The following is a 144,179-nucleotide window of genomic DNA, read 5'->3' as shown; positions in this document are numbered from 1 at the left end:
TACTGCGTGCTAGAATTACAGTAGTTGCTATTTTATTTGAATTGATTACAAGCCAACCATTCGATTATCTAAATAAAGTTGAGCTATGTCAATTATGGTAATTAATATACAACTTTGAATAATTACTCCTCGTGGGATCGATATCCGTACTCTAACCAGTACTAAAACTTGACACCGTATACTTGCGGTAGTGAAAACACGCAACACATACCTGCGTTTTCGTTTCTTAGAAATTAGTGTAGCAGGTTGTCTTTTTGGAGGATATCTTTTGATCGGCGGTTTGGATTGTGGTGGTGTGGATATATCATCATTTCCCTTCACAAAGATAGTCGACTTGGAAGATTTACCAATCTCAAGCACACTATCTTTGAAGCCTAAGCATTTCTTGTCATCTCTTCCCATTAAAATTATGGAATTAAGCTTGGATGTGCTTGAATTAAACTTGGACAAAGTTTCAGTTGCCTTTTGAAGTTCTTCTTTGGTTTTACCAAGTTCCAAATCCTTTTTGCTCAAAATTACCTCAAGTTTGGCAACTATGGATTTTAGATCAATGTTCTCCTTCATAAGACTTGAGTTCAACTTGTTTCTTTTGGTCCAATCTTCAAACAACTCTTCATAAAGCTTTTGAACACTCTCAAGAGTGATTTCTTCATCATCAGCTTCCACATCATCTTCACTAAAATTTTTAGAAGACGTGGATTTCAAACAAACTGATTTTTCGCAGATGTTGCAGCCAGGAGTGGCAACACCTAGGGCAACACCTGAAGGATTCACCTGCAGTCTGCGATTTTCTGTCAATAATGCAGTCAAGAGGTTTGATTTTCTTCATCAGTGGATTTCTCCTCAGCATCAGATTCTTCATCGCTTAGAGACACATTGTAGCTGTGGGGACCCGGGCTCTAAATCTTTTTCTTGGGATTAGATGGATTGTTATTCTAACATGTGGGTCAATTTTTCGCTTTTATATTTAAATCAAAATGTAACTAGACAAGCACAAGTTCTTTATTTAATTTACAACATACAAACATAAAATCTATGTCCTGTTCCGTATATCCTCAACTAACCAGTAATAAAATACAGTACATAACAAAAGACAACTACTGGTCCGTCTGCTAGGCCCGAGATCTCCACGCTAACACGATCATCTCTGTCTCGACCCAAATCCTGCCCCACCTGTTGTTATGCACACATACAGACATAACAACAGCCGGAAAACCGGTGAGAACACATCCCAGTATAAACATGTGAACATGCATATAAATACTATAAAACATGAAACATGCTGATATGAATGTCATTCATATAAAATCATGAAATGCGAGCCTAATCATGTCTAGATGCGACTCGACTAAAACTCTAGGGATCCCGGTGTGAATAAGACGATCTATCACCTACCCTCCCAATCGGGGTGACGGTACGTCTTATTCCTAGACTTCGGCCTGATCTGTATCCACGTCTACAAAGGGGCGGTGATCTTCCCCTAAGCTGGGATAGAACCGAACATCTAGAAGTCTGCCTGATCTCCAGACTGTCCTATCTTAATGCATGAATACAAAATCTGTAAACAAGCATAATCATCTAATGCAATGTAACATGATCTGTAAACAAAGCATAATAAGAATTGAATACAAGTTCTAATAAACATCTAATGCAATGTAACATGATCTGTAAACAAAGCATAGCGAGATTTGCATACAAGATCTATAAACAAATCTATAATAATAATACCTATATCAAGATATAAACAATAAAACTCGTATGTGGTTTTGGTTGGGAAACTCAAATGTGATCTCATTTGAGTCGTGATTCCCCAAAACAAAACATGTATTATACCTTTCGTCGTAGAATTGCTGTTACAGTCGTGAAGATGAATCTGCAATAGAATGTCTAACACTTTCTAGGAAATGTTTCTTTAACACTTACTAATCAAATGAAATCTCGCGCCTCTATTTATAGACAATGATCGGAAGATCCGATCCACTTCGGACGCTCCGATCTGACACACTTCGGACGCTCCGAACTCACTTTGGACGTTCCGAATCCTGCATGTCTTCCACGTCTCTAGCCAACTGTCTCGGATGATCCGAACTACGATCGGTCGATCCGAACTCTGCATGCCATCCATGTGTCCAGCCACCTGGCTCGGACGCTCCGAACGCCGAACGGACGATCCGAACGCATCGGACGATCCGATCCTGGTTCGGTCCTTCCGGTCTCACCGAAATATAAATAATCCAACATTCTCGATATCGGTCAATCTAATCTCAATAGATATCATTTCTTATTTCTTATGGTTATGTACAATCTTCACAACATATCTATGAATTCGTACATGTCAATCATTGCTCTGGGCATTACAGTAGCATTTGTTTTTTCGCAATCTGTTAGCACATTCATTGGCATAGTGTCCAAAGCCCTTGCACTCTCTACACTGCACCGAATCCTACCTTTTTGAATTGCATTGTCCCTTGCCTTCATTCCTTGGTTGAAATTGTGCTTGGCAGGTGATAAGTGCAAGATTTGCACTTAATTTATATTAGAATCCATTTCGAATTATGCTTGTTTCGAACAGAACTATGCGGTCTTTGGTGTGTTTTTGTTATCATTCCAGGAATGAAGAAAATAGTGGAACGAAGCCAATTGGACCAGGAAAACAGAGTAGTGCGCAGCCGAGAGCACCCGCAGGAACAGAGGTGCATGCGCGGCCGCGCCACTTCACGCCCAAACGCGCGCACATACACGCAAATCATCAACCCGAGAGGCGCGCGCGGCAGCGCCACTTCTCGCGCGACCGCACGCGCAGGAGCATAGGCGAGGACCTGTAGCCTGCGCGCCACAGCGCAACATCATGCGCGACCACGCGCCCACAGACGAACATGGAATCCCGAGAGGCACGCGCGGCAGCGCCACATTACGCGCGAGCGCGCGCGCTTAACAACAAGCCGCACGACAGAATTGCGCGTGCCACCGCGCCAACTCTCGTGCAGCCGCGCGCGCAGAAAAGAGCCAGCGACCAGAAGCGTGCGCGCGGCCGCGCGACATCACGCGCCACCGCGCGCGCGGCGTTCACAAAATCTATAAATACACGCGAGCTAGGTCAGAAAAGGGGGTTAGCAGCCGTCACTGGAGAAACACAGGAGATTCAGCCGTTCAGGGAAAAAAGGACACGAGGGAACAAGAACAAGACGAAGAACGACGGATCTGGGGACAGAGACGACGCTTCCGATTTGTTATCTGATTCCTTCTTCTTTATTTTCTACTGTTTCGATGTCTAAATATTCAAACATGCGTTGCGTTTATTTAGAATTCGTGATGAACTAAACTTCCATTCTAGATGACGTAACTCTGTTGGTACGATGATTTGACACCGTTGTTTATTTGATTGAAGTCCGCTTTCGTTTAATTGTGTTCTCTGTGTTTACTGTACTGCAATTTACTGGCCATAAATTGTTGTTGTTTGATTAATCTTATAACTCAGGAGAGGGACTAGGATTATAGATCATTAGAGACACATCGTTAAATGTTTATAGCGTTCGGAAGGCGTATAACTTTAGCGAGGCTTAGTAAGAACATTGTTTGCATTTATCTATGAAACGTAAATTCTAATTATGAATAATTGAATCGAAGTTGATAGATACACTTTATTCGTCACTTGGGAAAGGGGAATAAAAAAATCTAAGTGTTCTTGGCCATTAATTGATTGGAATTCAGGAATATAAATTAAACTGTGAATAATTATCGTGGAAACTTTGTGAAATCATTTCTCTAAATATTTTCTCTCATTATTATCTCTCAATTCGGTGACTTAATTAATTCATTGTTTTCAGTTAATTCTTTCAAACAAACCAACCGTTTATTCAATCTCTCTAAATAAAGTTGAGACTTTTTTAATTACAAGAATTGATATACAATTTTACGCACACTCCTCGTGGGATCGATATCTGTACTCTAACCAGTACTAAAACTTGACACCGTACACTTGCGGTAGGAAAACGCGCAACAAGTTTTTGGCGCCGTTGCCGGGGAGTGTCAAATTTGAATTTATATCAGTATTGTTACCAATTAGTCTAGATTTTAATTTAGAGCTTTTATTTTTATTGTATTTTAAATTGATTGAGTTTTTCATTTTTCCTGCTTGACAGTGTATGCTAAGATCGCAAAACTCAGACTTGCTGATTTTTGACCCGGAAATCGAAAGAACTGCGAGAAAATTAAGAAAAGCAAAGAGGGAAGAGATCCAAGCAATGGCTGAACACAGAGAAAATGACAGACACGCCTAGCCAGAGGCTATTCCTATCAGAGATCACTTTCGACCAGTGATCAACAATCATTACTCTGGTATTGCTCGGGGGACCATAAATGCTAACAATTTTGAGCTGAAGCCTGCCCTGATCAATATGGTTCAACAAAATCAGTTCGCTGGAACTGCTACTTCAGATCCTCACGTTCACCTGAGAACTTTCTTGGAAATCACAGATATGGTAAAAATTAATAATGTTCCTGATGACATTATTAGATTGCGTTTGTTTCCTTTTTCTCTCAGAGATCAAGCAAGAGGATGGCTCCAATCACTGCCGTTAGGGAGCATCACGACATGGCAGGAGCTGGCGACGAAGTTCCTTTCTAAATATTTTCCACCTGCGAAGTCTGCACAATTAAAGATTGAGATCAGCACTTTTAGACATACAGACTTCGAGCAGTTGTATGAAGCTTGGGAAAGGTATAAAGAGCTGTTGCGGAGGTGCCCGAATCATGGTTTCGAAGACTGGGTGCAGATTGAGTTGTTTTATAATGGATTGAATGGTCAAACACGTACAACTGTGGATGCAGCGGCAGGTGGCAAGATCTTTGCCAAATCTCCTTCTCAAGCCTACAACTTTCTTGAGCAAATGACTATTAACAGCTACCAATGGCCGTCTGAGAGGTCAGGAGTACAAAAGACTGTTGGAATTTATGCGGTGGATCCGATCACATCACTTACTGCACAAGTATCAGCATTGACTACACAGATAGCAACCATGAATAAAGTGAGCACATCAAATACTGAGGGACCATCGCCCGTCGTTGAAGAAGCACAATATCTTGAAGAAGCTCAGTATATCAACAACAGAAATGTTGGAGGGTTTGGCGGATATCGAGGTAACCCTCCCCCTAATACTTATCATCCTGGGTTGAGAAACCATGAAAATTTTTCTTATGCAAACAATAAGAATGTGTTGAATCCTCCACCGGGGTTCAATACATCAAATGGGGAAGGGAAGCCATCATTTGAGGATTTAGTTAGAACGTTTGTTGCTGAATCTGGCAAGAGAATGGTTAGGACTGAGTCTAGGCTTGACAACCTAGAAACCCACATGGCAAGTATTGGTGCTACTTTGAAAATCCTGGAGTCACAAGTTGGGCAAATAACGAAGCAACTCACATCTCAACCATCAGGTGCAGTGCAAAAGAATGCAGACCCAAATCTGAGAGAGGTGAATGCTATTTTTATGCAGCATGAGGAGATTGGAGTGGTAAGCAAAGAAGAGAAAGTTGATCAGCCGCCTCCAAGCAAAAGGAACCGAGGTAAGAAAGGTAAGAGTTATGATTTTGATCAATCCGTTGATATTTCTTTACTTCCCTACCCCCAAATATTTTTACAATTGAAGGCTGAGTTTCAAAAGAAAAAAGGTCTTGAAGATCTCAAGAACCTACACTCTAACATTCAGTTTGCAGAGCAGGAAGAGGTGGCATTTACTGGAGGAGATGATAAGGGCAGGAAAGGAAATCTTCCTCAGAAGCTACAAGACCCCGGGTAATTTGTTGTACCATGTGAAATTGGAAGTCAATCAGTGAAAAAAGCTATCTGCGATTCAGGAGCGAGTGTGAACATAATGCCAAGTTTCCTTTACGAGAAACTTGGATTGAGTAGGATAAAGCCCACAGGACTAAGCTTGCAGATGGCAGATAAATCGGTTAGAACACCGCTGGGTATTGTGGAAGATGTTGAACTCAAAATAGATAAATTAAAGCTTCTAGCAGATTTTGTGGTGCTTGACATGGGGAACAGTCAGAATGTTCGTGCTATTTTAGGACGACCATTTTTGGCTACTGCTGGAGCCGTCATTGATTTGAGACAAGGAAAACTGACCATGGCGGTTGATGGTCAAAACATAGAACTCAAGGCTCCCAAGATATCATACAAACCACCATGAACAAGAGTGGTATAGTCGGACTGATGACGTTAAACCAAGCGCTGTGTGGAAGGCAACCCACAATTTATTTTCTTTTGCATTCATTTTGTTTTTATTATTTTATTTTATTTTACGTCCTTAGTTGTTAATTTTACCCACCACCAGATCTATCACCGCCGCAGCCCATGGACATGGATGACACAGATGCTGCGGACAACAACTCGAGCGCCCGAGTTTTGACACTCGTGCGCAAGGTATGTGTTGTCGTGTTCTTTATTTCTATACATTGAGGACAATGCATACTTTAAGTTTGGGGGGAGGGTAAAATTGCGTTGCTTGTTAGAATTTTTAGAATTTTTCTGCAAATTTTTTTATTTTATCGCTCAGTAGTTACTTTGATTTTTTTATCTATTGCATGCTAGATTTGTTATGTAGAGTCATGGATAAGAAAAATGTGTGGCCGATGATGAAAATTGAATTGTGGTCCTGAAGTTTATATGTGTTCATGATAAATTAAGAGTCACAAATATTTTGCACTGTCGTGTTTGTTGACACTATCGTTGCTTAGAGACAAGTTGCATGCCTATGATGCTAAATAGATGAGGGAGATCTGATTCTTGGTAATTCTTGCATGACATTGATTGATACTTTTGCAATCATAGGAATGAGCTAGGCAATTTTTCACAATATCCTTGGGCCTATATTCTTTGCTTACAGTCAATTGTAGCCCTTTTGAGCTTCAAGTTAATTGAGATGCTTAAATTTTCTTTGTACACCTATTTCATATATCATTTTTATTGAAAATTGCATGTGACTGGTTTGTATGAGTTGATTGATGGATTGACGGAAGTCTAGAACTTGTTTGAACACTTTTCGAGGCGAAATACGGATAATATGTGACATAGGAATGATTTAGGCGATCTTTGGAACCGTTTTGAGCCTTCGAGCATACCAAACGAAAATAAAATATCCCTAGTGTCCCATTTTGAGCCTACTAAAAAAATCAAGTGGCGTATGTCAATGACATACAACTAGCCCCCACTTGTATTTATTCTACTTCCCACAACGACTACCTAATGAAGCTTATACACTTACTGTCTTACCTAATTTTGAGAGAAATAAGTTCATGGGTGTTGTAATGATTCAAATACTCCTTGAAAATAAAAAGAAAAATGAATGTACATAAAGGAGTTCAAAAAAAAGAAGAAAAACAATGAAAAGAATGAATCAAAAGTGGTGAGAAAGAAAGCATTTGGGAAATGAAGGATATGAATGAAAAGAAAACAATAAGTGGGTGGTGGTTGAAAAGAAAATGAAAATGAGTGAAGTTGATGAAGTTCAAATATTTCTCTCAAATTTTGATTTCCATACCTTTATTGTAGCCATGAGCCGAAGCCTAACGTTACAAGCCTGCAAGACCTATTAACCTTGTCACATTTATCCAATATACTAGTGGAGAAAAGTTGTTCAAATCAAGCCTATGGATGCCTGAAAAACATTGTCAACGAGTATAGACTTTAATCACTTGCTTGCAAGCATCTCATTTTGTGATTTTACCTTTGGCGTACTTTTGATTGACCATATTTCGAGCCAAGTAATCACCGATAAAGTCCTATGTGATCTGTGAATGCAAATTTATAGTTTGATGAAGTGTGAGTCGAACTGAACTGAGGATTTCTTGATTCTGTAAAGCGGATGGGCATTACAACTCTATTTGAGCATTCGATGGGGTAAACGAACATTGACATATCACACACACACGTGACTCTTGGGAAATCGTGAATTACATGAAATTAGATGAGTCGGAGGCCAATATCACTTTTCGCATATCCATGACTTTAGTAGTGGCGTTAATCTTTTCCTTAGTTATTAAATTTTATTCTATTTTGCTCGGGACTAGCAAAAGTTCAAGTTTGGGAGGGTTTGATAAGTGCAAGATTTGCACTTAATTTATATTAAAATCCATTTCGAATTATGCTTGTTTCGAACAGAATTATGCGGTCTTTGGTGTGTTTTTGTTATCATTCCAGGAATGAAGAAAATAGCGGAACGAAGCCAATTGGACAAGGAAAACAGAGTAGTGCGCAGCCGAGAGCACCCGCAGGAACAGAGGTGCGCGCGCGGCCGCGCCACTTCACGCGCAGACGCGCGCACATACACGCAAATCATCAACCCGAGAGGCGCGCGCGGCAGCGCCACTTCTCGCGCGACCGCGCGCGCAGGAGCATAGGCGAGGACCAGTAGCCTGCGCGCCACAGCGCAACATCATGCGCGACCGCGCGCCCACAGACGAACATGGAATCCCGAGAGGCACGCGCGGCAGCGCCACATTACGCGCGAGCGCGCGCGCACAACAACAAGCCGCACGGCAGAATTGCGCGCGCCACCGCGCCAACTCTCGCCCAGCCGCTCGCGCAGAAAAGAGCCAGCGACCAGAAGCGTGCGCGCGGCCGCGCGACATCACGCGCCCCCGCGCGCGAGGCGTTCACAAAATCTATAAATACACGCGAGCTAGGTCAGAAAAGGGGGTTAGCAGCCGTCACTGGAGAAACACAGGATATTCAGCCGTTCAGGAAAAAAAGGACACGAGGGAACAAGAACAAGACGAAGAACGACGGATCTGGGGACAGAGACGACGCTTCCGATTTGTTATCTGATTCCTTCTTCTTTATTTTCTACTGTTTCGATGTCTAAATATTCAAACATGCGTTGCGTTTATTTAGAAATTGTGATGAACTAAACTTCCATTCTAGAGAATGACGTAACTCTGTTGGTACGATGATTTGACACCGTTGTTTATTTGATTGAAGTCCGCTTTCGTTTAATTGTGTTCTCTGTGTTTACTGTACTGCAATTTACTGGCCATAAATTGTTGTTGTTTGATTAATCTTATAACTCGGGAGAGGGACTAGGATTATAGATCATTAGAGACACATCGTTAAATGTTTATAGCGTTCGGAAGGCGTATAACTTTAGCGAGGCTTAGTAAGAACATTGTTTGCATTTATCTATGAAACGTAGATTCTAATTAGGAATAATTGAATCGAAGTTGATAGATACACTTTATTCGTCACTTGGGAAAGGGGGAATAAAACAATCTAAGTGTTCTTGGCCATTAATTGATTGGAATTCAGGAATATAAATTAAACTGTGAATAATTATCGTGGAAACTTTGTGAAATCATTTCTCTAGATATTTTCTCTCATTATTATCTCTCAATTCGGTGACTTAATTAATTCATTGTTTTCAGTTAATTCTTTCAAACAAACCAACCGTTTATTCAATCTCTCTAAATAAAGTTGAGACTATTTTAATTACAAGAATTGATATACAATTTTACGCACACTCCTCGTGGGATCGATATCTGTACTCTAACCCGTACTAAAACTTGACACCGTACACTTGCGGTAGGAAAACGCGCAACAACAGGGTACTTTTGTGACCTTCAGGTGCAGGAAGGCTTGGAAATTTAGATTGTTGTGCATCCTTTTTCTTATCTCTGGTTCTTTTCAAGTAATCACTAAATTTCTTTGTGATAAAGGAGATAGAATCCTCGCAGAGATCAGAATCATTTACTTCTTGAGATACTTGAAGGAGTTCATTGTAGGAGTCATTTGAAGTTTGGAATGCAATTTTCTTCCCTTTATCCTTCTTCTGCATGTCCTGGTTCATCTCAAAAGTGCGTAGTGAACTGATAAGGTCTTCCAATGCCATATGAGAAGTGTCCTTAGCCTCATCTATTGCGCAAATTTTTGTTAGAGTAGGTGCCCGTCGAGCCAAGTGTTGGCCGAATGTTCACAATGAAACTCTATGTATAAGCAATCTTTATTTTAATAATATTTGAAATTATTATTTTGGCAAATCTTTATCTGTATACCCATGCTAGTTGCATAGATAAAGCCCTTGAATATACAAATAGTAGAAAGAATATGAGATGCTCATATGATGAGTATCATGAAACTCATATTTGTAATACTGTATATTCTAAACGGTTCCTAGTCGATTCAGCCGCCACTAAGAAGGATATAGGCCGCTCGAGTTAGAGACTAGTATCTGCGATGTGAGTACCATGTTTCATTGGTAGGGGACATTGTGATGTCCGAACATGCAGATAGGTGCTCCTTGTAGAGTGCACTGAACAACCCTCCATAAAAGGACTTTCCAAGTGGTTCTCACTTATCGAGTGGAAAAGTCCTGGTTTATGGTTGTACAGAATTAGTCCTTATGACCCGGGACAACATTGAGACTCTATGTGCTAGAATTACACTTTGACTTGTTTACCGACTCTCATGGGGTCATCAGGTGGCAAGGTTGGGTGTTCTGTCGAAACACATAGGAGTCGATGTATTGTAGTCGGGGATTCACCGCTTACCTTCGGGTATGGATATCCTATGTGTTTTTCATGTATGTGTGGGTTGAAATCTCTGATCAGAGTATGGTGGTAATTATGAAAGGGGTTTCATAGATTACACCATCGATGCAACCACAACATGACACATAGTATCGATTCATTGACAACTCTCGATAAACCAATAGTTGTCGAATCGGTCGGGATATATGAGTTGAAGGGACCGTACTGTACGCTAACCATAATTGAATGGTTCTTGCAGGCACTATCATGTGATACCTAGGGAATCACGTAAGCGATGCTGCTAGGCGTTTAACGTGATTGGATGGGTACTATCAGACTTGAGTTCTGACGTTCTTACTATCAAGGAGTTGATAAGTAAGAATGGAGCAATTGGGGTATGCTCGAATAAGGACATGTTTAGTCCGAATCACATAGAGATGTGAACCCACGGCTAGTTGTATCAATGAACCATTGAGGGCCACACAAGTACTGGCTTTGTAAATCTCGATGAGAAGTAAAATAGTTCAATGTGTTGAACGGCTTATAAATGTGTTTATAAGCGTAAAGAAAAATAGAAGTATGACTTCTAAGAGAGAAATATAAATTTTAATTTATGGAAGTGTTCCTAAGATTAAAATTTGGCCAAGTAAATAATGTAGTTGAAAATTGTGATTTTCATAAACATTATTGTGGACTAAATTAAATTAATTCAAGTGTTGAATTAATTAAACACTAGTGGACCTAGTAGAGTCCAAATAATTAAAAATAATTCAAGTGTTGAATTAATAATATTGAGTCTTGTAGAGCTCAATTAAAATAATTATTTAACTAGTGGGACTTGAATAAATTCAAGTAGTATTTAATTAATCTCAAATATGTTTGAGATAATTAAAATTTAGTCCATGGTTTTTAATGTGTTAAAAACCATATTATATACATGACATGCTAGGGTTTGCATGCTTGGGAGGTGAAGAGACTTTGAATACTTTTTAATAAAATAATGCATGGCATGGGGATCAACTTTTTTACTTTTCCCACACCCAAGTCTAGACTTCACTCCCTCATTCCTCACCTTGTCTTGGCCGAAAATCCTTGTTTTTCTCTCCCAAAAATTCTTCTCTCCTTTTGTTCTTCAAGTGTTGGAGAATAAAAGATTTCTCATTGAAAAATCCTCTTGATTTTTCTAGTGCAAATCAAGAGGGGTTTTACATAGCTTGTGGTGGGCTTGATTTAGGAGCAAGGAGGGGAAGCTTGTAGATTTTTCTTCCTTAGAAGAGCTTTGTTGTTCACAACAAAGTTGGTGCAAACATCAACCTCAAGAGGTTGATAGGTAATATCTCCTAAACATCCTATGTATGTTTTGTTTTGTAAATATTGCACATAAACATCAAGGTGGCCGAAATTTCTAGCATAAAAATAAAATTTTTGACTTCCGTTGCGCTTCCGGCCACCGTAACCGGTCCGCTTTCAATTTTTATGTTGAATCTTTCGGGCTGAGAGCGGAGGACGTTGCTAACTAGACGCTCATTGGAGATAGAGTCTCCAATACTGAATGCCTCATTAGCAATTTCCCGTAGGCGACGATCGTAATCGAGTATGTTCTCAAATTCTTCCATCATCATCATCTGGAATTTGGAAGTAAGCATCCTCAATCTGGTTCGTCGCACACTCTCAGAACCTTCACAGTGTCTTTGGAGAGTATCTCATGCACTTTTAGCAGAAGTACAGTTTGTGATTAAACTGCACATGTTCATGTCAACCGATGTAAATATAGCATTCAAGGCCTTTGAGTTGTAGTTCAAATTTTGCACTTCATCAGCCGTCCAGTCAGTTTCGGGTTTTGGCAAATTGTCACCCTCTTGATCTATCATGACTGGTGAAGTCCATTCATTGATGACACGCTACCATGCCCGTTCATCTATGGATTTTATGTGGTATGTTGTTTTGACCTTCCATATGCTGTAATTGGTACCATCTAGTCCTGGTGGTCGAAGTGTTGTGCTTGCAAATGAAGTGTCCATTTGATTAATTCACTGTCAAACAAAACAAAAACCATAATCAGCACTTAGTATATCAAGAGAAGGCTCTGATACCACTTGTAAGAGTTATTTTGTTTGACAAATACTAGTAAATAATAACATTATCACTAGTGATTATCACTAAAATCAATTTCCTCAAGAAGTTTTGAAAATAAATAGTTTCTAAAAACAAATAACCAGAATAAAAACTTAATCAAGAAAGCTAAAAACGTGAGCCAAAAGACTGGAGTAACAGAAACGATCTGCAGCCAACTTCGTTACGGATGTTGTCTGCAGATGTTCCCAACATTCAAGGCAACACCCGGTATTTGCACTATTCAAAACAGCACGTCTCTCGAAGGATTAATTCTCTGACTTTTTCACGGCGTGCACAAGTGCAGTGTAAGTATGTATGATTGAGAGAGGAGAGCACCACGAACATCTCCCACGAAAAACTCCCACGAAAATCACCTCCACGAAAAAATATCTCCACGAAAAACTCCCTTCACGAAAATCTCTTCCACGAAAAATCCTACACGTGAACTCTCTGAATTTTTCTCTTCTCTATTCTCTCTTCCTTTTTCTTTTGAATCTCCATCTCCTATTTATAAATGCCTCATCTTCTATGATTTATCTTGACGGAGATCTATAAGATATGGTATACAATAATTCTATTAAAAACAAATCAATAATATCATATCATGTAAATCATTATCATAAATATTATATTTAGAAGATCTTTATCATAAAGATAATATCTAGAAAAGTAAAACTCAATATTACATATAATCTTATCAATAGGAAATTAAATTTAAGGAAGATATTATATCATAATAAAATTTTAACATAATTATCTAAAAAGACAAAACCATAATTAAATATTATACTCAATCAAATCAACAAGAAAAAGATAATATCAGGAAAATCAATTTACTATAGAAATTATATTTCCTTCGGTAATATTGGGCGTCATATCAGTAATCTTCGTTGCCATAAAATTCAAACACTATATCAATGGAACCCAAAAAAAAAAACTAAAAGCGCAATTAGATCCATAAGATTTTACCAATGGAACAAAAAAAAAGTGCAAAATAAAATCTAATTTTCTTAAATATAATTTAAATTTAACTAATCTGATCAATGTTGGAGGGGTCAAAGCCCTTGGTTCTTGGAGAGAAGAGCAGAAACAAAAGCATCCATTGCTTTAACAGAGGAGCCTTCATGGATTCCGTCTTCCCTAACGGCGGATCTAATCAACTCTCCTATTTCTTCCGCCTTTTTCTTCATATCCACCGCTTTAATACCTTCGCCCATTACAGTATCTATAGCTTTTATTACATCCTCCTTGCTCAAAGTGCTCTTGGTTCCTCTAGTTAACTCCACACAGACTTCCATTTCCTCCACCAACATCTTCACGTTGTAGGCCTGCTCCGCCGCCAGTGGCCACCCGATGATCGGTACTCCCTGGCTTAAGCTCTCCATGGTTGAATTCCATCCACAATGGCTTATAAAAGCCGCTGTTGATCGGTGGCAAAGAATTTCCAACTGGGGTGCCCATCCATGCACCATTAGTCCTTGGTTGCTGTTCTTTATTCGTTCCTCGAACCCGTTGGGCAGCCATTTCGAGTCGAACTCGCATTCTAAGCTGAATCCAATAGGTGGCCTGATGACCCAAATGAATGGTGTTCTACTTTCCTCTAAACCAGTGGCTAAAGCCATCATTTGTGTCGTGCTGATGGTGTTTTGAGAGCCGAAAGATATGTACAGAACAGAGCTTTCGGGCTTTGAGTCCAGCCATTCCATGCATTTCTCCGGGGAAAGTCCCGGTTTTCTTCCGGTTTGTTGTCCAATCACACGCGTTGGTTTTCGAGTCAGCATTGCTGGTGGAAGGAGTGGCCCGATGCACCAGACCGGGAGTTTTGAGTACCTCCTGAAGAGATCTACTCCGAACTGTTCGATTTCTTCGGCGGAGTTGCACAGCCATCCGAAAGAATTTAGAGAGAGCCTAATCTGAGGTTGGAAGAATCTTGACCAGGAATCTGTTCCATCTGCAGCTCTTGAGAAGGGATGCAACTGGCTGAGATGAAAAAGGCAAGAATCTGGAAAACCCGGAAGGTTAAACTCATCGCTTTGGGTTAATCTGTGGGGAAGATTTTCCCACAACGACACATAAGCGGCGGTCCCATAAGCGCCACCAGTGGTGAAAGTTACATTCACCGTGCCGCAAGAGTTAGCAACTTCAGTAGCCCAGCCCATGAAAACATCGGAGATTATGCAAAGCGGAGGGCCGCCATATTTGATCGACATATCGGAAATCAAGCTGCGAAAGGGGGTTTCGAGGGAGGTCGAGGCATGACAGAGGTCGATGATTTGGTTAAGGGGCAATGATTCTGTGTTCTCGATGTTCGGTGGGAGACCATGTTGGGTGCCATCGAAAGGGAGTTCAAAGAGATGGATATTGGACTGTCTCGTTTGTTGGACTTCCGAGTTTTTGGCTATGGCGGATTTGAGGTACTGAACATTGAGTTGAGTAGTGGCAATGGTGATTTCGAAGCCAAATCTTTGCTGGATTCTGTTAGAAAGAGCTAAGAAAGGGATCAAATGGCCTTGCGCCATGAATGGCAGCATAACAATGTGCTGCTGCTGCTGCTCTCCATTGATTTTCATGATTTCTTGTTCAATCTGTTTTCTTCCACCCCACTCTGCTTTTTCTAATAAACATAGTTTTTATCTTGAAGATTTGAGGTCGGGAATTAAAGGCAGAATGACAAATGGGATTGGAACACGTTAAAAATTGGAATTTATATATAACTCAATCTTGAGACCTAAATCAAAAGAAGAAAGATATTTTATCCAATCGAGTTAAAAAAAAACTAACGCACGAAGTTTACAAATGATTCATGTATGACAGAACAGGTGGCCAGTCCAACACATAATGATGGAATTTGAACTCTGATATCATTTTAAGTTTTGTAGGACCGAGCGCTTACCGCTTTACCAAAAGCTATAGTTAGTGGTAATTGTACAACTCAAATCTTTTACACCGCATAGCAGTTCAAGCATCATGGTTCGATCGCTCCATCAAACAAAGATAATTATTGCACTCAACATATACTTAGTCATAATTTAATTTTAAAAACTAGCTTGAGAGAAAAAAATTTATCCACACATATATATATATATATATATATATATATATATATATATATATAATTTTTAAAAAATTTAGCGAACCAACATGGACAATTAACATGACACATCTTCCAAAGCGCTCGGGGAATATGCCTCTTTCCATTCCTTTATAACTAAGCAATCGGCACACAAACGTGTACGTATGATACAACCTTTTTTCAAAGTCGGGTTTATATTATTTTAGTATAAACCTTTTAAAAAGTCGCGATTATATTAGTTTAGTATAATATTAAATGTCAATTTTTTTTAAATTTTTATGACAATTATTTAATTAGTAAATTAAATATTAATACATAGACATGTTGAATTTTAAAAAATAAATGCATAACTGTTTGAGATTGACTAGAGATTTGAGGTGTAAAGGTAAAAAGATAAAAACGTGTGTGAGACGGTCTCAGAGATCGTATTTTGTGAGATGGATATCTTATTTGAGTCATCCATGAAAAAATATTAATTTTTATGCAAAAAATATTACTTTTATTGTGAATATCGGTAGAATTGACGCGTCTCACAAATAAAAATTTATGAGATCGTTTCACAAAAAACCTACTCAAGACGGAACGATAAATAAATGGGATGAGGACAAATATCCACCCGCCTTTGCCGAAGCGATCGCTTGTATGTCTCATTCAGAAAAGTCCAAATTCCTAACAATCTCTTATCATGTAAATTTTTTCTTTTTAATATATTATTTTAAAATTATAATTTAGTTTCTTATTATTTTTCATAAATACGATAGTATTTTTATTTAAATTATAGTTTAATTTTTCACTAATTTTTATAATTATAATATGATCATTATTTAAATATAAATTAAATTAATAATAAAAATATTGTACAACTTGCCGAAAGTCTCTAGTCATGACTAAGCCACGGGAACGCCACGTTATTTGTATAATAGAGTTTTTTCTAAAAATAAAATAAGTGAAAAAATTATTAGGTGGAAATGGAACTATTAATTTTTTGGTAAAAATCTATATGAGACGATCTCACGAATCGTATTTGTAAAACAAATATCTTATTTGAGTCATCCATGAAAAAATATTACTTTTCGAACATTACTTTTTATTATGAATATCGGTAGGATTGATCCGTTTCACGAATAAAGATTCGTGAGATGTCCTTACAAAAACCTACTTTATTTTTATTTAGTTTGTTGTTTTTAAGGTATTTTGACTAATTTATTATTTAATAATAAAGTTAATTATTGGGTACGCTGTTTGATGAAATAATTTGTGATACAGTTTAGATACTTTAAATATTTGTGTATATACCAATATTTTTTTATTATAATATTTATTTTAAAAAATTTAAATATATTTAAATAATCAAAATATTTCATTTGATTAATTTTTTTTTTAAAATCGATCATTTCTGCACTTAATACAGCATTCATCTCTAACTCATTTACTTCAAATCTTATTAAAAAAAATAATATTCTCGAAACAATCTTTTATTTATATTATTTATAAATTATTAAACCAAATTATTCTTTAATTATTAATAATTAACATAAATATATTTAAAAAAAATAATTATTTTTTAAAATTTTTATGTTTAGTATCTCATTATTAAAATAATAAAATAAATATTTTATTATTATTTAAATAATATTTATATTTAAAAACAGATAATAAAACTAATACATATTTATAATAATTAAAACAAAAAATAATAATAAAAAAAGAGGATACCTCTTGCGTCAAATTTGGCGCAAAGGTAAAACATCATTTTGATGCAAAAGTTGGAGATGTCCTAACTGAAAACTTGGCACAAGTCTTCCTTTTTATCATTATCAAGAGTGAAAACAGCTTTCACGCCACAAAACTTTGTTACTTCAAAAGTATACACACCAAGAAATGAAATGGTTGAAAAATATTTGTAAGGTATTTAAAGTCATATATATTTTAATGCAATATATTTAAATTTTAATAAAAGTTTGTTTATAAATTTGAATCCATTAATATTATTTTATTGTATGAAGAATATTATTTTACACAAATAATTTTTAGTAAAAATTTAATGGTTTCATTTTTGTAAAACTTATTAACAACTATATTTTTATTAATTGTTACTATATATATAATCAAGTTAAATCAATACTATTATATGTTGGGTTTATAAATGCAAAGTGATAGAATAAAATTGAAGTAGGTCTTTTGTGAGACTGTCTCACGAATCTTTATCTGTGAAACGGGTCGATCCTACCGATATTCACAATAAAAAGTAATATTTTTCATGGGTGATCTAAATAAGATATCCGTATCATAAAATACGACACATGAAACCGTCTCACACAAGTTTTTGCCAATAAACTTTTAGAAAGGAAAAAAAAATTAATATTTAGGTAATTTCATGCATAATTATTAATGACTAATCATTAATATCTATTATTTTTTAATAATTGTTTATATTTTTGTTGTCTCATAATAAATAAATAAATAAAAATAAGCATTCTTATATTGACACAACCAAATCGAGACAACTCAAATATTATTTTCGTATTTAAATTATGGCAAAAACTTGTGTGAGACGGTCTCACGGGTCATATTCGTGAGACGGATCTCTTATTTGGGTCACCCATGAAAAAGTATTACTTTTTATGCTAAGAGTATTACTTTTTATTGTGAATATGGGTAGGGTTGATCCGTCTCACGGATTATGATCCATGAGACGGTCTCACATGAGACTCACTCTTAAATTATTGATGTTAAATCAAATTCAGATATATTTTTTTAAAAAAGAATAATATTTTCGTAAATCATATCATTTTAAAAAAATTCTAGTAGGATTGTCCTTACGTAAGATCCGCGCATGATTATGACTTACATAAAATTCGATTCTTATTTCAAGAAATGATGTTGAATATAGTGTTGGATCTTTGGAATTTTTTATGGATAAAATATTGAAATTTCTTGGCATTCTAGCTTTTTCTAATTGTCATGTAATTTATTTTCAAAAAATAATCTCTAATTTTATTTTAAAATTTCATTGTAATAAATTACTCACGATTTTTTTTAGCATTGAGCTTTAATATATCGGAATATAATAAACATTATCATTAATATTATTTTGTGAGTAAATGTTAAGAAAGTATATGTATATTTTGATATTCTATCGATAAATACCGTGTTGTATTAGTATCATACACGACGAACGACGTATGTTGTAGTTAAGATTATTTACAATGTACAAAATTTGATGTTAGTGAAGTGTTTGTATTAAGATTGAGTAAATCTCTTATGAGACGGTCTCACGAATTTTTATCTGTGAGACGGGTCAACCCTACCAATATTCACAATAAAAAGTAATACTCTTAGCATAAAAGTAATATTTTTTCATGGATGATCCAAATAAAAGATCCGTCTCACAAAATACGACATGTGAGACCGTCTCATACAAGTTTTTGCCATTAAGATTATTCAAATCATGTGTGTTGTGCGTTGCAAATAAATTTAAATTCACAGCATGCAAAACGAGTTGTTAATGTTGTGTATTAATATCATGAACCGAAAATGAGAAAAAAAATCGAAACTCAAACAATTGTCATACCACATCCAACCCTCAGCACCACACGTCAGCAAAACATCTGATATCAAATGATACGATCCTTCTAACTGAAAAAAGCAAACGCGCTCAAAATAGAGTCACAATGATGCGATTCTTCGACCACGAAAAGCAAAGATATGACATAAAACCTAATTAATTTCAATTCTCCATTATCTAATAGGAGAAGAAAATTTAATAAAGTAACAAAAAAATTCTCTTAATAACATGATTTCTTTCTTACAAAAATATATGACTTTTAATCAACAAAATCACATCGGTCACAAATTATAAATTTAGATAATCATGTGATCATGCTTCCAATTGCATACTCAACAAAAACATTTCATCATTTGGCTGAATTAGGTCCTTATTTTCATAAAAACTCTATCACCCAAACTTTTCAACAAAATGCACCAAGAAGAATATGATGCACTTTTTTTGGATATGTCGATGCAATTCGACCTTCTACAACAACTTCATCAACACACCAATGAAACAACTTACATTTAATATTATCACATATATCTCCACGACTCACATTTTTTAAATTCGACTGTATATAAACAATACAAAATTATTAATTCTATCATATCTATTTTTTAACATTATTGTGGTTTAGAAAACACACTATTTCAATATCAACTTTACCATTTTTTTTGCACTATTATCTTCATTCTCAATTCTGCTACCAATGACACCACTAATTAACAACATAACTTTACGAACAAATTTTGTCAAGTCACCATCAGATAATTTTACTAACAAAGAACACAATAAATCGATGTGATTAAGAAATATTGATTTTTTGGAATTTTCTTCAAACACTCGAGCGAAAACAGCAACTATCCTAAAATCAGTGCAATTTTACATTTAACCATAAAAGTAATAAATGAAGTGAAAAGGGTAATTTTAACTAGAAATAATAAAAACAAGAAGCTCCAAGTACCAAAATATGAGGAAAAACCAATCTTGATATAAACTTTCAAACCAAATAACTACTAAAAACTCAACCACATGAGCCCTCCGAACCTAAAAAAAATCACAGCTTTGCGCAGGGCAGCGGCTACGTAAGCCAAATCAATATACCCCATTAATTTCGTAGACATTTCAACATAATAAATAAGGCCGCCAATCATATTAGATACGAGGATGCAAACTAGATCGAGGACAAGAAAAATCACTTAAATTCACGTGAACATCTTTGGAAACTAAAGAATATGTAAATAAAAAATTATATAGATGATGTAATGCTCTTGAAAATAAAGGTTTTAGAACTAGTCGCTCAAAAACGAGATATTTAGCTTGTAATTTTGGTCTTGAATCTAGACAAATGAGCAGCTCAATTGACATTATAGAAGGTTGAGGAGTTCCAGATTGTGAAGTTTTTTGCTATTTGCACCATCTCATCTAGATCCAAGTAGTGTCTAAGCTCCACTTGGTTTTAATCTCCCTGTTTGATCCACATAGAAAACGAGTCAGAGTAGCCTCACGATCCTCCTTTATGTTCGTGTTGGAACTTTTCAAGTTCGCAATCTTGATTTTGATGTTAACAAAACTTGTTATTGTGTTTCTAACATATTTACTCAAGTGTGAAGTTGCAAACACAAGAAGCAAGCTGAAACTGAATTCTGCACAAACTGAATTTCTGGCGAGCTTCTGTATTTTGAAGATATCTCTCAGCTGGATGATCCGAACGACAATCCGCCAATTGGACTGATTAGAAAACTCAATTTCGAACAAGTTGTATTTCACGTCAGTTGGGCAAAATCGGATGTTATCATGGCCTAACTGATCTCTGAACTACCGAACTGATCACACGAAAACAGCAATGAGTTTGAGCAGCTGCGGTATTTTGGTCATATCTCTCAGCTCAATTATCGAAACGAAGCGATTCAGTATGCGTTGGAAAGACAAGACAAAGATCTACAAATCATTAATAGAAGTCAAAGTCTGAATCGAAGCTTAAGATGCTGCTAAATGGCGATGAAGCTACTGGTTCTGCACAAACTGAAATCAGCTGGGCTGATTTCAGCACACCTGCTGAAACTGAACTGACCTGCTGAAACTGAACTGAACCAGCTGAACTGACCAACTGAACCAGACTAACTGAAAGACCAGTTGAGTTGACCAGTTGACCAGAGTTGACCAGTCGGGAAAAAATCCAGCAAGACGAATTTGACCGTTGCAATCTCGGAAACAGTACAGAAACTTTCTCAACGGTCATATTCTTGTGTCTAACGTATATATCATTGTTGGAGCTTATAAATACAACATCTTGAAGATCAAACAAGAGCTTTGGAAGTGGATTCAAAGCATGGGCACTTAGCATGAATATATCAGCTAGTTGAGAGCACAAGCCCTTGTGTGAGGAAACATTTGAGATGTACACTGTAACTGATAAATTCCTCACACACAATCACTCACACATATACAGAGAGTTTGAGCTGAAAAGTTTAGTTGAGTGAGTCTTTACACAAAGACGTAAAACATTGTGTTTGTAGTCTTTGCATATGAGACATTAAACAATATGCTGATTGTGAGGTGCTGCCTACAATCTTGAGTGCTAGGAGTTCAGTTTTAGGCAATGGGTAAGTCCTAGCTGAATGGGTTTGTACAATGAGTTGTATAAATCAAAGTCTTCTAGTGGATCCTTCCCAAGGGGAAGAAGGGGTGACGTAGGAGTGTTTGAAATCTCCGAACATCCATAAACAAATTCGTGTCTATTTCTTTATTGCATTTGCTTATCATTTCATAGTTTTAAAGATGCATTGTTGAAGCATTTTATGTGTTCTTCAAATACCAAAATATTGTACACCAAGTGTTTGATAAAATGCTTCAACTGAATATTTTAACTCATTCAACGTGCATATATTTTAAATGGTTTACAAATTATTTATTCGGTTTCTACGAAAGATTATTTCGAGTATTTTCCGCTTGGTTTGAACACCAAACTCGATTTAATTCATCGGTGTTCAATATTTCAAGAACCGAGCTATTTTAGCTCAACGATTACCCCCCCCCCCCCCCCCCCCTAACCGATCCCAACAAGTGGTATCAGAGCGGGTTGTTCTTGAAAGAACATTGAAACTGATTTTGATGTTTAAAATTCATTATTTCAGATTTTTTACACATATATATGCAAAACTGAATTTGCAGCCTAGTTATGCCCCAGAAAATGCAGTTTAATCTTTGAAGACAGAGCATATGTGCTGCGGCAGAAAATGAGCCATGAAGAAAATTGGTTAGTTATCCCTACTCTTTTACATTTTTCAAAATTTCAAAAATATAGGGGGAGAACTCATTATAGCTTAAATGAGTAGATTATTTTTAGATATTGAGGGGGAGAAAATTTTGTTTAAAATGTTTTGAAATGTGATTTTTTGATTCACACAAAAAGGGGGAGAAATATGTTAGTTGATTGTTTATTAAAGTTTTGTGATCATCAAAAAGGGGGAGATTGTTGGAACTTTTCAAGTTCGCAATCTTGATTTTGATGTTAACAAAACTTGTTATTGTGTTTCTAACATATTTACTCAAGTGTGAAGTTGCAAACACAAGAAGCAAGCTGAAACTGAATTCTGCACAAACTGAATTTCTGGCGAGCTTCTGTATTTTGAAGATATCTCTCAGCTGGATGATCCAAACGACAATCCGCCAATTGGACTGATTAGAAAACTCAATTTCGAACAAGTTGTATTTCACGTCAGTTGGGCAAAATCGGATGTTATCATGGCCTAACTGATCTCTGAACTACCGAACTGATCACACGAAAACAGCAATCAGTTGAGTTTGAGCAGCTGCGGTATTTTCGTCAATTCTCTCAGCTCAGTTATCGAAACGAAGCGATTCAGTATGCGTTGGAAAGACAAGACAAAGATCTACAAATCATTAATAGAAGTCAAAGTCTGAATCGAAGCTTAAGATGCTGCTAAATGGCGATGATGCTACTGGTTCTGCACAAACTGAAATCAGCTGGGCTGATTTCAGCACACCTGCTGAAACTGAACTGACCTGCTGAAACTGAACTGAACCAGCTGAACTGACCAACTGAACCAGACTAACTGAAAGACCAGTTGAGTTGACCAGTTGACCAGAGTTGACCAGTCGGGAAAAAATCCAGCAAGACGAATTTGACCGTTGCAATCTCGGAAACAGTACAGAAACTTTCTCAACGGTCATATTCTTGTGTCTAACGTATATATCATTGTTGGGGCTTATAAATACAACATCTTGAAGATCAAACAAGAGCTTTGGAAGTGGATTCAAAGCATGGGCACTTAGCATGAATATATCAGCTAGTTGAGAGCACAAGCCCTTGTGTGAGGAAACATTTGAGATGTACACTGTAACTGATAAATTCCTCACACACAATCACTCACACATATACAGAGAGTTTGAGCTGAAAAGTTTAGTTGAGTGAGTCTTTACACAAAGACGTAAAACATTGTGTTTGTAGTCTTTGCATATGAGACATTAAACAATATGCTGATTATGAGGTGCTGCCTACAATCTTGAGTGCTAGGAGTTCAGTTTTAGGCAATGGGTAAGTCCTAGCTGAATGGGTTTGTACAATGAGTTGTATAAATCAAAGTCTTCTAGTGGATCCTTCCCAAGGGGAAGAAGGGGTGACGTAGGAGTGTTTGAAATCTCCGAACATCCATAAACAAATTCGTGTCTATTTCTTTATTGCATTTGCTTATCATTTCATAGTTTTAAAGATGCATTGTTGAAGCATTTTATGTGTTCTTCAAATACCAAAATATTGTACACCAAGTGTTTGATAAAATGCTTCAACTGAATATTTTAACTCATTCAACGTGCATATATTTTAAATGGTTTACAAATTATTTATTCGGTTTCTACGAAGGATTATTTCGAGTATTTTCCGCTTGGGTTGAACACCAAACTCGATTTAATTCATCGGTGTTCAATATTTCAAGAACCGAGCTATTTTAGCTCAACGATTGTAGTGACCCGTTCCAGAATCACCTACTAATCAAAAACTAAGCATGCAATTAACCTAATTAATTATAATCAGAGATAACAGCGGAAATATGGCCAACAACAATAGTTATACAACCCAATCGAAATCGAAGTCTAGACTAACTCAAAATGAAATATCCAGTACAACCATATCGAATCAAATGGAAAACACTGAAAACTAAACCAACCAGCTACTCAACGTCCTCCTCCTGCTCCTCCTGAGCCATCCAACCTGAGGCCTGCCCCGTGGGAATGGGGTGTCCAAGAATAAACAAAACCGAGGACGTGAGCGATAAGAACGCCCAGTACAAAAGTATGAGTATACAAACCTATATGAAATGCACATGCTATGATATGATACCAGGGTAGTCAAGAAACAGGAATCACAAAGGATCTCAAAATGCTCAGTCTAGAGGCGCCAAGTGGATAGTGCCGCGCGGTCCAACCTCTGGGTCACTGCATCCACTACAAGACAGACGTGGACCTAAAATGTCCCGGACCACCGAAGCCCTCCCGACCCGTCGGCCACTGTGTACTCTCGGTGTCCATGCGTCCACAAGACAGGGCTGAGCGGCCCCAAGATATAGCTTATCTCGAAAGAGATACAGCTCAACAGTAAAGGCTATCTCGAAGGAGATACGGCTCAACATGATATGCAATATGCATCATAACTCGTGACATAATAGCATGCATCATATGACATATAACAATGCAGCAAATACTCATGCAACACATATATGAATGTATACTCAACCAGGATATCTCGGATAGTACTTTCGTACCTCTATCACAGCAAGCCTAGCCTTACGCAACACCGCTAATCAGGTCTAGAACAAGCCTACGCATCAAAAGCATACTCAATCAATACTACCATGCTCGACTAGCAAAACCAGTACTCCCTAGTACTACCAAAGGTTTAGGGTTTACCTTCGTCCGTCGACAGCCCTTTGATGTCGATTGCCTTGAAACTCAGGCGCCGCTACGCTACTACTCCTGGCAGCTCTTGGCTATCGCTCGACCAACAACTAACCCTAGAAACCTTCCAAATCCTCTCAACTATGAGGCAAAATCATGAATTGGCAAGTCACAAATGAGAAATCCGAGCACTATTTATAGGCCATGTTCGGATCCTCCGAACAACACTTCGGAACGTCCGAACGCTACGTGTCCATTGGCTCTTGACAGCTCATGATCGGATCCTCCGATCATACACTTCGGACCGTCCGAACATGCATGGAAAAATGACGTGTCGATCAACACTTGACACCTATGATCGGATTCACCGAACTACACTTCGGATCGTCCGAACTCTTCGGTGCTTCCGAACCCTCTTCGGTCCGTCCGATCATGACCATAGCCAAAATTACACCTTAAACCTTCTTAATCACCATTACTCCGTTAATTACCCAATTTGGAATTCGGGCTACTACATTCTCCACCCCTTAAAAGATTTCGTCCTCGAAATCAGGCTTAGAGAATGAACAAAACGAAATAACAACATCATTAATATATCTCAATTGTTGTTGAATACAACTGATACTATGATTACAACTGAAAACACAAACTTATACAAAGCACAACTCAAAAGAGCTCTGGATGCTCCGAACGCATACGACTCTCTAACTCCCAAGTGGCTTCTTCAGTGCCTCGACGCTGCCACTGCACTAAGACAAGAGGAATGATCTTATTCCGCAACACCTTATCTTTGCGATCTAGAATCTGAACTGGTCGCTCCACGTAAGACAAATCCGTATCAAGTTGAACTTCAGATGGATGTAAGATGTGCGACTCATCTGCTACATAATGTCTTAACAAGGATACGTGGAACACATCATGAATACTTGATAGGTACGGCGGCAACGCAAGTCTGTAAGCTAAATCTCCCACACATTCCAGTATCTCGAATGGACCAATAAATCTCGGAGACAGCTTACCCTTGAGACCAAATCTCAAAATCCTGCGAAAAGGCGAAACTCGGAGAAACACCTTCTCACCTGGCTGAAAATGAAGAGGTCGACGCTTTGTGTTCGCATAACTAGCCTGTCGATCCTGAGCAGTCTTAATCCGCTTCTTGATTACTGCAACCTTATCTATAGCCTGCTGGACTAACTCCGGTCCCTCTACCTGTCGTTCCCCGACTTCATCCCAGAATAATGGAGTACGACAACGTCGCCCGTACAACGCCTCAAATGGTGCCATACCAATACTACGATGATAGCTGTTGTTGTACGCGAACTCAATCAAAGGCAAATGATCCTGCCAAGCGGGTCCGAAATCCATAACACAGGCTCGCAACATATCCTCAAGCGTACGGATAGTCCTCTCTGATTGACCGTCAGTCTCCGGATGATAAGCAGTACTCAGACTCAGTGTAGTACCCAAAGCTGACTGGAAACTACCCCAAAACCGTGAGGTAAAACGAGGATCTCTGTCACTAACAATACTGACAGGCACTCCATGCAAACGTACAATCTCCTGAATGTACAATCGAGCCATACGATCGAAAGTGAAATCACGATTATACGGCAGAAAATGAGAAGACTTGGTGAGTCGATCCACCACTACCCAGATAGCATCGCTGTTCCTCGAAGATAATGGCAAGTGAGTAATGAAATCCATCGTAATATGCTCCCACTTCCATTCTGGAATAGGTAAGTTCAACAACAATCCTCCCGGTCGACGGTGCTCTGTCTTAACCTGCTGGCAAACTAGACACTTGGAGACAAACTGATACACGCTGCGCTTCATCCCTTTCCACCAAAACCGCATCCTCAAGTCTCTATACATCTTGTTGCTTCCTGGATGAACACTTAACTTGCTTCGATGCGCCTGAGACAATATCTCGTCCCTCAAAGTGTCATCCTCTGGTACTACAACCCGATTAGATAAGCACAGAAGACCATTGGACTGATAATGGAAATTGCTATCACCACCAACTAACCGAGCTAATCTCTGAGTCTTGAGATCAGACATCTGAGCTTCTCGAATCCGAGTGAACAAATTGGGCTCAGATAAAATGGTAGCAACACGAATGCTCTCCATACCTTTCCGATGCTTGAAGTTAAACCCCAACGAGCAACTATCCTGGATGGCACTAGTCATAGCACAAATCTGAAGTGCAGAGGCTCTCACCTTGCGACTAAGCGCATCAGCTGTGAGATTCACAGAACCTGGATGGTACTTGATCTCGCAATCATAATCCTTCAGCAAATCCATCCAACGACGTTGCCTCATGTTCAACTCAGCCTGAGTGAACAGATATTTCAGACTCTTATGATCAGTAAAGATTTCAAACTGAACACCGTACAAATAATGACGCCAAATCTTCAGCGCAAACACAATAGCTGCCAATTCCAGATCATGAGTGGGATACTTCTCCTCGTGAGATTTCAGCTGTCTGGAAGCATAAGCAATCACATGACCGTTTTGCGTCAACACACACCCTAAGCCTTGAGTGGAGGCATCGGTGTAAACACTGAAACCATCAGATCCTGACGGTAACGCCAAAACAGGTGCGGAAGTCAGAAGTCGACGAAGCTCTCTGAAACTATCTTCGCACTCGGATGACCACTCAAATGGAACATCCCTCCGAGTAAGTTGCGTCAATGGTCTGGCTATCTGAGAGAAATTCACGATGAAGCGACGATAATACCCTGCCAGACCTAGAAAACTACGGATCTCAGCCACCGTTGTCGGACGTGACCAATTCAGCACTGCTTCAATCTTGCTGGGATCCACAGAAACTCCTTCCTTGGAAATCACATGACCAAGGAATACCACACGATCAATCCAGAACTCGCACTTACTCAGCTTAGCATACAATTGCTTCTCGCGAAGAATCTGCAACACAATCCTCAAGTGTTGGGCATGCTCTTCCACACTGTGGGAATAGATCAAGATATCGTCAATGAAAACCACCACAAACTGATCCAGAAAATCTCGGAAGACTCGGTTCATCAGATCCATGAACACCGCTGGCGCATTCGTCAATCCGAATGGCATAACTAGAAACTCGTAATGCCCATAACGAGTACGAAATGCAGTCTTGGAAATATCATCATCTCTGACTCTCATCTGATGATAACCCGATCGCAAGTCGATCTTGGAGTAAACAGAAGTACCCTGAAGCTGATCGAACAAGTCATCAATACGGGGTAAAGGGTACTTGTTTTTGATCGTCACCCGATTCAGCTGGCGATAATCAATGCACAACCGCATCGATCCATCCTTCTTCTTGACAAACAAGACTGGAGCTCCCCAAGGCGAAACACTCGGGCGAATATAACCCTTATCAAGAAGATCCTGCAATTGCTGCTTCAGCTCTCTCATCTCTGACGGAGCAAGACGATAGGGGGCACGAGAAATCGGTGCAGTCCCTGGCATTAAATCTATGCCAAATTCCACCTCTCTAACCGGAGGAAAACCGGGAATCTCATCTGGGAAAACATCAGGAAATTCACAAACCACTGGAATATCCTCTAGACCAACACTACCTGTGGATGAATCAATCGCATAGATGAGGTAGCCTTCCCCGCCCGACTCTAAAGCACGACAGGCTTTCAGAGCAGATACCACTGGCATCGGAGGTCGCGCTCCCTCACCATAGAAAAACCAACTAGAGCTTTCAGTCGTACGAAACTGAACAAGCTTCTGGTAACAATCCACAGTAGCTCGGTAGGTAGTCAATAAGTCTATACCCAAGATACAATCAAAATCTTCCATCTCTAGGATCATAAGATTCGCAGTCAACTCGTTACCCTCAAAATCTAAGGGACAACCCATCACTAGACGCTTCGCTAACACCGAATGACCCATCGGAGTAGAAACAGAAAGAATGACGTCTAGAAAAACATAGGGTAACCTATGACGCTTAACAAATCGTGCAGAAATGAAGGAATGAGAGGCTCCTGTATCAATAAGAACAAAAGCAGGAATACCGCATAAATGAAAAGTACCTGCTATGACTCTCTCCGTCTCATCTGCAGCCTGATCCTGGTTCAGCGCAAAAACCTGACCTTGGGCACGAGGTCGAAGATTCGAACTACCCACTGCCTGACCCTGCCTCCTCTGCTGAACAGTCGTCTGAGATCCAGAACCGGATCCTGCTCCACCTCGCAACTGAGGACAATTCTTCTTAATATGCCCCATCTCTCCGCACTGATAACAAGCTCCTGCGGCTACTCGGCATTGCTCCGATGGATGGTTCTTCCCACAATGCGCACAAGACTCCTTCTTCTTACCAAAGCGGAAAACACCACTAGATCGAGATCCAGATCCAGAAGAAGATGAACCAGATTTCTTGAATGACTGAGATCGAGGCCTCAAAGTATTCGGAGGTCTAGAAGAAGAAAGAATAGCCCTACCACGCTGGAGACTGATCTCTGCCTGGCGACACCGGTTCACTAACCCATCATAAGAAGTAGGATTATCACAGACAGTGACTCGATCAAAGATCTCCTGATTAAGGCCCTGGAGGAAATGATCATACTTGGCCTCAGAACTGCCACTGATATGAGGAGCGAAGGGTAACAACTCAAAGAATTTCTGCTGATACTCATCAACAGACATACTCCCCTGCTTAAGGTTCAGGAGCTCAATCGTCTTGGCCTGGCGAAGGGCTGGAGGAAAGTACAGCTGCATGAACGCTGCACGGAAATCGACCCAAGTCGCTCTACCCTGCGACTGAACTATCGGCGCAGAAGTCGATCGCCACCACCTGCGAGCACGGCCCTCGAGAAGAAAACTAAGGGTCTCCATCTTCTGCTCATCGGTGCACTGGAATGCGCGGAAACAACTCTCCATGCGCTCTAACCAATCCTCCGCATCATTGGGAGTCTCCCCGCCAACTAAAGGCTTAGGCCCCATCTGCATGAAACGATGCATATCGAAACGCCTAGGACCATCCCGACGATGACGATGCTCACGATGACGTCTATGATCGTCCTGGTCACCCCATCGACCTACACTCCCCTGACTACTCCCGTCATCAAAATGGTCAGCCATCGCTACAAGATAGAATAGGGAAAATGGTAAAATGGTCAACGGAAATCCCAAAACAGAATCTATATCCCAAAATCATACGCATGCTCTGATACCATAAATGTAGTGACCCGTTCCAGAATCACCTACTAATCAAAAACTAAGCATGCAATTAACCTAATTAATTATAATCAGAGATAACAGCGGAAATATGGCCAACAACAATAGTTATACAACCCAATCGAAATCGAAGTCTAGACTAACTCAAAATGAAATATCCAGTACAACCATATCGAATCAAATGGAAAACACTGAAAACTAAACCAACCAGCTACTCAACGTCCTCCTCCTGCTCCTCCTGAGCCATCCAACCTGAGGCCTGCCCCGTGGGAATGGGGTGTCCAAGAATAAACAAAACCGAGGACGTGAGCGATAAGAACGCCCAGTACAAAAGTATGAGTATACAAACCTATATGAAATGCACATGCTATGATATGATACCAGGGTAGTCAAGAAACAGGAATCACAAAGGATCTCAAAATGCTCAGTCTAGAGGCGCCAAGTGGATAGTGCCGCGCGGTCCAACCTCTGGGTCACTGCATCCACTACAAGACAGACGTGGACCTAAAATGTCCCGGACCACCGAAGCCCTCCCGACCCGTCGGCCACTGTGTACTCTCGGTGTCCATGCGTCCACAAGATAGGGCTGAGCGGCCCCAAGATATAGCTTATCTCGAAAGAGATACAGCTCAACAGTAAAGGCTATCTCGAAGGAGATACGGCTCAACATGATATGCAATATGCATCATAACTCGTGACATAATAGCATGCATCATATGACATATAACAATGCAGCAAATACTCATGCAACACATATATGAATGTATACTCAACCAGGATATCTCGGATAGTACTTTCGTACCTCTATCACAGCAAGCCTAGCCTTACGCAACACCGCTAATCAGGTCTAGAACAAGCCTACGCATCAAAAGCATACTCAATCAATACTACCATGCTCGACTAGCAAAACCAGTACTCCCTAGTACTACCAAAGGTTTAGGGTTTACCTTCGTCCGTCGACAGCCCTTTGATGTCGATTGCCTTGAAACTCAGGCGCCGCTACGCTACTACTCCTGGCAGCTCTTGGCTATCGCTCGACCAACAACTAACCCTAGAAACCTTCCAAATCCTCTCAACTATGAGGCAAAATCATGAATTGGCAAGTCACAAATGAGAAATCCGAGCACTATTTATAGGCCATGTTCGGATCCTCCGAACAACACTTCGGAACGTCCGAACGCTACGTGTCCATTGGCTCTTGACAGCTCATGATCGGATCCTCCGATCATACACTTCGGACCGTCCGAACATGCATGGAAAAATGACGTGTCGATCAACACTTGACACCTATGATCGGATTCACCGAACTACACTTCGGATCGTCCGAACTCTTCGGTGCTTCCGAACCCTCTTCGGTCCGTCCGATCATGACCATAGCCAAAATTACACCTTAAACCTTCTTAATCACCATTACTCCGTTAATTACCCAATTTGGAATTCGGGCTACTACAACGATTACCCCCACTAACCGATCCCAACAGTTCGCCCTAATCACGACTACTTCCAACCCTTCATAGTAGTCATCGACACTCTTTACACCATGTCTCAAAGTTTGTAGTCTCTCTATAGTAATGATTTGTCACGAAACTCTTCCTTATGGCTCTTTTCATCTCATCCCAAGTTTCGATAGGTCTCTTATTTCACCTTCTCTTAGTGGTCACAAGTTGATCCCACCAAATAAGGGCATAATCTACAAATTTAACCACCACCAACCTAATCTTTTTGAGTTCGGAGTAGTGGTGATAGTCGAAAACAAATTCTACTCGTTTTTCCCATTCTAAATAAGGCTCTGGATCAGACTTACCGTGGAACGACGAGATCTTCATTTCAATGCTACTCATATTCCCATATTCCCATATTCTCTAATCCCATCGTGGTGCCTACCCCGTACGGCTTCTCTTTTTCCTCTCCAAAATCCTCCATCACCTTTGTTCATTCCCCAGTTTTCATTTTGGCTCTCATAGTCGCCTCCAAAATCATGTTCATCCTCGTATTCACCTCAACCAACATTCTTATGTTCAGACCTACTCCTACTAGTACTAACATCGAGCCTATCCAACCTCTCATGTAAAGGCTCCAACTCAACTTTCATCATCCTAGTAAAATGACTGAACAACGTCTCTATTTGGACATTGGAAAGTCCTGGGTTCGAGCCATCCCCTACTTCCTTCTCAAATTTCCTCTCAGACATTGTACCTGCAAGAAACGTTAATAGAATAAAATATTCCTCGCCCAAATTCCCACTGTAATAGCCGAGCCCAGTGAACGGTACGGTTTAAGTTTTCGTATGTTATAGATTTATTGATTAAGTTTAAGTTTAGTTGTGATGTTAAGAGTTGTGATTATGGGCCATAGTATTGTTGGTTATTATTGCCTTGAGGTGTGGTTGGTGTTGGTTATTTCGTTTTAGAGTTTCGGTTAGCTTTTAGTTGCTTGAGATTTTGTTTCTGCCGTGACAGCACCGCACCCGCACTCAGTGTAAGGACCGCACCCGTGGTCGTAATTGTTGGATTTTGGTGTTTTTCCCCGTAGTGCCACCGCACCCGCGGTGATGTTAGTACCGCACCCGCGGTTTAGACCGCACCCGCGGTGATTGCAGGACCGCACCCGCGGTCATTGATTTCAGAATTTTTGGTGGAGTGCCGTGAGCTCAGCGCACCCGCGGTAATGATAGAGCGCACCCGCGGTCATGCATTATTGAGGTATGGGCGAGATATTTAGTAGCTTTTTGGAGTGGTTGACTTCACTTTTTCCCATCCCTTTTCTCTCCATCTCGTTTTTCTCTCTAGAACCAAGGGTTTTCCTCCATTTCTTCCATTTCGTATCTTCAATCCAAGCTTCTAGTTGGATTTTCGAGTAGAGATCGAAGTTCTCCTTGGTGCTAGGAAGCTAAGGTAAGCTTTTGGTTGTGTTATCTCTTGGTTTTGGAGAAGAGATGTTATGGGTTTGATGTATTTGTTGGTTTAATGGATTATTTGACTTAGGTTCTTGGATATTGAGTTGATGATGGTGTTATTTATGGATTATTGTTGTAGGATTTCAACCAAGTGATTAGTGGAGGTGTTCTTGTGGTTTGTAAGTGGAATTTCATCCCTTGTGCTCACATGATTATATATGTATTGTGTTCAAAGGTTTTATTGTGTTATTCCCTTCAATTGATTCTTGATTATGTATTGATTCCATTGCTATGTATATTGGGGACATTTTTATGTCTCATATTATTGAAAAGGGAATACAAAGAGTATAGTCTTCAAAGTTATTGATTAAATGCCAAGAGAGAGTTTCAAATGTTTTATTGGATTGATAGATACATAGTCAGAGATTGCATGCAATTAGTTGATCAACGACCATAGGCTTATATCCCTCAGAGTTATCGGTTTATATCGATTGGGATACGAGCACCACAGACAGAGTTACTATTGATATCAATCCAACCAGAGTAAAGAGAAATACCATCTCATTGTTATGCTATTGCTATGATATTCATGTTTCAGAGTTGATGGTATTTAATGATTTCAAAGCTATGTTTTACAGAGTTTGATATGTTCATTGTTATGTAAGAGTTCCACTTGCTGAGTTTTATACTCATTTCAGTTATTTTCATGTGATGCAGATAAGAGTGACGGGCCAGGACGTTGACTGTGGATTGGGGTCATATGCATACGAAGATTGGAAGGAAGTAGTTTGTTTTGCAAACAATATTTTGTACATGATCATTAAAATGATGTTTTGTATTTTGATGTATCATTTAATTGATCATGTTGATACTTTTGATGATATTTGGAAATGTATTTTGAAACTCCTTCCATTTGTAAGAAAATTTTAAATTCCGCTGTATTTTAATTGTAACGGGTCAAGGTGTCACACCCTCGGTCAATCCCAAAGAAAATCACTCAGACTCTTTTTTTTGCTAACTACAAATACTCACAAATCACTCCAAGTAAAAGCACTCGCACTTAAGTATTTCACTCAAATTGAGGATTATATTGAAGGTGGGCTTATGCTTTGTATTTGTATCAAACTTTCAGATTCAACTTGTGGATGCTTGCAAATGTCTCACTTGGACTGTGTAAAGCCAAAAAATTGTGAGAGACACTTGAATATGACTCACAAAGAGGTAGGATCAAAAGATCAATGCTAAATAACAACAATATTTTGGAAATGACAAGAAGATTTCGTGTAACTTGAACAACGAAGAATGACTCACGAAATTTCGAGAATCACAAGATTCACGAAATAACAATAAACGACAGAAAACATGTATATCTGAAAACAAAACGATTTAAAAACGTAGATCTAATAATAAAAACGAGATACTTACTTGAATCAAAATGAACCAAAACCTTTGATACCAAATGATACGATTATTCAATTACGAAAAGCAAACGCGCTCAAAAACGGAGTCACGCCCTCGATTTGATGATATAAAGAACATTGTGTTGTTCCGATATTTTTGAAAAAAACAACGGTATGTGATATTCACCCATAAACTATGAAAAGCTTAGTAACAAATAATCAAGATTGAAGGATGCCTGCAAGATTGAAATAAAAATGTTATAAAACTATTGTTCGAACAACTATACTTTATGGCTCAATGTGTTGGGCCACTACATGATTACACGTGCATGAGATGATGATAGCATAAATGTGTATGTTAAGATGAATGCGTGGCAAAACGCGGAAGAATTTAACTAAGAATGAAGGATTATGAGCTATTTATGTGTAGCCATAGAAGATAAGATTATGGACAGAAATCTAACATTGTATGAGCTATTTAGGTGTAGCCATAGAAGATAAGATTAGAGACTGAAATCTAACATTGTTTGATCATGTTAAGAGGAGGCCATGTTGACCAAACATGGCCTCAATCCGACATATCTTAGATTGACATGTTAATGAAATTGGTAGAAGGAGGGGTATGCAATTGAAAACTTGGATTAGGATGGTTAAGAGAGATATCTTAGATCTTGGTTTAAGAGATGACGTGTGAGAAAATCACCTAGTTTGAAGAACTAATATTCATTTAGTCAACCCCGAAACTATCGTGAATGCGCTATGATGATGATGTTGATGATGATGTTCAATTACTAATTTGTTCTTGTTCATTTTGTTACTCATATTTTGGAATAACATGGACCTCATTTCTTGCATTTCTTGTTGAAGGTTATGCACCATACTTTGAAGTTGCTTCACAGAAGCCCCAAATTTCAATGGTATAACTCTAAATCTCATTCCGTGCACTCTACCTCGAGCTTCTTGGCCATATACAAGGCTAATTGCATCATCAACAATGTTAGTTGTGTTTTGAAATTTTTGTGGACATTCTTTTATTATTTCATGCAAATAACAAAAGATATTTTTTGACAAAATAACGGATTTAGGTTGCCAATTTTTTTTATCTCGTGACTGCAAATAACAAAGAGATAGTTTTATTACCCTTTTCTCTCCAACAATTTGAGTATTAAGTTGCCATTTTTTCCCTTGTGACCTTCAATCCCTCTTTATTTTCATTCTCCTCTTCCTGAACTCCTCCTGGTCTACTTTCACCTTGAAATTGTGAGGTATAATTTTCACCATGGAAGAACCAAATAGTGTAAGAAAGATCAAACCCCTTAATAATTAAGTGCTCGTACACTTGGTCAAATTTTATATACTTCTTATTTTTACAAAGCTTGCAAGGACATACAGACATTTCACGTGTTTTGGCATATTTCCTAGCTTGTGCAAGAAATTTTAGAATGCAAATTTTCATACTCAGATACATGCCTTGAAGGCAGACACGTCTGTTCCTTATCCATTTCTAAGCTTTGTAGCCAATTTACTCAAAAAACGAAAACAAAGAAGAAATGATAGGATCAATTGAGGGAAAATCATTGAGCTACAATACTTGGTTTTTGAAATATTGAACATTGAGAAATTAAATCAAGTTTTGTTTTCAAACAAAGTGGAAGACACTCAAAATAATATCTCGTATTAAACATTTTGAAAATAATTTAAAAGTTATGCAAGTTGAATGTGTAAAAATATTTTTGGTTGAAGCATTTTATGGGCAACATTTCTTATAAAGATCATACCAAATATAGAACAACCATGCATGTACTGCAGTTGAATATTCTCAGATGCATAAGCCGTAAGATGACATATCAATGAAATAAATTTATGCAGTAAAAAGGAATTTTCAAAATTGAACATTGAACATTGTTTTATTTGCAAAGAAATTTACCTTAAATGTTGATAATATACATGTGAAAGCTTTCTTGAAAAAATAAAATTGAATATAAACCCGATAAGACTAGATTATTAAGATGTCAGGCATTGTGTCAAAATTATAATTTTGATATTATTATTATTAAATCTCTTGAAAAATATTCTTTCAGATTTTTTAACAAGAGATAGACAATGTTAATGTCGACGTCATCATGTAAATGCAAAGACATTTGAGGGAACATCTTGAAATTCTTCAAACAGAGTTCAATAAGCTTTCCCTAAATGCAGAAACTGCGGATATACTACAACAAGTTGATTAGAACACTGTCTCTGATCGAATAACATGTTGTTTATATGCTTATAATCATCTATTATCTGTACTATCTAAGCTAATGAGAAGTCATTAGTTTCCTAAATGGAGGGTTTTTGAGTACATGGCTCTATACCTGGAGCATGGGATTCAAGTACCTATAGAACAAGTGCTAAGTCAGGATCATATTTATATGAGTCGGTCAAAGCAAAAAATTGAACCTCCGGATCCTTATCTCGAGCCTTTAAGTTAACATTTCACCTTGAGGATTGAAGAGAGAGATATCAATCTTAGACCTCAAACTGACAAGGAATAATCTAAGATCGGTACTAACGAGCTTACAGTTTCTCCATTTCAGATATATCAACAGAACTGAGAGAAACTGGAAAAAAAAAAAGAAGAGGTATAAATTTAGCCACAATCCGAGTTGGTATAACAAGAAAATATCATTGGATATTGATGAAACCAAATTAATGCATGATATAAATTTGGAGCTCTTGCCTCAATTTATTCTATATCGCTCAGCTTCCCAAAAATCTTAGCAATACCAAAATGGATCCACAAAGGTGTTCATGAAACATGAGCAAATAATGATTATTTGTCAAGAAGAAATATTCCGAAGCTTTATTTTTTCAGTTAAGCACCATAACTATCTTGGAAAGGCTCGCATGAAGCCTTTCACTTCATCAAGTTGAGAAGATCAGACATGAATATTCAGAAGTTCATCAAGGATACTCCCTCCGGAGAATGAAACACATATTGTTCCATCACTCACTGAAGACGACATCTCCACTTGACGAGCATGAAGATTATGTGTTTGTCTCACAGAGATGGGGAAAGTCAAGTTTCCATTTAATTTTTATCAAAATTCTGTAAATAGATTGTTTTTGTTAAATATCATTATAAGAAAAACTACAAGCTTTGCATAGCATATATTTGAAAAGAAAAGAAATATTTTGTGGAACAACAAGCTGTCGAAGAGTGAAGAAAACTTGTCAGAAATTTGGAATATGTTGGAAACTAAATTTCGGAGTTTGACAAACTAAAGAAACTAACTGAATTATGAAACAACTGAATATGCGAAAGACGCGACTGATTACTTAACAACTGAAACCAGCTGAACTAATGAAGAAAACTGACCAGTTGGAAACCGATCAGTTAATATACTCAGCCGCATAAGTTTCAGTTAAACTGAATGTTTCTCGGGAAAGAACAACCGACAAAAAGACATAGTAGACAGAAACTGAATATGGAAAGCCGCACCTCAATCATTACAGCATAGAACAACGTATTTCGGCTATTGAAATTAAGACGCCGTATTACAATCAATGAAGAGAACATTGCCCAAGGAATGATGAAGTGGCAATCAAAGGATACTAGAATTCAAATGCATATCAAAGTTACCGTTGAAAGAGAAGTTTATAAATATGACTGAAGAACAACAGAAGAAAGTAGAGACGATCACTCAATCTTAAAGTTGCTGTTACTCTGTTAAAATCTTAGCTCATCCTTATTTGAATTATTCGTAGCAATTAAGGCTACAATTTGAGCTTACTAGCACTCTCTAAAAGTTGTTAGATTCAATAGTGCTAAGATCAGTTACGCACTGAGAATATTGTGTAGAACTAAGAGTTTCAGTTTTGGCAGTGGTAAGTCCAAACTGAAGTGGGTCTGTACAAGGGTTGTACTCGATCAAAGTCTTTTAGTAAATATCCTATCCTTGTGATAGAAGGGGTGAAATAGGAGTAATTGAATTCTCCGAACATCCAGAAACAACTCTTGCATATTTCTTTCAATTTCATATTCTATCTTTCAATCAGTTACTTTCCGCAACTACTCTAGTTTAACTGATTGTTATTGACCAACAAGATTCCGAGATTCAGTTTGTCACCAAACTGAACTCAAATATTATTAAAGAACAACTTTAATTGTAAGTGTTTATTCAACCCCCCTTCTAAACACTCTTGTTACGACAACCGATCCTATCAAGTGGTATTAGAGCGGTTGAATCTTGTTCTTGAATACTTCTGATCTATAAATCTGCTAGCATGACTTCATTCAATAAAATTCCTATGTTCTCAAGAGAAGATTTCGATGACTGGAAAATCAGAATGCAGGCTCACTTAGCTGCACAAGATGATGACATGTGTTATGTCATAACAGACGGACCCATGAAGATTCTAAAAGCAAACACAGCAATTGCCATAACTGAAGGGGCACCACAGAGAATTCAAAAGCCCAGAGAAGAGTGGACAACTGAGGACAAAAGAAAAGCCAATCTTGACAATGTGGCCAAAGATACTCTATACAAAACACTGGACAAAGCAACCTTCAACAAAATAAAGATGTGCAAAACAGCAAAAGAAATTTGGGAAAAGTTGATTCAGTTATATGAAGGAAATGACCAAACAAAAGAAAATAAACTCTCTGTTGCTATTCAAAAATTTGACAATATCAGAATGAAGGTTGGAGAATCAATGAATGAGTATGATGAAAGGGTGAGCAGTATTGTCAATGAATTAAATGCACTTGGAAAAGTGTATACTAACAAAGAGGTTGCACTAAAAGTGATGAGAGGTCTTCCAAAGGAATGAGATGTCAAAACTATGGCCATGAGAGAGTCTAAAGACTTGAACCAGATCGAAGTTCATGATCTATTCGCTGATTTAAAAGCTTATGAATTTGAATTGCAGAACAGAGAGGGAGAACCATCTACTCCTACTGCTACAACTGCTCTAACAGCTGTCAGAACTGAACCAACTAGTTCAGCCGAGAAATTTGCTGATCAGTTAAGCAATGATGCTATGTCATTATTCATCAAAAAGTTTGGGAGGTTCATGAGAAAGAACCAAGGAAACTTTCAGAAGCAATACCAGAGAAATAGTTCCAAAGAAGAAACAAATGCTTGCTACAATTGTGGTAAAACAGGTCATTACATTGCTGACTGTCCTAAACCTAAAAAGGACAGTCAAGGATCAACTGACAGAAGAAAGAAATCACATAAGCATAAGAGAAGACCCAGAGATGATAAGAAAACCTACAGAAAGAAACATGAGGTTCTATTAGCTGAAGAGAACAAATCCAAATGGGCAGAAACTGATAGTGACGAAGCAGAATCAGAAAACTCATATAGCTCAAGTGATGAAGAGGAAGTCAAATGTCTAATGGCCAATGATACTGAAGCAGAATCTACAAGTCAACAGGTATTTGATTTTAGTTCAACTGACTTTACACGAGAAGAACCATTTTGATATTGCATGAAATGGTAAATGAGTACCAGAAACTTGCATCATCATTTGAGGAAATAAAGTCAAAAAAAAAAATGATCCCATGGGCAATAAAATCAAAACTGTTGAATCATTTGATGAGTTGAGTCTAAAAAGGGAGACTGCTGAACTAAGAGAAGAAAGAAACAAAGATAAGTCATTAATTCAAAAGTTAATGCTTGAAAACTCAGAACAATCTAAATGATGCGAATCTTCAAACCATGAAAAGCAAACGCGCTCAAAAACGGAGTCACGCCCTCGATTCGATGAAATAAAGAAACGGATGTGTTTTCTCGATCTTTGAGACAAGTACTTGTGTAATATTCACCTCTAAATCACGAACGATTTAGCAACGAATATTAACGAAGGTAAACAATCGAAATTCAAGCGAACCTTCAAAGAACTTGTCTTTGACAATCCGAGTGAAGAACAATCGACAAACGCCACAAAAGATAAATCTTTTGATAAGTTTGATTTTGAAAACACCGAAGTGTATAAAAGCTTTCGCTTTTTGGTTGAGAGAAAATCTCACAATTTTGATATCAAATCAATAATGAACAAAAGTTGAATTGTTTACATGGTAGTCTAGCTTATATATAGGTAACAAAACCCTAAATATAAAAGATTGCACATTTAAAGATATAAAATCTACTTGCCAAAATAATTAAAACTCTAACCAAAATAATTAAAAGTCTAATTTAATAAAAACATTCTCTCCAATTCGTAAAGGACACGGACCCCGTGTAGGCCTCCGGGTGAGGGTCCGTGTAGGCTCTGTAAATCTCAATCTCGAATGTATGAGACACGGACCCCGTGTACAGGTCCGTGTACACGTCCGTGTAGCCTCGGTCAGCTTCTACTTGATTGTGATGCAACCCGAACCCTTCGAGCCTTGTTTCCAAGCTTTCATTGGTTGGATAAAGGGCAACATTCAACATCTTCAAGCGTCCTCTCGGGATTGGTTCTTGGAACGCATAGTGGCTGGCTAGATTCACATCACTAAACTTATTAAATCTTGGAATAAGTCATCAGCTGCATTGAATGAAAGGCAAAACTCACAAAAATCAGTTTTTGATAAATCTGGATTAGGACTCAATACTCAAGGAGAAACATTTCCAAGAGATACTCAACCTAAACAGAACATGGACAAAGGAAAATATATTAAATTTGTCAAATCAACAGTAGAATAAGAAAAATTTAAACCTAGCAAACTGAATGAACAACCTATTGAGAATATGTACAAGGGCAGAAGACATGGAGTTGGTTACAGTCCAAAAATCTCTACTGACTCAGAAAGTCATTCATCAAAAAGATTTAGCAAGAACCATTCAAATAACCATTCAAATTATTATAACTGCAAACCAGTCCAGAAAAGATACAGACTAAACAATCAGTTGAACCAAGCTAAAATGCATAATGTGTCATCTTGACACCGCACACCTAACACATAGAAGCCGAGAAAAAAAATTTGGAACACGGCTACTGGAAAGTCAGTTAGACTAATCCAAGTATGGGTTCCAAAGGGACTAATAAGTTTTGGACCCAAATAGATATGGGTACCAAATCATATTATGTGTGTGATTGTAGATAACAGGTACATATAAAAATTCAACATGGTATTTGGACAGCGGTTGCTCACGACATATGACAGGAGATGCAAGTATGCTATCTCAACTGACCAAATATAGTGGTCCAAACATCAGTTTCGGAGATAATTCCAAAGGTAAAACAGTGGGTAAGGGAAAGCTTATTCATGGTAACTTTACTATTAAAGATGTTTTATTAGTAGAGAATCTGAAGTATAACTTTATTAGCATCAGTCAGTTATGCGACAATGGATTCTCGGTACAATTTGATAAAAACTCATGCTCAGTTAAAACATCAACTGATGAAATCATACTAACTGGAAAACGATGTGGAAACACATATAAAGTCAGTTGGAATGATCAACCTCATGCACCAGTTTGCTTTATTGCTTCAAAATCATCTCAAAATTGGTTGTGGCATAAAAGGTTAAATCATTTAAACTTTAAAACCATTGCCTATCTGAGTAAACATGAACTTGTAACTGTTTTGCCCAAAATAAATTTTTTAAAAGAAAAACTTTGCTCAGCATGTCAGTATGGAAAACAAGTACGATCTTCTTTCAAAAACAAGGGCTGTAAATCTTCATCCCGATGCTTAGAACTATTGCACATGGATCTCTTCGGTCCAATACCAGTCATGAGCTTAGGGGGAATGAAATACACCTTGGTGGTCGTAGATGATTTTTCAAGATTTACTTGGGTTATCTTTCTCAAATCCAAAGACCATACGGCTGCACAACTGATTAAACTCTTCAAAAGACTTTTAAATGAAAAATCAGTTGGGATTGATCGAATCAGATCTGATCGAGGAACTGAATTCATCAATCAAACACTTTCAAGCTTTCTAGAAAATGCTGGAATCAAGCATGAGCTCTCAGCAGCAAGAACTCCTCAGCAAAACGGTGTAGCTGAGAGAAGAAATCGGACCCTTAAAGAAGCTGCAAGAACAATGCTTGCTGATTCTGGTATTTCTCAAAGATTTTGGGCAGAGGCAGTAAACACTGCGTGTTATACTCAGAACATATCAATGATTAATAAGAATTATATGAAAACACCATATGAGATCTGGCATGGAAGAAAAAGTATAATCACTTATTTCAAAATATTCGGTTGTAGATGTTTTATTCATGATAATGGTAATGTCAAATCTACAGAAGGAATATTCCTTGGATATTCATCAGTTAGTATAGCTTATAGAGTCTTCAATAAGAAAACTTTCAATGTTGAAGAATCTGCGCATGTTGATTTTGATGAAACTGTACTAACTGATAAGGCAACTGATCAAGTTGAGCTAGCTGATCGATTTACAGATATCAGTTTGGAAGATGATGACAAAGATGAAAGTCATAATAATCAAAACATCTTTCAAACACCAGAACCAGAGATATTGGATCAATTAAATGAGCAGGAAGTCAATGCTGACAATCAGTTATTAAAGCAAACTGATAACATTCAAATACCAGCTGACGAGGCATCAACTGAAGCTGAAAACTGCATTCAGTTACCAACTGAAGAAGTTGCTGATGCAACAAATGCAGAGTACAGATGGAGAAAATCACATCCACCACTACTGGTAATAGGAAATCCATCTGATCCAGTAAGAACTCGCAATCAAATGTTAAATTTATTTATTCATTCAGCCTTTGTCTCGCAACTGGAACCAAAGAAAACTGATGAAGCTCTTGCTGGTCCTAACTGGGTAAATGCTATGCAAGAAGAGCTGAATCAGTTCACTCACAATAACGTCTAGAACTTAGTTCCAAGACCAACTTCAAAAACCATTATAGGTACAAAATGGGTGTACAGGAATAAACTAAACGAGGACGGTTCAGTTATATGCAACAAAGCAAGACTAGTAGCACAAGGATATAGGCAAGAAGAAAGAATTGACTACGATGAGACGTATGCTCCAGTTGCAAGATTGGAAGCAATCAGAATATTTCTTGCTTATGCATCTAACAAAAACTTCAAAGTTTACCAGATGGATGTGAAGAGTGCATTCCTAACGGTCAGTTACAAAAAGAATTATATGTCGAACAACCTCCAGGTTTTGTAAACCACAAACTTCCTGATCATGTATACTATTTGAACAAAGCATTATATGGTCTTAAACAAGCTCCCATGGCTTGGTACGAAACTCTTTCAAAATTCCTAACTGATCATGACTTTTCAGTCGGATCAGTTGATAAGACCTTGTTCAAATTTACTAAAAATAATCACATTCTATTAGTTCAAATTTATGTTGATGATATAATTTTTGGGTCAGCTAACCCCAAATTGTGCGAAAAGTTTGCTAAGTTAATGCAGGATAAGTTTGAAATGAGCATGATGGGTGAACTGACATTCTTTCTTGGACTGTAAGTGTAATGCCCGGTTACTCGTACAAATGATTATAACACGTTTATGTCGTTTATTTTGTAGTTAATTACCTTATTAGATTTCACGTGATGATTGAAGTATCAATATTGAGATTGAACATGACTTTTATATTGTTTATGGTGCATTGAGAATGAATAAATGTCAAAATAGTGATGGTAAGATGTGTACATAGAAATAGTGTTATGAAGTTGGTAGGAAATGAGATGTAGATATGGTAGTTTTTACGGGTTTTAGCATAATGATTTGAATATTGATCCAAATTGTATGAGGCCATAACCATTAGAAAGCTAAGACATAATGCTACAACTTTCACGTTTTGGGTTTTGTCCAAATCATTGTGGAGGACAAGCCAAAAGCGCCCCGAAGTGTGTCGTGTATACCGTCATTCCTTCACTGACACATGTTAGGAGAATTGGCATAACGTTTTACTCAGAGCTCCAAATGACCTGAAACCAGTGGGAGATTCAAGCCAAGACATAGGGCTACAATTGTCTAGTTTACCATTTATTCAGATTATGAGCGGAAGAACCATTTCCGGAGCAATCTTTGAAGAGTCAGTGCGCAGAGGCAGAATAAGTGGCGCCCGAGCGATAAGATTCTACCGCCCGAGCGCCGGTACACTAATGGTTCACGAAATTTACAGAACATATGGCGCTCGAGCGGTAGAAAATGACCGCCCGAGCGCCAGTGCACGAAAACTGCACCTTTTGGACAGAACATTCCGCGCTCGGGCGGTAGAAAATGACCGCCCGAGCGCCGCCTTACATATAAGAAGATAAGTTACGGGTTTCTAAACCATTCCATCAGCTCCTCTTCCCCTTTTTCACAGAAAACTCGAAGGAAACATTTAGAAAACTTCTCCAAAGAGCTTCTTTCTTCATTTCCTTCATCATTTTGAAGATAGATCTTAGTACTCCACCTCAAGAACATCATATAGGTGTAAGTTTTCTTCCTTTTTAGTTATCCTACATGTATAGGAGTGATTTTCAGCTAGTTTATACAATAGTGACTGAATTATTGGTATATTTGACAGTATAGGAGCGTGAAACACCGTCTCAAACCAGTGTTCTTAAGCTTGGACTGTAAGTTGGCATGTTCTTGAAGTAATACATGAGTAATATTATGAATTGCAAATGCTTCTCATTGATTATTGATATATGTACATTGTTAGTATGTTTATTGATGAAACATAGCACCATATTCCATTGTTATGTATTAAATATGTAAGGAACTCATGAATATTGATGATGGGTGCTATGTAATGAACAAGAACATGAACATGAAAAGAAAAGTATGGATTTACATGATATAGAGCTTGTTGACATCATGGGTGGTTATAAGTCCACCAAAGCTATTGGCCAATATATGTTCATGGGACGTGGGGTTGCCAAAGGTTGCTCCCTGACGTCCAACACAGTAGTAGCTATATAATAAAGCAAGCACGGTAGTACAGGTCAACTAATGAGGCTCAAGTACAAAATGAACATGAATATATGCTATGATATGACATGGTTTAAAGCTTCATTGTTGCCACGACTTGATATGTATGTTCCTTCGATGCATATTGATACATACAAGTGCCAACTTATTGAGTTTTATAAACTCACGTAGCTCATGTATTACAGGATCAGGTAGTGAAGAGACCTAGGATGACGGTTCGCCAATGGATGCTTGTGACGTGTCTCACCTCGACAAGAACCGGGCTTCTTATTGTATAGCTTCCGCATATGTATTATAAGTTTTACAATGTCAGGGTTTGAAACATGTTTTACAATGTTTATGTCTATGTGTAGAATGAAGCAGAATACGTTTGTGTAGATGAAATATGTTTTTATATATATGAATGTAGTTGCTTGAGTTTTGGGTTAAACAAAATGTAGGGGCATCATGCCAAAATTTTTCTAAACCGTCAAAGTGATGTTCCTTGTTTGATTTGCTTCATACTATAGTGATATCAATCAAACCCTATTTTGATTATGGTAATTATGCTAAGTATAGAGTAAGGGTGTGACAGCAAGTGAAGCAACTGGAAACTGGTATAGTCATTAGTCAAACAAAATATACAAAGGAGTTGCTAAAGAAATTTGGTATGGAATCATGTTCAGCTGCAACTACTCCCATGAGCTCATCAGTTAAACTGGACACTGACGAAGAGGGAATATCAGTGGAGGCGACATTATATAGAGGGATAATAGGTTCATTGTTGTACCTAACAGCCAGTCGTCGTGATATTGTTTTTGTTGTCTGTATGTGTGCCAGATTTCAAGCAAATCCTAAGCAATCACATTTCTCAGCTGCTAAAAGAATTTTGAGATATCTTAAGGACACGCAAAATGTTGGGCTATGGTACTCCAAAGACTCCACCTTCAATTTAGTTGGATATTCAGATGCAGATTATGCAGGATGTAAGCTTGATCGCAAAAGTACAAGTGGATCTTGTCAGTTCTTAGGAGACAGACTGATCTCTTGGTTTAGCAAGAAGCAAACATCCATAGCTACCTCAACAACAGAAGCAGAATATCTTGCTGCTGGTAGCTGTTGTGCACAACTGATCTGGATTCAGCAACAACTGAAGGATTATGGAGTAACGTCAACTGAATCGCCCATATTTTGTGATAATACCAGCACAATTGCCATCACTTACAATCCAGTTCTTCACTCAAGGACCAAGCATATAGATGTCAGGCATCACTTCATTAGGGATCATGCTTTAAAGAAGGATATTCGACTGGAATACATTTCAACTGAACAGCAAGCAGCTGATATCTTCACAAAACCATTACCCGAGGCTAAGTTTTCTTACTTTCGAAATATTCTTGGGTTAACTGATCTATCATAAACTTGTTATTAATACTGTCTTGTTTATAAAATCATTTCTCACAACTGACTACTTTCTGTCAACTGATGTCAGCTATCATATGTCAGTTTGTTATAAACCTTCTGTTAACATTAATTTGATTGCAGAAAAATAAAGTAAGATAGCACTGAGTCAATCAAATTTTACCTTTGAATAAAAACGATGCCAAGTTACACCACTCAGTTCAGATCCAACAAAATTCTTCCACTCATTCAACCAATGGACAGGTGACATTAAATGGTGAAGAAGTTGAAAAGACTAAAGCCAACCGAAACGTCATCGCAATTACCCATGATTTTTCTTCACCAGTTATTTATTATCAGTTGATACTAGTTTAACAATTATTATATTTTTACCGTCAACTGATATTAGTGTATCTTTTACTAATTATTAATTGTTAACTGATTTCAGTCAGAAGTCAATTAATATCAGTTTATCTGATCAGTTAGTAATCAACTCATTATTTGTAGGAAAAGGAAAAACAGAGTTAAAACCAGATAAATATTTCATCACTTATAAATATTGGTCTGGATTACATCATCATACTTCTCCTCCACAACAATTATCCAAAATTTCAACCAAACAGATAGAGAAGAAGGAGCAGTCATGAGAAATCTGTGAGAATGAGCTATGCGCCTTAGGATCTTCAATTCCTTGCGGAGCATCAGCTGATACATGTGACCGTCCTTGAAGACGTCCACCCACACAGCAATATTCAAGTGCTTTCACACTAGCTTCAGTTCTGCCACTAATTCAGGTGTGGTGGCCTCCCCAGAGTTGTACAAGAGCTCAAGCTCTTGCAATCGCTCCCAGTAATGCAGACTTTCGTAGAAGACTTCATCGTCTATCTCGGCCTTCCTGGCCTCCAGAGAGAAAGGAGAAAGACTTGAGTCACTCGTATCAGACATTTTTCTTATCTTGAATACTTTGGATGATATGTCTGAAACTGACTAAGCCACTTCTATTTATAGCCAAGAAGTTATGGAAGCTGAAGGGCCGCGATCATTTATCATATAATAAATTTATAAAGCTTTAAATTTATTTTTACATCGTCATTTTAAATGTTTTATGCACCAATTTAGGGGGAATATTAATTTTAAAAAGTTAACTGAGAAGACAATTGTTTGTAACTTCTCAACTGAAATGAATCAGTTTCCCAACTGATCGTTCAGTTGGATTGTTTACAAATCTTCTCACATACGTTAACTAATTAAAATTTATTATATTCTAAATCAATTGACGTGACTACAGATTGACGACGTGGCTTATTTTAAAACCGCTAACCTTTATACACACGATTACAGCACACATACACTTATTTTTTATTCAAAATTTTCATGGACTGACACGTGTCCAGAATTTGAACAGTCACGTACAAATGTATTATACCCGCTTCAATTCAGTTCTTCTCCTTCACGCATACAATCAGTTCTAAGAGCATACAAACTTCCGAAGCATATTTTCTACGAATTTCAGATCATCTTACCTTCCGAAATGGCTAATCAGATCCCTGCTCACATGATGAATGCCATGGCAATCGATTTTGACTCAATTTTAACAATTCAAGAAGCTGATATCAAAAATGTCTTTCTGAAGATTGAATCTGCTGGGCTCAGAATGTTTTTGGGACAATCTTCACAAGAAATATACTCGAAGGAAGTGAATGAATTCTATCTGAAAGGGTATGTTACTGGTGAAGGAAATATCTCTGTCACTATCAATGATCAGTTGCTGATTTTATCTGAAGAAAACTTTGGAGAAATATTTTTCCTTGCCGACTGATGGATATGTCAGTTTCTCTGAAGTTAAAACATCCGATATTGAGGAAATGCAATCCTCATTATCTGCTGATGGGCGGAAAATCAAAGTCTCCGACCCAAAGAAAGAACTGAAACCAGAAATTCAGTTATTGGCTGATATTATAGCAAAGGGAATTTTAGCTAAAGCTGACTCATATGCAGCTCTCACTCTTGAAAAATTCAAGGTGATGACAATCATCATGGGTGAGAAGAAATTCAACTGGAGGTACATTATTTTCAGCATTCTAAAGAATATGCTTAAATCAACAAAACAGTCCATGGGGTTTGCTATTCCAATCAGTTATATTCTGAAACTCAAAGGACTGGTAGCTAAAAATGCCGAAAAATCTTCAAAATTTAAGATATTCACTGCCAAGAATATCTTGCCACCAAAGACCAAGTTGGATCCCTCGCCTAAACAATTCGTAAAAGTCAAGAAGGAGATTGGGATGGAGCAAGCTGCTCCTAAATCAGTCAAGAAAGCCAAGACGCTGGCCCAACTGAAAGCTGCAAAGCGAAAACTGATTCTCCGTGAATTAGATTCTGAGAAAACTCCCTCTCCCAAACTTATCAAGAAACCAAGGACACAAAGAACCAAACCAATACCAGCAGTGGAACCAACCATTACTGAGAAACTGTCTCAGTCAGCTGCTGAAAAGCCAATTCAGGCTATCCCATTGCAAGTCATCCCTCCTGATGATTCAGTTCGAACTGAAAAGATATCCACTAGAGTAAAAGCTCCCTTCACTCGTGTAAATCAACCCACTATTTTACCTCAGGCTAGACAGAAAGGCGTCACATTGAAGGAACCAGTGGAGTCTACAAAATCTGGCTTACAAATTCCTCATATTCTAACCACGGAGAAGGGAAAAGGCAAGCTTGAGGAGGAGCCAAGGCCATCTCACGCCATTCAAACTCATATCGATCTGGTTTGGGAAGAGGTAAATACATTTGCCACATCAAAACTCACATCTTTTGACCGTTGGAAAAGTTTCAGGACCGAAATTTTTGCCAAGAAACTGAAGCACAAATCCCAACTGAAGACGTTTATTAAACTGGAAAAGATAGTTTTGAGAGTAGTTAAAGCTGCTACTATTATTCAAGCACTGGAAAGGAGACAATATTTCTTTGATCAAATACGGGCTATTCAACTGACTAAGATGGTTAGAAAGTTGAAAGAAAACTACAACCCCACAGGGCCAACTGCATATCAAGATAGAGCTGTGTTCACTCAACTGGATGCAGATCTTAGTGGCCTACAGAGGGAAATAAGGTTTTGGGAAGAAGATCAAGAACTTGTTCTTCCAGAAAAATCTTCAGGAACAGAGGAATACAAACCTTCATCGTCTCAGCAGAATGAATCTTCTGAAGAACTCATTGCTGACAAATCATTCAAGGAGGTTTCACAAACAACAGCCGAGGATCAACCTCTGTATTCTAAGGCCGAACTGACTTTCGCCAATATCGATGAAATCATTCAGTCAGTTGCTCAGGAAGCTCAAACGGAAGCACAAAATTTTGAATCAGTTGATCCTCTGACTGAAAAAACAGAACAAGAAGTTCTGATTACATCTGACGACCCAGTTCAAATTTTTATCGCTGAAGAACATGTTCAAACTTTTGTTGCCGAAGAACATGTTCAATTCTCTGATAATGCAGAACAAGCTCAAATTTTTGTTACTCCAGAAACAGTTCAGCGAGTAACATCTGAAACTGAAGAGCAAACTGAAGTGCTCACTCAGAACCCAGAGGAACCACTCACTGAATCCGTGGAAGAACAATTGCCTAATGTTGAAACCTTCAAACTGAAGAACCACCCCAAGTTTCAGCCGTTGATCAAACAGAAGAACAAGCCCATGATTCTCCAATAGCAGTTACCACAGATAACCGTGTTATTCTAGAAAAAATGTTTCTGATGCTCAGAATCAACCTTCTTCCTCTCAAGGTCAAGAAGAGACAGTTGATCGCACTATGATAATTTTCACTCCACCAGAACAAGTGCTACATCAGGAAGATATAGGAGTCATGTCTCCTGAAATCTCAAATTCAGAAGCATTGTTCGATGAAATCAACACCATCAAGACAAATATGAAATAAATAATGGATGCCATCAAATCCATTCAGTCAACCCAATTCTATCATTTTGTAAAGCTCAATGGATCCGAAGATTTTGTTTTTGCAAAGCTGAAGAATATTCAAGAAGTTGTAACTGAACTCTCAGTTGCCATAGAACACAAGCAGAACAAAGCTACAACTGCTGCTCTTTTCGTTACTCAAGATGTGATCAACCAACGAGTTGACATACTAGAAACATCTGTTGCAAACAAAATAGACTCACTGCAAACCTCAGTTCTGACTGCCATCTCCAGTATCTCAGCTGATGTCGGCATCTTATCTGCTGAAGTTCGACAATTATCTATTCACATGGCTCAGTTTGACAAAAAGGGGGAAGATAGTAAGAAGAAACATTGAAGAATAGTTAGTAGTTTAGCAGTTTTTTTTGAGACAGTTTTTGTTAAGAAGCAGTCTATAAGAGTTCAATCCTTCAGTTACTATATGCTTAGTTTTGTCAAACACCAAAAAGGGGAAAATTGTTGGAAACTAAAATTCGGAGTTTGACAAACTAAAGAAACTAACTGAATTATGAAACAACTAAATATGCGAAAGACGCGACTGATTACTTAATAACTGAAACCAGCTGAACTAATGAAGAAAACTGATCAGTTGGAAACCGATCAGTTAATATACTCAGCCGCATAAGTTTCAGTTAAACTGAATGTTTCTCGGGAAAGAACAACCGACAAAAAGACATAGTAGACAGAAACTGAATATGGAAAGCCGCACCTCAATCATTACAGCATAGAACAACGTATTTCGGCTATTGAAATTAAGACGCCGTATTACAATCAATGAAGAGAACATTGCCCAAGGAATGATGAAGTGGCAATCAACGGATATTAGAATTCAAATGCATATCAAAGTTACCGTTGAAAGAGAAGTTTATAAATATGACTGAAGAACAACAGAAGAAAGTAGAGACGATCACTCAATCTTAAACTTGATGTTACTTTGTTAAAATCTTAGCTCATCCTTATTTGAATTATTCGTAGCAATTAAGGCTACAATTTGAGCTTACTAGCACTCTCTAAAAGTTGTTAGATTCAATAGTGTTAAGATCAGTTACGCACTGAGAATATTGTGTAGAACTAAAAGTTTCAGTTTTGGCAGTGGTAAGTCCAAACTGAAGTGGGTCTGTACAAGAGCTGTACTCGATCAAAGTCTTTTAGTAAATATCATATATTTGTGATAGAAGGGGTGACGTAGAAGTAATTGAATTCTCCGAACATCCAGAAACAACTCTTGCATATTTCTTTCAGTTTCGTATTCTATCTTTCAATCAGTTATTTTCCGCAACTACTCTAGTTTAACTGATTGTTATTGACCAACAAGATTCCGAGATTCAGTTTGTCACCAAACTGAACTCAAATATTATTAAAAACAACTTTAATTGTAAGTGTTTATTCAACCACCCCTTATAAACACTCTTGTTACGACAACCGATCCTATCATAATATGACTCATGTGGGAAGATGATCGGAATGAATCTTCCCAGAATGCTCAAATAAAAAAATGCCAGAATTCGGAAAAGGTTTTCAGTCTAGATCTGATCGAAACATAATTCGAAGACAAGTCCAAGTGATGAAGGTCTGCACCAATCACGTTTCCCCCGGTGACCATACAAAAGCAAAAGATCTTCCGACGAAGATAAATAAGGCACATTATCAAACCACTCCCTTAGTGGAGGATGAATCGGTCAACCACCACAACATGACAGATCACATCAATGATACATAAACTCAAAAATGTTTTCGGCCACAACTGACAAAACAATTCACTAGTTTGAAGTGCAGATTTCAAATCCACAAAGACTTTTATATATATCGAGACAAAATGAAGATGAAAGCATAATTCAACATCTTTATTTTCTTTCAAAATAAATTTTTTATTATTTTTCAATTATGTGTTGTAATTTTAGCTACTTAAAGAAATTTCTACTGCTCTACAGAAGGTTACTATGTATAATATGTTGTATGTTTGAATAAAAAAAATAAGACTAACTATCCCTCCCATGTATTATTTTCAAATTAAATTTCTTTACTATACACTCTGAGTAGGAAACGATACAAGATTCTGTTAAGTGATGTTGAATGGATCTATGTGAAGAACCATCTGTTGCGAGTATGTGGTTAGGTTGTGAGAAGCAGTCTGTGAAACCTGATGAATTCAATTCATAGGGTTTCACAAACTGCTTCTCACAACCTAACCACATACTCGCAACAGATGATTCCTGACATAGATTGAATCCATCGAGTTTTACAGACTGCTTCTCAGAACCTAACCACATAATCGTAACAGATGGTTCCTGACATAGATCCATTCAACATCACTTAGCAGAATATATATATATATATATATATATATATATATAAACAAGGAAATAAAATCTAAATGAAACCAGAGTTTAAATATTTATTTAAAATTTACCCATTAAACAAACACTTCTTCAGTCAGTGCTTTCAGACTAGAGGGCCTCATTTATCATTTCAATATCTTTTTATTTCAATATTTCCAATAAAGTGATTTTTATTCTTGTGTTTTTAAAAATTTTATTCAGAATTTGGCTTATACAAAATTTTGATCTCACAAATATAAGAAACAAAATTTGAGATCACGTGTAAATTTTTTTTGTTATTCATATTAATTTTTTACAAAATATATAATATATCATAGTAATTACTTCATAATTTTTAATATTTTTGAATTCTATTCATTTTATGATTAATTTATTTCATTTTGGATATACAAAATAAATATAATTAATTTATTTCATTTTGGATAATTGAATATCGCCACCAATCGTACTTAAATATAAGACTGCAACACAAAGTACATTGCTACTGCAACTGAAATCTGAGAAAGGGACCACACACACACAAGCTATTCAGTCAACAGATTGCGGCGCTCCGCCGTCGATCACCTCTTTACAGTATCTATCACTCGATCGATGTTGATTGCAGCTCCGCCGCCATCTTCTTCTTATTCACCCTCTATCTCCGTCGGTAATTTTCTTTCTGATCCTCCTTTTCTCGTTAATTTTCCTTGCATGATCTTAATTGAGCGAGCAACACGAATTACGGCGGTAGAAATCCTCCGAGTTGTCGCGTTTAATACGAATCAAATCTAATCGATTTTTTGTCTGGGTGGTAAATATTTTAAGCATGTGGTTTGATCGGCGCTCGTATTTTGAGAAAGAATTTATGCATCAAATTTGATTTCATTTATGGGTGAATTTTTTGTGTTCGCATCGCTGTCCACGCCTGATTTTAATGCTTCTTCAAAAGAGAGTCTTTTCGCAGTTAGTTGTACCTACTTCTACCATTTCACGTGTTTCTTAAGTGAGGAACCCACTTTATCGATTTGGTGTTTGAACGAGACATTATGGTTTCTAAGTATCTACAAAATACGAGTTGTTAGTCATTTTCACACGGTTGTCAAATATAAATAGAAATCATTAAAAGATGAAAATTCACAAATAAAATATGAATATTGTATCCAAATTTATTTATAATGTGGTATGCTACACAACCTGCCAATGACTTTTTCAAATGAGCCATAATTAAAGTCCATTTTATTTGTTTATCACTGATGAATTTAGGCAATTAAATATTTTAATAAATATTTGCAATTTGATTTTTTTTAATTTAATTAAGCTTACATTATGTGTATGTGTGAAACAATTGTATCCTCGTTGTTCCATATTTTAATTTATGAAAATTGTGTTATCAGTATTTTTGTCGTGTTGTGTTCACAGAATCAAAATTCTTGTAACTCTATCCGTGCAACATAGGCTGAAAGCCATTAAGAAGGAGAAATGAGTATAAACCCTCATTTTATCATATACGCATGTTTCTCCAGTTTGACAAAAAATGTGTGTTTTGTTTAGATGAAAGAGTTTTGATTTTATATAACTATGCACTGATACAGATGTAGCATCTGTAAAAAAAACCTAAAGCTATGGAAAAGACTCCACGTGTTGGCGCTGTCCAGTCCTGTAAAATCATACCTGTATTGTTCTATCCCATATGCAGCAGCTATTGTAATTTGAGAATGGTTACTTAAAAATATGGATTTCATTGTGCTTACTTCTTTTGTTACTAGATGAGGAGTTCCTCCTATCTTTTATGTTCTAATATTACAAGTTCTTTTCTGGGTGCTCTAGGTTCCTTCCCTTGCCTTAGATGTCTTGCTGAACCTATTGGTTGCTCAACATCATATGGATTTCCCAACAGTTGGATCATTAAATCATCATTTGACCTTCAAAGAGTTTCTGAATATTCAGGATTGAGGTACAACTTAGCATTAGGTCAATTGTGATAAACATCATAATCATCATCACACACACGGTCACAGACAAAAACATGAAGGAAATTTTTAATGACATACACGCTCATTTTTTATGGTGTGGAAATAAGAGGCTACGAAAAGTACCAAGCAGTGATATTAATGAACTAATGACAGGGAACTCTACACGGGGTACTGTTTCTTGAGAAACACGAGCTAAATAAAAGAACACAAAATTCTTCTCCTGGTTGTTTGAGTAGAGAAAGATGGATTGCCCCGTAAAATCCTTGTGCCTCAAATAACTATAGGGTGTAAGAATCTGTAAGATTAAATTTCGAACAACAAAGAGTATGTCTTTGCCTGGTAATTTATACAGAAAATGAAAGGTGTACATCTCTTGTGAATTTGCTTCTCATTTCCTGCCGTCCTAGTACCACCTAGCTGTTGCCTTCTATTCCTTTTTTAAATTTTTTTTACATCATTTTATGTTTAGAAATTTCTTAATAGTAATAAAAAAAATCAATTATTCAATCTTCATGCAGTTTCAGGATCAAGAATCCTTTTATCGGAGCTACACAAATCAACTGGTTTCATCGGGGACTGGATATTTGCATTTCTCAAGTTTCGGTAGCTGCTGATTATTCTGATTCAGTTCCTGGTTCTTCTAGTTATGTCACTGATAGTGCCCATCATCCCCTTGAGGAGTTGAAAGAGAGCAGCCGAGCCCATGATACGATGCCTACATCTGCTGAGATAGCAAGGACTGCCGTTGAGGTCTCATTAACATAAATTTTACTACATCTTGATCCTTGTATTTGCATTTGAACATAGTAAAATTCTTGATATTTATTGATATAATATGTATTAGGTTTATGTGGTAATTCATTGTTCTTTGCATTCATCTCGACATTTCATCTGATCTCTCTTTATTTCTTAGGCCAACAGCATGGCTTTATTGATATTCCCTGGTGTTGTGCATTGTGAGCCCCATGAAAATATCTCATGGATTGATTCTCAATATGTCGTTGATGAATTTGGAGGTTAGGCCCCTTTCTTTAGCAAAATATTTAATAATTTTATTTTGTAACATTACTATTTGTTGTCCTTGATTGTTAATATTTATTAACCTTTGTTTTCCGTTCTCATTTTATCCAGATATATATTTTGAAATATATGATGATCAAAACATCTTGCAAGATCCAGGAGCAAGTAATCCTGTGGTGAGTTATAATCACACTGGAAATGTCGTTTTTGCAGATTAAATGCTTTTAGTTATCAATTTTTCCTGATTGATCATAACAACCGACTGGCCGCTTCCCTTGAGAATTGGCTAAATGAAGGACACATCCTCTCATGATTTTGGAATTCCAATGACCCTGTTGTTCACTTAAAAGATTGCTGTTATCTGCCCAATTCCTAATTGAGCATGGCATGCAAATTTACCTGACATTTTTAGATGAGAGTTGAAAAAGCAAAAGTTAGGATATCTTTAGTTCAGGAGTCAATGTTTTCTATCAATACTTTTTTAAAAAGGTACCTTGGCAAGAAAATAAGCCATTTAGGAATGAATCATTGTCTGCGAATGTCAAGAATTTAGAAGCGTTCAAGTATAAAGGATCTAACCAATGATATTTGGACAAACTATGATGTTAGAAAATCTGGTACAGTGGTACTTAAAGTCAAGTCATTGTTTCAAGTTACTAGCTGTACCAGTTAAACAGAAATTGGACTGCTATCATACATATCACTTAAACTGGAGGTTGAAGGCTAAAGTTGGCTCAGGCTAGGACAGAAACACACTGAGATTTCTGTCTTTTAGAAACATTTAGAGCCAAGATAAAACTCCTGTCTTATCGAATAGGCAGGAACTACGCTGACGGTATGAGCATGTAGCTATTTAATGATCTCATAAATGTACGGTTGCATTGTAGACTACATGGCTGCAGCCCCTTGTAATGTCTTGTGTTTGATCCCAACTATGCACTCTTGATTAGTTTTTTGTTAATTTATTTCCTTTTTAGTTTTGAGTACTGTTAATATTGCTTGAATCCTTTTGAAATTAATGCATACTTTTAGCACTACATTTGTTTCCATTACTTATTGATAGTTTACATTGAATATCCCCAGACTGCTTTAATTGGGATGGATCTTTCACATTATGAGAGCAGGAAAGTCGATGTTTTTTATGACAACTTTTTGGAAATTGATTCCGTTGATGATATTTCTTTTGCGGATGACTATTTTCAGGAGAGAAAATTTCGTTTCATCCTTGTTCAATGTTCCCCCTCTGAATTTTCATTTCTTTCTAAATTAATTGTCTTTTTGTTTCAACCAGGTTGAAAATTTTGATACATGGGACATCGAGGTTGATTGGGGTACGCCTGTGAATTCCACCTGGATTCATCCAGTTTACTTTTCCAAGTGCTTGACAAAGGTGTTTAATTTTCTTATATTACTTGATTTTTGTGAATCTGTTCGCAGCCAAAAGGTTTATAATTATTTTCCTCGTTGTTCATACTTGGAAATGATGAGATTCTCTCTCTTGTGTCTTGTAGCTCACTATGTGATCAAATGGTTTTTCCTTTTTATTAAAGTCATGCCTAAGAATTTGTGGTTTCTTTATAGAGGACTTTGCATTCTCTCCTTCGTCAACTTCCTTGAATTGCTAAAGGATTTTTTTCCATTCAATGCTTGGTTTTATATTGATATTACTGGTTCAATGGCAGTTGTACCTCTCTTTGTTTACTCGTTGTATGTTGTTTTAAGAGTCAAGAAAAGTGGTATTATATGAAGGGAAATATCTTGCCCTCTTCCCACATAAACTTTGGTGATTGATTAAATTTATTTTTTTTCAATAAAGGGGGAAAAAACTTATTATTAGAATTTTTTGTTTGCTGGAATTCCTCGAGGTTGGTTTTCATAACTTGATGAATATATTGTGAAGCATGTAACAAATATATACTTTTTCCCGAATTTGGAGCTTTAGTTACAAAGAAAAACTTTTGACAGGAAGTATCTTTTGGCTGATGAAAATGGAGGGTGAGAATAAATTCACAGGGCAATAACCCCAACTGGTAAAAATGAAAACCCCGTTCTCTAATTGGTGATGAAACTCATGGAACTTTGTGTTCTCTCCTTGTAATCAGTTACATATTTATCTTGGGAATTATAGAACACGGTCTGGTGCTGGTATAGAAGAGATAGAGATGGGAGTTTGTATTACCTTTTTTTCCTTTGGATATCAAATAAATCTGCCTTGGAGAATGTGTTCCTAAAATACATAATTTTTTTAAACAAACAACTTTAAATAATTAACCCAGATTATGTGTGTACAGTGTAACTGAATGTAATATCAAGCCTGTGAAATTTGCTTTTTCAGATTTTTTATTGTTCCCCACATATCACAACAAAAGAAAATAATGGATAACATCATGAATGTGCTGTCATTGTGAACCCTCTGTTCTAAGATCACAATGCTGTTCTGTTGCTGCACTGAACCTCATTCAGGACTGCAATCTGGTTCATCTTTATAGCACCAGCCTGTTGCTACCCGACTCACGATTAAATTAGAAACATATACTTCTTCGCTTCTGGGCTAACTATATAGAGAAAGTGTATGAGGAGTTAAATAGATTTGAGAGGAGAGACTGGCTGCATAAGCTCAAGCTTGGATCCAGTTGGAAATTCACAAGCTGTTTCAATTCTTTTTGCATTCCGGGATTGCACCCCCAAGTGGAATTTTTATAGGTATATCATATATTGGACTCGAATAGACAAGGAATGGTTTGATGAAAATATCAAAATTTCTCTGTTAGAACTTTCTGCTAGTGAGGAATTTCCGAGGAATTTCCAGCGGAAACCAAGCGTAGAACCATGGCAATAAGAATAGTAGCCATGAGAGGCAACTCAAGAAAGCATCCTGGTTGAAGATAACCTACAAATATGGTGTGGTACTGTGGTTAATTTTCCAGAGCTTTCAGTGTTTAATTGTTCTGTTTGTGTGCTATGACTCTTAATTTTCTGCTGCTAGAGGTGATGATTACGTAGGCATGTATATACACTAATAGATATATAAAAGTTTCTGAATAGCTACCGACTAGTATTAAATATCATGATATGATCTTTGCATGTATATTTCTAGATGTGATTATGATGTGAAAAGTTGTTTGATCCTTGGTTCCTCATTTTTTCAGGCGGCTGACAATGAACATTATAAAATGATGGATTACCCGTCAAATTGTGTTTCAGTTTGGGGGCTCTTCAGGCCAACATTTACTGAGGAAGAGGGATATCTCCGAAGGTTGTTCAAAGGTAAATAGAGTGATGGTTACATCTGATATAGCAAGTTACAACATGATAATATGCAAACACTGAGCTGAATTCTATATTTCTTTAAGCTTGTTCATTTTTTGTTGATGTCAAGGAATTTTTTGTAGTATAGCCATAGTGATTGATAGACGAGGGGTTTTGGGAGGAGCGTTGACGATCGAGGGGTGATAAGGAAAAATATTATTTTGAATGTTGTTTTCAAAAAAGATCTTGAATAATCTTGTCTTCTAGCTCCTATATTATCAGCTCAATGTTCTAGTCTTTTGGAATTCTTATATTTTTACTGGAAGCTCACCGCGTATTTACTCAATTTTCAATTGTTTTTGATAGATAGAATCGAATTTGTTGGAAAATATCTGCAAGTATATAATGCATGTGCGAAAGATTTGTCTTTTTATCTAGATAGCAGTGCTATGGTCATCTGTACTGGTGCTGTTCTGGATTATGCACAAAAAATCTGTTACTCTATGCACATTTATTTTTCGTAAGCTTTATCTTAATTTCCTTTTTTACTTCTGAAGTTTGAATTCGATTTTCTATAGTGAGAGGTGCATGATTGATTTTATTTTTAATTACATTAACTTAGTATTCTTGCAGACAGGGACAGTGTGAGCTTCACTTCAAGAGATGATGGAAGCTGTTGCGGATCAATGATTTATAGACTAGATATCACAAAAATTGAGTTGTTCTCTGTGTACGGTGTTCAGGCATGTATACTTCAGATCTTGGTTTATATATATATATATATATATATATATATATCTTGGTTTTATGATATCATCAAGTATTTGTTTTTTGACATATATCCTTTTCTTGTTAACATAATTGCGTAACACTAAGTTTTTTTGTTTTCTGATTAGAAACGAAATTTTATTACAATAGGAAAACAAAGTACAAGTAGGTTGATGAGAAATCCTCAAAAGCCACAAAGAAGGAAAGCTACTACACTTCGTCAATAGCATAGAAATTTGCAATCTCTCACTACGTCTAAGATAAGCATAATATTAAGTTGTCGAGATATTCTTGATTGACATGACATAATTTTGCATGTTAGGAAACTAACAATTCAAAGGAAGTTGCTTCTTTAAAAAATTTACTCCCTTCTTCGCATGATAATCATCGGTTATTATATTATATTGGCAGCAATTTTACTGATTTTCTCCCTGTGCTTTTTTTCCTACGCAAAGCTTAAGTTAGGATTGACAATATTTAGTGTCAGGCATATAATGTGAAAATGGCATCTCAACATGCCTTTTTCTCTCTGTCCTATCTAGTAAACATGCCTTTTTTTCTCTCTCCTATCTAGTAAATTTCCATTTGATATGAAAGTTCATCTTGTTTTAAACTTCTCTATCTGTGGTGGCTATGAAATTTTGCAGTCAGTGGTGAGTTTACATGATTTTCAATATGCGGACCCTGATGCCCTTGTTCATTCAGCTCCCTCAATCATAGAGCGGTTTGTTGAGAGTGGAGCCAAGTGCAATGTTGCCCTTAAAGCTCTTTGCAAAAAGAAAGGACTAAACATTGAGGTAATGTCTCTGGCACTTGAACTAAGATTTCAGCGATTGCCACACTAGCTATATTCATTTACCTTTCACACCAAAACAAATTGTGTTTCTGGACTTCTGTTTTCGTAACTCGTTGAAAGATGAGTCTACTAACCCCTTTTTTCTATACTTCTACACAATCAGTGAATATCGGGTTGTGTCTTAGACTTTTACATTTGTGATTAACTCCTTGAAAGACGAGTCCACAAACTCTTCATTTTTTATCATCGTCGTGAAGATTCTGATACTGAGCCAATTACGGACCTTTTACCTTAGACCCCTACTAAAAGCAAGGAATAGATGATCGATAGATTCATCCACTGTAAGACAAAAGACACGCTCTTATCCACAATAAGGGATGTCTTTCTTTCGTAAGCAACTTGCTGTGTGGCCCCAGCCAAAGGGTGAAAGAATGCTTGGGAAGAATGCCAGGATTGCAAACCTGAGAAGCCAAAGGAGTCATGAATAACTCGTAGGCCTAATTCACAACAAAAGTACCAGATGAGAGCCAGGGGAGTAGCATATTTGGAGCAAGATTTAAGTGAAAACACAACCAAAAGAAGAGATCTGTCAAACCTGCATCTAAGCAAACATAGAATAGGGATCATAAATCTCATAATTATGAATGGGGAGCATATTGATTTTTCTCTCAGATCTTATTAGAATCCCCTAATATGAGCAAAAGGACCGAAATAGATGAGCTAAGGTCCCTGGTTGCATCCTAAAGAAGCCTCTGTGGAACAATGGAGTGAAAACTGTACATATAGGCTACAAATAAAGTGACGATATGATACAAACAAGAGATAACACAATGTGAATATTGAACTGAACTAACCGGTAGATCCATGCAAGCGGAAGTTGGGTTCAACAAAATCAAAATTTGTTCCAAAGGGTGAGTATTAAAATTATTAAATTGTTCGTGAGAGCGGAACCAGAAGTTCATTATATGTTGCAATGCATCAACTTTCATCTTAATTTCAAGAAAGCCAATCACGTCCAAATGTTTTGCTTTGATGAAGTGCACTACACATATTTGCATTAGGATTTGTTAAACCCCGAATATCCCAACTAGCTAATGTCATTTTCAAGACATAATGGGAACTCGGCCCATGCTATTTTTTAGATTGACTTGTGTTGCTAATAAACAAACAAATTCCATAACCACCAAAACTCCTAGAGAAGAATCAACCTGGAGATTAGAGTTCTGCAAATAATTTGCTTCTAACTTAGATTTGCCTCTCAAAATCCTTGCTGTGATGGTCATCTCCAACAGCTTCCACATCCAAGCCCTGCTCCAAATCGCCATGTGGTTACTGCTGAACAACCTAGTTTGGGATATTCTACCGAACGAATCAAAATACATTAGCCTGTTTTCTTTTCTTGGAAGCTTCAGAATTTCCAACTTTTGAAGCAACATTAGTGACCTTATTTGAACATGCACCAGGTACAGAATCCTTGTCCAAAACATCACCTGAAGGGCTAAGGTGTTGGGCATCTTGCAAGTCACCCGCAGACATAGAGTTCACCTGCACATGCTTATGCCTAGCCCACAAATTCTCCAGCAAATCCTTATTGCCAGCCTGTAGATTTCAAGTAGCCTTCTGCTGTTGCACTTAGTAACAAAGATAGGGCCAGTTCTAGAAGATTTATCGTTCATGGCAATATGACCAATAGTTTTGCACTTCGAATAATTTTTCGGTTTTTCTCCTTACCATTTGACAACGGACAACCTAATAGCAATTCTCTGAAAGAACGGTTTTGAAGTATCCACCTCAAACGAAAATCCATGCACAAGAAATACATCCTTGAGTGGAAATGAGATTATCTATTTGAATTGGATGTCCCACATTAGAAACAGAGAGTTCCAATATTGTAGCGGTAGCCTTGGTAGTGTAATCCAAATAGGCAGTGTGTGAAGCAAAGTAGGGGCATAATGTAACTGGTAACATCCGTGTTGGGCTTTGTATTGAAGCAAATTCAGAGGTGGGGGGAGGAGTGTGGGGGTTTACATGATGGGCTGAAGGGTGTGCAGGAAGTATGTGAGCCATATGGTGGTATACAAGATGAAAGTAGATGTTTTGCAGCACATGATGAATCTTAGATTCACCTCTCGGGAACAGTTTAATAATTTGGTGTTCTTAGCTTATGGAAGGAATCGTAATTTTATGGAAATTGCGACTATTCGGTGTAGCTCAGCTAAGTGTTCACATTATGTTGTCTCTTGTTTGGTTACATTAGTCACCTCTATTTATCTACCTATTGTTACTCGTCAACCTTTTTGGGATGCAAGGGAACCTTTGCTCGTTTATTTCATCCTTTTGGCTTCTTTTAGGCGAATTTAATAATGCCTCCTAAGTGGAGGACAAAATCAATTGCATACCAATTTCTAATTGTGAGATCCGATCCTATTTTTTGTTGTTCAGATACAGGTTTGACTTATCTCCGTTCCATTGGTTGTTATTTTACATGGTTGAAAAACAATGTTTGTTGTTTTATCTAAGTTGGAAAAGGGTTTGGTCAATGATCCCTGGTGGCTAGCTTATTCTATGCTGTTACTGAATTTCTTCCTCTGGGTCGCCTCTTGAATTTCTCCCCTTGCTTAGCATCAATTCTTCATAATGTGGATAAGGTTCGGACTCCTTTCAAACTTTAGTTTGATCCTTGATGGTTGTGGGGTCGAGATAGGTTTCCTCGTGTCATCTTTGAAGGACCTGAAACACGTTGATGCGTTGCACTTGTTGCACGTTTCTGTTCGAGCTAAGGATATAAAGAACATTTTTGTAGGTGCCCACACTGCTTTATCCATTAGTCATCTCTCTGGTTTCTCTTCTAGCAATCTCAGATTAAAGTTTGCGTAAATTAGGCCTGGAGGCCTGGTATCTGGCAGATATGGCCAGATCTTTCTTTACTCAGAAAGCCAAGTGTGATTGCTAACAATATGGAGGCAAGTGTACTTGGTTTTTTCATTACTTATGTCAGAGAAAAAAGCATAGGCAACACTGGAGAACCTCTCTCTAACCCTTTTAGCTATTGCATCTTGGGCATGGAAAATTCTTCCCCCATCTCATAGTTCGTATAAGCAAGAAACCGGATTTCTGTGCTACAATGCTTCGATCTCTAGTTCAAGTGTCGGAAGTGCATAATAATTATATTGCTTTGGTTCTCTAATATAATCAATCCTCAAACAGGGAGCAAATTTAATTGGAGTTGACAGTCTTGGCATGGATGTTAGAGTTTCTTCAGGAACCGAAGTACGAACACATCGTTTTCCGTTTAAAGTCAAGGTTAGTAAAAACACAACATTTTGATTTCTTTGCTTTGTCAGATTAATGCCTTTACTTGCTAATTGTCGTCATCATGATGCACGTTTTAGTCCCAAAATAGTTGCGATCACGCACTGCATGCTAATTTTCTATATTTTAAACGAAATGTGCAGGGACATATATTCTGATTCTTTATTCATCACTACATTTTCTCCACTTCCAGAACTGAATTCTTTCCTATTCTTATCTTCTTCAGGCTATGTCAGTGTGTGCTGCAGAAAAACGGATCCAGCAACTTCTGTACCCACGCTCACGCCGGAAAAAAATGGGCTGTTAGACGGCGAGATGTTGATTTGTTTTAGTATTTTTTTTTTTGGCCATAATAAAGGGATTTCATGCTCTGAGTAGATTGTAACGAGCTTAGTTATGAATCATTAGCATGGTCCATTTTAATGAGTGAAAACACTCTGTAACTTAAACGGACCCACCTTATGTATGGTCCGTCTTTGTCCAAAAAGGATCGACTATTAGCCATTTCAACTGTTGATATAAGCTACTCAAGTCATTGGAGATCAAATTTACTACAGGGAACACCTTTTTTGTTCACTGAATACAAATCCAAATTTCTTGAAAAAGGCTACTCAAGTCATTGGAAATGTGTTTTTACTGAATCAAAAACACAACTTACCCGCCATTACTGAATCAAAAACACAACATAATGATCATTAAAATGATGATAACACGAGAAGGAAATACCAAAAACGTAGCACCAAGGTCCTTTGTGTCAGGAAAAACAGAAAGATCACAAACCATCGTAATCGGCCTAATGGCGGATACTGTACTCTTTCGAAGCTGCAAATGTTTGGTTTCGACAACTTTTTTCAAGTTCTGAACGTAACATACGAGCTGAAAAAAAGTACACCCAAGTGCTTATATTCGGAATATTTCATCCGCCTGCAGGGGCAGATCCAAAGGCCAGAATTTTTCTGGCCCTTATATATATATATTTTTTTAAAAATTTCTCCCCCATGAAATAATCTTGACCGTTGATTGGGTGTGGGGGCGGATCGACCAAACCCTTATATTCCATGTTATAACGTGCTTCAGTGATGGTGGCAACTAAAAGAAACAGTTAAAAATAAATAATATCAAGATTCAAGAATGACAACGTTACATTCCAGCAAAAAAATGCACCCTGAGCAACATCAATAATGGGCATTGTAATAAAGTCCAGGAACTTAGAAAGCAGACCACTGATGCAGATTTGTAAGACATTCCGCAGCTTTTGTTGTTCAAATTTGTTAAATGTAATGCATGGCTTGGATAAGGTACACTCCTTTCGATTTGATGCGTACATTCCCAGTAAAAAATGCGACAGGAAATCAAATTATCAAGGTCGCCAGACAACCAGTACAGTATTCTAACAATATCTTTTCAAAAAGCTGAACCTTGAGGAATATTCTAAGCTCATTTAGCGATTGAGTTCGGCAGGCAAAGGACGATTGAACCCCCCACGGCGGTTCATATACTGCCTTGGCTGCCGCTTCGTGACCTTCCTCACCGCTCCAACATCGTTTCCGGAGACAGGCTTTCCCTTAGTAGAATCGAACCCCACAGGAATACCAAACTTCTTCATCATCTCAATCTCATCCTCATCCACCACAGCCCCATCATTGTTGTTCACAAGATCATCACTAGTAATCTTCTCCTTGTTTTTCTTTTCTTTTGCTTCGGATTTTTCACCGCGTCTGTCCTTAATAGAAACAGAGTCGTCCTTGTAGCGTTTGCGGGGAGGAGAGGACGGGGAACGAGATCGGGAGCGATGGCTCCGGTGCCGATTACGTTGATGATCATCCGGAGAGCGAGCGTGACGGGATCTGGTGCGGTCAGGTGTCCGGGAACGGGAGCGTTTGCTACGGTCACGGTCATGATCTACAATATCTCTTTTTCTATCGCGGTCACGATCCCAGTCACGATCTCTCTCTCTCTCTTTGTCTCGGTCTCGGTCTCTGTCTCGGTCACGGTCACGGTGGTCACGGCTGCGACGATCGCCCATGCCTAATGAATTTCAAAAGAAATCATTTATCAGAAGCGTATTTGGCTTCAGTGAAACTGAAAGTGAAAGCAATCACTGACACTTCAAATATGGCCCAACTTGCAACTTGTCATGAAAACAAATTTCATCAATCATTACTATGACTTGAAATACGATCTAATTACAAAACCAACAATATTAGTCATGATGTAATTATACAAAATCTTACTAAATCTTGGTTATCTACAGTAGTACACTGGATTTTACCCCTTCTTCAGTCAAAGAATAAATAGCACACATACTACATGCTAGAGTAAATAAAGAGTTCTCAAAATCAAATAGTTGATAACCAATGATACTTGTAACAATTCAAAATTGTTGGAAATCAAACCAGTTTCCAGCCTCAGACAATTAAAACCACGATTTCTAGGGATGAAAATCATGTTGAATGTTTACTTTTGTAGTTTTTCTAATCTATTTCTCAAGTCATGTAAGTGGCGAGTCTCCGATATATTGCAATTTTTCAATCCATAATACATAAGTGAACCATTACCTTGTCTAATTCTCACATGGTAGAAAAACCAACAAGGTTCTCGCGTCGCCCATGCCAAGTGAAAAAAACAAACAGAGAACTACAAAGAAATCAAGTTTTAGTTACTAAATCATGCTTGGCCGTCCACATTTGTACACTGGGTTTGAATCCCAACGTATAATTTGACAAAATAATATAAATTAACAGCCAAAATCCATACATATTCAAACAACAAAAATCAATACAAACTGTAGATCGAACCTGGAGTTACAGTTCGGGGTCCCAAGCGAGAGCAGGTCGCGGTAACCTGGAATTGGGGCTTCGATCGGGAGCAGGGAGTAATGGGAGGTTTTATTTACGGGTGGGATTCCTCGAGAACCGACGGTTCAATATCGTTGATACTCAGACCCGAACCGAATCGATACCGATTTCTATGAATGCGTTGCTGTTTAAATCGATTTGAATTAAATTTATTTTATATTTCCGGTAATTTTATTTTTGTACCTATTGGGACTTGACATTTGTAGTTTTGTAAATTCTATTAAATCAATTAATTATAGTTTTGTAATTATTTATGATGATATATTGATATCAATTTTAGTTAATTCTCATAAAAATTATGTAATTTAATGAACAATTTTATTGTTAAGTTTGTATAATTACGTGGTTAATAGATTCATCGTGACATACGTAATTACAAAAAATTAACAACGATATTGACATTTTAGTTGTATGTTTTTTATGTCAAAATATAATTACGAAATTATAATTTATCAAACAAAAAATAAATACTAAAACTGATATTTTGCTTTAACTTGACTGTTTAAAAATCACACTTTAGAATATCAGTAATATTTAGTTTTTTTTCTCTCTCACTATTTAATAATAAAGAAATAGGACATTCTAGAATTGGGGAGAAACCACAATTTATATTTTAAAATGAACTTTCATAACTAACCCTCTAGAGTTGCTGATTGTGAATTTTCATTTTTTAAAACTTCCAAAGACCTCATAAATTCTTCCTATTAATTTGTCATTTTTTATTTATGTTGATTATCATCAATTTTTGTACAACTTATTAAGATTGTATTATTAAAAAATATTTTAATTATTAAATATTAGATAAGTATGAGTAGTGAATAAAGATTGGAAATTGTACCAAGAGAAGTCTTGCCCCCATTGGAAATGTACCAAATAAATTTTTGCTTATTAGAGCAACTCCAACCCTTGCTCTACAATGGAGTTGCTCCATTGTGGAGCAAGGTTTTTCACTCCAATCCAGCACCAAAAATGGTGTTGGACTGGAGTTGTCCTAAAACCCACTCTTTGTACTGCGACACATCTCTTTTATTTTTTTTTATTTTTTTATTTTTTTTAAATAATTATAAATATTTAATATTTTATTATATATTAATTATATAATTAATATTTTTATTTTTTAAAATAATTTCCTCTTGAAACTTAAATATTAATTTAAATTTTTTTAAAACTTTTTTTTAAAATTAAATAGATATTAAATTAATTTAATAAACAACCAAATTATATTACTAGTACATTAAAATGATACATTTTACAACATAATACGAAATAATTTTAGAAACAACAACAAACAAATAATAAAATTACGATACAAACAATAAAATTTATTAAATGATATTTAGTAATCTGATAAACCAGATCCTGATCCTCCAATATAACCAAAATAAGATCCAAAGTTGTCTCGATTTTCAGCTTGAAGTCTCTTTTGCAAAATCTTTTCTTGTTGAGTTCTAGTGTATTCACGCAAATTTGGATCAATGATTTTGCTCAATTTTTTGTATAAAATTCTATCCTCCATTTTTCTTTCCTCTTGTTGAAGTCTCATCCTTTGAAGGTCATAATTTTGTTGACTTTCAACGGTTCCTTGTTTCAAAACATCCAAAAGTTCGCGATGTTGTTCTTCCATTGTACGCTGAATTTGAGAAATATCTTCATCTCTTTTCTTCTTCAATTTGGCTTTTTTCACTCCAATTGGTTTTTGAAAACTGTCATCAATATTGTCTTCATTTAAATGTATTGCAAATGCAGAGAAGCTATGTAGTGACCCGTTCCAGAATCACCTACTAATCAAGAACTAAGCATGCAACTTAACTTAATTAATAACAATCAGAGATAATTGCGGAAAAGGCCAACAAACGATAGTTATACAACCCAATCGAAATCCAGAACAACTCGAACTAAAATGAAATATACGGTACAACCATATCGAAAAGAATAGTACTGAAAATTAAACCAACCAGCCACTCACTGTCCTCCTCCTGCTCTTCCTGAGCTGTCCAACCTGAGGCCTGCCCCGTGGGAATGGGGTGTCCAAGATAAACAAAACCGAGGACGTGAGCGATAAGAACGCCCAGTACAAAAGCATGAGTATACAAGCCTATATGAAATGCACATGCTATGATATGATACCAGGGTAGTCAAGAAACAGGAATCACAAAAGATCTCAAAATGCTCAGTCTAGAGGCGCCAAGTGGATAGTGCCGCGCGGTCCTACCTCTGGGTCACTGCATCCACTGCAAGAACAGACGTGGACCTAAAATGTCCCGGATCACCGAAGCCCTCCCGACCCGTCGGCCACTGTGTACTCTCGGTGTCCATGCGTCCACAAGACAAGACAGGGCTGAGCGGCCCCACAAGATATATAGCTTATCTCGAAAGAGATACAGCTCAACAGTAAAGGCTATCTCGAAGGAGATACGGCTCAACATGAAATGCAACATGCAGTAATAAACGTGACATAATAGCATGCATCATATGACATATATCAATGCACCACATAATCATGCAACACATATAAGAATGTATACTCGACCAGGATATCTCGGATAGTACTTTCGTACCTCTATCACAGCAATCCTAATCCACTGGAATAACCAGACAGCAGGTCTAGTCCAAGCCTATGCATCAAGTGAAAACCATCACTAAAACTTATCTACCAGACTTAACTAGATAATCCTGAGATAATACTGATACAATTCCAAACCTTCGTCCGTCGCTAGCCCACTGATGCCGCTAGCTCCCAACTAGAGCACAGCTCCGCTACAAGACCAGCAGCTTCCCGCTAGTGCCCGAACCTCGGAAAAAGACTAGAATCTCACAGAAACGACTGAAATGCTATGGAACTCTCTGAATTGGCGAGTCACAAATGAAGCCTCGCGCCTCTATTTATAGCCAATGTTCGGACGATCCGAACCATTTCGGAAGCTCCGATCCGGCACACTTCGGACGGTCCGAACTCTGATCGGACGATCCGATCCTTGCATGACTTCCACGAGTACAGCCACCTGTCTCGGACGATCCGAACCCCAATTGGATGATCCGAACCTTACCACGTGTCCAGAACCCTTCCACGTGTCCAGCCACCTGTCTCGGACGGTCCGACACTGGCTCGGACGATCCGAACTCATCGGACGATCCGAACTCATCGGACGATCCGAACTTGTTCGGTCCTTCCGATCCCACCGAAAATATAATTAATCCGATAATTAACTCAAATTAGGAATCGGGTTACTACATTCTCCCCCCCTTAAAAGATTTCGTCCTCGAAATCAAGTTTATAGGATGAACAAAACTGAAATAACAACATTGTTATTACATCTCAATTGTTGCCAAACACAACTGATAATTGGATTACAACGGAAAACATGCTTACATCCATAGTACAACTACAGTACAACTCAAAAGAGCTCTGGATGCTCCGAACGCATACGACTCTCTAGCTCCCAAGTGGCTTCTTCAGTGCCTCTGCGCTGCCACTGAACTAAGACAAGAGGAATGATCTTATTCCGCAATACCTTGTCTTTGCGATCGAGAATCCGCACTGGTCGTTCCACGTAAGACAAGTCCGTATTTAGTTGAACTTCAGATGGATGCAAGATGTGAGACTCATCTGCTACATATCGTCTCAACAAAGATACGTGGAACACATCATGAATCCCAGACAGATACGGAGGTAATGCTAACCTGTAAGCCAAATCTCCCACACATTCCAGAATCTCAAAAGGACCAACAAATCTCGGAGATAGCTTACCCTTGAGACCAAATCTCAAAATCCTGCGAAAAGGCGAAACTCGGAGAAACACTTTCTCACCTGGCTGAAAATAAAGAGGTCGCCGCTTGGTGTTCGCATAACTAGCCTGTCGATCCTGAGCGATCTTAATCCGTTTCTTGATTACTGCAACCTTATCAATAGCCTTCTGGACTAACTCCGGTCCCTCAACATGTCGTTCCCCAACTTCGTCCCAGAATAATGGAGTACGACAACGTCGCCCATACAACGCCTCAAATGGTGCCATACCAATACTACGATGATAGCTGTTGTTGTACGCGAACTCAATCAAAGGCAAATGATCCTGCCAAGCGGGTCCGAAATCCATAACACAAGCTCGCAACATATCCTCAAGTGTACGGATAGTCCTCTCTGTTTGACCGTCGGTCTCTGGATGATAAGCCGTACTCAAACTTAGTGAAGTACCCAATGCCGACTGAAAACTACCCCAAAATCGTGAGGTAAAACGAGGATCCCTGTCACTAACAATACTGACTGGCACTCCATGCAAACGTACAATCTCTTGAATGTACAAGCGAGCCATCCGATCGAAAGTGAAGTCACGGTTATAAGGCAGAAAATGAGCAGACTTGGTGAGTCGATCCACCACTACCCAAATAGCATCACTATTCCTCGAAGACAATGGCAAGTGAGTAATGAAATCCATCGTGATATGCTCCCACTTCCATTCAGGAATAGGTAAGTTCAACAATAATCCTCCCGGTCGACGGTGCTCTGCCTTAAACTGCTGACAAACAAGACACTTGGAAACAAACTGATAAACACTGCGCTTCATCCCTTTCCACCAAAATCGTGTCCTCAAGTCTTTATACATCTTATTGCTTCCTGGATGGACACTCAACTTGCTTCGATGAGCCTGAGACAAGATCTTTTCCCTCAAATTATCATCCTCTGGTACCACAACCCGATTAGACAAACACAGAAGACCATTAGACTGATAATGGAAATTGCTATCTCCACCAACCAATCGGGCTAATCTCTGAGTCTTGAGATCAGACATCTGTGCATCTCGAATCCGAGCGAACAAAGCTGGTTCAGATAAAATGGTAGCAACACGAATGCTCTCCATACCTTTCCGATGTTTGAAATTAAATCCCAATGAACAACAATCCTGGATAGTACTAATCATAGCACTTGTCTGAAGTGCAGAGATTCTCACCTTGCGACTAAGAGCATCGGCTGTGAGATTCGCAGAACCTGGATGGTATTTGATCTCGCAGTCATAATCTTTCAGTAGATCCATCCAACGACGTTGTCTCATGTTCAACTCAGCCTGAGTGAACAGATACTTCAGACTCTTGTGATCAGTAAAGATTTCAAACTTAACCCCGTACAAGTAATGACGCCAGATCTTCAGTGCGAACACTATAGCTGCCAACTCTAGATCATGAATAGGGTACTTCTCCTCGTGAGATTTCAGCTGCCTGGAAGCGTAAGCGATCACATGACCATTCTGTGTCAACACACACCCTAAGCCTTGGAAAGAGGCATCGGTGTAAACACTGAAACCATCAGATCCTGACGGTAACGCCAAAACAGGTGCAGAAGTCAGAAGTCGACGAAGCTCTCTGAAACTATCTTCGCACTCAGATGACCACTCAAATGGAACATCCTTCCGAGTAAGTTGCGTCAAAGGTCTAGCTACCTGGGAGAAATTCACGATGAAGCGACGATAATACCCGGCCAGACCTAGAAAACTACGGATCTCGGCCACCGTCGTAGGACGTGACCAATTCAGCACTGCTTCAATCTTGTTGGGATCCACAGAAATTCCTTCCTTGGAAATCACATGACCAAGGAATACTACACGATCAATCCAGAACTCGCACTTACTCAGCTTAGCATACAATTGCTTCTCGCGAAGAATCTGCAACACAATCCTCAAGTGCTGGACATGCTCCTCCACACTGTGAGAATAAATCAAGATATCGTCGATGAAAACCACAACGAACTGATCTAGAAAATCACGAAAGACTCGGTTCATCAGATCCATGAACACCGCTGGCGCATTCGTCAATCCGAATGGCATAACTAGAAACTCGTAATGCCCGTAACGAGTACGAAATGCAGTCTTGGAAATATCATCATCTCTGACTCTCATCTGATGATAACCCGATCGCAAGTCAATCTTGGAGTAAACAGAGGTACCCTGAAGCTGATCGAACAAGTCATCGATACGAGGTAATGGATACTTGTTTTTGATCGTCACACGATTCAGCTGGCGATAATCAATACACAATCGCATCGATCCATCCTTCTTCTTGACAAACAAAACTGGAGCTCCCCAAGGTGAAACACTTGGGCGAATATAACCTTTATCAAGAAGATCCTGCAATTGCTGCTTCAATTCTCTCATCTCTGACGGAGCAAGACGATAGGGGGCACGAGAAATCGGTGCAGTCCCTGGCATTAACTCAATGCCAAATTCTACCTCTCTAACCGGAGGAAAACCAGGAATCTCATCTGGAAAAACATCAGGAAATTCACAAACCACTGGAATATCCTCTATACCAACACTACCTGTGGATGTATCAATCGCATAGATGAGGTAGCCTTCCCCGCCCGCCTCTAAAGCACGACAGGCTTTCAGAGCAGATACCACTGGCATCGGAGGTCGCGCTCCCTCACCATAGAAAAACCAACTAGAGCTCTCAGTCGTACGGAACTGAACAAGCTTCTGGTAACAATCCACAGTAGCTCGGTAGGTAGTCAAAATGTCTATACCCAAAATACAATCAAAGTCTTCCATCTCCAGAATCATAAGATTCGCAGTCAATTCATTACCCTCAAAATCTAAGGGACAACCCATCACTAGACGCTTGGCTAAAACCGAATGACCCATCGGGGTAGAAACAGAAAGAATAACGTCTAGAGAAACATACGGTAACTTATGACGCTTAACAAATCGTGCAGAAATGAATGAATGAGATGCTCCGGTATCTATAAGAACAAAAGCAGGAATACCGCATAAACAAAAAGTACCTGCTATGACTCTCTCGGTCTCATCTGCAGCCTGATCCTGGTTCAGCGCAAAAACCTGACCTTGGGCACGAGGTCGAAGATTCGAACTACCCACTGCCTGACCCTGCCTCCTCTGCTGAACAGTCGTCTGAGATCCAGAACTGGATCCTGCTCCACCTCGCAACTGAGGACAATTCTTCTTAATATGCCCCATCTCTCCGCACTGATAACAAGCTCCTGCGGCTGCTCGGCATTGCTCCGATGGATGGTTCTTCCCACAATGCGCACAAGATTCCTTCTTCTTACCAAAACGGAAAACACCGCTAGATCGAGATCCAGATCCAGAAGAAGAAGAACCAGATTTCTTGAACGACTGAGATCGAGGCCTCAAAGTACTCGGAGGTCTAGAAGAAAGAATAGCCCTACCACGCTGGAGACTGATCTCTGCCTGGCGACACCGGTTCACTAACCCATCATAAGAAGTAGGATTATCACAGACAGTGACTCGGTCAAAGATCTCCTGGTTAAGACCCTGGAGGAAATGGTCATACTTGGCCTCAGAACTGCCACTGATATGAGGAGCGAAGGGTAACAACTCGAAGAATTTCTGCTGATACTCATCAACAGACATACTCCCCTGCTTAAGGTTCAGGAGCTCAATCGTCTTCGCCTGGCGAAGGGCTGGAGGAAAATACAGCTGCATGAAAGCTGCACGGAAATCGGCCCAAGTCACCCTACCCTGGGACTGAACTATCGGCGCAGAAGTCGATCGCCACCACTTGCGCGCACGGCCCTCGAGAAGAAAACTAAGGGTCTCCATCTTCTGCTCCTCGGTGCACTGGAATGCTCGGAAACAACTCTCCATGCGCTCTAACCAATCCTCAGCATCATCGGGAGTCTCCCCGCCAACTAAAGGCTTAGGCCCCATCTGAATGAAACGGTGCAAATCAAAACGCCTAGGACCATCCCGACGATGACGATGTTCACGATGACGCCTATGATCATCCTGGTCGCCCCAACGACCTACACTCCCCTGACTACTCTCATCACCAAAGTGGTCAGCCATCGCTACAAGATAGAATGGGGAAAAATGGTAAAATGGTCAACGAAAATCCCAAAACAGAATCTATATCCCAAAATCGTAAGCATGCTCTGATACCATAAATGTAGTGACCCGTTCCAGAATCACCTACTAATCAAGAACTAAGCATGCAACTTAACTTAATTAATAACAATCAGAGATAATTGCGGAAAAGGCCAACAAACGATAGTTATACAACCCAATCGAAATCCAGAACAACTCGAACTAAAATGAAATATACGGTACAACCATATCGAAAAGAATAGTACTGAAAATTAAACCAACCAGCCACTCACTGTCCTCCTCCTGCTCTTCCTGAGCTGTCCAACCTGAGGCCTGCCCCGTGGGAATGGGGTGTCCAAGATAAACAAAACCGAGGACGTGAGCGATAAGAACGCCCAGTACAAAAGCATGAGTTTACAAGCCTATATGAAATGCACATGCTATGATATGATACCAGGGTAGTCAAGAAACAGGAATCACAAAAGATCTCAAAATGCTCAGTCTAGAGGCGCCAAGTGGATAGTGCCGCGCGGTCCTACCTCTGGGTCACTGCATCCACTGCAAGAACAGACGTGGACCTAAAATGTCCCGGATCACCGAAGCCCTCCCGACCCGTCGGCCACTGTGTACTCTCGGTGTCCATGCGTCCACAAGACAAGACAGGGCTGAGCGGCCCCACAAGATATATAGCTTATCTCGAAAGAGATACAGCTCAACAGTAAAGGCTATCTCGAAGGAGATACGGCTCAACATGAAATGCAACATGCAGTAATAAACGTGACATAATAGCATGCATCATATGACATATATCAATGCACCACATAATCATGCAACACATATAAGAATGTATACTCGACCAGGATATCTCGGATAGTACTTTCGTACCTCTATCACAGCAATCCTAATCCACTGGAATAACCAGACAGCAGGTCTAGTCCAAGCCTATGCATCAAGTGAAAACCATCACTAAAACTTATCTACCAGACTTAACTAGATAATCCTGAGATAATACTGATACAATTCCAAACCTTCGTCCGTCGCTAGCCCACTGATGCCGCTAGCTCCCAACTAGAGCACAGCTCCGCTACAAGACCAGCAGCTTCCCGCTAGTGCCCGAACCTCGGAAAAAGACTAGAATCTCACAGAAACGACTGAAATGCTATGGAACTCTCTGAATTGGCGAGTCACAAATGAAGCCTCGCGCCTCTATTTATAGCCAATGTTCGGACGATCCGAACCATTTCGGAAGCTCCGATCCGGCACACTTCGGACGGTCCGAACTCTGATCGGACGATCCGATCCTTGCATGACTTCCACGAGTACAGCCACCTGTCTCGGACGATCCGAACCCCAATCGGATGATCCGAACCTTACCACGTGTCCAGAACCCTTCCACGTGTCCAGCCACCTGTCTCGGACGGTCCGACACTGGCTCGGACGATCCGAACTCATCGGACGATCCGAACTCATCGGACGATCCGAACTTGTTCGGTCCTTCCGATCCCACCGAAAATATAATTAATCCGATAATTAACTCAAATTAGGAATCGGGTTACTACTAGCTAGGTGAACCTGATTGTGGCGATTCTTCAGCTGGAGTATCAGACTGTGAAGTATCCAGATTAGTAGCACGTAGTTTAGATTTTTTGGTTATCGAAATTTTATCTCCTGAAAGTTTTTCACAATCCTTCACAATATCTCACATATGATCAAATGAAAATGGTTTGTTATCTTTACTGTCTTGTACATACAGTACTTCTGCGCGGTTCATCTACATAAAAACCATTAAAAATTAGTTAAGAAATTTGAATGTGAATGCCTCATAACTTTTTAAAAAAAAATAACTTACGATATCTTGTTCAGATGCACCACTAGGCTTGAGGTTTTCAATTTGTCGAATGCATCCTCTCATACGGGCAACAGAACTGAGGATGTTTCCCATGCGCTTCTCAACTGATCTTTGAGGTCGTGGATGTAAATCACTTCTTCTTTCTTTGTTGTATTTCTCAGCAACCCGAGACCAGAATTGAGTTCTCAATTGCCTTATACCTATAATGGGATCTTGTGAAACATCAAGATAAATATGACACAAAAACTTATCTTCATCAACGGTGTAGTTCTTTCTTGAACTTTCTTCCATCTATCTTTCGCTAATATGCTTATAGGTGTATTGATGTGTTTTGAATATAAATGTTACTATTTATAGTATTTCGGACTATCTTTAGAAAATATGCAAAAGAAATGATAGTCGTTTAATTAGATTTCGATGGATATCAGCCATTGAAATCTCATCTGTGTGCCATCCGTCGGATGAGATTACCAAAATCTAATCCCACGGATGGTACAAGGATGAGATCACCAAAAGCAAATGCCTGACATTTTAAAAGTTATTTATTTGGTAGAATTCTTTTATCAAACACCAAATTCTATTACTATATACCTTTCTTTATTCATTAATAACTAGTGGACAAACTCAAATTGCAGTTCTGCTTTCCTCGTGACCGTTGAGTCACATGGTAAGAGATATATGCCATTGGATGAGATTCCTTATCTAATGAAATCTAATTCTATGGATAGAAAGATTTCGAGATAGGAAATCTTATCCATATTATCGTAATAAATTCTATATAAACTCTAATTCGTGGTATACATTTTTCAAACAATTTATATTAAAAAAATGAATTCTTCATCAGGCTCATCGTCATTATCCGATAATGAAGATGAAATAACTAATTATTTGATCATCGATAAAGCCATTGATGAGATTCAAGGAGCAATCATTAGCCATATTCATGCACGCAATACGATACTACACACCTACATCAATCAACAAGTTAACGAAGGTCCGAGAAGAGGATCCATTCCAGGTCACATTGTAATTCACCGCGATAGAGAAATAGCCGATCAGAATTTGTTCAACGACTATTTTGCTGAAAATCCCAGATTTCATGAAGATATTTTTCGACGACGATTTCGGATGTCTCGTCATCTATTCCTTCACATTGTGGATGGTGTCAAGAATCATGATAGCTACTTCATACAACGCAGTGATGGCTTGGGACGACTAGGGTTATCAACTAATCAGAAAGCAACAGCTGCAATTCGAATGTTAGCATATGCCATGGCCGCGGATGCGACCGATGAATACATCAAAATAGGAGAGTCAACTGCAATTGAATGCTTGCAACGGTTTTGTCGAGCAGTGGTGGAAGTTTTTGGAGCCCAGTACTTACGAGCTCCAACAGCCAACGATGTTGCTCGACTCTTGCATATTGTTAAACAACGAGGCTTTCCAGGAATGTTGGGAAGTCTGGATTGTATGCATTGGAAGTGGAAGAACTGTCCTACTGCTTGGGCTGAGCAATATTCTGGTCGAAGTGGGTCTCCAACAATTATTTTAGAAGCAGTGGCCGATTATGATCTTTGGATATGACACGCATATTTTGGTATGCCTGGATCAAATAATGACATCAATGTTTTAGAGGCATCCAATATATTTTCAAATTTGGCTCAAGGCATTGCTCCTCCTGCCAATTATACTATTTATGGCAAAGAATATAATACTGGCTATTACCTAGCAGATGGTATCTACCCAAAGTGGTCAACTATTGTGCAAACTATCAGTAACTCACTTGGACCGAAAAAAAAATATTTTGCTATGAAACAAGAGTCGTGTAGGAAAGATGTGGAGCGAGCATTTGGTGTTCTTCAATCTCGATTTGCAATCGTGGCAAATCCAGCACGTTCGTGGCGTAAAAACAATTTGCATGATATAATGACAGCATGCATTATCATGCACAACATGATTATTGAAGATGAACGTGACCTCAGTGCACCAATTGAAGATGCAAGGGAAGCACCGCTTGCCGATGTGGAAATGGTGGTCAATGACGAAAGTACAAGATTCGAAGAATTTCTCTCTCGGTATAAGAAATTAAAAAACAGAGATGCTCACTATGAACTACGAAATGCGTTAATTGAGCACTTATGGGAAGAATATAATAATTCTAATATTTAATATTGTGCTTGTATCGTATTTATTTCTTAAAATAAATATTTGTATCATTTTCAATGTTTTTTTATCTTATATATAATGTTATGCTTGTATTGTATTTATTCTTGAAATAAATATTTATATCGTTTTCAATGATTATATTGAAATAAAATATTTGTATAATTAAATAATTATTTTATTTATATTAAATAATTAATCGATTTTCTAATAAATAATGAAATAATATAATTATATTTATTATGTATAATTGCGTAATGGAATTATAAATAGTTATTATTGAATTAAAATTAATATTATAAGAATATTCTGATAATATTCTTTTTTAGTGTAGATAGGTTGGAGATGAATTTAGTGTTACACTATTGTAGTGCAGAATATAGTGCAGAATGTAGTGTAGTGGGTTGGAGATGGTCTTAGCTCCAAGTTTGAGCTAAGTGTTTTGGCCCCAAGGGACACCAGAAGTTTTTGGAAACGAAGAAGACGCTGATAGGCTGGGTCTCGATGAAACACACACGTGTGCTCGGCTCAGCCCGGTGCGGTCTCTTGACTGTATTAATATTCCTTTTGAACAATTTATTTGCAAAATAATTTTTATTTTCAAAATAAAGACAAAGACTGCAACAATGTATCCATTAGCCTATCACAGAAACGTTCGGTTCGAACCAAATAGTGTGTCTGTCCGTGTTTGGATCAAACAGTGCATCCGTCCGTCCAGAGAGTTGTGTTTTACGCAGTGCGTCCCTTGGCATAGAACCACACGTCTATTGGCGCTGAACCGTGCGTCCCCTGGCATGTGCGCTTGTCCCTTGGTTTATGTGACTCACTCTTTAAATAGTCCCCTGCAGGATTCATCAAATACTTTTGCATACATTGTCGTTGTATTATTCTCTTCCGAAACTTGATAATTCTACATATTTCATTCGCTGGTATCAAGAGTTGTAGTGCTGCACTCTTGATTCGAAGTTGTTGTATCTTAGAGACGATTGCCACCAACGTAAATAACAGTGCAGCACTACAACTCTTTGTTAGGCATGCTTAATGGCGTGAGTCGGTCCGGAACCGGTTCGGATCAGCTTCCGTAAACCTAGGTACAGAACCCATTAAGAAGTTATAACAAATTAACAAAAAAGATTCCTTTCCGAGGAATGAAAATCTGTCCACAAAATCTTACTAGTCGATGCACCCGACTATTGTATGGACTAAAGTCGACTTGGGGTCGAAGATATATCATCATGTCTTGATATTAGCATGATTTGATATTGAATCCTTAACCGAACATGCCAACACCTTGTGTATGGTGGTTGGGTTGTGCAAAACTAAATATGATGGGTGAATTTTTTATTTATTGGTATCAAGTAAGAAATTTTTGTTAGTTCGATCACAACCGAAAATTATTAAAACTGAACAAAAGCGATTTAGTATATGAATATCAAATTTTGATACTCATAGAACTTAAAATCCAAAACATATCAACTTGTAAGACCAAATTTTCAATTTTCATGGATATTTGGCTTCTGTATTGACATATTCTTTTTATTTTTAAGTACATCTAAGCACGTTACAGTGTCAATTAAGCAACTTCAGCCAATAAAAAATTCCGAGTTAGTACATGAAGATCAAATTTCGATCAGTTACAAAACAAAAGGTCGAAATAGATAACTTACGTGATAAATTTACAATTTTCCCCCAAAGTTATATCTCGTATTCACCATATGTCTCAATCCAATCGCTATATTAGACATTGTCAATTACAAATTTAGTTTCAATGATTTGGATTTCATGAAAGTCAGAATTATTAGTTCTAAAAAAATAAATCAAATTTATTAATTTTCGATTTAAGATTTTTTTTCCAAATTAAAACCAGTCGCTTTTCATTTTTTTTTTCTTTATTTTTTCATAATTCTTTATTTGATTGGCCCAAAGAATTTGACAAATATATAATATAAAAATTAATAAATTCACACACTCACATGCAAGAAAAACGATGTACTTTATGGACAGAACCTCATATATTCATATAATATAAATAAATATATATATATATATATATATATATATATATATATATATATATAAATATATATGACAAAAACTTGTGTGAAACGATCTCATATGTTCTCACATGTTGTATTTTGTGAGACGGATCTTTTATTTGAGTTATCCATGAAAAAATATTACTTTTTATGATCGTTTCACAAGAAACCTACTATATATATATATATATTATAATTATAACTTTGAAACAGAGAATATCCATATCACAAAATTGATTCATGAAGCCGTCTCCAAATCTTAAATAATATAGATTTAATCACAGTTTGGTATATATATAGGTTTCAAGTGGCAAGAACCCGTGCATAAAATTGTGGCCAAAACGACCACTCTCTACTACTTTTGATCATAAATTTAAAAAAAAAAAACAAAAAATAATAAATAAGGATAAAAATGTCAAATCTTAGGATAATAACTAGTTAATTTTGTTTCTTAAGCACAATTCATTACCATTTAATAAGTAATAATCATCTCCTTTATCCCATCAACACCACAAAAAATTGGGGTAACAAAATTTCCAGCATTAAAACAAAATATTTCGAAGGACCAGAAGCCTTACGTTTAATCCCCAGAGTCAAATAACCTCTCAAGTAGAACACCAAATACTTCATACCAATTTCATCCTCAATAGTTCAAACATCCATTTCTATAAATTCAGTCGTCCCCGTTTCATCGGCAATCAATGAATAACATTATATATTTAAACAAGAGTATAAATAGAGATGTAAACAAATCAAACTGTTCGCGAGTTATTCAGAGCTCGGCTCGATAAAAAGCTTGTTTGAGTTTGTTTGTTAATCATATCAAACCAAGCTCAAGGTCGATTTTGAGCTCGACAACCAAGCTCAAGACTAAGTGTATTCGGCTTGTGAGCTCGCAAACATGATCGTTAATAGGCTTGCAAGCTCAAACTCGGCTCGTTTAGGTGGCTCGTAAGCTCGAGCTTGACTCATTTGTTGAGTTGACAAATAAAAATATTAGTACTAATAAAAGTTAAACTTTTATGTCTAATATAAAATTAATTCATAAATATATTTAATTTTAACAAGCTCGAATCAAGCTCAAATTCGAGCTCAATTGTATATTTTACGAGCTCGAAAACGAGCCGAGCTCAAGTTAGGCTTGTTAAATATGATAAACGAACTATTAATAAACCAACCTCGAGCCCTGCTTGATTAACATGTAAACGAATTTTTAACGAGTTGAATTCGAGCTTTTCACAAGCTTAGTAATTTCAAGACAAGTCGAATTCTAGCCTGATGATAAAAGCTCGAATAAAGCTCGAGCTTGAGCTCGAGCTCAATCAAATCTTAAACGAGCCAAACTCAAGCTAGATGATAAAAGCTCGAATCAAGCTCGAGCTCGAGGTTGAGCTTGAATTAATCTTAAATGAGCCAAGCTCAAACCTGATACTGTTCGGCTTGGTTTGGATCATTTACATCCCTAAGTATAAACTGACTTTATACCATAATTTAACCGAGATTATTTATTTTTCGAAATAGAAATAATGCCCTGATTAGTATCTAAATTCCCCTAAATTTTAAAATTGCTGAAAGACAAAGTTTCAACTGAATTTCATTTGCAGATCGGTACAGAATGTTTGGCAATGAAAAATGTAGTATATTTTTCACTCAAACAACTGAAAACATATTCTTGTCAGAAAGGCTTGAAAGAGGTTCAATGGAAATTTGTTTGTCTTCTGTCTGAGCAGCAAAGAGACTACAACAAAATACCTGAAATTTAGACCGGAAAATTGGAAGTCACCATTGAATGAACACTCCACCACCATACATTTACAACTACAAAATTTTCATTTACCTATTACAGAGATGGAGTGAGTTGATTTTTTTTTCTTTCATTTTTTTATTTTGGCCAATGAATGAACACTGCACAACTGTACATCTACTAAATTTGCAGCCAAAAGGATATTTGACTCGTTTCCATTTCTGGGATCCTGCAAGTAAACCAACCCAATAAATAGAGGTAGATAAAGTGCCTCGTTGCAGATGCATATGGAAATGATTTATCACAAATTCGAGTGCAAAGTAGAAAGACTCGTGTACCCAATAGTTGAAAACGCAAGTTCCAAGTAGGTGAAAAGATAAATAACAGTCCATTTTGATATAATTCATTATCTCATGAGATAAACACACAGATCTTTGATTCTATACATCACAAATTGGACTAAAATCTTACCCACCGGGTAAGGAAAATTAACAAAAGAAGCTGCAAGAAGAAACTTGTTATCATCAAACTTTTTTTTTGGTGCTCAAAGTAAATCTTGATCCCTAGACTTCTTGTAGAGAAATTGGTTTCAAACTTAGAAAATAAATATTAAGAGTTCCTGAATGACCCTACTTTGAAATCATTTAGTAGTTAAAATGCGTCGAATTCGGATTACCAATTCTTAATGATTTAGGCGTGTTTCACCCACACATATCAACCATTTGAATAACTCAATGGAAATTATGATGCCAAAGTAACACAAAATGAAAAGGGCAATGCCATCAAATAACTCAGCATCACAAGTCATCGTATGCTATTTTGTATAACATTTACTCTTAAGAGACTTGGGACCAAGGTGCATATTTTGCTCACCAACGTAAAATTTTAAAGAAGCAGAAATAAGTATAGGTTGACAGCTCAAAGGAATATGCAGAGAAGATACACTGACAAGCCAAGGGATAGGGGCCGACCTGAAACTGTGACCGAGTAACAAACCTAGTTCCAAATTGATGGGCTTCGAAATTGAGTAGTCATTGCCTCTGATAGAAATCTACCAAGGCTTTCTCTTTCAACTTCCTTTTCTTTCTTGAGTTCTAGATGTCGAACCTAAGTCACAAGCTAGAAAAAATTAGCAACTCTTCGTAAATATTGATAAAATCGAAGAGCAGACAATAAAATAAACACATGAAATAGTTTGTTAATGAAGTTGCAATCAACAAAAATGGAGTGAGTGTAAGATTTTCTTATGACAAGCTGACCATCTAAAAAGGCCAAACAAAGAAGGAAAAGATTCAACAACATAGTAAATGATGATTCTCAAGCAGGTAGATCACTGGAACAAATAAACATGGGCGAATATTTGGATTCTATCACAACTATAAAAACAAAATCACACATTTATCAAAATGCTTGCAGCCCTGAAATGACTGCTTCACCTTCACGTCCATAGACAAATTTTCTCCATCAAACAAAAAGTAATGTGGTATTTAAATGATTCTAAAACAAGGATTCAATGAATGCACTATGAACCAAACCATGGAGTTAAAAAAATGTTCATTGATTCTCCTTGCATATAGACATTTCAAGATTCACATCACCCAAAAGGTGGTTGTCAGAATACTGAAAAACATGAAAAGAATATTAAGCACCACAAACTTTTCTACTAGCTGAAAATGCATGATATAATTTCCTACTTTGTAATAGTGCCATGAGCAATGTGTCTAGTACAAGTTATTGTACTCCTGAGAACTTTACAAAACATCTGTTAAAATTTAATTGAATAAAAACAAAAAATAAAGAAAGGTAGGCAAAATTTGATGAAGATCTTACGACCACCTTCTCGAGGTTGACTTCATGCAACTGTGAAACATAAAAATCCAGAGAAAGAGAAAGAGAAAGAGAAAGAAAGAGAGGGAGGGGGAGGGAGAAACAAAAAATTCAGTTAGCAGCCCAACCTTCAAAGAACCCTTCTGAGATACCCCAGTGTCGGTGATGACAACCAAACATTTGATATCATGATCATTTGCATATTCGTATTGTTCGGTAAGGCTTGGATCACGTAAGGGGACAAACTCAGCCTGAAATAAGCACTTCAGAAAGTGTAGATTATATTCAGATATCTGAATTATATATAATATGTTGACCTTGATATTGTCCTCCCACAGTTCAGCTACGAGTTCCATGCGCTCCGCTAATAAACCACCTCCTCCTCTTGAACAGACAAGAACATGAATGCCACCATCATTTCTGTTCAAGTTACAAAATTAAGGCCATTAGTTGATTTCAAAGCCAGCAGGAAATTGTTACAGCATGGTCAATAAGGGGGACAATACTGGGAGAAAAATTCACCTATACAATTTACAGTCCACAGAAGAATGCAGCAAAATAGTCTCTAGTGCAATGCTTGTCCCAACTGCACCAGGAGGATTTGATTTCTGGCAACATTAGGCACAACCGAAAGAACATTATAATGTCTGCTCATGTTTATAATCGCCGCCAGGAAAATAATATGCCTACAAGATTGCTTGCGAAATTTGTGGATTTAAATGACAAAAAATAAGTAGATGCAATTGAATTAAATGACAAATCAGCTGATATCCTAATTATAATATCTGTATGGGTACCAGAAGGGCTATATCAACTAATACTCTCATTCTAGAACAATTCATAATTATAACCTTGATTTGGTATCAGAGGTCCAGCAGTAATCCATAAAATATTTTACATGAGCCAGAACCATGAGCAAATGAGAACTGAGGTCATTTTTCTTTTTTTAACTTTACGAGAAATTGTAGTCTAAGCTATTTTAAGGCACGTTGATCATAAAACTTGTCCAGGGAGTGAGTTACTTGTTTAAATATTTCATAGCCGCCAGATGCAAGTGAAGGACGGGAATGACATTAGCATAGCACAGGAGGGTCATGTAAGAGCTAGTCATTTATAATTTTCTTAAGCTTAATCTTACTCCACCTTAGCAATTTCCTCTTTGCATATGCAAAAGAGCAGGAGCATTTATGGGAAATCAAATGCATCGCTCTTACAAGAAGAATGTAACCTTATCCGTACATACCCAGATTCTTGAAAAAATTAATGTCTTAGAAATAAATAGAAAAAGTTATGCTGCTACCTCATCCAGCTTCCCCGTGAAAATAATGCTAACCTCTAAAATATTTGACAAAAGTAAAACCCGACACACCGCCATCTTATTTTTCTTACCGGTAACTCTCACATTTCAAATTGTATTCTCGTTAATATCAGAAAATCGTATTCTCCAACTGTTGAACTACAAACCTAAATTAGATATACCTATCATTTATAAGAAATTTAAGCACACACACTAAATCTGTATGAAGTTATTGGAGCCATATAAAGGCCTCCAGTAACACAGAAGCTTACATTCTTATTGCTATGAAGAGATACCAATTATCTCTTGAAGGGAAAATGTAAAGAAAGTCAGAAGCAAAGATTTTACATGCTTAATGATATGATCTTTCATGTCAAAAAAAAAAAGATTTTACATGCTTGATAAATATATCACATCAAAAAAGTAAGAAATGTAATACTCCCAATAGAATCTGAATGTCGTGTTCACTCGATCTTAGTGGATACAAAACATGAACTAGCTCAAAGAGTCAACCTCGATTTGGAACACGAACTTAAATACAGATATATCAGTATTGTGATGCAAATATGGAAAGAAGAAATCCACAAGACACCTACATATACAGAATCTGCCATCTTTTGAAGCAAATAATCATAACGACCGCCAACAGCAAGAAGCGTTCCTTCCATCGATGACACAGGAATGTTTTCTTTTCTTAAATATATCTGCATACCAAAAATGAATACTCGATCATGAAGAAGTGAAGAACTACAGAAATAATGTCAATCTCTACTCGAATAATTTCTGAACAAACAAAATAGTGCTGTTCCACACTGGAAAACCGAATTCAAACCAAAAAAATTGAGACATGACAGTTATATAATGTAAATGGACATGCACCTAACTGCAAAACCCTTATGAAAATTGCTATATTTGTCGGACTTATTGAATGTTGGTAATTGAATATTGAAATATAGACTCCAGAAACATGGCAACAATTACCAAGTTAGGCATGATTGATATTTATGTTCCAATGTGTGGGAGAGTGCAAACTTCTTCTTGCTTTTGCATATACTTAACCCAACATATTTTACATGACATACATAAAAAATGTACTCTTCATAAAATAAAACCAAACATAAATCAAATTCTTCAATACAATCTTTCAAATCACATTCTAACAATTTTTTTTCCCAAAACACCCAAAAACACTATTAAATTTTGAGCCAGATGTCATCATGCATCCATGGCAGCAAGACATGAACTTTTCTACCATTAGTTTTCCTAAATTTTGAGTAATAACAATTATCTGCCGTGTTGCATGTGCAAAAGACTCAAGGGCATGTAAGTCATGTGACGTAAAAGAAAATAATTGTATTGCGTTCTTTATTCAAAATTCACAAAAACTTTATATCCATAATACATGATCATGAAATCAATACAGTTATAATTTAACGGTGTTATTTACTCTGCATAATTATAATTGAAAAAAAAATACATATTTACTATTATATGTAGTTTGTAAGTTATATATTAGATGAAATGATGCATAAATTTCATCCTTTTCTTCCACCGAATCATCACTATTGTCCAAGACCAGAGACTTTCTTGTTTTATTGACTTTTGATATAAAAAATGATGGTGATGATATGGACCGCAGAGATTGGGAAACTTCTGTCACTTTTTAGATAAATACAAAATGATGGAACCATGGTAAAATACAATAGTGGAAACTTCCAGATTTATAATGCAAATTGGGGACTAAAAATTGTAGGTCAACTAGAATCATATGGGACAATTTCTTATTTAGATTCTATCATTGTGCTTGTGTATTATTATTATTTTTGATTAGTTTAGTGCTGATTTTCTATTGTTGACTTTTTTCTGCTTCAATCCTGCTTGCTGTTTAAAATCAGATTTTGACACAAGCTAATGAATAATTCAATATCAAAGAAATATTCCCGCTGATGTATGTTCAAAATGTTCTATACCTGGAAATACAAGTTCCTGTGATAACTTTCAGTCGGGGGCATAAGTGCATCGAGAAAAGCATGGCTGTCGATCCTCCAGACTCTTATGTAGTTGAAAACAACCGACAAATCATCAAGCGCCTTGCGTGTGGATTTATCTGCAACAGCCTCCTAATATAAATTCACCTAATGTAAGCTTCATAGAGGGCCATAGAAGCAAGTAAATCAATAAAAATATACCTGCAGGCAGGGCACCCCTTAGTCTGGGAAGTGCCTGCTCTGCAACGCCACAGAATCTTAATCCGACAGTTTGTAATCTATTCAATGCATCATCAGCAAGATTGAGTTCCTGCAAACAATAACAACGGATGAATATTCAGCTTTCAAATAAAATTTAACTGACGGCCGCTGGCCATGTCAATGATGCTGATTCAAAAAGCACATACTCCATACAAGTCCTGTTAAAATTATGATTTTTATGGCTGGTTATTGACTTCAATCTCAGATGTTATTTCACACATATTAACAAAATAAATGTGGATCTTAGATAGTACAAATGTAGTGAAGTGATAAGTGCTACACAACACAAAATTACATGGTTCAATCATGAAAACTTACACTCATGACATGATGCCCAGAGAGCTAAAACCGTATTAAACACTCCAACAATCCAATCATCAAACCTCTATATAGGTGACAAAGTTGATTCCAAAAGATTCTAAAAAAAGAGTTGATTCCAAAATATATTCTTTTATTTCTAATAAAAACAGATGGGGCGTGTTAGGGACTTGGGTGTATTGGACCTTAATAAAATGGGCCAAATCATTGGCTAGTAAGTAAGAGAATTCTAGAAGTATAAACTTGGGGGAAGGGAAAAGAGCATATAAGATGAAGTTCGTTTGAGTGGGAAGGGAGTTATTTTTATCTGTTGAGTGGTTTCACTAGCTTTGGCTAGGGAAAATATTAGCATTTGGCTAGGGTTGTACAAAGAGTTTCTCTCTTTGAATATTTTACGATCCTTTTGCAATACAATTTCATTTCTTAAATTGTGGTTGCAACAGGGCAGATGATAAAAATAACTTGGCAAAGTTTGAATGAACAACCTAGTCAATTTAGGGGGGCAAAGTTCACAAGGGACCTAACAACCTTTTCAAGAGTACTTTTGAGCTATGACAACACTAGAACAGACACTAGAGTGAAGTGTGTTATCATTATTTCCTGCATACAAATACAAATAGAAATTCTTCACAGGTTCCTCAACTAAAATCAAACATGCTTTTTTTTTTCCGTACTCAGCCAATGTTTAAGTGTGCATAACCTTCTGCAATATTTTCTATTTTCAAATTATTAAAACTGCTGATAGTGAACCAATTTTTTCAGTAATCTTTATTGAATGTTCCATTAAAATTCTCTTACAATATTTAACAGAAACAGATTTAATGAAGCAGGGAATAGAAAGAGAAAAAATTGTATATACTACTGATTTAAGAATCTACTCCTGATATTTGCCAACCTGCCGAAGTTGGCGCCTAATCAACACCCATTTTGACTTCCTTTCATAAGACTGAGGACGTAAAGAACCCAAAAGAGAGAGAAGCTGCAAGTAACAAAAAGAAAATCCATTCTTGTCAACAGAACTCATTGATCAAATTACTTAAGATTCCATACCTCAGCTACTTTCTGTCTGTTTTCTGATTTTATTCCTGTCCAAGACCATATTGCTTCTAATAAGTCCCCATGATTTAAATGAATGTCACAGGATTCTGATAGGAAAAATTTAGTGACAATGTCCATCGTAGCCTACGATTAACAACCATAAATTTGTAAATCAAATTCAAAATATAGAATACAATTGCAACAGACATATAGCAACAGAACACTAGCATGTTTAACAAGAGCATATTGTCATCCATGCGGCAAATAGATGACAACAGAAAACTAGCATGTTTAAAAGTAATTCACAGTTCTTATTTTAACTTCATGAATCATGATGAAATCATCCAGTTATACAGACTTTGATCAAATAAACAAGAAGGCTCTTCACCAATTAATTTAATTTTAGCGTAACGGTGAAACAAGATACAGCTGGATTTAAAATGTAAATGCAAGTTATCTCATTTTAAGTTTTGTGGGGTTATTTTCAGGTCTTGGGCAGTGTTGATTGCACAATAAGAGGATGAGAGGGATGTAAATTAGTGACCCACTAGTGCCTTGGAGCTAAAGTGGCGAAAGGCAAAAGCAAAGCCACCAGTAAAAGCTTCTCAAGTTACGAAGCATCATATTGAGGAAATAGTACGTGTTCATAATTTGGTGTCGTAACTTGATCTAAAATAAATTACAGCACAAAATTTTTTATCAAGAAGTGTATATCTACACGTTTCTGTTCATCGGTAAAAAATATGGAAAAGTGGAGAAAGGGGAGCAAGGAGAGAAAAAAAAAGCTATGGACAAGCTTAGGACCTTAATGACCTCTGCCTCGGTCACTGCAGTTTCTCCTCCAACAATATCAAAATCACCCTGTAAACAGTGTATCTCACGTAAATAAAAAACTGCAACATGGGCTTGACCACAATGATACCAGTAGAACATTTGCATGAAAATCAGTGAAACCTGGAGGTAGCGAATTGGAGGTGAATGGCCAATTGCTCTTCGGTATACATAAGATATCTCATAGCGTTTGAAAAATGATTTCTACAAAAAAAAATGAGTTGGTTTCTTTAATAGTTCAAAGACTTTCAATTATACTCAGCATTTGATAGCAATACTAACATCTGGATTCACAAATATTGACCATATCCAAATAATTTTAGCAAAAAAGGCCTGTAGTTTTTATGAGCTGGTAACATCAAAAGAAAAAATATGAAAGCCACACCTGGTTTGCGACAATCCATTTCACAAAGGGAAAGCGTAGCTCATGGCAAAGCTCAACCATGTCTCCTCCATGTGTCAAAAGTTTGACAGCATTCCTTGAATAAAGTTTGGGAACCAGCAAAAAAACAGCCAGATACAAACATATAAAGAAGTTATTCATGCAAATAAAAAATAAGAGATATTAAAAACAATCATAAAAAGAACTGGGAAACATACCTATTTGGTTGAGGATTGTTACCCAGTATTCTCATTGGTAAGATCTCCAAATGCTTAGCACAATGCTGTCTAAAAACTTCGATAGCAACGTTGATAATCGAACGACGATTAGAAGTGTCCACATCTGTGAAAAGGACCGATGAAGTATCGTTCTGTGACAATTTCGATCTTCCAACATTCTCATGATCATCCTTCATCCTAAGCATATCCTCATCAAAAAATGCAGATACAAGTTTTTCGTAAATACTCGTGTCTTCCGAACTATGAATTGTACGCAATACATCTGCATATCCAAGAGAAAAATTCCTTAGCAATATTGGGTATCAAGTCTCTCAATAGCACCTGAGTAAGTCAACTATCCAAGCAAGTCAACTATTTTACCAAAACTCGAAAAGGAGTAAATGGCATCAGCTTGATCTCATGAGAAAGTAAAAGAAACAAATGCGTAGGAAAACCTAGTTCTATGTAATGTATCATGCACGATGAAAATAAATCCCAGAAATTATTCTATAAAATCTATTTCTTTGTCTCACATTTCACGGTATCCAAGCTAGGTTAATTCTAACCTAGCATCTAGGTTCTTTTTTTGTGGACCCACGCACATGGCCATGGCAACTGATACAAATTCATCTTCAGTGGTTAGCATTGAATCATTTCCACAATCTGGCCCAATAATCCGAGTGGAATGGACTACTCCCCATCCAATTAACCGTTTAGAAATTGAACAGAAAAGATTATCTAGAGTTGGTGGCTTGGCGCAATCAATCAAACTCATGATTGATGGAAAAGGTAAATGTGGATATCTCATTAGAAAAATAAATGAACCGACAACCACCGAATCAACACAACAAACAAGGAAATCTTAAAATTTCGTCATGACCGCCAGATTGATCAATTCAATGGGAACTTCAATTGGGAAAACATTTCCGTTTCTTCCCAATGAAAAAGAAGTGTGGAAGAGTTCACAGATGCAGACTCGGTAGTGTCCATCTCTGATAAGAGATAAACCTCTAGTTATCATACTTTCATATGGGGAAATCTTGTCACTTACAGAAGCAAAAAGAAAAATGTGGTGACACGAAATATTGCAGGAGCTAAGTTTTGAACCATGACAAATGGAGAATGTGAGATTTTGCGAATAAAAATGGTATGTCAAGAGCTAAATAGATGCCAAGCACCAATGAATGTTGTATTGTGTTGATAAATCTGCAGTAAGCATTGCAAACAGCCCAGTCTAGCGTGATTGTATTAATCATACTGAACTTAACAGGCACTTCAATAAGTAGAAACTAGAGAATGGAATAACTTCCATGCCATTTGTTAGTTCTAAATAATAAACTATAGATATCTTAACTAAAGCCCACTTCAAACCAAAGTTCGAATTATTGCATATTACTCGCCACATTAACAAATGAAAGCTTGAAGTCCGACAAAAAAGATCAAAATCAAGCACAAATCAAGCATAGTAATTAGTATCCAACAACGATAAACAAATCCCAGCAGTCACCAAGGAGAGACAAGCTTATAAACTACTATAATAAAACAATGCGATTGGGGCAAGAGTTAGAAGCAAATATGCACACATATAAATATTTGCTTCTTTAAAAATAAAACACCGACAGTGCCACGGTGGCAGTTTGGTAGTGGACCCCTACTTATTTATTATAAATTAAACAGCAATAAATGAGAAGGAGATTACGCCAATACCTCTTGAAGAACGCCATTACAAGATTATGATCAAAGTTCATAAGAGCCGAGACATTCCTTGAACAATTATATAGTTTTAGAACAAGAGCATAAGAAAATCTGATCTACCCATCTTGAATAATCGCCCAAATAAGATGATTCCACCGAAAGATACAGGATGCTAAATTAAAACTTATGAAAGTTCTCAATAGGCACATATATTATTTAAAAAAAAAGAACATTGTAAAGTTAGTTAATTTTACAATATTGTCAAAAATATTTCTGTCAACGAAGCCAAGCACTCATTTTCATAGTCTCCAATTCAGTCACGTTCCTTCACTCTTTTTATGGCAAAAAAAATCTATTTTTGATAATAACTTTATAGGTAAAACAACGGCAAGTATTCCAATAAAATACAACATTATACACTAGAGTATCCATTTTCAAGCAACATATCTAATCCTTGTAGAGTTTTACAAAATTATCACTAGGGCACGTCAACACTAAGATTGATTATTGCAATCACAAATTTGTTGATCAAGCTAAATAAACGGTAAAAACAATGATAAATGAGGTAATTTTTTTTCAGCTTTGCATAAGATCCTTGTAAAACTCGGTTGAAGTTCTATAAAAATATCTTTACTTACTATCTAGCAATTCATACTCCATTCGCGGAGGAAGAGCATGCTTCAGTAGTTCTGTGGCTGATGGACGATCCGACGGACTTGCCGACATCATGTGCCGTAGTAAGGATGCTTGTTCTGGAAATTCGTCAACCCAGGTAGAAGGAAGATCTCCTTTCTGTTTCAAATCAGAAAGCACAATATGCCTCTCCATAGCAGTGTCAAATGGATGCCACAACTCAAAAAACACAACTCCTAAGCTGTACATGTCAACCTGTACATAGAATGATGGTTCATAAGACTCGAAGATAACTGGAAAAAATTATCCAAATGATTAAACTTCAACCTTCTCATTAATCTTAGGCCATCCTTGCTCTATTTCTGGTGCAGTGTAGAAATAAGTTCCAACTTGACCAGTTCCATCAACAGATAATCTAACAATTTCAGCAGCATCTACATCTTGATCCAATTGCTCCAGCTTCAAAAACTTTGCTGAATACAAGACAACCATTCTGTAAGTTTCAACTAAAATTGCTGAAGTCAGAAGTAATATTTCGAGTTAGAGATGTTATGTTCAGATGAATTGCACGGAGAATATTTGAAGGTATGTGATTCCATTTCAATTATTTCCACTTTCAAAAGTTATGAATTAAAAGTCCTTAAAGTATGGTCGGCAAGACATGTATTGCCTGTGCTAAGCGTTTTTTTGCACTTCGCATTGAAGTGTGCTTGCGTGAAAAATAGACTTTTTTTCAAAAAAAGCTTCTGATAGAAGTGAAATTGCATTTAAAGTGCATTTTCCTGCTCTGTTTACAGGATTTTTTTTTAAAAAAAAAGAGCACAAAAAACCCAAACATCGCATCGTTTTTTACCCATCGCCTCTGCCCTTGTGTCACCTTTGCCCTTCGCCCTCGCATTTTAATATTTGATATTTAAAATATGAAAATGAAAATAATTTCAATATTTGATATCTTATGTTTCATATTTTAAAAAACTAGATTTGTTTTTATTTTTTAAAATATTTTATTTATTGCATTTTACTTCTACCCAGGACACTTGATTGATTTTGACAACTAATCTCTCACCTTAGGTGCTACTCCATGCATCTTTGTTTTCAAGTTCAACTAACATATAAGCATCATTTACAGTAACAATCGGATTTTAAAAACAAATTTCGCTTATTCCGAGGAAGGTGGTCCGCAAGGACCTCTATTAGTAAATAACATAAAAGAAAAGCTACACATATGATGTGATAATGCTAGAACTACTTGATTTACAAAAGAAATTCCATAAAATCTGACGAAAGATGGACCAACTCAATGCAATATTTTGTGACAAGCTAGTAGCAGCCTCTTACCAAGTCCAAAATCCCCAATTTTGATGTCATTGCGGGCATCGAAAAAGATATTATTAGGGGTCAAATCACGATGAATAATTCCTTGTGCATGAATATGTGCCAGGCCTTCCACAATTTGGCGGAATAAATGCCACGCAAGTTCCTTATCAAAATGATTATAGGATTCAAACATTTGCCTCAATGTCCTTCAGAAAAATAGATCTAATAAGGAATAAGTCAACAATACATATCACTGAAAATAAACTTGGGCAATTCAGGAAATTATGAACATCATCAATATAAAATAGAATTTACAAAAACAAGCAGCACATAAAAATAAAGAATGATGCATATCACTGTTACCAAATGACTAGTTGGGATACTGATTGCTTAGTGCATTTCATATTCCAGTCAAGAAAAAGTTCTAGACTACTCCATAGGAGAGCATGCCCACCCCATGCAATGTCTATAAGGGAAATGTAATTATAGTTTGCTCATAGTTAGAAACTTAGAGGCTTGGCAGATATTTGAAAACAGTATCCTTTGTAATCGTACATGAGGAGAATCAAAACACTTCAAAAACATAAGCATGCATTTGGCACAATGTTCCATCCATCAGAAAACTTGTACAACTTGGTGATCCGAAGATTCTAGTGCTTCGGGACATGTGATCTTAGTACTTAGTTGTGACATAAAAACTGGCAAACACAAATCTCTACGTATGAGAACTTCTTGATATTTTGGGGAGTGAAAGCATTTGAAGAGGAAATTGGAAAGAAGCTACCTAGGACAGTATTCCATTTGAATATAAAGGTATGTTGACTCAAGCTTTTGTTCATGTCCAAATGGGTCCGAAGAACTTGCGTCCCTATAGCTGAAACTAGAGCTCATATCAGTTTTAGTACCCTGTGCACTATTGACAGGGCTTCCAACAACTCCTGTTTCATACCAAGCCTGAAAATTTGTTTTAAAGAAAGTCACAAAAGTCAAATTCACATATGTATCAAAAGATTTAAACTATGTTATCTGTTTACATTTGGATTCATCATAACGTTGTAAACAATGGATTTAGCTACCAAAGCCTAAATGCAAATGAATGATACAGAAATAAAATGAAAAATCACTTCCAATTGAATAATTGATATGCTTCAAGGACATTACAACCTGGTAATACCGTACAACGTGTTGATGCTGCAACCGAGAAAGCGTGGCTACTTCCCTAACAACAGTATCATAGTAGGGTTGCAACATATAACAAAAAAAAATTAGTCAGGACACAAACAATATTATGGATAAAAATGAATATAACCAGAGGCGAGTGTCATTCACAATAGTCAAATGAGAAATGTTTGTGTAGAAAAGTATATTGTAAATAATAAAAATATTTAATTGGATTTTTTCTTATTTTTGATAAGATTGACATGTATCAATTACTTGATTGTATAACCCATAGTTGTAGGAATATTCTATCCCATTTATTCTATTTATTTAAGCATCTTGTATTGTAATAAGTGTGTCGTAAAAGCAATAAAATATCTTTTAAGTTTTTCCTCAATTTTACAGCTACTGCTTGATTTCTTTCATGGTGTCAGAGCTATGGTTTACCCTAGTCTGGTAATATCTTTCCTGCCCTTTGACAATGATTCTGCAATGGCTTCAAGTTCTTCGTCAGAAACAAATTCCACAAATACCCAAACACCGCCTCCGGCCTCCGAGTCTGTAAATCCAAGGGGGATGGACAACGGGCCCTTTCAATTAACCGTTCACAAATAGAACGGGAAGAATTACTAAGAGTGGGCACAATCTATCAAACTCATAAGCGAAGGTAAAGAAAAGTATAGGTAAGAGTGGGCACAATCTATCAAACTCATAAGCGAAGGTAAAGAAAAGTATAGGTATCACTCTGGGAGACAGAAAAAGCCGACCAAAAATCCCAAAACTTTTTTTTTGAGTAGAAACAATCTTTTATTAGATTGAAATTAAGGTTTAAAAAAGCGGATAAGCAATCCACAAAATAATTAAAAAGAGTACAAAATAACACCGCCGTTATCACGACCAAACATATTTCCAATCCCTAACTATATCAGAGATACTAAGATGTTTATATTCTGTCAATAACACCGACCAAACCATCGATCTAGTTATACTCTGAATCGCTTTGATCGTCTCCATCCCTTGCTTCCGGCGGACGGCCGGCGACGATTAACAGTCGCAGTTCTTAACCCCTTCACCGTCGCCCTTCATCCCTTTATCGTCCCGAACCCTACCCTTTTAACCCAACCCCCTTATCGTCGTCCTTCTTTCCTTCTCATTCCGTTCCCTATCCCTTCAACTTGTTTTCTTTCTTTTTGGCTTTGGCCTTTTTCTGCAACATTCCCTTACCTAGTTACTCGATTTCAGGCGCAATGTTTAAGGGATTGAATAGAAACCAACTCAAATCTAGCTGTGAGATTAAGGTTGAACAAAAACTGTTCTTCATTAACAGGGGTTTGAGGGGTAACACAGTTGTGTTGACTGAAAGAACCAGAAATGCAAGCTACGTTCTGGAGTTGACCACGGAAAGCTTAGAATGGATAATAGAAAAACTGTGGGACTACATTCATAAACCACAATCCTGTTCTTCTTTCAACAGATTCAGAGGAAAAGAAGGAGTGGTATCTATGCAGAGAATAGTGAACGGGCGAGGAAGCTACCTAGAAATTTTCAAATTAATTTCGAGGGCCAAGACTCAGCGCATCATCATTCCAAGTGGCAGATTCAACGGGGGATGGAAATGGGTGGCAATCAATCTGTCCAAATTTAGGATTAACAGTAGGGTTAATGCACTAAAATTCAGAGTCAGTAAAAAGTCAATGGAACAACATCAGAAGAGGCTATATGTTCGGCAGAACGATAGTGTTGAGGGATTTTCACAAGTGGCAGCACTGGATCTATTACCTGATATCCAGTCTAAGGATTGGAGTAAGGCTATTATCATCACAAGGGATTGTGTCAATACATCGTGGGAACTTGTGAGAAAGACACTTGGAAAGGCAGTTCAAAGTACCATTGAAATGTTTCCATTTCAGGCAAATAAGGCAGTTTGGTGGCCTCTTAATGGAGAGGACGCATTGTTCTATTTGAGTCTGGGAAAATGCTTTATGGAAAACAGGGTCACATTATCTTTTCAGAGATGGAATCAGGATATCAATAGAGTAGAGGAAGTGTCCGAATGCTGCAACAGTTGGATACGATTAATAGGAATTCCGTGGGATTTATGGTCCAAAGAGCTGTTCAAAAGTATCGGTGATCAATGCGGAGGATTGTTAGGAATCAGCCACGATACTGTTCTACTTCGAGACTTATCGGCTGCAAAAATCAAAGTTGTGGGACTCGAAGGAGGATTCATCAACACAAATATTCAGATATCAACTGCAAAGGGTCCGTTGAACATTCGCATCATCGTGGATACAGTCAAAGTATCAGAGTATGAAAAATATGAAAAAAGATCTTACGCTCAAGTGGTGATCAACGGAGCTAGAACCATGACAGGCTGGGGTATCAAGAAAGGAATTAAAGACAATGTTTCCGAGGCAGAAATGCTGAATGACGTCCAAAAAAGGCAAGAGGATAACATCTCAACTAAGTCAGTCGTTAATCAAGAGAAACTCCTAACGTTGAATAAGCATTATGAGACAGTGAACATGCATAGAGTTCAAGAGACAAAGGGCCATAAGATTGAAGAGAAGGTGGATAATTCAGGAAATCGAGGATGTGCATCAGAACCGGGGTACCGTGGGAAGTTCATCAAGATCCTCAAAAACGTAAAGCCGAAAGAAGAGTATCAATTTCAAAAGGGGAATATTGAATCCACGGAAATAATTCAACCTCAACAGATCAGTCAGCAACAAACAGAAAACGAGCAGTGCAATGTTGAAAGGAAATTTGAGCATGTCTATCGTAGGAAACAATCACGCACACTTCAAGAATCATTCAATGACCGGAATAAAGAAAACTAAAAGACATCAGTTTTCGAGATTGATGATGATACAAATCAAGTGGAAGTCGGGTTGTGGGAGGATCAACTTCATACCACAGTAAGGGAAGACTCTTCAGAAGATGGTCGAGCATTCAGTGATGCTGACAGCCATATCTCTGACTTCTCGGACATGTCAACAAGAAAATCGATGGAATTTGATGACTTAGGCAACTTCTTTGAAGAATCTCCGAGAAAGGTATGTAATTTACCAATCCATTCCGATTCTAATCACTGTCCTTCTCGTTCTCTTCCTATTCCGGTTTCTTTCTTAGAGTCGGGGGGAGGGGTAGGGGATCTAAGTGAGAGGGGAATTACCTCAGATGCTAAAAAGGAGGGTATTCTGGGAAATAATCTCAAAGGGTATCAACAGGGGATGGTTGTAGGTGAGAAAATTTATGGTATGGGGAAGCGGGGAGTTAAATGCGCATATGAACATGAATGCTTAGGATTGATGGGGGTTCAGAAGGTGGAAATTACCAACAGTGATGAGCATGGAAGGATGGTGGAAAGTGAAAATATTAGCAGTAACATCATTAAGAGGGACGTGGTGTTTAATCAATGAAACTCTTCTCATGGAACATTAGGGGGAGTGGATCAGCCACTCGAAGGGGATTGATCCGAGCCATTATTGCCAAAGAAAAACCGGATTTGATAATTCTGCAGGAATCAAAAAGGGAGGTGGTCGACAGAAAATTCATTTCTAGTATATGGAGGTCGAGATTCGTGGAATGGGTAATTTTACCTGCATTGGGTAGGTCTGGGGGGATAATAATTATGTGGGATCCAAGGGTTTTAAAGGTTAAGGATAATTTGATCGGGGAATTCACTGTATCAATTCATATTCAAAACGATAGCAAACAAAATCAGCAGAATTGACAAGATGGAGGGTGAGGGGCAGGGTTCGGAAGGGTTAGTAGATGAGAGGAAAGAGGCGAAATTAATGCTAGAGGAATTGACAAGAAGGAAGAATCAGATAAACTATCAAAAAAGCAAGGTAAAATGGATCAAAGAAGGGGATCAAAATTCAAAATTTTTCCACTCAATCCTTAACCATCGTAAGAGTAAATCGACTATAGACAGACTAGAAAGAAACGATGGATCGATCACCGATTGCGAGGATGAGATTGTTTCAATCATAACAGATTTTTACAAGGAACTATATAGTAAACCGGCGAATAGGTGTTGGGGAATTGAAGGTGTGAATTGGTGTCCAATTGAAGTAGAAATGAATAATCAGCTAGAACAAAGTTTTTCGGAAGAAGAGGTGAAGGATGCTGTCTTTAAATGTGATGCGGGTAAGAGCCCAGGAGCCGATGGTTTTACCTTGGGTTTTTTTCAGGATTGTTGGGAAATAATCAAATCGGATGTAATGAAGGTTTTTGAGGAATTTTTTGCGAATGGAATCATAAATGGCATTACTAATGAGACTTATATTTGTTTGATTAGGAAGAAAGCAGAATCAAACAAAGTGAATGATTTTAGGCCGATCAGCTTAATAACAAGTTTGTATAAGATTATATCGAAAGTGTTGTCAGAAAGATTGAAGAAGGCGATGGCTTCGACGATTTCAGAATCTCAAAATGCTTTTGTTGAAGGCAGACACATTCTTGATTGTGGCCTAATAGCAAACGAGTTACTAGAAGAGGCGAGGATTAAGAAGAGACAGGGGTGGGTTCTGAAAATCGATTTCGAGAAAGCTTACGACAATGTGAGTTGGGAATTTCTGGACTTTGTTTTGAGGAAGAAGGGGTTTGGAGCTAAGTGGAGATCTTGGATCACGGGTTGTGCATCGAACGTTTCATTTTCGATAATGATCAATGGAAGGCCAAGAGGTAAGTTTAAGGCTTATAGAGGTCTTCGTCAAGGAGATCCCTTGTCTCCTTTTCTATTCAACTTGGTGGTTGATGTGCTGGGAAGATTGATAGATAAAGCGAAGGAAACAAACCTAATTAAGAGGATCGAGGTCGGTAGAGAAATGGTTGACATATCTCATTTACAGTTCGCGGATGACACACTATTTTTCGCAAAGTATGAAGAACACATAACATTCATGGTACAAGTAGTAAGATCTTTTTGTGACATGTCGGGGTTGAAGATTAATTGGGAAAAAAGTGCGTTGCTGGGAATTAACCATGAGGACGATCGAGTGGAAAGGTTAGCAAGTCAATTGGGATGTGGTAAAGACTCTTGGCCGATCACATATTTGGGTGTTCCTTTGGGAGGCAAGCCACTGCAAGCCTCATTCTGGCAGCCAGTGGTTCAAAGGATGTCTAGAAAATTGGCTACATGGAAGAAAGCTTTTTTGTCCAAAGGGGGAAGATTGACATTGATACTTTCCGTTCTAAATTTCATCCCAATATATTACATGTCATTATTTAAAGTCCCAAGAAGTGTTGAGGAATCGATGGATAAGATATCAAGGAATTTTTTATGGGATGGGGCGGATCGAGAGTCTCATCTTCACTTGGCAGCTTGGGATCAGGTTTGTAAACCTAAGGAAAGAGGAGGGTTGGGAATTGTGAAAATCAGATTCAAAAATACGGCATTGCTTGGGAAGTGGTGGTGGAGATTCTTCCAAGAAGAAGGGACATTATGGAAAAAGATTATTGTTAGTAAATATGGGTTGCAAGATAATGAGTGGGACGCGGGTTTGGCAAGAAATGTAACGTTTCGATGTCCTTGGAAGTTTATTTCCCGGATATACCCAACTTTTAAGCAACACACTACAGTGAAGGTGAGAGGAGGGAATAGAGTTAGATTTTGGGAGGATTGTTGGGTGAGGAGTGTTTCATTCAAAATTTGTTTTCCTACTTTATTTCGGCTGTCTTCTTATCACAACATGCCTATCTCTTATTTCGTTCATTTCGAAGTTGCCTCTAGAGAGCAGTCTTGGGATTTCCATTTTAGAAGAGGGGTGAGAGATGAAGAGTTAGAAGAGTTAACAGAGCTTTTAGAAATATTACGTCTAGTGAGGTTAGTTGAGGGGGTGGAAGACTTTATTAAGTGGAGTGGGGGTCCATCGGGTTTATTCTCAGTTCGTTCCTTCTACGAGTCTTTCTTCTCCGAAAGTCTTTATCCTAAATTCAATCATTTCGTATCTATTTGGAAATCCCCTGTACCGAGCAAGATTCAAGTTTTCTCCTGGTCAATATCTTTGGGTAAATTACCTACCTCGGATACAATTCAAAGAAGATGCCCTGGGATTGCTCTGTCTCCAAGTTGGTGTGTTCTTTGCAAAAAAGATAGAGAGACACAGGACCATTTGCTGATTCATTGTCCATTCGCGTACTCGCTATGGGTTAAAGCTGTGCAAGAGATGCGTTTGCTGTGGGTAACACCGAAGACAACACAAGATTTATTCGGCATGGATTTGGGACGGATTACGGGCAAGAGGGGTGGAATATTGTGGCAAGTTGTGGTTCAGTGTATATGTTGGACGATATGGTTGGAGAGAAACCAAAGAATTTTCCAAGATACTGAGTCAAACACGGACAAGTGCTGGGAGAAGATTAGGATCAACATTGCCGTGTGGATTGGAAATCACAAAGAATTCAAGAATGTTACAGTTTTTGATTTACTTAGACAATGGGATTTTGTGTATCACTAAGTTTTAGACTTAGATTGTCCTCGTTTATGGGACAGTGGACTTCTAGTCAACTGTTGTATCGCTATATATTTTATCATTAATATAGTATTGTTTCCTATCAAAAAAAAATAACACCGACCAACTTGCAACCCTGAATTTTATTTTTTCTCATACTTCCTCCAACGACACCGACTTATCTTCAAAAATTCTCGAGTTTCTTTTTAGTCATATCAACCAAAATGTGCAATGAACAATCATAGACCAAAATCTCAAGTGTCTTCTCCCTACATGCCAACTTGGTTTCAACAAAAACATATCTTTTGCCGTCTTCGGAAAAATCCATAGAAAACCCATTTCTTGTAACACCTTCATCCATATGCTACATGAGAATGAACAGTGCAATAACAAATGATCCTGGTTTTCCTCTTTCATCCGGCAAAGACAACACCAATTCGGGCATAACTTATTCAATGAAGACATCGATTAGGATAACTTATTTGTTTCTTCCTACAACGAAAGGAGTATGGGATGTTGTGAAAGAAACATATTCTGACCTGGAAAATCTCTCACAAATATTTGATTTGAAGACGAGATAGTGGCAAACCAAACAATGTGATCGAGACATGACCGAGTACTACAACCAATTTAAGGGTCTGTGGCAAGAGTTAGATCTTTGTTATGATAATAAATGGTCTTTCCAATCTGATAGTGATCGTTTCCTGCAACGATTGGAGAATGATTGAGTCTTTGAATTCTTGGGTGGTTTGAATAGAAATCTGGATGAAGTCAGGGGTAGAAATTATTGGAAGACTGGACATCAAGAAGGTTGAAGGAAGGCAATGAGCGAGAAGGGTCCACATCAACCTGAAAGTTATGCATTAATTTCCCAAAAAACAGCAGAATACTTCTCGACTGAAAGGCCAGCAGAATAAGAAGGGAGAAAGAGTGGTGTGAACATTGCAATGCTCCGCAACATACAATAAACTTGCTGGGAGTTACATGGGAAACCACCTTACTGGTAGCCAAGGTCATTCAACCAATCAAACCGTGATCAGAAGGCGTATAAGGCAAACACGGGGGAATACATTAAGTCTGAAACCTCAGGAACAGTCCCCCTTTTTCAATAAGGAACCATTGGAACAATTGTATAGCTTTTTCAGTCCAAACAACTCTTATCCATGGCTTCCTCATGTTCTTTAGCTCAACCAGGTTACCAGGTAATAATTCCAAAGCCAAAACTTTAAATGTATCAACCACTCCTTGCCAATCGTGGATAATAGACTCCGGTGCAACCAATCATATGACAGGTTGCTCTAAGCTATTTTCTTCATACAGCCCATGTGCAGGAAATCAGAAAATTAAACTAGCTGATTCTCAGCCACAGCCGGAAAGGATCCACATCCATCTCCAATAAACTCACTCTCCAAAATGTGCTTCGTGTTCCTAATATTTCATGTAATTTACTGTCGGTTAGCAAAATTACCTACGATTTGAAGTGTTGTGCTGAATTTAAATTATGAATTTCAAGAACTGGAGACGGGGAGGCAATGCTCAGGAGTGTGTAGGTCTTTATTATTTTGAGGAAGGAAGCTTCTCAATTGAGCAACAGTTAGTTTCTCGTTTGAGCTGCGCATATCTGTTAAAAGATAAATATGAGGTTGAACAGTATTTTTTTAATATGTTAAAAGATAAATATGAGGTTGAACGGTATTGTTTTTAAAAAAACGATATGGTAGAAACACAGTTTCAAGCAAAAATTCAAACAACTCGAAGTGACAATGGACGGGAATATTTTAATAAATATTGGGCTCATTCTTTGAAGAAAAAGGGATTGTTTATCATAACTCTAGTATTGACACTCCAAAACAAAACGAAGTGACAGAAAAGAAAAATAAACACCTTTTAGAAGTGGCTAGGTCATTATTGTTTACAAATAAGGAACCTAAATACTTGCGGGAGGAGGCAATCCTCATTGTTGCTTATCTTATAAACCGGATGCCAACAAGAGTTCTAAATTTCAAAACTCCCTTAAATGTGTTCAAGGAAACCTATCAATATCACGAATTACCTCAGATCTGCCTTTAAAGGTGTTTGGTTGTGTAGCGTTTGTTCACATTTATAATCATAATGATAACTCGACACTTGAGCCTTGAGATGTATGTTTCTTGGTTATTCCCACACCCAAAAAGATTGTAAATATTTGGATCTAAAATCTGGAAAAGGAGATACCGATTAAGAATAGATATTTGATGATGAGAACGAGAAGACCATCAAGTCCAAAAATGATTTATATGTTAATTTTCCATTGTCTAGTCTAGAAGGAACAAATCCTCCTGCTATTGTCTAGACTAGTCTCATTTATATTCATGTTTCGGTTACTGTTTTGATCACCTTGAACAAGAGGATTTGTTCCTTCTAGACTAGGCAGCGAAAAATTAATATATAAATCATTGTTGGATTCGGTGATCTTCTCGTTCTCATATTCTTTTTTTTTTTATTAGAAACAATATTTTATTTAAATTGAAAGTTCAAGTACAGTGGGGCGGATGAGTGATCCGCAATAGCAAAAACATATAGCTAATACTAACTTCACGTCATTAAAAACTTGAATTCCCTAACAACATCTGAAATAGATAGGTGAATGAACTCTTTAGTCCTTGTGATTGTAGTTGCCACTCTGAACTTGATGAGCTCCCATACATCAGTGTCTTCCGCTTTCTTGTCATTGAAAATCCTGTTATTCCTCTCCAGCCAAATGCTCCAAAATAAGAAGTGAATCGTGACAAACCATAGGATGGTAGTTCTGTTTCCCCTAGGAATACCTGGATCGCTGGTGAACATATCTCTAGCAGTCATCGGGAACACCCACTGAAAATTCAGATCTTGCATAACCCTTGACCATAAGCTTCTTGCGTAAGAGCAGTGAATTAATAGATGATCTTGAGTTTCTTCGCTGCGTTCGCAAAAGGAACACCAGTTTGGGCACAAGTCGCAGGTGGGCCATCTTCTTTGCACCAAGTCCGCCGTAGGTAATTTACCCAACGCGACAATCCACGAGAAAATTTGTAACTTTTGAGGGACAGGAACCTTCCAAATATGATTGTAGCTTGGAAAAGCAGGAAACAGTTGGGTAGGAAAAAAAGAGTCGTAAAATGATTTGACACTAAACACACCCGTAGACTCCCCCAACCAAACCCTGTAATCTTCGACGCCTAGCTGAATCCTAACTGTATCTAACACGCCCTGAAGAGTAACAAACTCTTCCAACTCTCGGTCGTTTAGGTTTCTCCTAAAACATACATCCCATCGATATGTTTGTCTATCCTGGTGACTGACAACTTCTAAGAAACTCAAAATAGGTTTGTTTGTCAAAGTACAAATGCGATACAAAGAAGCGAAACGAACATTGAATGGAGTTTCCCCGCCCCCCCCACACGTCCTCCCAAAATCTTATGTAATTACCCCCTCTCAAAACCGAACCCCACATTAGTTGAATTGCCGGGAAGGTACGAGAAATGAATTTCCATGGGCATCTAAAAGTGGCATTCTTGGCCAAACCCAAATCCCACTCATTCTCTTGAAGGCCGTAAATGCTCTTTATCACCTTCCTCCACAAAGTCTCCTTCTCCTTTGTTCCTCTCCACCACCATTTTCCTAGCAATGCTCTATTCCTCACAACGATACTTCCCAAACCCAATCCTCCTCGGTCTTTTGGTTTACAAACCTGATCCCATCTCACAAGATGACACTGTTTTTCCCCGTCTAATCCATCCCAAAGGAAATCACGCATGATTTTTTCCATGATTTTTGCCACCTTTGTTGGGACCTTGAACAAAGACATGTAATAGGAAGGCAAAGCACAAAGAACTGATTTTATGAGTGTTAGGCGTCCCCCTCTTGACAAAAATGCTTTCTTCCAACTAGATAACTTTTTTGACATTTTTGATAGGACTGGTTCCCAAAAATCGAAAGACGTAGGCCTACCTCCCAAAGGTACCCCTAGATACACGATGGGCCAGTCGTGAGGTTTGCAGCCAATGTTTTGAGCCAACTGTACCACTTTCTCTTTTTCAATATTAATGCCCAAAATGACACTTTTCTGAAAATTGATGTTGAGACCAGAATTTTTCGCAAATGATTTGAGTAATTCCACAAGTGCAATGACATGAGCCTTCGTTTGAACCATGAACAATGTGTCATCCGCAAATTGGATATGAGATATCTCAATTTTCCCTTTTCCCACTACTAGACCTCTCACCTCGTTTGAATCCTTAGCCTTGTCTACCATCCTTCCCAAAACATCCACAACCAAGTTAAAGAGAAAAGGCGATAATGGACAACCTTGACGGATTCCTCATATTCAAACATCTATTCTTCAAAAGTATTCCCTCCATGGATAGTAGTGTTAAAAAAATGGTGAATATAGATGAGACTAGCCTGGACAATAGTAGAAGGTTTCGACAGGTTTGAGATATTTGAAAGGTTCTCCAAGTAAGGGTTTGTTGTTCAAGAAGAGTGATCAAAGAAGTGTGGAAGGTCACTGATGCGGACTGGGCTGGGTCTATCTTTGGTAGGAGATCCATCATGGGTATGGGTTATTGTACCTTTGTGTGGGGAAATCTGGTCACAGGGCAAAGTAAAAAAAAAAATGCCGCCAAAGTAATACAGAAGTTGAGTTAAGAGAAAAGGCAAATGACATTTGTGAGATATTATAGATTACAAGAGTGCTTGAAGAGCTAAACTGGAAGCTCAAGGTTCCAATTATAAATCTGCCATAAGCATCGCAAACAACCCAGTCCAACATGATAATACTAAACATACTGAAGTAGACAGACACTTCATCAAAGACAACCTGGAAACTGGAGTAATCTGCATGCCCTTTGTCACCACAGATATGTTGACAAAGGCACATTTCAGGACAAAATTTGACTTGTTTATTGACAAGTTGGGCATGAGTGATATTTATGCACCAACTTGAAGGACAGTGTAGAAAAGTAGAAAGATATAGTGTAAATAATAGAAAGGTTTAATTGGATCTTTTCTTATTTTTGGTCAGATTGAGGTGTATAAATTAGTTGATTGTATAACCCATAATTTTAGGAATATTCTGCCACATTTAGTCTATTTATTTAAGACTCTTGTATTGTAATAAGTGTGTCGTAAAAGCAATAAAATATCTTCTGATTTGTTCCTCAATTTCATGGCTGCTGCTAAATCTCTTTCAGTTTGTAACAAAATTACACAACAAAAAAAATAAGTAAGGGGTATCATTGAAAAGAAATCATACATTTGTTGTAGAACTATTCAAATAAAGGCAGAATCGGATGTGAAAAAGAACCCAGCAGTGGAACGAGAAACAGAAAATATAGAGCATCCAAAACAGAATGTAAAAGACGCAACCACAATCAGGTAACATATAAATTGAATTAATGTTAAGACGGAAGAGGTATAAACCATAAATTAGAAGGTGTCACAACTTTGTCCACAGGGTCAACATAACATCATCAAACACACAATTCTTCACATGCTTGATGCACATCATCACAACCTTTACATTTATGGTGTTTTTAGGCCAAGAGTTTTGATTAAACTTGTAGGGTACAGGTCAGCATTGATGGACTAGCAGCGTGCCAGTTCAAGATTGTTTCCCTTTTCAAGTACAACTAACTTTAAGTGAATACAAGTTCGGGGCTGACTTCTCAACAACACAATCAGCTGAAATATCCCAATCAAGTCCACGCTCATGCTTCTCAAACATGATCAATAAGCCAAACAGAAATTTCACACAAATATATGCATACTGAACAACCAATAATCAGCAGCATGGAAAACCAACATGTTAGCAGGAAAAGGCTCCACGAGTAGGCAATTATGCTTCTAAACAGTTGAGCAAGAGATTTTTCTCAAAGACTGTCAGAAGACACACCTCAATATGCGGTCATTTACAGGCAGGCTCTTGTCCTTTAACCTAATCTTCTTCACAGCGTACTGCCTGCCATCAAGCTTATTCTTGCATAACACAACATGACCAAAACCTCCATGACCTGTCAGAAAAATGTATTATTTACTCAAATGAATTTATAACACTGAAAAGGTCGTCAAAGGATCACACATACAAAAACTGACTCCAGGAAATCTAGAAACAATACAATTGGGACAGAATCAGAGATACTACTATGAATTTCGACAACAACAAAAAATTTATATCAACAAGCTGCATATGACACATATTCATTGGTTTACATGCAACAACGGCCTTGCTTACTACATAAGATTAACATCCTGTAAATACCGATATCAACAGTAGCCAGGGTTTTTTCAAATTAATACATGACGCGGTCACATATCTTATTGTAAATGAACATACACGCCAATGTCGAACTAAAAGTTGAACAGTCAAATTAATTTCAAGTACATTTTAAAATTAATGGAAGTAACATGCTGAAAAATATGCATCCGAATTAGATTAAAGAAATAAAAATAAAGTGTTCTCACCAAGTGGCTGAAGTTCCTCAAAGTCACCTAAATAACGGGAACTTAGAGTAGATGTATTTTGTGCTCCATAATGCGAAGCAGTTCTCCAAAATGGAGCATTCTTAGATGAAATCTGTAAAACATGACGCACAAGAATGTAATGAAATCATTGATTACATGGAGATCCAGCCCACATAATTCAGAAAATTGCATAATTGACTAACGATGTGCTTCCTAAACACACGATCAAAAATCTCGTCAAAAGATGATGATGGTTTGATAGCCAGATCTCGCACATCTTCAGAAACAATCTGGGAAAAATGACAGTTAGAGGCAAAACAAATAAAACAGACCTTGTAAGGTCTTTTAATAAATAGAATGAACTACGCACCCCTAGATCGAGGAGTTCAGATGTTATTCCGGGTAAAGCATCGGAAAGAGGTCCTTTAGGAGCACAAGCAACGCGAAGCAAGTGAGCCTATGGAAAGATATCTTAGCCCATATTTGCAGTGGATATCCACAGAATTGTAAAAAAAATAGCCAGGGACCATGAGAAAATCACCATGAGCATATCTCTTTCTGAAATCTGAGTAGGTTGATCATGAGCAACAAACTCAGAGCATAATGAATCTGAAACCTCATCATCCAAATAACCATACTCAGTTTTGGTCAGATTTCCTCTAACAAAGATATCCTGTAAAGCAAGAAAATATCATGTGTTAAAAGATGCAAAGTGCTTCAAAGCATATATCAGCTAAATAATAAGGAAAGAGAGGGAAGGGAGAGCAGAGAGCTTCTTTGTATCTAGCATGATCTCTCACGGCAAACATGAAGTAGGATACGATATATGAAGTATCTTGCAAAAAATAACTGATTAAAGAGAAAATTTAAACAAAGAAACAATTAAGGCAAGCTATAATAGATGAGTAAGACAGTAAATGCTGCAAAAGATGATGAAATTTTGTACCTGCCTATGTATTATTCAGAGTTTAAAAGATGTGACATTTCCAAAAGAAGTAAGAACTAATAATTTGAAGAGGTCATTTCGTCCATCAGTTTGGCACTCAATTAACTATAAAACTTAATGTCATTGGCCTACGAAAGAAAGATAAGTCTTTGCTTGCATGACAACAGAGCCTCAATTTCCCACCTACCAGACATAACAATTGCTCATATGATAGCGAAAAGAATGATGAATCCAAATCGAACGAATCACAAAGGCCTTAGAAGGCTTTTGCTAATTCTAGATTACCTAACCTGGGTTTCAGCTATCCTTATTTGAACCTCGACAGTTTCAAACTGCATGCTTGGATACGAGTATCAGAGTCATTATGGGAAACGCTTACTGCAGGTTCAATCTGGCCCAAATTATGCATTTCAGAAGAATATGTGCAAGCGACATAAACTCGTGAAATTAGATCATTCCACAAATCCTTCAAATGTGCATAATCATAACATGGTATTAAAGGAATGCTAAGGAGAAGGTCATTAGTACAAAGAGCCACCCATCTCTTCAAAACAGTTATGCGTGACCAGTGTAAAACTAACACATGCATGTGGGGAAGAATTATAAGATAAATATTGAATCTAGAGAATCTGTAATATGCTTGGGCTTTTTGAAGAAAAGTCATATATACTCATTAGTTACATAATCTGAAGTCTTTAATTTCTAATTTTATTTAGTCATGTAGGGAGTAAGTTTACGAGCAATCTCTTTCACAAGGAGGGTAATCTTAAATGATTATCCCCCAACATGCTACCTTCATGTTGCCAGAGGAGCCTTTTTCATCCAAGTCACTGGTACTCAAATTGGTACTTTCAGTCTCTTCTTCACTCTCTTCTTCAAGTGCACCTAGGTTAAGCGCGTGCTCATGTAAAGTACTTGGCTTATCGTTCTCCACAACAACCGACTCCATGTGCTTCTTTACTTGTTTATTCATATCACGATTTCCTTGTTTTAGACCTTCAAAAGTATGAGAGAGTACTGTTTTCCTGCTCTCATCCATTCCTAAATTCCAATGCCATGACTCCCCAGAACCACTGAAAAGATCCACGTGACTATAGACAAAAGCTTCACCAAAAGAGCAGATTGTGGCACTTGAGACAGTAGAATCCTTCTGAGAGAGCTGAGGACTCTTATCTGGTCCACAACTCAGAACCTACAAGAAGAAACCAATTGCGACAAGACATTATTCAAGTATAGACACACCAAAGCTGAATAAACAAATTCCATTCGAAGTGTAAATCTTGGAATAGATATCAAGTTGAAAAAATTCTTTGACATTCAAAAACAATAAAAAAAATAGCAAAGCAAGAGGGATATTAGTACAGGGTTTGTATCACAAAAGGACTGGAGAGTTCAGCCTCCACCAGGTGCAAGTTGGACAGCTCATACAATCTCTTGAAACTTTTCTAGTATCACAAATTTCTCATTGCATTGCCATCCGCAACAAATCTCATGTAATTCTATCATTCGACTTCATAAGTAATTTTTTTTTTTTTGATAAGAAACAAATTTTATTAATGTAGGAATTAGTTACATCAAAGATGCGGATGAGCAATCCGCATCAATCTTAAATTACAGTACTACAACTATCCGGTTTAATCGCACCGGACACATAACTCAAGACCATATTAGTTTCCAATCCCTGCACAAATCAGATACACGTAAATGATCATATTTAAGAAGGTTGACAGTCCAAGTGGCGACCCTCAATTTTATTCTCTCCCACACTTGATCAACTGACTCAGAAACATCTTCAAACATCCTTTTGTTCCTCTCCAACCAAATTGTCCACAATATGCCATGAATGATAGTAAACCAAACCTCACTCAATTTTTTCTTGAAAGGATACCACGAGTTGTCATGAAACAGATCTTTTGCTTGTCTTGGCACAGCCCATTGAAATTCCAGCTCTCTTAGCACTTGATTATCAAGTATTGTTGATTATTTTAGTACTTCCTTGCACTCCACATGTTGCGAATTAATTGACTATCTAATATGTTTAGGGCTTCGTATCTTATTCTTTTACTTACCAAGAAACATCAAATAATACAATTATCTCATCCGTGTATATTATTTCGATCACTTCATTATTATTTCTAATAGTTTTTAACAACTGAGCACATCTTTAGCTGATTAAATTAATCAAGTGCATGTTACTTCTCAGCTAATTAAATGTGCTGATTGAATCTTGAGTTCACTTTATAAAATTAAAAAACATTAATTTATCAAGTAATTAGTTTCTCATCACAGATCTCAAAATCATTAATACAAAGAGTTTATGTTATACTTTGGTTTCTTTTGGGTACAACTAATTTTTAATAGACAACAGTTATAATAATCTTCAATACAATGGCAAAAAAAAAAAAAAACCAATTATTAGACTCATTGTGAAGTTACAACTTCCCTTTGTTGCAAAATTTTGTCGCGAAAGTGATAGTTCTCATACCAAATTTCACTGTCATCAACTCTCCCCTTGACCGAAAGAATAAAAATCAGTTACAGGTTAATCGAATAACAATATGTATTCTCTCGTAACTGTTGTCATATTATTTCTCATTGAAAAACTTTTCCTACTAACTGTTCTCTCACTACGACTGATATTCCCTTGCACAGCCATTACACATCAAGACATGGATACCCCACCATTCTCCAATCCTCTTACAATGTCCACCAGCTAAAATAACATTTATCTTTTTGTTCTTTTGAGATTTTAATTTTTCATTCAATGGAGGATTTTAAGTGTTCACACTGTCGCAGCAAATAATTACCCATGTTTCTATGGTAAGAAATAAATGTAAATTTCCTGCAATAAACCAGAAAAACTAAGATCAATTAGGACATATTTGTTTACCAATTCACTTGGAATCCTTCGAGGATAAATTTCAGACAAAAATTCTTGGGCGGCTTCAACTAAATTGTAGATCATCACACGTCCTTCTCTAGCATTTGAATTTGCCTGCAATGGTTCCAACATGAATTTTAAATTGCTGCAACGGCGCTGAAGAGCTAAATTTTACAGGAAATATGGTGCATAAATCCACAGAAAATAGAAATAGTGTCATGAAGGACTAAATAGTGAAGAATTCTCACTCTCTCCTAATCAAATCCATTTAACAAGATTTCATCAGTCATTAAATGTTTAAAGTCCAGTAACATATATCTAAAATATATTTTCAAGGATTGTAAGTTCCATAGCATGTGAACTAATACTCGACTTATAAACTGAGCCGCTAGAAATTGTATAATTTACCTGTCATGCCATCGATTTGAGTCACCATTGCATTGGTTATTTATGAATGAATTAGGATATTTTTTGTTAAAACTAAAAATAGTTTCTCCATTATGGAAATAATATTTTTGGTATGTGACAATTTTTAATAGATGGATTTTCACACATCATTTGGGTATTCTACGGCGTTAGCTCGACTTCCAAATATGTTATACTTTGTTGATTTCTCCATAGGTTTTATCTTGCGTAAAAACATGACTTGTGTATCATTATGTATACGTGTTAGAACATTGATTAATGTTATGAGTAATTGAGGTACTTCAAAGAAGAGGTATTGCATTGAAATATGTCGATCACCGTAACCTTCAGTGGTTTAATGTCATACACTGTGGGCTATAATCTTACAATGGCCAGTTGAGAGCATTGCGAAGGGGTTGTATGGTTGTAAAGCCGCTGTTTCTCTTGACGTTGCCGTCCATGGTGTGGTATTTCACAAGGTATGTGAGGGGACCTAAATTGCCATTACATACCATGGGCATATACATTGTTATTTATGTTGGAGTGTGCTCTAGATGCACTTGTACATTGATAGGGGGTGTGAATATCATGTGGGAGGGTATAAACTGCATTTATTGCTTAGGTAAGTGATTGTAGTTCTTGTGAATGATTTCAATCAATTAGTTGTCTTTTACCTTATACACATTTGGCATTTTCTTTGGCATTTCTCACGCCTCGGGACGCTATTCCGGTGAAGTCCAGGGCCTACGCTCTCAAGACAGTGAAGGGGTCTGGGTGACCATCATTAAAAAAATTCTAATAATTAGAGGTCGTGTCTATTAGTTGTATACACTATATTGGATTTTTAACTACATGTCATGATGTGCCCCCTATATCCATTGAAATTGTATATGTATTGACCCTATCCTTTTGTCAAGGTAAAGTATGCGGCTTATTTTCATTAATCGGATAATAACATAAAGATAATTTATCTTCTATTTAAAACAAAAGTTTTCACTACATGTTACAGAACAAGCCCACATAATCACTGACAGACTAAGACAATCACTTATTTCAAGTCAGTAGAAAAAACAGGCTTGATCACGAACCAGGTAAAAAACCAAATCAATAGAAAAAATGGCATGTAGCCATATTACTGTTGAAAAGAAAGTGTTCTAGGCAACTTATGCATATAATTGGCTACCAACAACCTGATCATAAAGCAGAGATAGAAGGTTATCAGCATCAGCTTTTAGTAACCCTTTCTCTGGTACTATCTGCAGCTTCGGACATTTGTATGGATAACCTTGTAAACATCTAAAATAAGGATGTCAGGAAAAAAGAAGAAATTGGCGATTTAACTGGAAATAATCATCCAACCTTACTGAAAGCACGGCAGAAATATCATGCTCTTCATATCCTGTATCCTTGGAGTACGGCCTGGTATTTCATCCATAAAGCATTGGTAAAAAATAATAAAGACTGTTGTATAACTGGAGGGACATTATTGAATTAGGAACCTGAGCTTGATATTGATTTGGAGAGGTGATTCAGAAACAACTTCACAATCTTCCTGAAATATGGCAGACCTATATACCAAGGAACTAGAATGAGTTGTAGGCTACAAAATTTTATGAGAAGCTTATTGGCCAAAGCAAAAATGTTCTAAAGATTTCTATACAGTTATATATAGTAAATTTATATGCTTATTCACTAAAAGAACCAGACACTTGCAGAAAGTTTTATCGCAAAAAAAGTCCTCGGTATAAATACAAGGAAGATGGAAGATTGAAGCCTTTGCAGCACTTTATGCCTTCTTTCCAGGGTTAACGATTAGTCATTTGCTCTTTTCCTCTTTATATAATCATTCTTTTCTCTTTTCCTTCACTATTCCTTCTCTTGAGTTTGTTTCCTCCACGTTCTTTACAAAACATAAAATATATATCTCTTTCCTCCTTTGTTTTCTTCAGGTTTTTGGGTGATCAACTTCAGTTGATTTTAAAACATTTATACATAGAGAAGCTAACTTTATGAAATATAATGTAATGTTTCTCAAGGTCATGAATTTCTTGATTAAGCACCAAAATGAAAGGACTATGTTCTGTTTACTGAAATAATAAAATTAACAGGTTTTATGAGCCCACCTTAAATGGGACTTGACAAACTTTACTGAAACACGGTGTAAATTTGCCACATCCACGATCTAATGTAACATTACAAGTATAATGTCTTGTGTATCTGAAGTTATTCTTAAGCAATTAAGGATTTTTTTAATTTGCTTTGCAATTTTTTAAGCCTCTGTTAACATAAAACAGAGGAACCTAATTAAAAATTAAATGATATTACAACCAAAAAATTATAGGCCATATTTCCTCCTCTTAGAACGATTCAAATTCAAACACAGAAAGTTGTATGATACGTGATTAGCAGGAGATTGTCTCAGTTCATCAATTCACAATACAGAGGTAATATGGTTTCATTTCCAGCATTCCACGGGTATGTTTTCTAGAAATTTGATTTTCTTTTTCGAGCATATGTCATTAAATGTAAAAATATGCCATATTTACTTATATAGAGTGTGTGCTCTGATGGCGTGTAGGGCATTTTAAAATTTTAAAATAAAATGTTTTTGATATCGCTGAAATCGGTGATGCTAGCTGGGAGGTCAGATCCCTGCTTGGAGAGCTCGGATCAAACGTTTGAACGCTGTCTGGGAGGTCGGATATTCACCTTGGGAGCTCGGATCAGACACCTCGAAATCCAGAAACACAAACAAGAGTGTTAGAAGGGGGCCGGAAGGTTGTTCCGGCGTAGCCCCTCCGACGCTCAAGTCAGAAAACTGAGAGAGAAAACTGTGCGTGCAAAGAGAATGTGAAAAAGTATGAATGAATTTGGGAGTTAACGAAACCTGGTATTTATAGGTGAACCGCAGAGTCCTAGTTTTGGTAGGTTTCGATCTTCAGAATCTTCGGAAGATTTGATTAGATCTTCACCCAGATTTGATTTAGATATCGTTAGATTTAATTCAGATCTTTAATGGGCTTTACTTTTCTGGGTTTTGATCTCCGCGGGCTACGCGCTTAATATCTGAGTAGAGGCTCCCGTAGGCATGAGCCCATGAGACGGTAGGACCTTATGGGACCTCGGCTCGGGAGGTCGGCCGAGGGTTTCCGGTCGTCCCGATAATACCTTTTTTGGTCGGTTCGGGAGGTCGGCCAGAGAGGTCGGCCAGGGAGGTCGGCTGACCTCTCCAATCGCTGGAACTTCTGATATGGGAGGTCGGCCAGAGATGACCTCCCGGATGACCTCAAGGGTTCTTCTGCATGCTGGGCTTTACTTGAGATGGGCTATCGAGGGTGGGCCCAACTCATCCTCTCATCGGGGGTATCACGATTCCCCCCCTCAAGTCGAGCTGACGTTGAAGACCCAAAGCTCGTAGTTTTCTGTGCTCTCGATGGCCCATGATTACTCTGAGCTTTCTGTCTCTGAACTGTCATGAGATTATGATGACCAAGTGACTGGATGAGCTGATGGGATAAACCAAAAGCTTGTGGGTGCCTGAGCTGGAAGGTGAAGTTCTTAGCCGGGCTGTGGCTAAACAGGGCACTCTACTATGTGGTAAAGTTCTAGCTGTGCTGAGCTTAGCCTGTTACTGTCTTGCCATGGGGGGTGAAGATTTCAGCTGAGACAATTATTTAAGCAAAGTGCCCTACCCTGCTGAGTTGTCTCGAGAGGCTCCATCTGAGCTGATCCGATCCCCCCACTTTTAATCTCGCTGATTAGGTTCTCACCCCTGCTGATCTGACCCTAGGCTGAGGTTCCAAGCCCAAGGCCTTGCGGATTCCTGAGCTGGCAATGAAACGTCACTGCCATTTGTCCCTTCGTGGGCAATCTTCGCGCATCCCGAGATGATCCTAGCCATCCACGTCGCCTGAAATCAACGGTTCGATTTCCTCCTGGTCCCTCTATAAATACCCGTTACACCTTTAACTTCATTTCTCACTTTCCCTTCATTTTACCTCGGCTCCGACCTTCCCAAAGAATTCCTCCTGTTCCTCAAACTCCCGCTCTTCTTCAGTAGGTACTGTTTCATGGCCTCCCCCAATCGTTCTTCCCTATCGACCTCCGAGGGGATCTTCCGAGAGGTAGATCAGTACGACCTCCTCATTGAGGGGGTGAGCTCCCGCCTCGTTCCTGATGATGATGGGGCAGCCCTGAATCAGCTCAGTCTCAGTTACCCAGAGGAGCCAATCAGGACGTCCGACCCCTGGTTCGAGCTCCACCCTTCGTGGCTGGATACCTCGGATGAGCTCCGCATCCGAGCTATCTCTTGCGCCCCTGTAGATTATGATTTCATATTCCCTCACTCTGAGGAGCGAGCCAACAATCCCCTTCCTGGCTACTATACCTTCTATCAGGACCAACTAGAGGCTGGCCTTCGATTTCCACTTCCTTCTTTCTTTCAGCAGCTCAGCCAGTTTTATCAAATTCACCTCGGCCAATTCACTCCCAATGCTTTCCGTACCTTGTGCAATTATGTAGTTCTTTTCAAAGCCTTAGGCTATGAAGTCGACCCTATTTCCTTCTCCCATTTCTACCTCCCTAAGAGGTCAGAGGAGGGCCCCTTCTACTTCTCAGCTCGGCCTAACTGTCAGTTTTTTGAGGGGGCCCCGAGCTCTAACAAACACTGGAAAAACCATTTTTTCTTTGTTCATCCCTCCGATCAGTGGGACATCTGTTCTCAGTGGAGGGTTTCTCTTCCTGAGCTCCCATGTCCCCTCTCGGGCTTTCGTAAGAGCAGCACCTTTCTCGGACCATTCGGGGCGATCAGGGGTCGGCGTTTCCATACACCCACTCTCTTAGCCGAGGACCTCTTGAGTTATTATGGGCTCAGCTCGGCCAAGGTCACATCCCAAGGCAACGAGGGTATGGAACTTTAGCCCGACCCCTGCTGATCCCTCACACACATTTTTTTTTTTTTAATTAACCTGAGCCACTGCTTTTGTCTCAGCTGCCAGAGTCATGAATGCCCTTATCAAAAAGGCTGAAGCCCGGAGGCAACAGAAGGCCAGCTCGACCGGTGCAGACAAGGGTAAAGCCGTTGTTGCTGAGGTCAACGCGGAGGAGGTTACTGTTGTTTCCATTGCTGAGACTCAAGTGGTTCCTCCGAGCTCTTCCCGTAAACGCCGAGCTCCCGAGACCCCTCGTTCTCATGGGCAATCTGGAAGCAGCGGGGAGCTCGGTCCTGTTCAAACTGAAGCCCTACCCTTTCGGCAGGTGAGGTCAGATACCTCCTCACAAGTTCTCCGCTGCCGCTCCAATCTGTACGATATGTATCGGGAGGACCTGCGCATCGTTGGGGCAGGACCATCTCCTCTTGCCGGGGCCGTTCTCCGAGACGTCGCCTCAAAGGCCGATGCAGAATTCCTGGATGGGCTGAACTGGGCTGAGCTTATCAGGAGGTCCACCAGCGCCAGTGCGGAGGTAAATAACCTCAGCTTGTTTCTTTATGCCACTTAGACTTTGCTAACACTTTTCTAATGCAGGCCGCTCTGCTGAATGCCGAGGTGGCATTCAGGGCCAATAATTTCCGGAAGCAGTCTTCCAAGGATGCGAGGTCCTTTCAATCAACCTCGGCCGATCTGGAGAGCAAACTTGCTGCCCTTACGGAGGCCTTGGAGAAGGAACGGGCCAACTCGACGAGGAGGGAGGCCGACATGCGGGAGGGCTTTGTTGCCGAGACCAGGAAGCTGAAGAACGAGCTGCGCTTGGCTGAGGTTCGTCTAGATGCTGCTCAGGAGGAGACAAAGGCCGTTAAGGAGGAACTTAACGTAGCTCAGCAGGAGATCGTTTCAGCCCGGGCTGACCTTGCCAACGGGACTGAGGTCTTCAAAGAGGCTTTTTTGAAGTCGGAGGAGTTTTGGGACGTCGTCGCTGAAAAGGCCCTCAACTTCATCTATGTGGGTTTTGATGGTGCGGTGGCCCAATTCAAAGATGCTGGCTACCCTCCAGAGGGGACCTCAGCCGATTTTCTGGATGCCAAAAAGGTCGTAGAGAACCTCCCCCCCGATGTCTGACCCCCAGAGTCTTCTTTTGATTCGAACTTAATTGGAGTTGTACTCTATCTATATTTTATTGTATTACTGTTGTCCTCCCAAGCAAGAGATCAGCTAGTTAATATTAGGTCAGCCCGGAAAAAATAAATTGATTATCATCCCTTGAGAAGTCGGCTGGGTTCTCGAAGCTCAGCCAAACACCGCCAGAATAATGAATTAATGAGACCTAGCTGTGAGAGGTCGGCTGGGCTATAAGAGCCCAGCCAGACACATGAAATAATGAATCAATGAGAACAAGCCGAGAGAGGAGCCCAGCCAAACACTTAAATGAAATAATGAATCAACGATACCAAGCTGAGAGAGGTCGGCTGGGCTCTTGGAGCTCGGCCAAACTCTCGATACAATAATGACTCAAAATACAACAACGACAAGCTCTGTTCGGCCATGGGAGCTCGGCCAACCACTTACCACAATAACTTGGTAAGAACAGAATATCGATGAGATCGGTTCGGCCATGGGAGCTCGGCCAACCACTTAAACCACAATAACTTGGTAAGAATAGAATATCGATGAGATCGGTCCGGCTATGGGAGCTCGGCCAACCCCTTAACCACAATAACTTGGTAAGAATAGAATATCGATGAGATCGGTCCGGCTATGGGAGCTCGGCCAACCCCTTAACAACAATAACTTGGTAATATTTTTTTTTTTTTGATAGGAAACTAATAATATATAGAATCTGTAAAATAGTCTGATACAAAATAAGCGAAAGAGTTTTCCGCCATAAAAACAGCTGAAAAATAAAAACGACCAAAATAAAATTACAACATTACGAACTTCCAATCCCTAACCACATCTGAAATAGCTAAATGACCTAGGCCTCTGATAATTCTGATTGACTGCGCCACCCTGAATTTCAACAAATCCCACACTCTGTCCTCCGAGGTTGCTAAGTCATTGAAGATTCTGTTATTTCTCTCAAGCCATATAGTCCAGAATGTGTAATGAACTACCGTATACCAGAAAGTATTGACGACTGGATCATTTCCAAATCCCGGATCTATGATAAACATGTCTTTGGCCCTCTTTGGAAAAATCCAAATTAATCCGAACTCTTGCAGCACCTTTATCCAAATACTTCTTGAGAACACACAGTGCACCAGTAAATGATCCTGATCCTCTTCATGGTCGTGACATAAGCAGCACCACTGTGGCCTCAAAGCACAAGATGGCCATCTTCTTTGCACTGAATCCGAGGTCTGTAACTTGCCCAGAGCGACGATCCACGAGAAAACTTGAATCTTATGTGGGACAGGCACTTTCCATATTTGATTATGAGGGTGAAATGCAGGAAATAAATTAAAAGGGAAGAAAGACTCGTAAAAAGAACTGACCGAGAACCGACCCGAAGAGTCACCCAACCAAACCCTCCTATCCTCCGAATTCAACTCGATCCTGACCGAATGAAGTACTCCCAACAAATTCCCAAACTCCCCCAACTCTCTGTCACTAAGGTGTCTCCTAAAACGCACGTCCCAGCGATAGTTACGACTCTCACCCGACTCGAAGACCTCATAAAAATTACGAATAGGTTTATTGATGACTGTACAAATCGAAAACAAAGAAGGAAATCTCACTTTGAAACAAGGTTCCTCTCCCCCCCAAACATCCTCCCAAAACCTAATGGAGTTCCCCCCTCTCAACACCAACCCACTCGGCCAGCCATTTAACCATAATTTTGGACAGTAAAATTTATGCCGAGCTGAGGTGAGCTATGAGGCTCCTGAACTAACCGAGGGTGAGAACCCTTTTCATACTTGGCGTGACCAAGATGAGGTGAGCTCTGGGCTCCTGAACTGACCGAGGGTGAAAACCCTTCTCATACTTGGCGTGACCAAGATGAGGTGAGCTCTGGGCTCCTGATCTGACTGAGGGTGAAAACCCTTATCATACTTGGCGTGACCAAGATGAGGTGAGCTCTGAGCTCCTGATCTGACTGAGGGTGAAAACCCTTCCCATACTTGGCGTGACCAAGATGAGGTGAGCTCTGGGCTCCTGATCTGACTGAGGGTGAAAACCCTTATCATACTTGGCGTGACCAAGATGAGGTGAGCTCTGGGCTCCTGATCTGACTGAGGGTGAAAACCCTTCTCATACTTGGCGTGACCAAGATGAGGTGAGCTCTGGGCTCCTGATCTGACTGAGGGTGAAAACCCTTATCATACTTGGCGTGACCAAGATGAGGTGAGCTCTGGGCTCCTGCTCTGACTGAGGGTGAAAACCTTTCTCATACTTGGCGTGACCAAGATGAGGTGAGCTCTGGGCTCCTGATCTGACTGAGGGTGAAAACCCTTTTCAAACTTGGCGTCACCAAGATGAGGTGAGCCCTGGGCTCCTGAACTGACAGAGGGTGAAAACCCTATTCAAACTTGGCGTAACCAAGATGAGGTGAGCTCTGGGCTCCTGAACTGACTGAGGGTGAAAACCCTATTCAAACTTGGCGTAACCAAGATGAGGTGAGCCATAGGCTCCTGAACTGACTGAGGGTGAAAACCCTATTCAAACTTGGCGTAACCAAGACGAGGTGAGCTCCGGGGCTTCTGCAAGACATGGTGAAAACCCGTGTAAGCTTCAATAATTTTGAAAGAAAATGTGTAATTTTAATAATGTAACTGAATATAGCATCGAATACTTAGGTCTTTTCTACAAAAGTAACTGACAGAATAAAAGAAATTAAAGGTATAATATCTAAGTGATGTTATTTGCGGAGGTTGTAAGCATTCCATGGCCTCTTCAATTTCTTCTCTGCCAGATCTTCGAAGTAGTAGGCACCCGAACTAAGCTTTCCCATCAACTTGAATGGTCCTTCCCATCTTGGATCTAACTTTCCCACGTCCACATCTTGAAACTTCTTCCAAACTAAGTCTCCCACTTGAAAGCCCATCTGAATGACCTTTCTATTGTACGATTGGGCTGTGCGTCTCTTGTAAGCTTCCATCCTTATGGTCGCGGCTTCCTGCTTTTCTTCCAAGAAATCTAAGTTCGCCGCTCGCCTCTCACTGTTTCGCTCATAATAGAATATTACTCGGGAGGTCTCTTCGTCATCTCTGCCGGGAGCACTGCCTCATTTCCATAAACTAAGCTGAAAAGCGTCTCCCTGATGCCAATCTTCGGAGTGGTTATGTACGACCATAGCATGCTTGGGAGCTCTTCCACCCAATTTCTTTTTGCATTCTCACGTCTACGTCTTTGCTCAGTGTTCCCACAGACGGCGCCAATTGATATCGCTGAAATCGGTGATGCTAGCTGGGAGGTCAGATCCCTGCTTGGAGAGCTCGGATCAAACGTTTGAACGCTGTCTGGGAGGTCGGATCTTCACCTTGGGAGCTCGGATCAGACACCTCGAAATCCAGAAACACAAACAAGAGTGTTAGAAGGGGGCCGGAAGGTTGTTCCGGCGTAGCCCCTCCGACGCTCAAGTCAGAAAACTGAGAGAGAAAACTGTGCGTGCAAAGAGAATGTGAAAAAGTATGAATGAATTTGGGAGTTAACGAAACCTGGTATTTATAGGTGAACCGCAGAGTCCTAGTTTTGGTAGGTTTCGATCTTCAGAATCTTCGGAAGATTTGATTAGATCTTCACCCAGATTTGATTTAGATATCGTTAGATTTAATTCAGATCTTTAATGGGCTTTACTTTTCTGGGTTTTGATCTCCGCGGACTACGCGCTTAATATCTGAGTAGGGGCTCCCGTAGGCATGAGCCCATGAGACGGTAGGACCTTATGGGACCTCGGCTCGGGAGGTCGGCCGAGGGTTTCCGGTCGTCCCGATAATACCTTTTTTGGTCGGTTCGGGAGGTCGGCCAGAGAGGTCGGCCAGGGAGGTCGGCTGACCTCTCCAATCGCTGGAACTTCTGATATAGGAGGTCGGCCAGAGATGACCTCCCGGATGACCTCAAGGGTTCTTCTGCATGCTGGGCTTTACTTGAGATGGGCTATCGAGGGTGGGCCCAACTCATCCTCTCATCGGGGGTATCAGTTTTGATGACAAATTTACAATATAACAAACAGGATATCAATGAGGTTCTCGGAGAGAAATAAGAAGGGATCGTAATGTTTGCTTTTATTTCCTGAGATGGAAAACCTTTTCGGGTCACCACAGTAAAACCAAATAGAACCCAAGATTCCAGCTAGTTCACAAGTTCGTTTATAAATCGTCAACATAGAAACAAACAGAGTGGTCTATTCAGAAAGTATCCATGCCTTGGAGAGTTGAGATTCGTCGCATGCATAACAGCATAAGGTCAGGAAAAAAAAAACGTAAACAGACTTATTGCCAGTATCCAGTTAAAAATAATAAAAACGATTTACAGAATAGATTATTTCAACAGTGCAGAAATAACACGTTCACATAATATGCAGAAAAACTTACAGAGCGGTGAACTCCTCAGCTAAAATCTCGCTGCTATCCGCCGCAATTGAATTATGGTCCTTGGACTGTGTTCTTCGCCCCCCCTGCTTCTTCTTTTTCTTCGAACTACGCCCCATTGTTCAGAGTCCGTAATATTTATCAAATCAAATCAAATCATCGATTTTCACCTCAATCAGCAATCAAATTTTAGCCTTCCACAGTGAGATTCTGAAAAATCACAGGGTTTCGAGTCAAATGAGTGGTGATTAAACCGAATCCAATCGATTTTGTTCGTGTACTGGTGCTAGGAGAAGTTTTCTGCAAATAAATTTGCGAGGAATTGAAGTTGGAAACGGGAGAGAAAGATGGCGCTGAAATGGAAGTCTTGGAAATATACAAACAAGGGTTAAGCGTAAAGCCACAGGCCCAAAGTGGTGTCAACCAAATAATCTTTGATAATTCAACCAAATATGCTTGTAAATCAGCTCCATGTTAGAAAAATAATATTTAAAATATGTGTATTGAATATTTGAATGTTGTATATTTGAATGTTGAAAATAAGAGTTGTAAATATTGAAAATTAGTGTGTGATGATGTAGTTAATGATGTATTTTATTTTTTGGATTATTTGTAAAGAAATTCTATAAATAGCCTCACCATTTGTGAAGTGTGAGGAAATTCACAATTTAGTAGAGAGAGAAATATTATAAAGTGTGTACTTTGGTAAATTTTGAGAGTTTGAGATTTTTACTTTTTATCATAAAATTTTTACTTTTTCACAACACGTTATCAGCACGAAACTCTGAAAGTCCTCCATACTTTTTCAAGCTCTAAACATAAGAAAAACGTAACAAAAGTAATAATATTTATTTTACTGTTATTTATTTATTGTGTATATATTTAATATATAATATAATGTTATTATTAGAAATAATAAATTTTCAAAAACTTGTTATAAATCCTAAGAAGATGTTAAGACGACATCCCACACTTTCGGTAAGGGATACGACAAGTATAAAAGCCTATAAAGTTTTTAAACAAAATAACTTATCACATCTCATTATAATAATATGATATGATGTACATAATTATTTAAACATGAGTAATATTATATAAACCATATTATTACCATAAAATTATACAAATATATATATTTATTTTTTTGTACACCAACGGTCATAAACGGTAACAAAACGGCTAGTTATTGCCCTATAAATTTGATCTCACAAATACATTCAATCACTCCAACTTTCTCTTCTTCTTTAAAAATTATTCTTCATCAAATTTTTCAAAGAAAAAAGAAGATTGTTTTCTCAAAGTTATTTTTAATTATTTTGATTATCATACTCACGAGTCTTGTATTTATTGGAGAATATCCTCTTCGTGTGTTTTCTTTATTTTTACGAATGCTTGTATTTTTTGTTTATCCATTACTTTGTATTGCAATATTTATTAACTAATAAAATGAATCGTAATTTTTTTAGTACCACCATATCAAATTTGACAAAGCTCGAATTTGTTGCGCTCGACATCACGGGAAAAAATTATATGCCATGGACCCTCGATGTAAAAATGCATCTTGAGTCATTGGGTCTAAGCGAGACCATTAAAGAAAATGGTATATCTTCATCACAAGAAAAAGCAAAAGCTATAATATTTTTGTGTCGACATCTCGATGAAGGTTTAAAATGTGAATATCTCATCGAAAAAGATCCCTTGGCTCTGTGGAAAAGATTAAAAGAAAGATTTGAAGATATAAGGGAAGTTATACTTCCGACCGCCCGTGATGATTGAAATATGTTAAAATTCCAAGATTTTAAGAAAGTCAGTGATTATAATTCAGCGATGTATCGAATAATCTCGCAGCTAAAATTTTGTGGACATGGGGTTACAGAATCGGAAATGCTGGAAAAAATATTTTCCAAATTTCACGCATCAAATATAACTTTACATCAACAATATAGAGTGCGTGGATTTGCGAGATATTCTGAACTCATCGCATGTCTGCTTGTGGCGGAAAAGAACAACGAACTGCTAATGAGAAATCATCAGTCCCGACCCACTGAATCAACAGCATTTCCAGAAGTAAATGTTGTAAGTAAAAATGAATTTAAAACCTGGAAACCAAAATCAAATTCAAAGACAAAGTTTTTGTCGAGGTCGTGGTCGTGGACGTGGAATTGGTCGTGGTCGAGGTCGTGGTTTTGAAAACAATAGAGATAGTTATTTTTATAACTCATCTCAAAAGGGCGTCACGAACCACCCATAGAAAAGGCATAATTAGAACATGAGTGTTAATGAAAATCACTTGAAAAGATTTGAAAGTTCTTGTTTCAGATGCGGCACTCCAGGACATTGGTCTCGTATTTGTCAAGCCCCCGAGCACCTTTGCAAGCTCTATAAAGAATCTATAAAGGGGAAAGAAAAAGAGACCAACTTCACTGAACGCAGTGACCATTTGAGTGATTTAACTCATTTTGATGCTGCTGATTTTCTGAATGAATTCTCTGGAAATGATCAATATGTTGGTGGGATAGAAATAAAAAATATTGATGCTGCAGATTTTCTCAATTATTTCTCTGAAAATGAACAATATAGTGGTAGAATATAAATGTACAATAATTTATTTTTCATGTATTCATATAATAATGTCTTATTATATAATTATGATGTGTTATATTTAAATATGTATTGCCAGTACTTTTATTTCATTGCATATTTTTTTTTGAAGTTCAAATATGGAAAATGCTATGAGCAAAGCTGAAGTTTGCATACCCGATAGTGGTACAATGCACACTATCCTCCGAGATAAATGATATTTCTTGGAACTAAAATCAACAAAAACAACGGTGAATACAATATCAGGTCATGTAGACTTGATTAAAGGATGTGGTAAAGCACAATTTTTGTTACCTAATGGTACAATTTTTTTTATCTATGATGCTTTATATTCACCACAATCGAAAAGAAATATGTTGAGTTTTAATGATATATATTCCCATGGGTATTATACTCAAACAATGAATGAAGGGAATGAGAAATATATGTGTCTTACCACATATAAATCACGAAAGAAATATGTGATTGAAAAACTATCAATGCTCTCTACCGGATTGCATTATACACATATATGTCTCATTGAATCAAACCTAGTAGTTGATTATTCTTCAATATTAACCAATTAGCATGATCGATTAGGACATCCTGGTTCAACAATGATGCGAAGAATTATAGAAAATACACATGGTCATCCGCTGAAAGACCAGAAGATCTTTCATAATAATAAGTTTCAATGTAAAGCATGTTTTCTTGGAAAACTTATTATAAAACCACCACCGGTTAAAATCCAAACTAAATCACCAATGTTTCTTGAACGTATTAAGGGTGATATTTATGGACCAATCCATCCATCATGTGGACCATTCAGATACTTTATGGTATTGATTGATGCCTCCAGCAGATGGTCACATGTATGTTTATAGTCAACTCGAAATGTTGCATTTGCAAGATTACTTGCTCAAATAATAAAATTGAGGAATCAATTTCCCTATTATACAATCGAGAAAATTAGACTTGATAATGCTGGTGAATTTACTTCCCAGACTTTCAATGATTATTTTATGTCTATGGGAATCATTGTTGAGCATCATGTTGCTCATGTACATACACAGAATGGATTGGCTGAATCATTGATTAAACGTCTGCAAATGATTGCTATACCAATGATTATCAAAACAAAGCTCTCTATTTCTATATGGGGACATGCAATTTTACATGTTGTTGCATTAATTCGTATCAGACCAAGTGCATATCATAAATACTCCCCATTGCAGCTTGCATTTGGTAAAGAACCAGACATTTCTTATCTGAGAATTTTTGGATGTATGGTGTATGTGCATGTTGCACCACCGAAACGAAAGAAAATGGGACCTCAAAGAAAGGTTGGAATTTATATCGGTTATGATAGTCTATCAATCATTCGATATCTTGAACCTCAGACAGGCGACGTGCACGTTTTGATGATTGTTATTTTAATGAGGAAATCTTCCCAATGTTAGGGGGAGAACAGAAACATATCGAAAAAGAAATTACATGGTATGTATCATCATTGTTACATCTGGATCCAAGAACAAAACAATGTGAAAAAGATATACAGCAAATTGTGCACTTGCAAAGAATATTAAATCAAATACCAGATGCATTTGCAAACACAAAAAGGGTAACTAAATCATATATACATGTTACAAACGCCCTTGCTCGAATTGAAATTCCGAAGAAAAAAATTTAAGATACTCATGATGTCATTAAACGCCTGAAGCGTGGAAGGCCAGTCGGTTCCAAGGATAAAATTCTCGAAAAAGAAAATTCATAGAGAAACACGATGATCACAAAAGAGAAAATGATGTTCCTGAAGAAACACATGATAATAACAAAATAGATAATGATGTTCATGAAGAAACACATGATGATGAAAATGTTCTGTCAGAAACACAAACTGACGAGAATCGTGAAATATCTATCAATTACGTTAATACTGGAAAAATATGGAACCAAAAAGATATAGAAGAAATTGATGATATATTTTCTTATAATGTGGCAATCGACATCATAAATGATAATGAAGATCATGAACCAAAATCTTTTGGTGAATGTAAAAATCGGCAGGATTGGATAAAATGGAAAGAAGTCATCCAGGTTGAATTGGATTCGCTAAATAAACGTAATGTTTTTGGACTTATAGTACTTACACCTGAAGGTGTAAAACCTGTTGGATACAAATGGGTTTTTATTCGAAAGCGAAATGAGAAAAATGAAATAGTAAGATATAAAGCTCGACTTGTTGCACAAGGTTTTTCTCAAAGGCCTGTAATTGATTATGAAGAAACGTATTCTCCCGTGATGGATGCAATTACGTTTCGGTATTTGATTAGCTTGGCGGTATCTGAAAATTTAGAAATGCGTCTTATGGATGTTGTTACAGCTTACTTATATATATATATATTTATATATATATATATATATATATATATATATATATATATATATATATATATATATATATATATATATATATATATATATATATATGAAAATCCCTGAAGGATTTAAGATGCCTGAAGCACAAAGTTCAAAACCCAGAGAATGTTATCCTGTGAAATTACAAAGATCATTATATGGGTTAAAGCAATCCGGTCGAATGTGGTATAATCGACTAAGTGATCACTTGATGAAAAATGGATATGTAAATAATTCAATATGCCCTTGTGTTTTCATTAAGAAAACAACATCCGGATGCGTAATTATTGATGTATATGTTTATTAAATTATAAGAAATGACATGATATAAACTAAATTTGATTACAAAATCTTTGTATTATTCGCGCTTTTTGTTGCGCAACATTGTCAATTACACCATTATAATAAAGATGAACTACTATCTTTTTTTCAATAGACAATGTGATCAAAATCAATATAACATATGATATAGTTGATCGGAGATAATTCTTTATCAACTTCAGCTTTGAAAAAATTCTTTCAGCTGAAGCTATTGTAATCAGTATGGTTAATAATATTATACATGTTATCCAAGCATTAGGAAATTCATTATGAAAATTTTTGACATACGATTTGGATATCCAATCGTATATTGTTTTTCTAAGTAACTGCAATTCAGAAAATAGTTCGAGCGCATTAATATCATAATCATCCTCATGTTTCAAAAAATCGGCAAGTGCAGCACATGAATTGTTCAAACTCTCATCATCCATGTCTTCTACTTGGCCAAGTTAAAAAAAATCCAAATGTCTCTTCTGAACGGGCTCAAATCTTGTCTTGCGAAATTAAATAGTATTATCAACTATTTTCAAAAAATTATTTAATCGAAAATATTATTCAGCTCTTTGTTTTATTAGTTCATCTCAAGCAATTTCATAAAAAAAAAAATAACTTTTTCTATGACGAATATGAGTTTCATGAAATATGTGTTCAACCTACATTTTAAAAAATCTTTTCATCTTCCTCTTCGCGGCTTCAAAACTAGTTGTGAGGACCGGGGCCGAAGAGGGCGGGGGGTGATCGCCGGTGCCATCAGTTGCAAGGACAATGAGCGGCTCCTAGCAGGCTTCTAGGTGGTGGAAACATGAATGAACCGACCTACACGGGAATGAGAGGGATTCCGAGACTGTTCAATGTAATGGACTGTACAGTTGAAGAGGGCTTAAAAGATTTGATTTGTACTACTCATATCACGAAGGTGCATCTTCTTTTCGGTAGCTCATCACATAAGAACTCTAAAGTTAAGCGTGCTTGACTTGGGGGGGTGACCTCCTGAGAAGTTTCCAAGGGTGCGTGTGAGTGAGGACATAAGCACGCTGGAAAGACCCGTCTTGATACAGTGAGGACAGTCGTCAAATCTGGGGCGTTACACTAGTATTTATGTATTCTTCCAAAAAGTTAATCAAAATTTTAAAGGCTAATACCTCATCAATAACCATGTACTTTCTTTGGAGAATCTTGTTGTTTTTATTTACTTTCTGCAATACTTCAAACCATATTACCATGTACACGAGGATTCAAAGCTTCGAAGTTCATACTTTTGTTGCATCACCGCTATGTTTTACTAGATGCAACAGTACATCTCTTATTTGAGGAGCTATAAATCGTACATCTTTTTTGTTATCAAGATGACCTTCCCAACGTATATATATCTGGCCGTGATTTTAGTGTAAGTCTTTCTTTATTGCGAGTCGCGACCTTTACAAATGATTTAAGGACCTTTCATTGTTTTGTCACACCAGAAAATATAAATTATATGTATCACTCCAAAAATGATTTAGCTCGAAGACAACTAACGTTCCTAGCACAAAGGACGATGTTAAGAGAATGACAACCACATAAGTGTAAAACAGCTTAGGATACTCTTTAAGTATTCTATTGTTTACTCATTTATATTGTCTTTTCATAATCGAACCATTTTTTTTTCGACCAACCGAATCAACCTATTGTCACCATTATTTTTTCGACCAACCGAATCAACCTATTATCATTTATATATATAAATGATTTTCAAATTAATCGATGAGACGATTAATTGCATTAAGTTGTTTTGATGTACAAAATAGAATAACTATTGGCAGCAAAAAAACACGAGTGAGTCTCATGTGAGACCGTCTCACGGATTATAATCTGTGAGACGGGCCAACCCTACCCATATTCACAATAAAAATTAATACTCTTAGCATAAAAAGTAGTACTTTTTCATGGGTGACCCAAATAAGAGATACGTCTCACAAATACGATCCGTGAGACCGTCTCATACAAGTTTTTGCAAAAAAACACACATACACAATACTAGTTTATCGAATTCCAAAAATAAGAAGAAATCTAAACACGAACTTTTATATCTTCCACAATTACTCAAAGATAAAACAAATACTCATGTAAATTATTAGTAAACTAAATAAAATCTCTAATCCAAATAAATCGAGCAATTGTTCTTATGTATTCATTTTTGTTATTAAACTTTTAAACATTGGAAAAAAAACAAGATAAAAGATTTTCCTCTCACAAGTATCAAATTCATTATAAAAAAAACTCAAGACAAAATAAAATCACAAGTGTAGATAACAATAATTTGGAAGTCACACCAAAGAGTAGGCTCTAGGCTGGTGCCTAGGGTGCTTCCCCCTAGAGCAGATGATGCACATAAGGTTTTTGTAATGTGGTTTACTTGGTTGATGTAATTTTCATGTTTTATTGCGTTCATATCGAGAGTTTATCCAGCGTACATTTACGAATAGCGGTTGTGGGTTCTTCGTTACAAAAATAGCTAAAAATATATGCATTTTTATTGTTTTATAGCTTTTCTGCATGAACCTCTTTTGGTAATAAAGCTGATTGTATCAGCTATCTGAAGACATCCTCTGATTGTGAACGTTGAACTCAGTCGATTATATATACTTGGATCAAATCCTTATACTACATTGGACTTCGCTTAATATCATCTTTCAAGGAACAAAGCTATTTTCTCTTATCAGACAAATCTCGAAATTCCTTGAGTACTTAAAGTTCAGCACAAAGAAAAGTAGCACACGCTTCATAGCTAATATCTGATCTTTCGAAGATCATCTTGTGCTACTGATTCTTACACTCATTACATTACTTACACTTTATCAAGAAGAGTTTGTAATCTGAAAAGAGTCTTTTCAGAACTTTGTGTTTCGCATTTTTGTGAGTTGAGAAACTAAGAGTTTCAGTAGGCCGAGGTATAAGTCCTTCTGAAGTGGGTGTGTACAAGAGTTGTACTGTAATATCCAAAGTCTTTTAGTTATACCTTCTGGAAACAGAAGAAGGGGAGACGTAGAAGAGTTTATCTTCGAACTTCCATAAACAACTGCTGCCTACTGTTTTATTGTCTTTCAAATACTTCATCAGATTGTTTCCGCACGTTTTATTGTAATCAGGTGAAAGTATACGCACAAGATCAACTACTATCCCTAACAGGATTTTAGTACCTCATCAGAAAAGAAAGAAAAACGAGTAGAGTTTATTCACCCCCCCTCTAAACTCAACTTCGATCCTCAACAATTGGTATCAGAGCGGGTTAATCTTGTTCGTGAAAAACTAAAACAAATGGCACACTTCAGCAAGATCCCTATGTTCTCTAAGGAAGATTTCGATGACTGGAAGATCAGAATGCAAGCTCATCTTGCAGCACAAGATGATGACATGTGGTATGTCATCACAGATGGTCCACTGAAAATATTAAAGCCCAATACAGCTGTTGCTGTTACTGAGGGTGCACCATAGATGGTTGAAAAATCAATAAGTGAATGGACCAGTGAAGATAAGAAGAAGGCCAACCTTGATAATGTGGTGAAGGATATATTGTATAAAACTCTCGACAAGAACAATTTTAGCAAGATCAAAATGTGTTCTACTGCAAAGGATATTTGGGAGAAGCTCATCCAGATATGTGAAGGAAATGAGCAAACGAAAGAAAACAAAATGTCTGTAGCAATGCAGAAGTTCGAAAATCTAAAAATGAGATCTGGTGAAACTCTAAACGAGTTTGATGAAAGATTCAGCAGCCTGGTAAATGAGCTAACAGCTCTGGGTAAAGAGTATAACAACAGAGAAATAGCCCTCAAGGTGATGAGAGCCTTACCCAGAGAATGAGATGTTAAAACAATGGCTATGAGAGTATCCAAAGACTTGAACAAGTTGGAACTGCACGACTTATTTGCAGATCTGAAAGCCTATGAGTTTGAATTGGAAGTAAGGAGTGGAGAAGAGCCTTCAAACCTACCCACCAAGGCTCTTGCTGCTACTGCTACTGCTTTTACTGCTACTGCCACTACCTCTTCTACTGCTGTAGTTGTACCTCAGGCATTACCTACTGTGATCATTGACAATACATTGGAGAAGACTGCCGAACAAATCAGTAGTGATGCTATGTCCTTATTTGTAAAGAAATTCTCCAGGTTCATGAAGAAGAACCATCGAATTTATCAGGGTCCAATCGCAACTTCAAGAAAGATACACCATCTGGTGATATGGGATGCTTTAACTGTGGAAAGATAGGTCACTTCATTGCTGATTGCCCTAAACCAAAGAAGGATGACCAAAAGAGAAAGGATCACAAGAGAAATGACAAAAAGACCAGAAGAGATCGAAAAGCAATGATTGCCGAAGAAAGCAAATCCAAATGGGCGGACTCTAGTTCTGAGTCATCTGACTCAGAAAGTCATTCCAGTGATAGTGATGCAGAAGAAGTCAAATGTCTCATGGCAGACAATGACTCAACCTCGACATTTGAAGAGGTATTTGATTTTGACTCCAATGAATTTACACGAAATGATTTGATTGATGCACTACATGATACGGTAAAAGAGTATTCCAGACTTTCTCAATCATTTGAAGAAGTTAAGATCGAAAATCAGAACTTAAAGAAACAGAACAGTAAGTTAACTTGCTTGCAAGTAGACAGCTGTAATGATTTACAAGTTAAGATGAGTAAATTAATAACTGAGAATGAAAGAGTCAAAGCAGATTACCAGAAGGTGCTTTCTGAAAACCAGAAGTTGTCGCTACTGGTAAATGCTTGGAACAAGTCTTCTGTTTCATTGGAAAAGATGCAAGAATTACAAAAACAGTCAGGAGATAGGAGTGGTCTCGGTTTTTGTAATAATGAAGGCACTTCTGAAACTAATACTAAGCCAACACTGGATATGTGCAAAGGGAAATACATTCACTTTGTGAAATCCAGTGTGGTACATAAAACCAGAGGTACCTACTGCTTCCGTTGAAAGGAATGTAAATCAGATGAACAGAAGAATGCACTATGGTCTGGGTTACGTTAAACCTAAGGAAAAAGTTGACCAGAGTTCTAGATTTAGAAAAGAATTCAACTCTGGAAGACAACATCCTATGAAGGTTAAAAACCACCAGTACTACAACTCTAAACATGTTCAGAAGAGATACAGACTGGAAAACAAAAACAGAAGGGAGGAACAACATTTTAATATGCATACTGTTAGAAATAACAGACCTTCTATTGCACACACATCTTTGGATACCCGAAGTACAAGGTCACCAAGAATTGTACAAATGTGGGTCCCCAAAGGACTGATAAGGCTTGGACCCAAATAGATTTGGGTACCAGATACTAAAATTTGTGTATGCAGGAAAGCAGAAGTCAGTAACTCTACATGGTATCTGGACAGTGGATGCTCCAGACACATGAGTGGACAGAAAAACCTACTTTCCGAGATAGTGAGTTGTACTGGACCAAAGATAACTTTTGGAGACAACTCAAAAGGTAAAACCATGGATAAGGGTAAGATTATCCATGGTAACATAACTATCAATGATGTGTTATTAGTTGACAATCTTTGTTACAATCTAATCAGCATTAGTCAACTATGTGATAATGGTTATTCTGTAGCTTTTCAGAAGCATTCATGTATAGTTAGAGATTCTGCTGAAACTACTGTGTTAACCAGAAAAAGAGAAGGAAATACTTACAGAGTCTCTTGGAACTCAAATCATGTCAATACTCCTACATGCTTGGTTGTTTCTCTTAGCAATAATCACTGGCTATGGCACAAGAAATTGAATCATCTAAATTTCAAGTCAATCAATTATCTCAAGAAGCAAAATATAGTTGATGGATTACCTGATATTAAGTTTATTAAAAATCATGTTTGTTCTGCTTGTCAGCTTGGGAAACAGATAAGATCCAGTTTCAAGAACAAAGATAGCAAATCAACTTCAAGATGTCTGGAACTACTGCATATGGAACTTTTTGGTCCAATATCCATCATGAGCTTAGGGGGAATGAAATATACTCTTGTTGTTATTGATGATTTTTCTAGATTCACTTGGGTAATATTTCTCGCAGGAAAAGATCAAACCAGTAGCCTCTTGATCAAGCTTCTGAAAAGGATTCAAAATGAAAAATCTACTACCATTATTAAAATAGAAGTGATCGGGGTACTGAGTTCACTAACAAGTATCTTGAGTTATATTTGAATGAACAGGGGATTCATCATGAATATTCAGCTGCCAGAACACCTCAACAAAACGGAGTAGCTGAGAGGAGAAATAGAACTCTAAAAGAAGCAGCTAGAACAATGCTAGCAGATGCAGACATCTCTCAGCGCTTCTGGGCTGAAGCTATCAATACTGCTTGTTACACGCAAAACAGATCTATGGTCAAAAAAAGGCACAATCAGACCCCTTATGAAATATGGAAAGGGAAGAAGCCTAACGTATCTTATTTCCATGTGTTTGGTTGCAAATGTTTTGTGCTAAATAATGGCAAAAATCATTTAACTGCATTTGACTCAAAATCAGATGCTGGACTATTTCTTGGTTACTCTGCTGTAAGTAAAGCCTTTAGAATCTTCAACAATAGAACTCTTAATGTTGAAGAATCGATTCATGTTATCTTCGATGAAAACAGCAGTGCTCCTGAAATTTCTAACATATCTGATTTAAGTAACAGGTTAGACAGGATTCACTTGGAAATTGACAATGAAGATGATGTAGAAGCAAACATCAAGGATCTTCAAAATCCAGAACCAGACATTCCATTAGTGGAACCAGAAGTACAGACTTTGGATCTACCAATACCAGCAGAAGACACTCAGAAACCTACTACTGGTTCCGTCGACAACAATCTCAACATATCAAATCAGGAAGATATCCTTTTAAATCCTTTTATCTGGAGAAAATCTCATCCTCCATCATTGGTTATTGGTAATCCAGCAGCGCCTTTGAGAACCAGAAGGCAAATGCTTGATGAATACATGCATGCTGCTTTTATATCTCAGGATGAACCAAAGAAAATTGAAGAAGCTCTTCTGGATCCTAGTTGGATTGAAGCCATGCAAGAAGAGCTGAATCAATTCAAACGAAATGAGGTTTGGTTTCTAGTACCTAGACCATCTCACCAAGCTGTCATTGGAACTCGGTGGGTATTTAGAAACAAACTCAATGAAGAAGGCACACTGGTGAGAAATAAAGCAAGATTGGTTGCTCAAGACTTCAGACAAGAAGAAGGAATAGACTTTGATGAGACCTACGCACCAGTAGCAAGGCTCGAAGCAATCAGAATATTTTTAGCCTTTGCTGCTTTAAAAAATTTCAAAGTATATCAAATGGATGTGAAAAGTGCTTTTCTGAATGGTCTTTTACAAGAAGAAGTCTACGTCGAACAACCTCCAGGTTTTATCGATCATTTCTCACCTCATCACGTATTTAAATTACACAAAGCATTATATGGCCTAAAACAAGCACCTAGAGCATGGTATGACACTCTATCACAGTTTCTTATTGATTATGACTTTACCATTGGAGCAGTAGACAAAACCTTGTTTACATTAGTCAAGAATAAGCATATTCTTTTAGTACAGATCTATGTTGATGATATCATTTTTGGGTCAACTAACCCCAAATTATGTGCAAAGTTTGGAAAATTGATGCAGGATAAATTCGAAATGAGTATGATGGGAGAATTAACATTCTTCTTAGGATTACAGATTAAGCAACTGGAAACTATAATCTTTATAAATCAAGCCAAGTACACCAAGGAGCTTCTGAAAAAGTTCGGAATGGAAGCATGCTCTGCTGCTTCTACTCCAATGAGCTCATCTATTAAACTTGATAAAGATGAAAGTGGTATTCCAGTAGAGGTAACTCAATATCGCGGTCTTATTGGTTCTTTATTATATCTAACTTCCAGTAGACCAGATATCATGTTTGCTGTTTGTATTTGTGCTAGATATCAATATAACCCCAAACAATCTCATTATATTGCTGCTAAACGTATTTTGAAGTATTTGAAAGGAACTCAAAATGTCAGCTTATGGTATCCCAATGATTCATCGTTAAATCTTATTGGATATTCAGATGCTGATTATGCAGGTTGCAAACTAGATCGAAAAAGCACAAGTGGTTTTTGTCAATTTCTTGGTGATAGGCTGATATCCTGGTTTAGCAAGAAGCAGACTTCCATAGCCACATCTACTGCAGAAGCAGAATATCTGGCTGCTGGAAGCTGCTGCTCTCAGATATTGTGGATTCAGCAACAGTTAAGAGACTATGGGATTCAAGCCTCCGAATCACCTATATTCTGTGATAATATCAGTGCAATTGCAATAACACAAAATCCAGTACTTCATTCCAGAACGAAGCACATTGACATCAGACATCACTTCATTAGAGATCATGTGCAGAAGAAGAATATTCGTCTGGAATACGTTTCTACTGATCAACAAACAGCAGATATCTTCACAAAACCTTTACCAGAAAATAAGTTTTCTTACTTTCGTAACTCTCTTGGTTTGATAGATTTAACGTGATTATTTTCTGTTATCTTGGTTAATTTTTATTCTTACTCGATTATTTATCATATTGAACTAAGAGTAAGTTATTTGCAGAAAAACAGAAGGAAAAAGGTCAAATACGTAAACTGGAACTTTATTAGAAACCATTTCAGTACATTACACGATGCAAAAGTAAAAACAGTAAATCTACAAATGTTATTTAACCAGAAGCGTTACATTTAGCTTTTATCTTCAGTTATATGAGCTCTCTGCAATTTGCTTGCAAAGTACTTCAACAGAAACAAGAGACTTCAGCAAGCTCAAGGCCTAGAAAGAATCTAGCAAGCTTGGGTCTTGTCAGCACTAATATGTTTTTAGATGCCTTACAGGGCATCATAGATGATTTCAGCATCATCAATCCACCAGCACTCTCTTATTGCATTAGCATGCTTCTGGAAGGAATCGATGCTACATTTCAATATCAATCGAAGCAACAGATTTGCTTGACTGTGGACATTACAACTCCAGGAATGTGTTTCAAGGATCATTACGTAAATAATGATATCCTCAAACTTCTCTCTGAACATTTTTGCTTCGACTCCTGGATCAAACTCTAACTCTCTTTTTAATTGAGTTTTCATTTTGGAGTATACTTGTTTAACTTTGTTCAAGATGTGCAGGTATTTATAGAGGAAACAAAGACTCTTGCGACTGTTCATTTTCAACGGTTCAGATTGAGAGATGGCCAAGAGTCACTTGTCGCTTTAATGACCACTTATTAATTGCATTTACAGAGGAGGAACAGTATTTTGGTCAGACTAAGAGTTTGACACCTTTTCAGAAAACAGATAGAATATTTGTCTTTTCGATAAAACTACAAGTCTGCTGGTTTTTTTTGTCAAAGTGCTCAAATATTTCAGCACCCTGAAACTTCCAGTAGACGTTATCATAAAACGACAAATCCTCTTCTGATTTCTTTAGTAACCGTCTGGACAGCCCGCCTTTTTCAAAATTTCAAAATCATTCGTATATCTGACAGTTTCTGCAAAACTTTTCAAACACTCAACCAAAAACTTATTGACACGTGTCTTTATGTTTATTTGACGGCTGTATATTTTTCTCAATTTCACCTTTTCACCTTTACTGTTTCATAACTATCGTTATTCAGCTACTGATTTCTCTCTATCATCTCTAACTACTGCAAATTATATCTGCTTCTATCCTTATACAGAAATGGCTGGCGCATACACTCTTAACGCTTATCAAGTAAATTTTGCTTCTGTTCTCAACATCAAGGATGAGAATCTCGTTAAAATGTTTCAAGACATTGAGAAATCGGGACTCAGAAAATTCCTGGAAGCACCAGCCGTAATTTACAAAAATGCTCTCCTGGATTTTTACGCTAAAGCGACAGTACATGAAGGAAAGATTGTTCATTCTCAAGGAGATGCATCCATCTCTATTGATGCCGCACTTCTAGGAGCGACCTTCCTTCTTCCACTCTCACGTACTTCTGAACTATCTGATATTTCCAAGATAGATATGTCTGTTGCGCTTAGCTCGTTCTTAGCCTCTGGAGAAGAAGTGTCTCCCTCTTGTCACAAGAAATTACTCAAAATGGAATATCAAATTCTGGCCGATATTGTGGCAAAAGCTATTTTGATCAAAGCTGGCACCTTCGACAAGTTGACGAAAGAGAAGGTTCAAGTGATGATTGCCATCACTAAGGGAACCAAAGTGGACTGGAGTCACTTTCTCTTTAGGATTATGAAGGATATGGTTGTCAGGAAAAGTTCTGGATTTGCTGTTCAAATCAGCGCAATGCTCAAGGATGCTGGTTTCGCCTCTACCAGTGATCAAGATGCTACTTCAGTAACAATGATTGATGCTGCGAACGTACTTGCTTTAAGGCCTAAGCCAACCGTGGCGGAGTTTGTCGCCTTGAAAAAGAAAATTGGAGAAACTGTTTCTGAGGTTCTAAAACCTCAAAGGAAAATTTCAAAGAAAAGAGTGATCATTTCGACTGATTCGGATAAAACAGCATCAGAAGAGTCTGCTGCTGATGTTCAACCACCCGTACCAACCCCAGCCAAGAAGAAACCTCGCACCATTCTTAAGATCAAGAAGACAGCAGCACTGTCTGAGATTGAGAAAATACCTATCAGACAGGTATTTCCAGAAGTGGTTCCTTCTGTTCGATCCATTACTTCTGTGACTGCACAAGCTACTGCATCTATTCCAGCACCACCTACTGCTTTTGTTTTCAAGCCATCATCTGGAATAGTGATTCGAGAATCAACTAGTGTGTCCTCTGCTTTCCGACCCATTGTTCCTATTTCTTCATCTGATAAAGGCAAAGGAAAAATGGTCGAAGAACCACCAATTTTTGGACACAAAACAACTGTAACCACCGGCGTTGATCTTCATCTAGCAGAAATTGAAACCTCTGCAAATGATGATATGAATTTTTTTGATGAGTGACACTCAGTTCGCCTTTTCCATTCTTTTGCTTACTTTAAGACAAAAGGGAACTATGCCAAAATGATGAATGCAGAGAAGAAAATTTTTCAGCTTGCAAAAACGGAAAATATCATTGAGGCCTTGCGGAGAAGGAGTTTCATCCTCGATCAGCTGAAATGTCAGAAGCTAGAATCAGTTCTGAAAGATCTTGAATCGAATTTGATCCTAGTGTCCCTACTGCTGTTCAAGATCAAAATGTTATTGTGATTCTATCTGACAAGTTAAAACAGATGTGTGAGCAACTTCTTGCTCAAGAACAAGGCTTTGGCGAGCCTATTGTTTATCACATTGGCCTTGTTCTAGACTTCCAACAGGTTCAGACAGTTGAGGAAAGGACTACAGCCTCACCAAAGACTTCTGCTCTCAGTACTCCTGCTTCTCCAACAAGGCCCATTCCGTCCTCGTCGCTATTAACTGTACATGAACTGGCTTCGGTTGAAGAAGTCATTGAGTCGATTGTTCCCAGAGTCTCTACTACTCTGGAAGTAGTACCGGCTACTTCATTACCACCTTCTGCTTCTCCGACCCCAGTGCAACATATAGCAGAACCAGATGCTTCTTCATTATTGCCAAATTTAGAGATATTTTCTGCTGCTCATCAAGCAGAAATGCACATTCTTCTGGATCAGCCTTCTGCACCTTCTACTGAAGAACCATCAGACTCACATGTTGCTATTGCACCAACGGAAGAAATTTTGGCCTCTGACTTGGCCGTTCCCGCTGAAGAAATTGTTCTTCCCCTGGTTGCTGCTGAACCTACTGTCTCTACACTTCCAGAAGAAAGCACAGCAGACCCTGGTCCTTCTACTACTTTGGTGGATACTAATCTTGTTTCTACTGCGTTGACTATCTCTCATCCTGTTCTGACTGAGACGAACTCTCGTCTTGCTGAGATTAAGCAACGCATGCTTGTGCGAACTCCCTCCCCGGAATAAGATGCATTTAACCTGGAATTTCAGATTGAGTCTCTACAACGGGAACTCAACAACGTATCTGACTTAGTCAAACGAATGTCATGTGAAAACATTTCAGAATTCACTGGCGCTCAATCTTTCAGAGAACGCATGGGGAAATACATTTATAACACGGCAGAAACCATGGACAAGATGTATGCTGAAACCGTCGTTTCCAGACAGGCTATATCGAGAACTCACAGTAACATCGTGCTTGCTCAAACTGATATACTCAACCGAATCACCGAGCATGATGATCTCTTTCGATCATTTTCCACTTCTTTGGAACTTATGGATGCCAAGATTGATTCACAAAATCAATCTCTCATTACACTGAATGATCGCATCTCTTCTCAAACTCCGTATCTGGAGATGCTAACCAATGGCATTCAGAACATATCTGGAAGAATGAATGATCTCTTCGCCCATGTAGTTGCGGTTGATGCCAAAAAGGGGGAAGATAGAGGTGATCCAGCAGGAGCTAGACAATTAGAAGATGAAGCTGAACCTTCAAACAGAAGACTTCAAGAACCTCAGAATGAAGAAGTCATCTACAGGGATATTGAAACTGATTGATCATTTTCTTTGATACTTTATTGACTTTATCCTTTTGTTTAAATGATTATCTGCTTTATTTAACGACTTTCTACTGTTTAGGTTTTGGCATCACCACAAAGAGGAAAATTGTTAGACATGAATTTTATTGTGGCGATGATTAACTAAAACCAGCAGACCAGAACAGTAGACTAACTTATCAGAAGCTACTTGTCTAATAAAACTAAACCAGTAGAAATGATAGTATTACAAAACCAGTAGAGGACGTTTCCCAACGTTGCTACCTTTATTGTTACCGTTAAAGAGTTCCTAGTACTAGTATTAATTGCAGCATTAAATACTATACAGAGTCATTTAATGCACTTTACCCAATTAAGTATAAAACAAGACTGATTGTTTTATAGCTTTTCTGCAGGAACCTCTTTTGGTAATAAAGCTGATTGTATCAGCTATCTGAAGACATCCTCTGATTGTGAACGTTGAACTCAGTCGATTATATATACTTGGATCAAATCCTTATACGACATTGGACTTCGCTTAATATCATCTTTCAAGGAACAAAGCTATTTTCTCTTATCAGAAAAATCTCGAAATTCATTGAGTACTTAAAGTTCAACACAAAGAAAAGTAGCACAAGTTTCATAGCTAATATCTGATCTTTCGAAAATCATCTTGTGCTACTGATTCTTACACTCATTACATTACTTACACTTTATCAAGAAGAGTTTGTAATCTAAAAAGACTCTTTTCAGAACTTTGTGTTTCACATTTTTGTGAGTTGAGAAAGTAAGAGTTTCAGTAGGCCGAGGTATAAGTCCTTCTGAAGTGGGTGTGTACAAGAGTTGTATTGTAATATCCAAAGTCTTTTAGTTATACCTTCTGGAAACAGAAGAAGGGGATACGTAGAAGAGTTTATCTTCGAACTTCCATAAACAACTGCTGCCTACTGTTTTATTGTCTTTCAACTACTTCATCAGATTGTTTCCGCACGTTTTATTGTAATCAGGTGAAAGTATACGCACAAGATCAACTACTATCCCTAACAGGATTTTAGTACCTCATCAGAAAAGAAAGAAAAACGAATAGAGTTTATTCAACCCCCTCTAAACTCAACTTCGATCCTCAACATTTTTAACAACACTTTCCATGAGATAAGGTATAATATTATTGAAATGAATAGAGTTTAACCAAAATTTCTAGGTTTTTCTATTTAAATCAATAAGTTAATTGAATTAGAGTAGGTTACATTAACATCATCTCGCATGTCAATATTTGTGATACGAGTTGACATTATTTATGTTTATAATCAAAAATATTATTTTTAACATAAAATATAATATTTTCATGAATCCGTCGAGTCGAAAATGCGTCTTGATACGCGAAACGATTTAATTTAAGTTTTTCTGATCCAATTATTGCACGATCCGCTTTTCATTATTGTTAATAGCAATAATTATTATTATTTGGGAAAAAAATAATAAGTTAGAATTCTCACCATGGGAATATATATTGCTAAATTTCAATATATTTTGAAGCAAAGACTTGAATTTTCGCTTCAAGAAGCATTTGAGAAGGAGATTACTCATTTAGAATTTGAAATGTTGATCAAAACCCAAAGTATTTTGATATCTCCTAACTGAAAGATCAAGTTTATTTCTGCTGCTGGAGGAAGAAATATGAGGCGAATTGATGTTATTTTTCTGATTCGTAGAGGACTTTTAGGTAAATCCTTCTCCAACCTGACTTTTCCATATTTATCTGCAGCATTTCACAGTGTGAGATCACTGGAAGAAAAAGAAAAACCCATTTTGCCCGAACCCAGATTTGATTTAAGCTGTATACGTGAGCTGGACGATGCTGTGTTCTTGTTCCACGAGATGGTGAGAATGAAACCGAAACCTTCTGTTCTTGTATTCAACAAGCTATTGAGTTTGGTGGTGAAAATGAAACACTATTATGCTGCCCTCCTGATGTTTGATCAAATTCGCCACTTGAAGGTTATTAATGAATACACCTTGAGTATTGCTATTAATTGCTATTGCATGCTGAATCGGGTAGATCTTGGGTTCTCAATCTTGGGTAGATCCTTCAAGCTTGGTCATGAACCAAACATAGTCACCTTTGGCATTCTCATCAAAGGGCTCTTTTTAGCAGATAAGGCCTATGATGCAGTTGAAGTTTTTAAAAAGTTATTAAGAGAGAAACTATGTGAGCCGGATGAATCCACATTTCTAGCTGTGATACACGGGCTGTGCAAAGCTGGGTACGCTCTCATGGCCCGTGACTTGCTTGGTGTATTGGAAAAGAGAAGCTGCAAACTCAATATTTATTCGTATAGCACATTAATAGACAGCCTATGTAAAGATGAAATGGTAGACGATGCTCTCCAATTGTTATGGCAGATGATTGAGAAAGGCATTTACCCAGATGTCTTTACTTATAATTCTGTGATTCTGGGATTGTGTAATTCTGGTCGATGGAAAGAAGTGAGAGACTTTTTAAATAAAATGCAGGATCATGGAATTTATCGAGATTTGGTTACTTATAATATATTGATCGATGCATTTTGTAAGAATGGAATGGTTGTTGAGGCTGCTGATTTGTTGAAAGTCATGAAGCAAAGAAATATTTCTCCTGATATTTTCACGTACAATGCCCTGATAGATGGATATTGTTTGCAAGGAGAAATGGATAGAGCACTAAAATTGTTTGATTCCTTAGCAAATAGGGGCCTTAAGCCCAGTATTGTTAGTTACACTACTATGATGAATGGATACTTTAGGAAAGGAAAAGTTGACGAAGCTTGTAATCTTTTTCATGAAATTTCCTGTAAAGGGTTGAAGCCCACACCAATTACCTACAATACCATGTTACAAGGATTATTTCGGGCTGGTAGAGTTGATGCTGGCTGGAAGCT

At 37.7% G+C, this 144,179-nt stretch overlaps 7 protein-coding genes across 16 annotated transcripts in view; 3 read left to right on the top strand and 4 right to left on the bottom strand.

Moving 5' to 3' along the window:
* The first annotated feature begins 4,397 nt into the window (after positions 1–4,397).
* Positions 4,398–6,194, top strand: LOC140827411 (uncharacterized). The gene is made up of 4 exons (XM_073190075.1): positions 4,398–4,481; positions 4,602–5,139; positions 5,281–5,794; positions 5,912–6,194. Exons 1-4 carry the CDS (start codon positions 4,398–4,400, stop codon positions 6,192–6,194), a joined length of 1,419 nt encoding a protein of 472 aa, XP_073046176.1.
* Positions 6,195–13,453: 7,259 nt separating this feature from the next.
* Positions 13,454–15,337, bottom strand: LOC140827727 (UDP-glycosyltransferase 92A1-like). The gene has a single exon (XM_073190518.1). The coding sequence runs from the start codon at positions 15,207–15,209 to the stop codon at positions 13,695–13,697; it is 1,515 nt and encodes a 504-aa protein (XP_073046619.1). The 5' UTR covers positions 15,210–15,337; the 3' UTR covers positions 13,454–13,694.
* Positions 15,338–53,674: 38,337 nt separating this feature from the next.
* Positions 53,675–64,867, top strand: LOC140827726 (uncharacterized protein At3g49140). 3 transcript variants are annotated; one of them, XM_073190516.1, is made up of 12 exons: positions 53,676–53,889; positions 55,050–55,176; positions 55,714–55,945; positions 56,109–56,211; positions 56,327–56,391; positions 57,299–57,419; positions 57,508–57,605; positions 59,365–59,482; positions 60,098–60,207; positions 60,880–61,029; positions 64,236–64,331; positions 64,567–64,867. In XM_073190516.1, exons 1-12 carry the CDS (start codon positions 53,835–53,837, stop codon positions 64,645–64,647), a joined length of 1,356 nt encoding a protein of 451 aa, XP_073046617.1. In that variant the 5' UTR covers positions 53,676–53,834; the 3' UTR covers positions 64,648–64,867. The 3 variants fall into 3 exon arrangements, with proteins under 3 accessions (XP_073046618.1, XP_073046617.1, XP_073046616.1); XM_073190515.1 differs by having other exon boundaries at positions 53,677–53,889; positions 60,098–60,211; positions 60,884–61,029; XM_073190517.1 differs by lacking the exon at positions 60,880–61,029 and having other exon boundaries at positions 53,675–53,889.
* Positions 64,868–65,423: 556 nt separating this feature from the next.
* On the bottom strand, positions 65,424–67,292 carry LOC140827725 (uncharacterized). Of its 2 annotated transcripts, XM_073190514.1 has the most exons (3): positions 67,139–67,216; positions 66,899–66,977; positions 65,424–66,368 (listed from the first exon to the last, which is right to left on the bottom strand). In XM_073190514.1, exon 3 carries the CDS (start codon positions 66,364–66,366, stop codon positions 65,782–65,784), a length of 585 nt encoding a protein of 194 aa, XP_073046615.1. In that variant the 5' UTR covers positions 66,367–66,368; positions 66,899–66,977; positions 67,139–67,216; the 3' UTR covers positions 65,424–65,781. The 2 variants fall into 2 exon arrangements, with proteins under 2 accessions (XP_073046615.1, XP_073046614.1); XM_073190513.1 differs by lacking the exon at positions 66,899–66,977 and having other exon boundaries at positions 67,139–67,292.
* Positions 67,293–68,534: 1,242 nt separating this feature from the next.
* LOC140827410 (uncharacterized) lies at positions 68,535–77,170 on the bottom strand. Its single transcript, XM_073190074.1, has 3 exons — positions 76,880–77,170; positions 76,782–76,801; positions 68,535–68,901 (listed from the first exon to the last, which is right to left on the bottom strand). The coding sequence occupies exons 1-3, from the start codon at positions 77,168–77,170 to the stop codon at positions 68,535–68,537; spliced, it is 678 nt and encodes a 225-aa protein (XP_073046175.1).
* Positions 77,171–82,647: 5,477 nt separating this feature from the next.
* On the bottom strand, positions 82,648–123,852 carry LOC140827724 (eIF-2-alpha kinase GCN2). Of its 3 annotated transcripts, XR_012117019.1 has the most exons (31): positions 123,427–123,851; positions 114,458–114,526; positions 114,318–114,377; positions 114,149–114,254; positions 112,563–112,667; positions 110,466–110,864; positions 109,268–109,399; positions 109,097–109,183; positions 108,930–109,016; positions 108,727–108,838; positions 108,158–108,275; positions 95,792–95,846; positions 95,412–95,581; positions 94,649–94,833; positions 93,638–93,783; positions 93,316–93,565; positions 90,983–91,265; positions 90,768–90,861; positions 90,506–90,586; positions 90,356–90,412; positions 89,564–89,695; positions 89,409–89,492; positions 88,136–88,244; positions 87,917–88,053; positions 86,543–86,650; positions 85,172–85,257; positions 84,967–85,069; positions 84,778–84,900; positions 83,794–83,929; positions 82,916–83,051; positions 82,648–82,830 (listed from the first exon to the last, which is right to left on the bottom strand). XR_012117019.1 is itself a non-coding variant. In XM_073190512.1 (30 exons), exons 1-29 carry the CDS (start codon positions 123,540–123,542, stop codon positions 83,819–83,821), a joined length of 3,705 nt encoding a protein of 1,234 aa, XP_073046613.1. In that variant the 5' UTR covers positions 123,543–123,851; the 3' UTR covers positions 82,648–83,051; positions 83,794–83,818. The 3 variants fall into 3 exon arrangements, 1 of the variants encoding a protein (XP_073046613.1); XM_073190512.1 differs by having other exon boundaries at positions 82,648–83,051; XR_012117020.1 differs by lacking the exons at positions 82,648–82,830; positions 82,916–83,051; positions 83,794–83,929; ... (1 more) ...; positions 84,967–85,069; positions 85,172–85,257 and having other exon boundaries at positions 86,544–86,650; positions 87,917–88,066; positions 123,427–123,852.
* An 18,890-nt stretch (positions 123,853–142,742) lies between these two features.
* LOC140827723 (uncharacterized) overlaps positions 142,743–144,179 on the top strand; it is a 3,999-nt gene continuing 2,562 nt past the window's right edge. For 3 of the 5 annotated variants that reach the window (XM_073190509.1, XM_073190508.1, XM_073190506.1), the window contains exon 1: positions 142,744–144,179. This exon is cut by the window's right edge and continues 645 nt beyond it. In XM_073190509.1, coding sequence (XP_073046610.1) covers positions 142,939–144,179 — 1,241 coding nt within the window. In that variant the 5' untranslated portion in view covers positions 142,744–142,938. The other 2 variants (XM_073190510.1, XM_073190507.1) reach the window with 1 other exon arrangement.

This window comes from Primulina eburnea, chromosome 3 (genome assembly GCF_022965805.1).
Source record: "Primulina eburnea isolate SZY01 chromosome 3, ASM2296580v1, whole genome shotgun sequence".
NCBI classification, from domain to species: Eukaryota; Viridiplantae; Streptophyta; class Magnoliopsida; order Lamiales; family Gesneriaceae; genus Primulina; species Primulina eburnea.
This window is presented reverse-complemented; position numbering and strand designations above follow the sequence as displayed.

What these genes read in the sequence shown, in the direction of transcription:
- LOC140827411 (XM_073190075.1), top strand. Translation starts at nt 4,398, where the DNA reads ATGGTTCAACAAAATCAGTTCGCTGGAACTGCTACTTCAGATCCTCAC. An exon ending in TCTTGGAAATCACAGATATG is followed by an intron (nt 4,482 to 4,601) that starts GTAAAAATTAAT and finishes ACGACATGGCAG; the next exon opens with GAGCTGGCGACGAAGTTCCT. An exon ending in AGGGTTTGGCGGATATCGAG is followed by an intron (nt 5,140 to 5,280) that starts GTAACCCTCCCC and finishes TTGAGGATTTAG; the next exon opens with TTAGAACGTTTGTTGCTGAA.
- LOC140827727 (XM_073190518.1), bottom strand. Translation starts at nt 15,209, where the DNA reads ATGAAAATCAATGGAGAGCAGCAGCAGCAGCACATTGTTATGCTGCCA.
- LOC140827726 (XM_073190516.1), top strand. Translation starts at nt 53,835, where the DNA reads ATGTTGATTGCAGCTCCGCCGCCATCTTCTTCTTATTCACCCTCTATC. An exon ending in TGCGGATGACTATTTTCAGG is followed by an intron (nt 57,420 to 57,507) that starts AGAGAAAATTTC and finishes GTTTCAACCAGG; the next exon opens with TTGAAAATTTTGATACATGG. An exon ending in AGAAAGGACTAAACATTGAG is followed by an intron (nt 61,030 to 64,235) that starts GTAATGTCTCTG and finishes ATCCTCAAACAG; the next exon opens with GGAGCAAATTTAATTGGAGT.
- LOC140827725 (XM_073190513.1), bottom strand. Translation starts at nt 66,366, where the DNA reads ATGGGCGATCGTCGCAGCCGTGACCACCGTGACCGTGACCGAGACAGA.
- LOC140827410 (XM_073190074.1), bottom strand. Translation starts at nt 77,170, where the DNA reads ATGGAAGAAAGTTCAAGAAAGAACTACACCGTTGATGAAGATAAGTTT. An exon ending in GTGCATCTGAACAAGATATC is followed by an intron (nt 76,802 to 76,879) that starts GTAAGTTATTTT and finishes GTTTTTATGTAG; the next exon opens with ATGAACCGCGCAGAAGTACT. An exon ending in ATGAACCGCGCAGAAGTACT is followed by an intron (nt 68,902 to 76,781) that starts GTATGTACAAGA and finishes TATTGATGACAG; the next exon opens with TTTTCAAAAACCAATTGGAG.
- LOC140827724 (XM_073190512.1), bottom strand. Translation starts at nt 123,542, where the DNA reads ATGGGGCGTAGTTCGAAGAAAAAGAAGAAGCAGGGGGGGCGAAGAACA. An exon ending in GAAGGATTCCAAGTGAATTG is followed by an intron (nt 110,865 to 112,562) that starts GTAAACAAATAT and finishes TTCTTCTTGTAG; the next exon opens with GTTCTGAGTTGTGGACCAGA. An exon ending in ACAGGAACTTGTATTTCCAG is followed by an intron (nt 86,651 to 87,916) that starts GTATAGAACATT and finishes TTTGGTATGCAG; the next exon opens with ATATATTTAAGAAAAGAAAA.